Source organism: Sander vitreus, chromosome 18, assembly GCF_031162955.1.
Source record: "Sander vitreus isolate 19-12246 chromosome 18, sanVit1, whole genome shotgun sequence".
NCBI lineage: Eukaryota > Metazoa > Chordata > Actinopteri > Perciformes > Percidae > Sander > Sander vitreus.
In genome coordinates, this window is record NC_135872.1 from 22,944,712 (window position 1) to 23,088,890 (window position 144,179).

The following is a 144,179-nucleotide window of genomic DNA, read 5'->3' on the forward strand; positions in this document are numbered from 1 at the left end:
TTGGTCTGATGATCATATTAGGTCCCAACTTTTAAAAACAGCATTGCTTACCAAACAGCTCAGGGAAATGGGGGGGTTCACAGATATGTCGAACAGTGCCGGGTTAAGGCAAAGAAACGTATTCAAAGACACATCTGGCCGAAGATGTGAAATTGAATATTGTCACGTGACTTGTGTTGCTGCAACTCATCAACTGATTCGGACCACAGCAAACAGTGTGGTGTTAAAAGGAACCGAAACGGCCAAAAAAAATGATATAATGTATGATTTTTTCCCCTTGGTCCGAACCAAATGAACTGAACAACGGAAGCACCCTTAAAGCATAATGGTCCAAATTAGAGAGTATATATCATGGGGTGACTGTTTTAATGGGCTTTGATATTAAATCATGGCAAAGAGCAAAAATATACTCAGATGGGGTTATATTAGCTCAAATAGCCTATACACTCTAATATAAAAGGGCAATGTGTATGTGTTTTTGGTATGCTTGATGAGCAAAGAAATGGCAACCACAGAAGAAACAAAAATGGTCAGCATCATTCACTACTGTTCAGATCCAACTCACATTGTGGAGTAACAGTTAATAACAGAAATGATCTATTCTTCACATTTAGTAAATGAAATAACTAACAATACCAAACAGTCTACAGCCACGCCAGCAGCTCTGTGAGGCTGTACTCAGGCACTTAATGGTAACGTCAGTATGCTAACATGCTCACAATGACAATGCTAACACGCTGCTGATGTTATCCAGATATAAAGTTAAGCATGTTGCCCATCTTTGCCCAAGTTTACAGTACTGTGTTAGCATGCATTAACATTTGCTAATTAGCACAAAACAAAAACTACATGATGCTGATGGGAGTGTGATTAGTTGTACAGCTATTTGTTCATAAACCAAACCAGATAATGACCTGATGATGGAGTGGGAACATGGATTTGTGAACCAATTTCATGGCAATCCATCCAATATTTAAGATATTTGACCCACAACCACAAACTCCCCAAAAGCATTTGGATTCATCATATGGGGGACTATGATTGTTCATACTATACTTCATGGTAATCCAGCCGTCCATTTTAGTCTAGACCAGAGTTGTGGACAGACTGACATTGAAAAAAGCTAAAGGGTCCGATCGGGCCCACTGGATGACTTTGCAAACGTGTGAAAATTGTCGAGAAGTAATTAATTCCAATTCCAAATTTAAGAACATCCGAGTTCTTTTTCCGAGTTTTTTCTCGGAATATTACCCCTCACTCCAAGTCCCGTAACATTATTTTTTTTCCTACATTGGGCCTTAAACCCAGTTCAGACTAAAGATTTGCGACGAGATGATTTGAAACTTGCAGCTAAATCCTGCCAGTTCACTCTAATGCGACGAGACGAGACGGTGTATCATCTCCATGACAACGCCTCTTTGTACTTCCGTTCTAACTTCCGACTTTTGGGCTTTTCTGTAGCTGGATATATCATATTGTTTCGTCTAAATATAAATGTGAATAACGTTAGTGATATTGAGATGCTTGCTACAGTTGCATTTCTAGTGATGAATCAGCGAAAGTATTTTATTTCTCTGATTCACGGCTTTGTTCTAACGCTGCTTGGTGCTCCCTCTCTTCAGTCACTCTCTAGCTCGCTTGACCATATAACATTACCGTGCTTTCGGGCGGTCGTTGAGGCTCCGTCTAAAACTCTGCCATTTCGACCAGCTGTTTGTAACTAAAATGGATTATGGATCATTTTTATTTCTATAGTTTATAGCTGACTCTAACAGCTGACGTCCCTTACGTTCTAAAACCTGCCTCTGCGACTTGAACAGCTGAGTCACAGCAAAAGCATCAGCTGGCTGGCTTGAGTCGAGCTGAGACGGGCCAGTTCAGACCGCTGCAACTTTTCCCTGCGACGTTCTAAAATGGTTTCATCTCGTCGGAAATCTTTGGTCTGAACTGGGCTTTCGCTGTCGTAGCAGAAGCAACTTGCATTTGCCAACATCAAGTTGACAAGAAACTCTGTTGCATATGAAGTTTCTGATCTTTCTGGAGTGGTTTACTGGTCTGGTAGCCTGGATGCCAGCCAAACTTAGCCCCGCACACAACATTTGAGGTCGGGAAGTTCAGTCTGGACTTGTGGAGCAACTATGCTCGAACCAGAGCTGTTCGGACCAATCAAATTGTCAGGGCGGACTTCATACGATGATGGACATTTGATCAACAGTAACGTAATCAACCACGTCACCAAAGAGCGCTTGGGTTGAATTTGTTTACAACAAAGGTGGCTGCTGCTGGACAATTGAGATGTGTAGATTCCGCCATCGCGTCTGTTATAGAAGATATCAACAGCGCATTCATTTTAAAAGAGGAACAGAGAACCGCCATCAAGGCATTTGTCAATCTGAAATATGTTTTTGCCGTCCTTCCTACGGGATTCGGCAAAAGTTTAATTTATCAGCTGGCCCCGATGGTCGCTAAGAAGCTCTGATTGGTTGGAGGTCTATCCAATTGAGTGCAGAGGCATTTTCTTTCCTGGTGAGTATGACGACGTCAGTCTACTGGTCTGGCCCACTTGAGACCAAATTAGGGATATGTGGCCCATGAACTAAAATGTGTTTGACACCTCTGCTGTAAAGCAACCAGATCCCATCAATTACTGTTTTGTTCAACTGTGGCTTTTGAAATGTTTTATTCAGTATGCATTCCTCTATTTTCATTCCACAAAATTGCAAGAAGTCAGTGATTCCTATACAGTATATACTTTTTTTTTATTATTAGGGTGAAAATGCCTTCATAATAATAATAATAATCCAATAGATTATTAAGGGATTAAAAAAAAAATCTGTTTCATTTTGATCTTCATCATTACTCTTTTTTTAAAATAACATAATACAATGGTATGTCTACACACTGTGTCAGTTATAGCGTGGTAATTTGTGGTAACACAACTTTATTTGTTCTATGTGCGGACAGTATACACTGAAACATTGGAGGTATTAAATCTAGATTTCGACACAGGGCCCTTCTGTTTCTTCTTATTCATTAGTCATGCACACATTCATTCTTTTCATTTTTAATGTTACCATTACAAATATTCTATAAATTCATGCCATATGTCATGCCATCCAGGTTGTTTTACAGATCTATTTTTCTAACAATGAATATGTCTTTGAATGACTCAGCATATTCATCCTCCCAAAAATCGACATTTCTTTCTTCCAGAGTACCACATTCATGAGAGAATATTACTTAGACTTGATTCAGGTTAATCCCATTATAAATGTTATTGTATTAATTCTGTGATCATTTTAAATCAGATAACAGGGTTATCAGCAGTCTGAATTAGCACAAATAAACTGAACACTGTCATTAAAAGTATGAGGCTCATCCAATTCTTCACTTTTCTTATCATCCATTAGAGCTTGCTGTAGTTTCGATTTTTGTCGGAGATGAAAGAGAATGCCTAACTTTTCAAGAGGCTTTTGAAGTCAGAGTGGTGTTTGCAGGGTGTGTGTGTGTGTGTGTGTGTGTGTGTGTGTGTGTGTATGTGTATATGTGTGTGTGTGTGTTTGTGTGAAGTGTCTGGGGAACTCAGGGGGATGGAGAGCTCGGCGTTAGCTGTGCTTGGTCTCACGGTCAAAGAGCAGCAGCACAGCGAGTGAAAGGAGAAGATTAGCCGCAGCGGTATCAACCCTGTAGCAGACAAGCTCGCGCACTCTGATCTCCCTCGTTCTCTCTGACTCATTTCAACCCTAATTAAACTTCACAGGAAAGGTGAAAGGCTGGAGGAACGGAGGGAGGAAAAGAGGACAAGAGGGAGTAAGCTGCGAAAGAGTGACGAGGCGGAAAACACAATAGGCACACGCTAAAAAACACAATTAGAGGTCTGAAAGATGGAACACACTTCATGGGCTGTACAAAGTGGGTATTGTGTGTGATTGTGTGAGTGTGTGTGTGTGTGTGTGTGTGTGTGTGTGTGTGTGTGTGCTGCAGCAGCAAGCAGCCTTGCAGTGACTCAGCACTAAAATCTGCCTCCCTCTCTCTCCTCTCCCTCAAATATCAGTGCTTAGTCATCGTACCAAACCAAACACACTATTTGAGCGCTTTCTCGCCAGTCTTTAGAGAGGTTGTCACGACGACAGTCCATCTCATATGATTTGGCTGTGGTTTAGAAATGCTCTGATTAAGCTTGCAGTACATGTATGTTCTCAGGGCATGTATACAATATCACTGAGTGAATTTAAGTCTTTTTTTTTCCTTTCACAACTTTATTGAAAAAATACATTCAAATATACAACATTTCAGACCTCAAACTAATTATCCAGAGACACAATAATATGATTTTAAATAAATGAATATAGTGTACATAGATCTGTCTTGGTTTCTTTTTTTGTTGTGAGTCAGGTACTGCACTAGAGTACTTGTAATTTACTTGATTACTTGTAATTTATGTTTCTTTATACATTCAACTTCATTACATTTCAGTAGGAAATATTGTACCTTTTGCTTCACCACATTAATTGAACAGCTAGTTACTTTACTGATAAATACTTATAAAAAACATATAATCAGCCTATAAAATATGATTTGTTGTTATAGAATAAACTATCCAGCAGAATATAAAGTAGCTAGCACTGGCTCCACTGTGACCAGTTACTATGTTAAAAGCTGCTTTCACATGATTGCATCAGTATAATCTAATAATCTAGAATAATAAAATGTACTCACAGGACCATTTCTTCTGCTTTATAACGACAGTACTTTATGATACTTGAAGTACATTTTGCCAATAACACTTTTACTTAAGCAACATTTTGTAAGCAGAGGGTATTTTTTTACCGTGGTATTACTTGCTTTACCTAAGTAAAAGATGTGAATATTTCTCCCATCATTGTTAAAATCTCATTTACAAAAGCTGTGTATGTTCTGCTTACACTAAATGCACTAACACATATGTTTTTTGACATGCATAACAGCAGTGTTTTGGCAGTAGTGTAAGAAGTGCAATAAAACAGCAATACAACAATGTAGGATTACTAAATTAAAAGTGTGCCGTCTTCCATCCTATGTTTATATATAACATGACTGGATTTGTATTACTGATACATTAGGCTCGCTTTGCCAGACCTTCCACACGCTGTGGAGCAGAGGAGGCTCTGGTTAGTCCACACAGCATTCCTGAGTGGGAGAAAAACGTGCTCTGGTTTATTTATTATTTCTTTAAACCAATCACAATCGTCAGCTAATCTCCGCACAGAGCCACTGTAAAATAGCCGTGCGAGAGAAAACTCATTTCCCCTGCAGAGATCTGAGGAGCAGTCAACCATAGTCCTCATAAATCCACCAGAGTTTAGAATTCCAACACAAAGAAAGCAGAAGGTAACAGACATCGGCGAAAATACACGCATCCGGCGGAATTTCCTGCGGCACCGGAGCAATCCTGGAAGTGGAACGTGAAGGATATAGACTACTGATACATTAATATGTGAGCAGAATTTAAAGGGACACAGTTGAGTTCTAAAGCACTAATAGTGCTATAGGACCTTATGAAGTCCCAGCTGGGCCCATTGAACCCATTATCTAAGTCTTGGAGGACTGATACAGCCATCTCCATTGCTAACAAGTCCCAGAAGTCCTTTAGTCAAAATATGCTGTTTGCAAATATGCATTTTATTTTATAATACCTATTGTTTATTTTACTGTGTGACTCATTTTATAGTCTTATTATAGTTATTTTGTTTATCTTAATCTGCTGTTAAATAAATGCAGTAGAGAAACAAAATTTAATATTTCCTTCCGAAATGTATATACGCTCTGCAGTGCCCTGCTACGTCCAGCTACGCCCTGCTATGCTCTGCAGTGCCCTGCTACGCCCTGCTATGCCGTGCTACGTCCTGCTACGCCCTGCAGTGCCCTGCTACACCCTGTAACGCCCTGCAGTGCCCTGCTACACCCTGTAACGCCTTGCAGTGCCCTGCTATGCCATGAACTACTACAACTACTATTTCTAGTCATAGTTCCATTATCTTTATTGTGACTATTATTGCCACTGTTCATCACACCCCCAACCGGCATCGTCAGACACCGCCTACCAAGAGCCTGGGTTTGTCCGAGGTTTCTCCCTAAAAGGGAGTTTTTCCTCGCCACTGTCGCACTAAATGCTTGCTCTGGGGGGAATTATTGGATCTGTTGGGTCTTTGTAAATATAGAGTGTGATCTGTACCTACTCTATCTGTAAAGTGTCTTGAGATAACTCTTGTTATGATTTGATACTATAAATAAAATTGAATTGAAATTGAATTGAAGTACGTAAGTTTAAGTAGTAAAGTAGTAAAGTAAAAAAGTACAAGTCAGTGTTTTCCCTAAGATTGTGTAAGACTTAGGGGTCCTCCCTCAAGAAAATTCTTTCAATAAAAAAAGAAAGAAAGTAATTCCACACCATTTTGGACCATATCTGTGTCTAAATGTTGACAAAAAGCTAGAGCAGATAAATTACATTATAAACATACAGACATTATAAAGCTTAAAGACAAAACTAGCTAAAGAGCTCCACTGGGGACCAGCTACAATCTGATCAGATTTGATGCTCACATTGACATACTACTTAGACACTATATTGCACAAACTGACTCTATATTAGAACTGTATTTTTGGTAGATTCTTTATTGTATTTTGTAGGTTTATATTTCACATATTTAATCTGTAACTCTATGTTGTCTTGCATGTGTACGCTTTGTCTTGGCCAGGTCGTCGTTGCACATGAGAATTTGTTTTCAATTGGCCTACCTGGTTAAATAAAGGTTAAATAAACAAAAAAACAAAAATAAATGTAACATTCATTCGACTAAGGTGGTGCCCAAATCGGCTTGGGTGTTGCACCTAAGACCTTGGAAGTTATTATATTATATATATTATTGGCCATCTTGGCCATTTAGTGGTTGTAATGTAATGTATTGATGAACGTATGCATGTGTTGTTGGTGTAATTTTTATTTTTTTGTTGTTGTTGCTTGTTGTATGCACGTTGTCGTATTGCTAATTTTAATTTTATTTTCTTTCATTCCTCTGTAGTTATGTCATGATTGTGTTATGTTGGGACCCCCTCGAAAACGAGATGATACATCTCAAGGGGTTTATCCTGATAAAGGGGTGGCAGTAGCTCAGTCCATAGGGGGTTGGAACGGGAACCAGAGGGTTGCTGGTTCAAGTCCCCGTACGGAGTGTAGACTGATACCTGGAGAGATGCCAGTTCAACTCCTGGACACTGCCAAGGTGCTCTTGAGCAAGTCACCATACCCCCCAAACCAGTTGGGTGCTGACATCTCTCCATGAATAGGTCCTGAACATGTGTGTATTTATTTCAGGCCTGTGTGTAGTGATTTAGATAGATTTAGAACAGAGTGTAAATTGTGATTTCCCCACTGGGGCTCAATAAAAAAATTTAATTCATTAAATTAAACAAGTAAATGTACTGATTATTGGTGTGTATCTATGATTTTAACACTAAAATGTTTTATAGTATAACTGGTAACAGACTATCTCTGCATTCCCTGCTCTCAGGATTCTATGTTTGATTTCTGATTGGTTACCTGCAGCCTGTTGTTTTGTGTTGTTCTGTCCTTACAGAGGTGTTGAACTGTGAGTGAACACACATCAACAGTGACGTGCATGAAGAATAGCTCTCAGTCTCATCCAGCCCATTGGGGAGAGAGATATTGAATCTGGTAACTGAGGTATTGATAGATCAGAGTGAGTGGCGAGTGTGAGTCTGAACGTCTTGTATCCAATGCTGAGGGATGGTTGTCGGAGGGGAAATCGATCCAAATCGCTGAGGTGCAGCTCTACACCTCACTGGCCTCTTGTCGTTTCTATCCCTGTCTTTTCTTTTTTGCCTTTATCCTGACTTTCCTGGCCTCAATGTGTCTTCATCCCCTTTTCCATTCATCCCTGCTCCTCTCCTCTTTTCTCTTCCTTTTGTCTTTTCTTGCTAGTGTAGCACACAAAACTTTGGGTGGTATGTACAGTGGTGGAATGTAACTAAGTGAGTTTACTCAAATGCTGTACATAAGTACAAATATGAGATACTTGCATTTTACTCAAGTCTTTTCTTTTCATGCCACTTTCTACTTCCACTCCACTACCAAGGGAAATATTGTAGCTTTTACTCCACTACATTTATCTAGTCTCGCTCTGCCAGATCTTCCTCCACAGCGCTGCAAAAGAGGGTCTGGCTAGTTCACACAGCATTCCGGGATGGGGGAAAAATGTGCTCTGGTTTATTGGCATTTCTTTAAACCAATCACAATCTGCATGGGCGGCGCTAGGCTCCGCACGGAGCCGCTGCAAAATAACCTCGGGAAGGAACTTGTTTTGATAAAACGTGTACGTTTAAAGGTTGTTTTAGTCGTGCAACAGAAAAATCAGATTGGACAGATAGTCTAGCTAGCTGTATGGATTTACCCTGCAGAGATCTGAGGAGCAGTTAACCATAGTCCTCAGAAAGAGTTTAGAATGCCAACAAAAAGAAAGCGGAAGGAAACAGACTTCGTTGAAAAGAAGGACATCCGACAGAATTTCTTGCGGCACCGGAGCAATCCTGGAAGTGGAACGTCGTGGATATAGTTACTACTGTAGTTACTTTACAAATTAATAGTTTTGCACACAAAAGACATGTAGTTTATTCAATACGATGTTGTCTTGTAAATTAAACTGCCCAACATTATAACGGGCCACAAGTCCAGCTGAAATGATTAGCCGATTAAACACTTAGTTGATTGACAGAACGGTTTTGATTGTTTCCAGTTTCTAAAATGTGAGGATTTTTCTGCATTGAGTGCTTGTACATTTTCCTGATAATACTTACATACTTTTACTTAAAGGCATAGGCGCCGATTTATGTTTTCCTCCGTGGGTGCTCACGGGCGCACGTAGTCAAAAAATGTTTGCATTTTGGAACCTTAGGAAATGGACAGCGGCCGACACGAACACACACGCCTATTGACTCGATAATAAAGCCGTAAAGTAGGATATCTTTCACCTCAGGACAGCACCACTTCTCACAAATACCCCCTGAATACACTGTGAAAAAGCCCGGTCTCGGGATACAACACAGGGGTCGTAAACTTCAAACAAACACTAGAGGCCCAGGATAGGCACCAAAATATAACAAACCACTCCAGCCAATCACAACATGGTTGGGGGAGGGGGTGGGGTTAGTGACAGTTAGTCAGTTAGTCATGACAGTTACGGAAACATGGGGCAAGGGGAGAGCTTGCTCTGTTTTGTTTTTAATTTACTTGGAACATCAACAGAAGTGACCATGCAGAACTCATAGTGCACCTTTAAGTAGCATTTTCAATGCACTCGTAACAGAGTATTTTGACAGTGCGGTAATAGCACTTTTACTTAAGTAAAGGATCCGAATACTTCTTCCACTTGCTGGTAGTATTTGTGAATCAACAAAAAAAAAAGAACAAAGGCCATAGTTAGTGTGCCTTGTGTGTGTGTGTGTGTGTGTGTGTGTGTGTGAACAGCTGAGTGCAACAGAGAAGAGGAGACGAGAGCAGAAACACAGAGATCACATGATGCAACACACGATTATGTAAATGATCAAGTATCCTAATCTAATGCAACAAAACATACACATACCCTTGGTAGGGTCACACAATATAAGGCAATGTAACGTACTGTAACACAAGGACATGTAACTAAGAATATAAAAGAGAACAGGGGAGTAAAAGGAAACAAAGAACAGAAGTTGCGAGGGTGCACTGGCCCAGAATCTAACGTCCCTCCTGGCTGTCTCGCAGGAAGCGGCACATTACTGCCGACTGAACTCTAAATGTGCGTACTCTCAATCTCCCACATGTGCATATATAAAATTGCACATAAATGTGCGCGTGTGAACAGCTGAGATTGTCCTGCTGCATGAGTAGGGATGTTGAGTGAGCACGGAAATGCAATGAGCTCTGAATCAAGACATTTCTGTGTTTGTTATGTCAACTAGAGAATATTGCACTTGATAAAAATAAATGGCTTCATATTTTCTTAGGGCTGGGCAATATATCAATATTATATCGATATTGATGTATGAGGCTAGATATCGTCGTACATTTTGGATATCATCATATGACACAAGTGTTGTCTTTTTCCTGGTTTTAAAGGCTGCATTACAGTAAAAGTGATGTCATTTTCTGAACTTGCCAGACTGATGTAGCTGTTCTATTATTTTCCTTGTCATTATATCCACATTACTGAAGATTATTTATGAAAAATATCATTTGTAAATATTTTGTAAAAGCACCAATAGTCAAACCTACAATATCGACATTGATGTATTTGTTGAAAAATATCGTCATATTTGTGTTTCTCCATATCGCCCAGCTCTGTATTTTCTAGCAAAAAATACCATCTCTATTAAAAAACAAATTGGGGGTGTATGAGAAAATCAGGAAATCATATATATATGACAATACACCCAATAGCTGATATAATAATACAATGTTGAGATATTTCTGTGTGGGGAAGTGCAGCTGGGGGAATATATATATATATATATATATATATACACACACACTTGTTAAACAAAAGTTGTAATGTACTACCTGTGAGTGCAAAAAATCAATGAAGAAATTTCCTTCCTCCTCTGTAACAACTTTCATCAGGGTTGTAAGCAACGCTGGCGGAGCAGGAATGGAATGGTTGGCCCCCTGCTATGGTCCACACAGAAAATACCTTAACATTGAATTATTATATCAGCTATTGGGTGTATTGTCATAACATGTTGGGCAGACATTCATGGTCCCCAGAGAATAAATCCTTACTGACTTTGGTGATCCCCTGACTTTAACTGTAACGCCAGATATACGCCAGTAAATCTCCATTTCTACTCAATGGATTGGCACTAAATATTGTGCAGAAATTGGAGGAGGACTGTGGTTTTAAGGTGAAATGTCTCAACAACTACTGGACATGAAACTTGGCACACACATTCATGTATCCCTAAGGATTAAGTGTAAATGATCCCTTCACTTTTCATGCAGCACCATCATCAGGTCAAAATTTTAAAAAAATCTTCCAAATCACTATTTGATGACCATCTACCTGCAGAACAACATTCCCATCAGCCTCAGCAGTACTTTGTGTTTTGTTGTAAATTCTAATCGATTAAATGTTAGCATGCTTAACTAAGATGGTGAACATGGTAAACATGATACATGGTAAACATCAGCGTGCTAGCATTGTCATTGTGAGCATTACAGTATTAGCAGCTAACATAAGTGTTTGCCGAAAAGCGCTGTGGTTCGACACTAAAAAATGTTTAGGGGTAATTTGATAGATGGTCACAGACAAATTCTGCACATAAGTGGGTTTGAATCCAAATGAGATGGGAGAGGCGTTACATGGTAACAAAATAGGAGCTGGTATAGAGAGGCGAAGACCCTCCTCTTCCGGTGGACCACCATGGGACCTTATTTCAAGAAAAAAAATGTACGGTAGAGAGATAAAGTTTTGTGTCCAACCGCCCAGGGAACTACATCTCTCGTCTCGCACAACCTTATACAGTCTATGCGCACAAAATACGCCACCCGGTTTGCTCGCTAGCTAGCTAGCTAACTAGCTTAACTATGCTCCACAACACATGTAATGTTATCTTAACTGATTTTATCCAGCGTCTTTTTAATAAGCAGAGAAGCGAAAGAACGAGCTAGATCCGTTGTTCTTGTTAGTAACGTTACTTCCCGGCACAACATCACTAATGCGACTTTAGGGGTCTTTCTATTTTCGTGTTTTCACCATGTTATACTTCAACAGTGTTACGACAAACTGAGACTTTTTTACACGGCTAACTTTTAATTTTTTTTTTTAAACAAAACATACAACTCACGATACAACTGAGACTTTCATGAATTGGAAAATTATCTTTTAAAATTGAGGAACATCATAGGCTATGTGTAATTCATGGCTCAATACAAACAGGATCAAATAATTACTTGTCTCTGCCCATTTACTACCGTACATATTTTTTTTCGAAATAAGGTCCCATGGTGGTCGACCGGAAAGGTGCAGATTGTTTTACTGGTTCAGCCAACTGCTCTTTGTTTTGGGTGCTAATATGTCATTTTCTTTAAAAAACAAAAAACTGACATTTCTGAACCTACAACCGTATACAGCTGCCTTCACCTCAACTTTTCTTCCTTTCTACATACCCTCATCGCCTGTCCCTCCCTCTCAACCTCTTTCTGCTCTTTCACTCACTCCACACCATGCAGTAACCCCCCCCCCCCCTTCCCTCCCCTCTCTCCTCCTCTATGTCTTTCCTCTCCTCTTCATCGTGTATCTCACCCCCAGGGTACAGATCAGCACTCCTTTCCCCAGCTCCATTTCCCCTTTAATCTCACTTTCCTCCTGTCTCACCCTTCTCCTCCTCTCCCCTTCTTCTCACCTCCCTTTCATCCTCCCCCCATCCCCCTGTGTCTTCCATGTGTCTGGCATTTCCCAGTATGTGTGTGTGTGTGTGTGTGTGTGTGTGTGTGTGTGTGTGTGTGTGTGTAGGGTCAATGGTTGGCCAATCACGTTTGACTGCGACTATGTTCTGTAATCATGACACATGCTCTGCTCTTGTCAGGGTTTTGTACGTCAGTGTGGTTTTTCACGTTACTCCAAGAACACACATAAACATAGCTCTGTGTGTGTGTGTGTGTGTGTGTGTGTGTGTGTGTGTGTGTTGGGCTGCGTTGTGCATGCAAATGTTTCACCTCAACAGATCGAAAGCTAGATCAGCTCCCAGTGTCTTGCACCTGCTGGTTGCTATGGAAACTGGGTATCCTCTCTGCGTCACCTGTGCCCATGTTTGGTCTGGTTTCCTGCTCCTTCCTATCAGCTTTACCCCTCTCTCTCTCTCTCTCTCATCCTAATTTCCTGCCTGTGTCTCTCTCCCTCTCTCTGTAGTGCAAACCACACATGCCGAAATAAAAACACACAGATTAAGTACTGGACACAAACTGCGGCCCTTAAGTCGTTTGTTAACCAAATGCATTAATAAGGATATTTGCATAAACTGTACACTAAGCACAATCCGTGCCGAACACACACAGAAACACATCATACATACCACATTAAGACAAATTATGAAAAAACGCATGCATCATAAGAAACATAATGTTACCCAGTAATGTTTTTAAACAGAATTAGCTAAGCTCTGATTCACCATTTGAACAGATGCGTCGTTCTTTATGAATCAGCAATGAAACAGTGTGGCTCACCAGGCCAAAAGCAGTGATAATTCATCCTCAAAGGGACTTGTGAATAGCGACCCACATGGGCAGTAGACCTGCTGCAATCCTGGACTGGGATTGTACAGCTCTGATGCTCCGATCTAACTTTTCCTTCTCTAATATTGTGATACCCAAACTCAGCCTCCCTTTTTCCCATATTTAAAATCTGTTAAACCTTTCTCTGAAGAAATGGCTTGATGATTATTCTGTGTGTTAAGATGTGAGACTGTAACTGTTACTGTTACATAAAGGACTGTTTTAAGAGCTGGATATATTACGATATCCAGAATCTAAGACGATATCTAGTCTCATATACCGATATCGATATAATATTGATATTGCCCAGCCCTAGACCGTTTCTTGGCCGGGACGGTGACTTCAGGGTCTCAGCTCTCTCAGCAGGGCTCAACCTCACACTGACGACAAGACTTTGGGAAGACCTGATCCCAAGAACATATGAGTTAGGTAAGAGATAATTTATAGCGAGCCGGTCATTATTGCGAATTAGAACCCACGACAGGGTGATGCAGGAATCAGGTCTTTAGTCAGCCTGAAGGGGTTCAATTCGCAATAGTCTATATCGACAACGGTTCATTTACGGGATAGTTCTGGCACCGCTGGAAGTTCCGCCTGATTGTCCCTCACTTTTTCGCTTTCTTTGTGTTAACTTTGAACGGATCGAGCAACATCAACCGGAACGTCTGAGCAACGCTACATGCTGAAAATGGCAAGTTTTGAGGAAAATGTGGATCGTGCAACAAGGCAGGCCTGCTTTGTTCATTCAGTGAATGATTATCATGATATGTTTACAGCATTTATTCTCTAACTGGGACGTTTTGGGACCTATCGGTGGGGATTTGAGTAAGCTAACCATGGAGCTAACTAATGTTCTGTTTGCACTGTTGCCATTAGCTCTCATTAGCCGTTAGCAATCCCTGTTTTCTACACACTCTCTCTCCCTTTGTGATCCGCTGGTCGGCTTCCAGCTCCATATGAGCACAAATATTGATTGAAAAAACGATTATAATGATTTGAAAATCATCATTTTGAATTATCAAAAGTCTATTACTAGAACGCTGTCCATGGCAGCGGTCTGTTATACAGAAATAGCAGACAGCAGAATTGACCAATCAGAATCAAGTATTCAACCAAGCTGTGTAATAATTAAATGTAACGTCAATGTCAAATGACAGTCTTTCTATGTAATGTGTTAACAACTTTTTTAAAGTGCGGAAAATGTCAAAATCTTGCTTAGCAAAAACCACTTTGTAGTAAAGTGACTTTTAGCTAACGTTAGCTACGTAACTGTGAATGTCACTTGCAAAACTTCTAGATAGAAGTCTTTTCTGATTTGAAGCCCGTATAAACAGGACACCATTTGTCTGTGCCTTCTTAAATTGTTACAAATCGCGGCTGGAAAATAAATCAATTTTACGCTATTGTTAAGGTTTGGTAAGGTTTAGGCCCAAAAAACGACAACTAGGTTTAGGGAAATCATGGTAAGAAAAGTACTTTGTCGGGGCGGCCTCTAGCTCACTTGGTAGAGCATACGCTCTACCAGGTAAGCTAGAGGCTCACCCTAAAATCCCTAAAATACTTTTTTTTTTTTTTTTAAATAAGTACCTTGGTAAGGTTAGGGGATCATGTTGCTCATGCTTTCAATAAAAACAATGTTGACTCGCGATTGGAAACAGGAAACAAACTGGTCTCCTGGTTAAATTCCAATGTATTGTTAACCATATATCCACCCTTAGTCGCTCTGTAATAACGTTACCTGACTTCCTCCGTTGCTCCTGTCATAATTATTGCAGATACTAGAGATATTTGTCATTTAAACATAAACAAATGTCGCTTTGGGGAACTTTCTGTCGTTCTTCTTGTGAGGACATACCAACTGTAACTTTTCTCTGAATTTTTTCTACTGTATGTCACGTCTGCCCCGATACCCAATATGCCTAATTAGGTCAGTATCTGTGCTGATACTGATCCAACAGATTGGATCAGTACATCCCCACTAAAAGACTATTACGTGCACAACACAACATACCCCTTTTAAATTGCCTCGCAGACAAACTCGAGATGAAGTTTTGTGCAATTGTGCTAAGTTACTACTTGGCAGACGCTGACGCAGCTAATAAGGAAAAGTGTAAGTCTTGGCTATAGCTTGCGATATCTGCACACAGCGAGACTTTGACACAACTTCACCAGAGGTTGCCAGATTAGTTTTGGACAGCGGGGCGCCAGGTATCAGAAAGCAGAGAGAGACCGAAAGAGACAGAGAGGCAAGCAAAGGCAGATAGATGAGACGCCAGTGAGAATAACAGCAGAGAAGAGAGAGAGAGGGAGATGGAGTGTATAAATGTGAAGCAAGAGGGGGGAGGACAAAGAGCCTCTACTGCAGTGAAACATCCCCGACCAGGCTGACCCTCCTCCCCTTTCTCCTTTTCCTCTACCCTCCTCCTCATTGATTTGGTGGTGCAGTAGCGGCAGCAGCTTACCAAATCTTCTCCCCAACTTCAAGCTCTGCAGTGGCTGCCCTGCTTTGGGAAAACACCTTTTTTTTTCTTCCTTTCACTGCTGCATACACTCCTCGTGCCCCCATCCCACTGCCATGCCTCCACTCCAACATTTTAATAATCGCTACACCCTCCTTGACACCCCTTCTCCTCTGCTTGATACTCCCCGACGCAGCGATGACAGGCCAATTTTTTGGAATACACACACACACGCACACGCACACGCACACACCGAAGTTAAGAATGTGTAGCTATTGTATTACACTTGTGATCCTCATTGAAAGTATCAAACACAATTAGCCATGGACAGCTTCTCTTTACAGATTGGGATTGCCTGCTAACGTTAGCTACAGGTTCAGAACATTAACGTTAGCTAGCAGGCTAACAGTGTTTGCCTAAACTAGATCTGGCTCTATCAAGGCTGCACTAATGAATTATGAATCACTGCAACACACACTGCAACACACACTGCAACACACACTGCAACACACACACACACACGTACACGCACATACACAGACAAACACACAGGTTTGTGGCACTATCTTTGTGGGGACCCGTCATTGACATAATGTATTCCCTAGCCCCTTACCCTAACCTTAACCATTACAACTAAATGCCTAACCTTAACCCTTATCCTCACCCTAACCATAACCTAATTCTAGCCCTAATCCTAAAACCAAGTCTTAACCCTCAAACAGCCCTTTAAACTTGTAGGGTCCAGCATTTTGGCCCCACAAAGCTGTCGGGACACCACAAGTATATTGGACTCCTGGTTTGTGGACCCCACGAATATAGTTAAACAAGCCCACACACACACACACACACACACACACACACACACACACACACACACACACACACACACACACACACACACACACGACTTCAGCTAAATCTCACCTCACCTTCTATTGTGTCTGACTTGAAAAACAAGCATTTCCACTCTTGACCGACCATAACCCCCATGCAGCTCCGGTTTTTTAGTCACCTCACTCTCCTCCTCCTCTTCTGTTGCTCACATTATTCCCTGTTATCCTCCACAGGCTCTCAGGGAACAGACGTTCAGCCACTGCGACTCTCCTCCAACCTGCAGCACATTTTTTTTTAAATCTTTACAGGCATACAGGATAAATGCAGGAAGATATGAATATTCAGGGATGATTGGTGTTCGGGTTAATTGTAGAATACAGCGAGAACAATGTGTGATGTGATGTGCACAGCTTGAAGGGAAATAATGCTAATGAGAAACATAATCACAAGTTACAAAAACTCTTCAGACTCCTCATTAGGCCCCTTGATGTTTTACAAGATAAATGAATCCCAATGTCTTGTCTTGTCTCTGCGATACAAAATCTGAAAATTGTACTTCCTATCAAAATAAAATGTATGCTGTTATGAAAGTAAAAGTATCCAGGGATCTGAAAATGATTTTGACACTCATGTGTTGATGTGTGAGTGGCAGGAAGATGTCTCAAAGTTGCCCTCTCTCCATGTCACCCTCTTTTACATAACATTCATCTGTATTATTTATAGGCTTATCAGAAAGCCCTGCTGACAATTCCGTATATGACATTTATATTTTATGACTGTGTTTCCTGGTTGAAGTTTGATTAAAATGTCTTCTTGCTCAGGAATCCAACTACTGCTGAGCGATTGGCCACTGAGGAGGCCTTAATCAACAGGGAGTGCATGTGAATAAGTGTGTGTGTTTGAATGAGAGAGAGAGAGACTGAGCCCATCTCTCCTTTTCCTTTTTTTTTTTTCTCTAAAAGGACTGAGGGAGTCAGTTTAGGGAGGGTGCAGATGATACTGCAGTATAAAACTGAGCCAAATGCAAAAACATAACAACAGCTGTTAAACTTTTCCACAACAGTGGTCATGTTGCAGCCAGCTTGTATGAGCACTTTAACACATTGCCAATCATAATTTAAAAAGTGAGTGTTGGCTATTTTTGTTAATTCCATGTAATAAAATACAGTTTATTTGTGTATTCAGTTTAGGACATTAATGACCCCCAATAGGAAATGTGTTAATAACAAGAGGCAGTTAATGAATAGGGAAGAATACATTTGACCTGCATTAATTGTGTGTGTGTGTGTGTGTGTGTGTGTGTGTGGGCTTGTTTAACTATATTCGTGGGGTCCAGTATACTTGTGGGGTCCTGACAGCTTTGTGGGGCCAAAATGCTGGACCCCACAAGTTTAAAGGGCTGTTTGAGGGTTAAGACTTGGTTTTAGGATTAGGGTTAGAATTAGGTTATGGTTAGGGTGAGGATAAGGGTTAAGGTTAGGCATTTAGTTGTGATGGTTAAGGTTAGGGTAAGGGGCTAGGGAATGCATTATGTCAATGACGGGTCCCCACAAAGATAGTGCCACAAACCTGTGTGTGTGTGTGTGTGTGTGTGTGTGTGTGTGTGAAATCGCTAAGGCCTATACTCTTTCCTTAGGTGTGATATAATGTTGTGATCTGTGAAGCAAGTCTATACAGTCATGTGAAAAAATAAAGGACACCCCTGCTAAAGTTGACTAAAAAGAGGAATAAAAAAAATCATCTTTTGGAAATTGATCTTAATGCCTTAATTAAAAAAATTAGGAAAAATCCAACCTAGAGATTGGCATGGGGTACTTTCCATAAAATCATCTCTCAATGCAAATCAAACCAGCTATTAGGCTAACTGAAATCAAACCATGCCAATCTCTAGGTATGGTGAAGGGTATGTGATGATGTGGGGGGGCTATTTGAATTCCAAAGGCCAAGGGAACTTTATCAGGATGCATAGTATCCTGGATCCATGGAATAACTGGCCTTTAAAAATAAAAGTCTGCCTGCCTCTATGGGAATTTAACATAGGGGTGTACTTACTTATGCCCCCTGTATTTTAAGGAAGAACATTTATTTATTCACGATACATTATTCATTCACAAAGAAAATTGGTGTCCTTAAAGGTTGGATTGTTCCTCAATTTTTTAATTAAGGCGTTAAGATCAATTTCCTAAAGATGATTTTTTTATTCCTCTTTTTAGTCAACTTTAGCATGGGTGTCCTAATTTTTTACTGTATATATTGAAATGATACTTTTGGTGTTTACTTCCATAAAACCCTTTCCATGTTAGCTGGACTTCAAGCCAAGTTTTGTTTTCAAAGTATGATGATTATTTGAAACCACTGAAGTTTCATTTTACATTTAAATTGAACTTAATATGTCCTCGGTACTGCAAAAAAACCCAGAAAAAACAACGAAAAACGTGTGTGCTTGAAGTAGCTTGAAGCAAATTATTCAGCCTTGTAAGTACTATCTGCCATAACCCATTGTGGCTGTATGTTCATTACTCTAAATACTAGAATATCAAACATTTTGTTTTCATCTTGAAATTAGCGAATGGCTAAAATGAGACACACTTATCCTTTTACAGACAGTGAAACATTCTTCACTGAGTATCTGTTGGTGTGATTCTTTGACATTTTTGTGTTAATTATGTTTTTAAGGTATTGATGTTCATGCTGATGAAAGATACCGCAGACTAAAACAACTTCATAATTCTACACTGGGGGGGAATTACTGACATTGTTGGGTCTTTGTAAATTATAGAGTGTGGTCTGGACCTACTCTATCTGTAAAGTGTCTTGAGAGAACTCTTGATCATGATTTGATACTATAAATAAAATTGAATTGAATTGAAAGCCAAAATAAAATGAGGCTGAAACTACTGTGGTTTTAGGCCAATGGCACCCCTCTGGTTTTTATGATCACTGCCAGCAACACTAATGAGCTGTTTTTAGGGCAGAGGAAAACGTGTATTCCTAAAATTGAAAGAAAACAGGCAAAGTAAAGCCAATGTATCCCTTACAGAAACAGCATAATGAATTACAACATCAAAGGGTTCAGTATCTTAAGTGCTCCCATTATGCTGACCGTGGAACGTGTTTTAAAATCACTCTGAGTTCAACAACATTGTGGGTTTGATTCCTATTATACAACATTTCTTCGGTAACTCTATAGAAGGAAAAAGATAGATAGATAGATAGATAGATACAATGAAATGTATGTAAATCCCAGTTTTACAAAGGAAGATATGTATTGTATCTGTTTTTGGGGATTTTTCCCAGGAATTTGGTCTATTTATCTGAGCCGAGAGCTACTCCTCTGTTTACCACCCAGCGTTATTGGTCTCACTATGAAATTCAAATCAATATCCTCATAATAAAAGTCCCAGGCCTGCAGCAAATTGGAATCTATAGCTTGGAAAGCTAAAGAGATCTATGGCACTGCCAAGGCTGCACTAATGAATGATGAATCACTGCAACACACACACACACACACACACACACACACACACACACACACACACACACACACACACACACACACACACACACATATTTTCTCACTCAGTAAACCTGCACAGGTACTTAACATCCACAGAAAAACCACAAACATAAAAATGCTTACACACATACACACATAGTACTGTGTATACAGTACACACATACACATACATGAAGTCTGGTTGTGTTACATACAGTATAGTCACTCAGGCTTGCTGTGAAACATGACTCTGCCATTAATAATGGATGCTGAACCAGGATCTGTGCAACGCCGCCACTGTTTCAGTAGACACAGCGTTTCCATACGCCTGCTACTGTGTTTACAGTTATTGGCTCTGTGAGGAAACAGAGACGCCATGGGCACTGATTCCTTCTCAGCATGAAATTACAGGAAATGGATTTTCTTTAAACTTGAAACTGTGAATATATATGTTGTCAAGTTATGGACATGTGCTGTATTCAGTATCATTGATAAGATTCATTGAATTCAAAATAGAAAGGCTGACTACATAACAAATTATAATTTTCCTATTGCAGTACTGACAAGTAAGTTGCTAGGGAAACTGTACCTAAACTGTAATTTAGGAATTTACAATATTGATGTACAGTGTAATGTATCTAAAGTATGTGTGTGGTATGTATTATAAAACAACAACAACCTTCTAGCTAGCAAGATACACAATACACGTGTTTGTGTGTGTGTGTGCTCGCATACTGTATGCAATTATTGGATTATACAGTACACACATGTTTGAGCACATCTGTGTGCATGCATACTTAACGTAAGTGCCACTATAATAGAACGTAATAATAACTTACTATAATGTGGTATGTGGTTATGTGGTATGTGGTGTGTGTGTGTGTGTGTGTGTGTGTGTGTGTGTGTGTGTGTGTGTGTGTTTGTCTCCCAGTGGGTTGTTTTGGGAAGTGAAGGGTTGGAGTGCTAAGTGCTGAGTAAGCGGTGCAGGACCAGAGCTGGGAAACTGCAGTGCTGCTGGCAACAACACACACTGATCTGAGCTCAGACTGAGGGGGGGGGATGAGAGAAGAAGAGGAAAAGGCTTGAAACTGTAAAAAAAAATCCCCTTGAACCTACATCATTAGCATGTACTGTATCTACACTCGTATTTAAGCACATGCACTCCCAATCACACAGACAAATATAACTAGGGCTGCAACTAACGATTATTTTGATTGTCGGTTAAACTGTCTACCATTTTGTTGATATTTTCTCGATTAGTTGTTTGGTCTATAAAATGTCAGAAAATGGTGCGAAATGTGGATCAGTGTTTCCCAAAGCCCCATATGACGTCTTCAAATGTATTGTCTTGTCCAAAACTCAAAGAGATTCACTTTATTGTCACAGAGGAGTGAAGAAACTAGAACACAATCACATTTAAGAAGCTGGAATCAGAGAATTTGTAATTATCAGACCGATTATCATAGTAGTTGCCGATTAATTTAATAGTTGACAACTAATCAATTAATCAAGTCATCTTTGAAGCTCTATATAACACATACTGCTTGGTTTTCCTCATATGAGACACAGCAGAGCCTGAATGATGTAACCATACATACAAATGGACAATGACACTGGCCTACATACATACAGTACACATACAAATGCATAGGGGAACAACACAAACACACACATACAGCACTACCACACACATGCATACACAACATAAACGTAGTGTATTCACATTGGAAAACTAATATCAAGTCATAGAGCCTTAAATGATGATAAAACAAACATTCCGATATGTAAACAGCCATCTATATTAAGAGTATTTATTACAAGGATAAGCCCCTTTAGATAAATCATCTCATTTTCGAGGGGTTCCTTAGGAACAGAAAATACAAAACACAAAATATTCACACACACAGACAGCACTGCCAAGCCTAACTACTCCATCACCAACTTACTCCCCCCCCATAAAAAAAACTACTAAAAAAATAAAAATAAATACAAATATACAAGCAAATACACAATAAGTTTGCATACATCTCAATTGCGCTGCTTTTTACAGTGTATGCATGAACGGGCGCCAGAAAGGAGGAGAACAGTAAGAAAGAAAGAAAGAAAGAAAGAAAGAAAATCAACATGAATCACGTGTCATATCTCTATTTATTCTTTCAAATAGAGCAGAGATCTTCGACAGGGGGTCCGGGACCCCTGGGGGGGTCCTCAGAGTTACTGTTATTGTTACGTTTTTCAAAGATTAAAATGTCTTAACTTGGATCCAACATATTATTAGCCATTATTAACCCCATTGATGATAGTCTAACTGGCCTATAGGTAAGGTAGTCACTAAGATAGCCATCCACAGATACAGTTAACCCTAAAGATTCACTGAGCCACATGTATATTTAACATTAAAACATGATTTAAAAAATCATGCCAACGATTATTATTCAAATTGCTTTGTATTCTTTGCACACAAAAAATGTATGTATAAAGGCTTTAGGACGCCCTACACGTTATTGTAGGTTCACTTTAATATGCAGCTTAATTTTATACAATATATGTAGTAGGGGGTCCCTGATCCATCTCTTCTTTGGATTCAAACACTTGGAAGATCCCTGAAATAGAGTCACCTTTCGTATGGTCTCGCTTTGGGAGGGTCTGGCTATTCAACACAGCATTCCGGGATGGGAGAAAAACGTGCTCTGGTTTATTGGCATTTCTTTAAACCAATCGCAATCGTCTTAGGCGGCGTTAAGCACCGGGCAGAGCCACAGTGCCTCTGCAAAATAGCCTCGGGAAGGAACTTGTTTTGGTGGAACGTGTACGTTCAAAAATTGTTTTAGTCGTACAACAGAAAACTCAGATTGGACAGATAGTCACAAATCCACCGGAGTTTAGAATTACAACACAAAGAAAGAGGAAGGAAACGGACATCTGGCCGAAAAGAGTGAAATCCGGCGGAATTTCCGTCGGCAACAGAGCAATCCCGGAAGTGGAACGTCGTGGATATAGACTATGCTGTCCTACACGTTATTGTAGGTCCAGTTTAATTCTATACCATATATGTAGTAGTGGGTCCCTGATCCATCTCTGTTTCAGTTAAGGGGTGCTTGGACTCAAACACTTTGAAGACCCCTGAAATAGAGTCATGTTTTGTACAACAGTACACGCAAGCACACATACTGCCAGACCATAAAGGCCCTGACAGACACACTGCGTCACGGCCCACAATCAGAGCTGCCAGCCTTGTTTACTCCCTCTAACCTGTCTGCCACTTATTGTGCTAGAAAAGCCCTTGTCTTCTCCTCCGCCGTGCTCCCTCCCCATCTTCTGAGTCACCCACCGCTGCTCGCTCTCCACCCCCATCCCCCTCTCCTCTCCTCTCCTCTCCTCTCCCCTTCTCTCCTTGTGTCCTTTCGCCTCCCCCTTCCCTCGCTGTCAGTCCACTCCTTCTCTCATCTCTCTCGCCTCACTATGAACGGCTCTGCTGGGGTTTTCGGGGATGTTTCCCACTCTCTATCCACTTTCACTGTTCTCTTTCTGTATATCGTTACATACGTGTGCGTGGCTCTTTCTCTTTCCTCTATCTCTCAGCTTTCATTCCTCTCTCTCCTCTCTCTCTCTCTCTCTCTCTCTCTCTCTCTCTCTCTCTCTCATCTATTGCCTCTGTCTTCCCATCCTCGTCATCAATGCTTTTGTAACTATGTATATTTAAACAACCCAGGCCCTGTATTACCTCAAAGCTGTTTCCTCCTCCCCCCCACCCGTATATGTGATTATATAACTGCGTCCCCATGGACCTTGAGGACACTGCAATCTAATCTAATTTTATCTGTTGGTGATGATGGAGGGGTGTGCATTAATGCGACATATATAACACAGAAAAGCATGTCTATTTTCTTTTTTCTCACATGATTCTTGATATATGGACATCAACAACTAAAATATGAGCTGAACACTGTTCAGCGCCAGTCAGCCACCCTGAAGCAATTCATGCAGTCGCTTCATCAAGGCAAAGACAACACATGGAGGATTGGGGAACAATTCTTAACCGTTTTTATAATGATATGGATATCCTTTTATTGGTGAACTGCAGATTCCTGTTTGAAAGCAGTCTGAGTGGCTAACATCAAAGCAGTAAACACACATGGCTGCCATTTTGATGTCTTTCTGTGCTAAGAACATGAAAGCTCCCTCCAAGTTTTTCTGTCCTCCCAGCTTAATAGACAACCAAACCCCTGCAATGCTAAATTTGCCAAACAGCGCCGTGCGCTGGTTTCAACATGGAACTGCATCTGGCTGCAGAACTACTTTCTTGCAGGCAGCTTGATGTTTCGCAGTAGTGAAATCAAATACAACAGGATTCTCCAAGTTCAATTTAAGACTTTTTAAGACCTTTTTATAATCCCACCTAGGATGAAATGTATTGCCAACTTTATGGCCATATCGTGGAAAATCTGTATGGATTTTAAGCCAGAGAAAGGAAGTATTTACTAAGTGACGTTACCTGAATTTGTCTCATTTACAGCTTTTATGCTATGAAACTAAAAAGTACAAAATACAGTAAATTTAAATGTTACCCACACAAACTTGTCTTTTGGAATGATTACAGTATGAAATGCCTGTTTCAAATGGACAACTGAGTGTTGTTTTACAATTAACTTGAACAACTGTCAACCTTTCCTTTAACATGTTAGGGTTATGAGATTATAGACGGCAAAATGGCTCTCAGTTTGAACAAGCTGAAAGCAGAGTAAGTACATTAGCCACAAATTCTTTATTTATGTACAAAAAAAAGTTGTATTCAGTGCATGTTTCAGTGTATTGACAAAACATAACATGTTAGATTTTTGTTTTGTTTGACAGTTGCCAAGATATACAAACAGTTCCTGCTGAGCATTATGAATATACAGTACTGGATGGTGTTCACCTAACAAAACTTTATTTTTAAGTGAGAAGTTAGTTAATTTGCTTGGCATGACATTTGATTATTAATAAAAGCAGTTTGCTTACCTTTGGTAAGTTAACGTGATGAAATGATACATGTACTGTCCTAACGATCTCTGACTATGTATTGACATTGTTCTGATATTAAATGACAAGATTAAAAATGAGAGGTTTAACAACAGGATGTCCAACTTTGTTGATTACAGTAGTTGTAATGAAAAAAGGTGAATCCAAAGTAACTGTGATGTCTGTAACTGTTGCATGTGCCCAGCCGGCTCAGCTAACAGAATGGGGCGACGTCTGCGAGCTAGTTCAGGCAGCCAACTCGAGCTGCACGGCTGTACACACACGTGACATGCCTCACTATGCGTATCAGGGGGAAGATACTTTATCTTCACTCCCCAATATCTCATGTAAAGCCAAACTGCAGGGAATGATGAGGTCGGACTCTGGCCGCCAAACACAATGTTCTGCTGTTATAATAAACATTTCAAAAGTGAGTTGTCTGACTGAACTATGGTTGCGTCCGAAATCGCATACTCTGCACTACATACTCAATATGTATACTATAGTTCAACATACTTTTGAGTAAGTACCTTTTCGGACACACTAAAGCTGAAATTTCACTTCCTGAGAGCCTCATTGCTGTAACCGTGGTAACCCCTGCTGGCCGCTCTAGCGGCATCGCCAGATAATGCTTAAATTACTGAAAAAGGTAAACAACTAGACCAACAGTCGTTTAAATAAGTAGAAATGTAAATTAGAGCGTTATTGGCATTTTAGAGCTCCTTGGTTGCTGTCCGTTTGTCTGTTTAAGTCATTACTACTGCACTGCATTGTGGGATACTTTTGCAGGCGTAGTGTCCAGTATTGCATACTGTAATATTTTACCGGATATACAGTAGTATGCAATTCGCGTACTATTGGTTTTATACTAAGGTTTCGGTTTCGGTTTCTGTTTCAGCCTACTAAATAGCATGTTTGTATGGAATTTGGGATGAAGCCTATCGGTGCGTTCCATTTACCTCGGTACTCAACTGTTGACTAAAATTAGATTTTTCATTGTGGGGTTAGCTCTAGCCAGATTAGCCATTGTTAGCAATACCAGTTGATACCAACACATTACGCTGTTTTTTGTGTGCATACAAACAGCGTAACAACATCCGTCCACAGATAGAAGTTGGACAGGACTGTGTGTACGACTGATTTAGTGAGACACAAATAAGACAGATAAGTGCTAATGACTGTATGTTATTACAGCTCTCACTACTGTTGATGCAGGGGACAGCCATGTTGGATTTTGAGCTTAGGGTACTGCGAGTTTGCCCGACTTACCAACTCGGAAATCCGAGTTCAAGGGGGCGTGTTTCCGACTTTGACGTCGGAAATTCCGTCCTCCGAGTACAAATGGAACGCAATATATGATTCCAAAATGTCTGAGTGTCTCTTAGTGCCTACTGTAACTGTGTCCTTTCGGTCTAGTTTGTGGTTTTCGCCAGCTCCTGTGTTTTCCTCTGGATGTTCTGGCTGAAAGGCATCATGAAGTCGTCAAAGTCCACCTCGAGGGATAGGAGCTCTTTGCGTCTCTCTATCTTTGACATCAGCTGGCTGGTGGTGGGCTGCTTCCCCCAAACCTGAGACACACAGACCACTCATGAAAACATACAGATAGAAACTTCAAAAATGAGAACAATTGAGTGCAATTACTCAGTAAGTTGGATACAGTACAGAACTGATGTGCACTGGTGTGAACACTGGAGAAGTGTGCTAGAGGGACCATACGGTAACTCCACTGCTTTTCTTATGTAGAGGCAGGTAGAGTGCTCAAACCGAGTGTAATATGTACATGAATTTGCCCTGTCAAATGTTAATCATGATAACAGCTGTTGGATGCCTAATTGCAAAACTTTTGTGTTTTCGTGGAATGGTGTTGCATGGTGTTGGCGAGGCAGGGCAATTTGCATATTTCGACATAACACAGGAAACGGTCGTAACTTTACTTTACACAGTCCAATCTGCCCCAGATGTCACATGCTTGATAAGAGCTGAGGCCTGAAGACATCTACACGCGGCCATATTGAGTCATAGTCATAGCGCCACCTGCTGCTGAGAACAGGAAGTCAGCCAATGTAAATGTGACAAAGATGAACCAAAACCCATAAATGTCCAGTAGTATGCATACAAAAACAAAATAAAGGCCGGAAAAAAACTAAATCAGTGCATAAATAGATGCATAAATACAAGTAGAATCAAATTGGGTCCAGATATTGCAATTGTCATTATTTTTAGACACAGCATCAATGAATGTTTCCACATTGAGTACAACTTGGCGATGAACTTATTTTTAAAACTGAAAAACAAACAACAACAGTTAAAAACAATGTATTTCACAGGCGGTTTATGGGCTATTTTTCAATGGCATGTTCAGACAGGAAGTACTACTTTATGTTCAGCGAGCAGATGCTACATTATATTGAGGCAACCTTCAGTGAATGGGGATGAGCCTCACCGTTTTTGGCACAACGGAGATATCCACCACGTTGGTTTCCCCCGTAGTGATCCTGGTGTTTTGCAGGATGACACTCTTTGAATCCTTCTGAGGAGGAGTCTTCCCTGCTGTTATAGTCGATGTCTCTGTGAGCGCTGCACCTTCTGCAGCAACACTCTGTAAGGGAGAAGACGAGTTTCAGATTAGTACTCAGTGGCGTTGGTACAAATCAAAGGTCTTCCAGTGTCAGATCTAGATCAGACAGAGAGAGAGAGAGAGAGAGAGAGAGGTTACAGAACAGGGCTCGGAAAGTTTTAGCTGCATCAAGAAAGACAGCCAAACAGTAGGGCTGGGCAATAAATCAATATTATAAGATATATAGTGTCTTAAATTTTGGATATCGTAATATCGTGATGTAAGAATGTTTGTGTCTTCTTCCTGGTTTTAAAGGCTGCATTGCAGTAAAGTGATGTAACTTCTTCTGAACTTCCCAGACTTACCAGCTGTTTTATTATTTGCCTTTACCTAGTTAGTTATCCACATTATTGGTGATTATTTTCCCAAACGCTCATTGTGTTAAAAGTCCTATGACATGCTGCTTTTCGGATGCTTTTATATAGGCCTTAGTGGTCCCATAATACTTTATCTGAAGTCTCTTTTATATAGGCCTTAGTGGTCCCATAATACTGTATCTGAAGTCTCTTTTATATAGGCCTTAGTGGTCCCCTAATACTGTATCTGAAGTCTCTTTTATATAGGCCTTAGTGGTCCCATAATACTGTATCTGAAGTCTCTTTTATATAGGCCTTAGTGGTCTCATAATACTGTATCTGAAGTCTCTTTTATATAGGCCTTAGTGGTCCCCTAATACTGTATCTGAAGTCTCTTTTATATAGGCCTTAGTGGTCCCCTAATACTGTATCTGAAGTCTCTTTTATATAGGCCTTAGTGGTCCCCTAATACTGTATCTGAAGTCTCTTTTATATAGGCCTTAGTGGTCCCCTAATACTGTATCTGAAGTCTCTTTTATATAGGCCTTAGTGGTCCCCTAATACTGTATCTGAAGTCTCTTTTATATAGACCTTAGTGGTCCCCTAATACTGTATCTGAAGTCTCTTTTATATAGGCCTTAGTGGTCCCCTAATACTGTATCTGAAGTCTCTTTTATATAGGCCTTAGTGGTCCCCTAATACTGTATCTGAAGTCTCTTTCCCAAAATTCAGCCTTGGTTCAGAATTACAGCCACTAGAGCCAGTCCCACAATGAGCTTTCCTTAGGACGTGCCATTTCTGTGTCTGTAGCTTTAAATGCTACTGAGGAGGAGAGAGGGGGGGCAAGGTGGAGGGTGGGGGTGTGGCCTTGACCAACTGTCATGCTTCGCTCGTTTGCAAGCCATGATGTCTCTCTCTTTCTCATGGGGGCCAAATTCTCTGGGTGGGCAAAGCAGAGAAAGGGGAGATAACCTTTCCCCTTATGACGTCATAAAGGGAAGATTCCAGATCGGTCCATCTGAGCTTTCATTTTCTCAAAGGCAGAGCAGGATACCCAGGGCTCGGTTTACACCTATCGCCATTTCTAGCCACTGGGGGACCATAGGTAGGCTGGGGGAACTCACATTAATGTTAAAAAACCTCATGAAGTGAAATTTTCATGCCATGGGAGCTTTAATGTTTTGTGAAAGCACCAACAGCCAACCCTACAATATCGCCGCAATATCGACATTGATGCATTTGGTCAAACATATTGTGATATTTGATGTTCTCCCTAGTGCCCAGCTCTACAAAAGAAAGACATTTTACACACATGTATCACAAAATGTAAGTTTGCAGACAGTTTGAGAAAGAATCAGAACAATAAGTTTCCTGATTTTTCAATAAATCGTGGTAGAGGTAAAGGATAGGGAGGGGGATGGGAGGTCTCAACAGAAATAGCACTTGTAACACAGAGAACATGAAATCTCTTTACAGCAATGTTAATTATTTAAGACCATGCAAAACACCAACCAAATAGTACTTGTGATTACAAAATACAATTGAGAGACAACAGTTGAATGAAAAAAAGCTTAGGGGATAGTGATAAAGATAAATATTGAACAGCTGGGCAAAACAACAAGCTATTTCAGACACCTGTGTGCATAAGTGCTAATTGTCTGTAGAAATAGTAAAAAACATTAATGTGGTTAGGAACCTGCTCCTTCCCTCTTTAAAAATAAGTAACTCCAACACACACACACACACACACACACACACACACACACACACACACACACACACACACACACACACACACACACAAATCTTCAGTTGTGGCAATAGTTATGACTTTTCTTGCCTGTAGATCCAGATGTTTATCTGCATTTTTATCCTGCTGCTGTGACTCTCCTGCCTGTAGGTGCAGGAATTTCCTGCGGCACCGGAGCAATCCCGGAAGCGGAACGTTGGAAAGGATATAGACTAGAGTGGAGGAAACCTCTGCGGATAATTCGGCGGCCTGTAAAAACCTCTTGATCGCTGAACACTAAAGAAATCCCAACCGGTAGAAGCTGACTGCAATGGCAGCATTGCTCCGTCTATTGTTATTGTTTCGATCGAAAGACCCCTAGCTACAGAAAATTACATATTGTACGTTAATCAAATATGATGGAGGTCAGTCCAAGAAATGCAGGTTTAATTCTAGAGTTAATACAACAATCTCTATCACCACCTCTGGTCCATCTCTTATTATAGTGCTCATATTATGCTCATTTTCATAATTATATTTAGAGGTTGTACCAGAATAGGTTTACATGGTTTAATTTTCAAAAAACACCATATTTTTGTTGTACTGCACATTGCTGCAGCTCCTTTTTTTACCCTGTGTGTTGAGCTCTCTGTTTTAGCTACAGAGTAAGACATCTCACTTCTGTTCCATCTTTGTTGGGAGTCGCACATGCTCAGTAGCTAGGTAAGGACTACTAGCCAGTCAGAAGCAGAGTATGAGGGCGTGCCACGCTAGCAGCTAGGCGAGCATTATAACGTGTTCCAAAGTGACCACGTTTGTCTCTGAAGTAAAGGCTGGACTACAACAGAGCTGTTTGGAGCAGTTTGTGAACAGTGTTTTCTGTTGGAGATGGTAAGTCCCTTTGGGGGGGACTTTGGACTTTTTCACTTTGTAAACCTATAACACAAAAGGATATATAACACAATAAAGGAAAGGGGAAAAGCCAAAAAGCATAATATGAGCACTTTTAACAGTCCGACTCACATTTTGGGACATAAGCTTCCCTTCTGTCCCAAACATGGTATTGGTTTACATTCTTTGGGTCAAGATGTATTATATGAATATGGGTGTAGTCAATATCAGCTGATTCACAAAGCCACTACTTTTGGACTTTTATACAGTGAACTTTAAAAGCCCTTTGGGTGCCCTTATTATGACTCCAAATCAATTACGCAGCAAAGTAGAAATAAACACATACAAAAAGTTAAAACATGGTTAAAAGATACTGGTTCAGTCAAACCACTTGGTTTAACGATACTAAGACAGTGTCTAACTTTTTCAGTGACCCACTGTGAAACGTTTATATGACAGCTAGTTAAAAACACAAGAATTACGGCCAAATTTCACATTTGTGTCCGCCTCATTTACAGGATCCTATTTTTACCAACTCAGAACATTTCAAACTTGCATATGATCGTAGGTGTGATAAGTATTAGGGCTACACGGTATGAGGAAAATATCTAATTGTGATTATTTTACTGATATTGCAATTGCGATATGATATGGGCGGGAATGATCATTTTTGTATCATTATTCTCATTTTCATTAAAAAACTGTTTCAAATTAAAATGATTATAGTGTGATTTTTGCGAGGATTTGTCCGAAACAAAGATTTTTGTCTTTAGTCTGTAGGATACGATCTGTATCTGAAGTCTCTTTTATATAGGCCTTAGTGGTCCCCTAATACTGTATCTGAAGTCTCTTTTATATAGACCTTAGTGGTCCCCTAATACTGTATCTGAAGTCTCTTTTATATAGGCCTTAGTGGTCCCCTAATACTGTATCTGAAGTCTCTTTCCCAAAATTCAGCCTTGGTTCAGAATTACAGCCACTAGAGCCAGTCCCACAATGAGCTTTCCTTAGGACGTGCCATTTCTGTGTCTGTAGCTTTAAATGCTACTGAGGAGGAGAGAGGGGGGCAAGGTGGAGGGTGGGGGTGTGGCCGGGACGTCTATGTTTCGATTTGAATCCCATTTCCTGCATTTCTCCATACATTTAGGGACCAAGATGAAACAAAATCCAGATAATAATTAAGTGATCATAATGATAAATTCTTCCAGAAAGAATAGTACTAAACTATGTTTAAGAAAAGGGTGCCTTACTTCTTTTTATTTTGGTTTAAAATAGGGGCCGAATACCGAGACTTATAAATAAAATATCAAACAAATTTGAAAGTAGAGGGGACACAAACGAGATTTTGAAAAGTGTCCCCCCCTGTCCCCAGTGAAAATTACACCCTAGGGTTTGACACATATTTTGCCTTGAACAAATATTGCTCACTCCCCCCCACGATTTGAATATTGCACTTAATTTACTAAATTGCGATTAATTGTGCAGCCCTAATAAGTATCTTAGGTTCAAAGCCATAAGTGAGTATTACATTGCACTGGGAAGCATGTACTTTGACTTGAGGGTGCATGCATCATTTACAGTGATTGGCTTGCTCATAAGTCACAGTGAATGGAAGTGGTCAGCAAATGTACATATGCTCAGTGGATAGACCGCTCCATATTGGACCTGTGTGTAATTTATTCTGTGACTTACTTTCTTGACCCCCTTGAATTGCTGCTTTCACCTATATTGAACTTGCAGATGAATTTGTGCTGCAGCACCACCTGCTACTTCCTAGTCCTTATGACAAAATCAATACATTTAGTCAGATTATAGGAAATGCAAAATGAAGCGCCATTATGTTCTAGTTGTAACATAACACATCTGGTCTAATTTGCTTACAAGTTGCTGCCTGACAGTGATCAGATCTCTCCACAGGATTACGTTTCTCATGCCTCATGCTGAAGCCAGACGCTGGAGGACACACAAGAAAACCAGGGTGGGAGATTACCGCCAGTCAAATGTTGGTTTGTGCTCCTTAGTATCGAGTATCGAAAAATGCATCGTCATTCAATACCAAGCTACGAGGAGAGGGATGGAGACTGCCGCTCTGGCGAACACACACAGCTATTTAGAGCTGCATTCAGAGTTCAAGACTGCTCCCCTACTACCCAACATCTCAGACCTGAACGATGGAGCCATCATACGGCTTGACCTCACCATTGTCAACAACACCAATCCCCCTCTATATCCACACCATCTGGCCACAAAAAGGACTGAGGTGTAGAAGGCAGAAGTTTTGTGGCTTCTGCCATAGCACTGCTGAACAAACTATCTCGCTGACTTTGACAGAGAGGGAAGCAAAACAGCAGCTGATTTTTCTGGAAGCCAATCTGAGTTCAACGAATGATCCCCCCTGAGTTTCCGTTGACCCGGAAAAAAATGGTGAGGGCCGAAAATTCTAATTGTCTCTGGTCAGAATTACCGCTGGAAATAATTCCCTCTGCACAATATGAATTGGGTTAAAATAGGCTACAGTGATTTTCATATCTTTTATTTTTTTCATTTAGAAATGACTGTAGACTGTAGCGTATGCGATAAAGGAAAAACTACATGTTGTGTTCTCGCTCTGATTGAATGTAGAAGACTAGCGTAGATTTACAACAAACGGCAACAAGCAAGCGGGAAAGTCAAAGCCCAAGCCCTGGCGAAACAGGGAGATATTGTGAATTATACTTATACTTCATAACACCAAGCAGCGGCCGGTCTAACGTATATGAAGCCAAGAAATTGCCAGCGAGGACGAGTCGGCACCAGCTACAGCCCCTCTCATTAACGTTAATGTCACAGACGCACATCGAGATGCCATATATGATGACAGCTCTCCCAGAGTGGGTCAAACTGGCCAATGTAGCATGGGTAAAACCCGTCTCCAGTGTGCCAGCAGAGAGAGGCTTCTCCCTGCAGATCCATATCAAAACAGCTCAGCAGAGTCGCCTTGGGGAAGGCGGAGGCTTAGGCGCATCGCGAGTTGCAGAAAGACACTTGTTTACAATTATTTTGGTTCAAGTCGGCACTTGATCATTTTATGAGTCAGTTTGTTTGTACTGTAGTTTATGTTGTGTTATTTCTTCAGCCTAGCAAATGGAAAATAAGCCTATTTTAAAGGTGCACTATGAGTTCCTGCATGGTTTCAGCACAATTTCATTTTTGTCTCAAATTTTGTAGTCAAATCTCTCCTTGATCCGCTAGCTGCCTGCCCCGTGAATACACCGTGAAAAAGCCCGGTCTCAGGAGACAACACAGGGGCCGTAAACGTCAAACAAACACTAGGGGCACAGGCTGTGCACCAAAATACAACAAACCGCCTTCCAGCCAATCACCGACAAGATGGTTGTTGTTGTTGTTTTGTTTTTAATTTACTTGGAACGTCAACAGAAGTGACGTCATGTAGGAACTCATAGTGCACCTTTAATTCAGATCGGCACAGTTATGTGCATTTATTTAATTCTTTTGCCCTCTCTGCCTGTAGCAGCCTAGACTGTAAACCCAGCCCGTCTGCCGGCCATTTGATTTCTCCCTGAGATTGAGCTTAGTCTGGTGATAGCCAGACTAGTAGCAGCATACATTTCAATACAAATAGTATGAATCTACATCCCTTGATGATATTATTGTTTATAACCTGCCTATCAATTGTTTTTAAGTGCAATAAACACGGAAAAAAATTTGACCAGAACTTTTTCCATTTGACCGGTAAAATGAAACCTAACAGGTCACATGACCGGCACCAATTTTTTCTAGCGGAAACTGTGGATCCCCCTCTTCACCAATAGAGAGCAGATAGATCAGATTGCTGTCTAAAAGTACCTAGTGGTCATACTCTGTTGTAAAATCTATGTTGGGCTTGTATCAGACCAAACCTGATGTGCAGGAAATGACATTTTCTAGTGTATGACTTCTGAGAAAACCTTATTTCCATAGAGATTGTCATGATTCTATTTTTTATTTTTATTTGTTTATAAATGAGCCTGAATGGGTTTTGTGCACAGTGAACAGTGAATAAAGAACAGAGTAAAATTTTCATTTCACATAAACACAAAACAGGAAAAAGTTTCAAGTTTGTAGCAGGCTGGTAAAAAGATTTTAATGGAGTTACTTAGATACCTTAGCCGGTTTAGGCTTTGGAGCTTTGCCCCCCTTTCCCTTCGCTGCGTCCTTTGGTTTAGGCAGAGAATCCATCTTGTCTTTGACCAAGTCAATTATCCTGGAGTCTGCAAAAGCTCTGGCGATGTCGAGGCAGTTTTGTTCTGAAGGAAAAAATATAAAATATGGTCAATCAAATAACAGCGACAACTCACAGTGTTACCATCAAAGAGGGGTCGAAAACTAATTTCACAGTGTGCACTTTAAACCAAATCTAATGGCACTACTGGTTAACACTGATATATTTCAGATATGCAGTCAAACCTTTTTTGTTTTCGGCGTTGACACTGGCACCCGCCTTGATGAGGAAGTCCACACAGGAGGGTCGAGAGCTCTCGATGGCCCTCATGAGGGGCGTGCCTCCACTGAGGGCCCGGGCATCTATTTTGGCCCCGGCCTCCACCAGAAGTTCAATGATCTCCACTTGGCCAGCGTGAGCCGCGTGGTGGAGGGGCGTCCAGAAGAACTGGTCACACACATTTACATCCGCCCTGTCAGAAACAGTAATATCACGGTGCGTTTAAAGACTAACCAGGGCATTGGCCTTGTAGCACACAAGGCCAATCAGATCTGTGTTCTTCTTCCAGTCAAGTTAAAATTCTCAAAGTATGATTAAAAACAAAGTTTATTTGCATTTACAGTATGTCTATTGTTTGTCGTTAGGTTTGATTTTTTTTATCATCATTTACATTACATTACATTAATAATATTAAATATCCAGGTATCCCTTAAAGCCCAGTTCAGACCAAAGATTTGCGACTGTGTGTGAGTGTAAACTTGCAGCTCCCTGCACCGTTTACTGTCTTCTGTGTACTTCTGTGTACTTTCAGGCTTTTTTGAAGCTGGATATAGCATTTGTTGCGTTTAAATATGAATGTGGATAACGTTAGTGATAGTGAGATGCTTGCTACAGTTGCATTTCTAGTGATGAATCAGCGAAAACGTTTTATTTCTCTGATTCACGGCACGGCAGGCCGCTCCCTCTCCTCAGTCACTCTCTAGCTCGCTCCACCACATGCCGTGCTTGCGGGCAATCATTGAGCCTCTGTCTAAAACTAGTTCACACTTTGTGACATAGAATAAAATTGATTCTGGATCATTTTGCTTTTTGAGTAGGAGTGTTGTCAAACATCATTGGACTCGCCAGTGCGTCTTTCCTGAGAGGGTTAAAAGGTCTATAAACCAAAAAAAAAAAAAAAATGTTCTCACCCTCGAGTGAGGAGATACTGAGCCACCTCGTAGTTGCCGCTGGAGCAGGCCACCATCAGCGGCGTCTTGTAGAACTCGTCCTGAACATCCACAGGAACCCCGTGGGTGAGAGCGAGCTCCAGAGACTCCAGGTCTCCACTTTTCACACAGTAGTTGATGCTGACGTAGACCTTATCTGGCTTTTCTATGTACCACCCTGAGTCATTCATTATGGGATGCTCTCGCGGGTGACTGGGGTCGAATCTACGGACGTCGGAGCAGTTGTAGTACGTCTCGATCATGTATTTGGGTGGGCCTCCGTCTGGCCGCCGGGCCATACGCTCCGGCGGCAGGGTACAAATGGGCAAGGTGAGGACAAATTTACCCTTCTTTTTACCTCCTTTTCCACCCTTTTCTCCCTTTTTCTTTTTAGGCATATACGCGGAGAGGAGAAATGGTTTCTTGATGTACTTGACACCTTTGAGGAAATCATTAACGTTGATGCATCCCTTTTTGTCCTTGTCATGGGCTGCGATGACTGCATGGAGCTGGTCTAGTTCAACCGGAGCTTTCAATTCTTCCAGCGCTGAAATAAACATCTGGGTGGTGACCGTTTCTGATTGGTTCCCCAAGGCTTGCCGTAGGGTAGCCTCGTGCTCGTACGACCAGTCGTGGAGGGTCAGGGCCCAGAGATCTGACGTGGGGCAGTCGCCGCCGTCGGGCTTGTTGCCCTTTCCCTGCTGCCGCTCGGCCTTCTTAAGCTCCTTGACAGCCGCTTTGTGACCGGCGTCCTTGGCAATCTGACGTGGCAGCAAGCCTTCCTGGTTCTTCAGTTTGGGGTTACAACCTGAACACAGAGCAAAGTCTTAGCAACAACAACAAAAATAAACACATGGTATCTTATTTCATTTGGGACTGTGTTTGCAGCTGCATCTTCTACGACTTTCTTTCTTTTTTTTGGTCAAATACTTAACCAAGGAAAAAAACGTTTTTCCTGGCTCCACATGTATCACAACAAAGATATACGCTTACGACATACACATGCAAATACAGAGAGACAGTCTTAACCCTGTGACGGCATTAGGAGTAGTTACTAGAGATGGTCCGATACCATTTTTTGCTTCCCGACACCGATTCCGATACCTGAACTTGCTTATTACCGAGTACCAATCCGATACCAGTGTGTCATATATTTTATTATGTTTTAATAGCTGTACACTACTATCCCTGTATGGATGTGATATGATTTCAATCCTTGTTTTCAGCCTGGCTCAAGTTAAACTCTTTGTGAAACATGAACAAGCACAAACAATGAACGCCGCAGAACTTTCTTTAATTATCCAGTGGGAGAGTCAGTCGTAACGGAAAAAGAACATAACTAAACTACTTTAAAGTAGATTTTCTTCGGGTACTTTCCGATACCATTTTATGGCGTTTTTTTCATTACACGGTACCTGCTCGACTCGCCTCGACTCTACTCGCCTTTTTTGGCTTTCCGTTATGAAAAAGAGTCCCTGGTACCTGCCAACAGGTACTTTATTTAGTATCACTTCCGTCGAGGTGTCGAGAGAACCAGTGTTTGGTTGATTTCTCAGTGTGATGCTTCTTTGCGTTGTCCAGACTGCTCGACCAGCAGCTACACGTCCCACACAACAGGGACAGGAAAGGACACATTTACATACAGGACACAGCTGGTACACTGTGATCATCCATGGACAGGTTGAGGAGCTCCAGGTTTAAACTCTCTTCTTTGGTACCTAACGGTGTTTTTCCATGACATGGTACCTGCTCGACTCCCACCGACTCTACTCGCCTTTTTTGGTTTTTCATTCTGATAAAAAGTCCCTGGTACCTGCTAACAGGTACTTTATTTAGTATCACTTCTGTCGAGGTTCCCAGCGAGCTGAGGCGATACCAAAAGGTGACGTGAAAACCTGCAGACTCCTGATTGGTCGGAGAGAATCGTCACTAATCACTGCGTCATCGTTGCTAGACTTCATCATCCTGAACAAACCCGCCATTTTTAAATAGTTTAGTCAGCGGTGGGTTTTTTTGCTGCCTCCAGCTTCTTTTGAAACAAAATGTGTCTTCTGGCTGTGGCAACAGCCACATGCACAGAATCAAAAACAACACACCTTCGACGTCCTGTGTGTGTGCCGCGTTAGGTCACGGCAGTTTCCTGTGGCGTCGCTATGACGACCAGCCACGCTCACCTCACGCATGAGGCGGTATCAAATCTGCAATGGAAAAAGCAGGACGGGGCACCGCGGCCAAGTCGAGTCGAGTCGAGTCGAGTAGAGCAGAGCTGGTACTAGCAGTGGGTAAGCGCCATTAGACATACTTTTCCGATACTGGTATCGGTATCGGAACATCTCTAGTAGTTACGACAGAGCTATCTTTGCTTTATATTTGAAAGAGAAAAAAAGCTCAAATTCAATGCGCTGACATCGGGATGCCTATTATTGTAATAATCTCTCACAGCACCTCTCTGTGCCAGGAACTTGCAGCAGTTAGCATTCCCCAGGGCAGCAGCGTAGTGGAGGGCTGTGCAGTCCTCTAGGTTAGCCACGCCCATGTCTGCTGCGTATGCAGACAGCACCTGAATCAACTGGAAGGCACAAAACACCACAGAGCAACACATCAGAATCCTAAATCTAAAACCCCATTCTTACTGACAGTAAGTACTGTAATTTCAGTTAGGGCCTGAGGAAAACTTAGGAAAAAAACTGGTAATGTAGGCAGAAAACAACAGCTCATTCACTTTTATATTACATATTACTTATTTAAAAAATAGTAAAAAAGTGAATGAGTGAGTAGATACCACACCTCAAAAAAGCCCCCCATGGCTGCATAGTGTACAGCTGTGAGGCGCTTTCGGTCTAGGGCGTTGGGGTTTCCCCCTCTCTTTAGAATGGCTCTGACAAGCTGCAGGGAGCCTGCCTTGGCTGCCTCCATTAACGCTGTGACGCCTGTTTTCTGATGAGAGAGAGGAAGGGGAGTCAGTGTTAGACGACGTTCAGACCAGGAAACAGCGATCCGGCGATTTTCTGCAGGGTTGTGCAGCGGTGGGAGTGTCACTGGAACCCATTTGAGTGACGCCCTGTTGGGTTCTTTAACCCCCCCCTCCACCCCCAATATAGCAGACTTTCACAATTACTGTTTTGCGTCAGATCGTTTATAGATCTCGACATTTCCAACCGTACTTGAAGGCAGCTTCATTTCACGCGAAAGAGAAAAAGAGACGGAGCGACTGTGCTTTGTTGTTGCAGGAAACTCGGCTGTTACACAAACTTCCGGGCAGTTCGGTGCTTATGTTTTATTTTTCCCCCCTCATAGTGTTTTCAAACTTTCTTGTGGCAGCGATAGAGGCAGTGATGTTTCCTGTTTACTGTACGGGAGTCTCACACCGCCAGAAAACGGACTGACAAGTCTGATTGCTGGTTACATTACTAGCCATCGGAGCGTGACGTGGGGTAGCGTTTCTCCAAAAGTTGAATCGGTCTTAACTTTTCGCCACCGCGGGTTTGAAAGATGAATGGAAAGACCTGCGTCACACGCAGCCAGCGTGAATGCAAACTTAGGGTTAAACAAACAGCGTGAAGAATATCTCAGCTGCAAATACGATAGAGTACTCAAAAGATAAGCTCAGTTCCCAAATACTCCATATGCCACTGACTCAGTTCCCATAATGCGTCAGTTCCCGATCCAGTTTCTCACCTGATTTGTTGCATTGGGGTCTGCCCCTTCCCCCAGCATGATGAGACACATGGGGGTGCACTCCTGGGCTTTTTCACACATCAACTGGAAGACATGTGTCCCCTGCGCTGACACGTTGTTGACGTCTACTTGGCACTTGAGTGCAACCTGCAGGCAGCGGGTGTGGCGCTTGGTGGGGTAGATACAGTAGAATAGCACACCTAAAGTGAGAGGAGGAAAGGCATACAAAAGGTAATAAAAATAAAAAGTGAAGGATTTAAGGGATTAAGGGAAAGGGATTAAAGCTATAGTGTGTAACTTTTTGATGAAGTACTCATATTATGCTCATTTTCAGGTTCATAATTGTATTTAGAGGTTGTACCAGAATAGTTAAATAATTTTCAGAAAACACCATATTTTTGTTGTACTGCACATTGCTGCAGCTCCTCTTTTCACCCTGTGTGTTGAGCTCTCTGTTTTAGCTACAGAGTGAGGCATCTCACTACTGTACCATCTTTGTTGGGAGTTGCACATGCGCAGTAAGGACTACTAGCCAGTCAGAAGCAGAGTATGAGGGCGTGCCACGCTAGCAGCTAGGCGAGCATTATAACGTGTGTTACAAAGTGACCACGTTTGTCTCTGAAGTAAAGGCTGGACTACAACAGAGCTGTTTGGAGCAGTTTGTGAACAGTGTTTTCTGTTGGAGATGGTAAGTCCCTTTGGGGGGGACTTTGGGCTTTTTCACTTTGTAAACCTATAACATGCACAAAAAGATATATAACAATGATATGAGCACTTTAATGAACGTCCGTTACATTCAAGCTGTTGTCAAATGAGCTGTTATAAGCTAATTAAGACTATCAGCTCCACACAACTCTCTCTGCATTTCTCAGTATGACTATGTTCAGAAGATTGTGTCGTCCGGTGACTTTCCGCGCGCAGAAAGTCGAGTGAAGATAATGACCTCTTCTGAAGAGTCCATCATGTTTTATTAATCCTCAGTGTCCTCCTTGGCTACTAGCAGGGGGGGGGGATCACGGAAGGCTTGTATCATGTGGACGCTCCGACAGTTTTGTTGTCATTACTTTGAATTCCTCATGGGGACGGCAGAAACTACGCACTACAGCTTTGAAGTTGCATCTCAAGGAAAATATCAAAATATCAACATTGTCAAAATTGTTTTGGATCTGCGTGTCGTAGCTGAATAATCATATACAGTAACTGTCCAATAAAAGGAAAAAAAGCCACAAAAATACCCACCCGGGTAGAGCTGGGCGATATGGAAAAAAATATATAAAATGTCACAATATTTTTGACCAACTACATCAATGCCGATATTGCGGCGATATTGTAGTTTTACTATTGGTGCTTTCACAAAACATTAACACAATGAGAGTTTTGATAAATAATCACCAGTAATGTGGATACAATGACTAAGTGGGTAAAGGCAAATAATAAAACAGCTGGGAAGTCTGGGAAGTTCAGAAAATGACATCACACTTGTGTCATATTACGATATCCAGAATTTAAGGCAATATCTAGCCTCATAAATTGATGTCGATATGGTATCGATATTAGGGCTGCACGATATGAGGAAAATATGCGATATGTGATAACGTTGAATATCACGATAATGATATAACGATAAATAAACATTGCACTCAGTTCTGCTGCGTTCAGTATTCTGCTAAAATACAACAAGCTGCTTGTCAAATTTAAAACAAATGAAATCATTTCCAACATTCTTTTAAGGAACAAATGGAACATTGAATTGAATATAGAAGGCACCACTAAAATAGAAGGTAAGTTACATTTTAAAGTGCAGTTTCCTACTGATATTTTCTTTCAACCAACAAAGAAAATCTCGGAGTGTCTTTCCTAATATGTCGCAGCCTTTTCGCGATGGGTTTATTGCGCCAGTTGATATCGCGATGACTGTAGAAAAACGATATATATTGTGCAGCCCTAATCGATATACCGCCCAGCCCTACACCCAAGCCCTTTATAACTGAGGATAACACAGGCAAATGTGTGACTTTTGACACTCAGCCTCCTAACTAGGAGAAAAGACCGGGCTGTGGCTTGAGACTGGGCCGAAGCAGTCCTTGGGGAGTGCAGGATGATATCAGGTTACTCGGCATGTTTCACAGGAGAGGATCACCATTAGAGGTTGATCTGTAATTAGATGTACCCACACGGTCTGGCTCACACATGCACATAGTATACGCACACACTACGCACAATCGTGCACGCACACACACACACACACACACACACACACACACACACACACACACACACACACACACACACACACACAAGCACGTACGCAAATACCTTTCTTTCTAACTCAAGCACACTCTCTCTCTCTCTCTCTCTCTCTCTCTCTCTCTCTCTCTCTCTCTCTCTCTCTCTCTCCCACTCTTGTTCATTCACTCACAAAAGAGTGCCATTTGCGGTAATTGATGGCCAGGACACACTGTAATTGGGATCATTATCTCGAATGGTTTTCAAAAGGTCCTGAAGAAGAGCGTTGGGCTCCGTGACTGGAGTCGTCTGGGATACCGCCTCCTCATCAATATCTAAACACCATGCATTTTCATGAGTTGTAAGACAAGGCAAGGCATTCACACAGCGAACCTGCAGGTCTAAACTTGACATGGAAAACAAAAAAAACACCTCTTACGTATTTGAGAAATCGACACTTCAAGATCAGTGGAAGAGAAGTTGTTCCGTCGCCTCCCATGATTAAAGCCATATACTGTACCTTGTTGACATAATGGGTACATTTGGCGCGTCATATAAGAGCTTTATTTATAGATTAACAATGTTTTTTTTCTTGCTTGAGAATCAAAAATATAAATTAGCATAAAGGCCAGTTGTCTAGTGATATTTGGAACATGAATTATACCTTTCAGGTAAATCATAGGGACCAAGGGGGGTAAGCCAGCCTCCACAAAGCATACCTCCTATGGCGCCATTTTGATGCTATCAAGCGATCACCCGCCGTTAGCATTCCATTGACTCCCATTCATTTTGGCGTCACTTTGACAGCGAATAACCTTACATCTGAAGCGTTTAAAGACTTTATTTGTCCATTGTTTATTTCTAAAGAAACACGACAATGTATAAAAGGCTCCATTACCTTGTATCTCACATTATGGCTCCGTAGTAGGCGTTTTTGTAAAAATAGGTTTGTGTCATAACCACGCAGGCAGTTTTGACTTACAATAGCTGTTTACGTTTAATTACTAATGTTAACTAGCATTTTAGTTAGCAATAATTAGCCTGTGTCCATGTTATCTCCTTACATATACCTACGCTCTCCGTCTCTGCAAGATTGGGAATGATTGAGATTTCTCTTGGCACAGCTACCAGAAGACTTACAACTTTCAGACAGGCTGCTCACGTCACATCTACGTCTTCAAGCTCAGTTTGAGGCTGTGCAGTAACGTTCAGTGCTCACCGGAAAAGTGCTTCTAATATCCTTCACTGGTCTCCGTGGAAAACAACGGCGTCACATTGTCCATTTATTTCACTGTCCAAATATGGTAGGGAAATGGCTTGGGAACCGGAGCGTTGCCGGTTCAAGTCCCTGTGCGGACCACGTACAGAGTGTGGACTGGTAGCTGGAGTGGTACCTCCTGGGCACCGCTGAGGTGCCCTTGAGCAACTGCTCGGGGTGCCATTAATGGGCAGCCCACTCACTCTGACATCTCTCCTTAAGTGCATGTATAGGTCGTGTTTGTGCATGTGTGTGTATTTCGGGCCTGTGAGTAATGTGTCAAGTAACTAAAAAGTTGAGGATGAAAAAATGTAATTTCCCCTCGCGGGATCAATAAAGTATCACTTAATCTTAATTTATTGATATGGTATTTCAATATCAATCCAGCTAACGACAATGTTCTACGTTGACTACGTTCTAGTGGCTCATGCTAAAGGGGGTCCTCCACCAGAAAAATGTTTTCGATTTGAATCCCATTTCCTGCATTTCTACATATATTTAGGGACTATGATGATACAAAATCCAGGAAATAATGAAGTTGATCATCATGATGAATTCTGCCAGAAAGAATAGTACTAAACTATGTAGAAGACTGTTCTTTACTGTTTAATATAGGTTAACCCTAACCCTAACTCTAACTTGAGGGAATCATTTTATAGAGTCTAACATTTGATTTGAAAGTGGGGGGGGACACAAACAGGATTGTGAAAAGTGGGGGGGGGACATGTCCCCCCTGTCCCCAGTGGAATATACACCCTAGTGTCTTTGTATTAGTGTATTGTTGTCCTTTGTCTATTTGTATGTTGTTAATATGTGTTTTTTTTTTTTTATCTTGCACTCCCGACTGCAGATCAAGTTCACCATTTGGGGTAATAAAGTGACTGAACTGAACTGAACCTGCTGCTGCTCACCTTTGCCCTCGCTGTCTTTAAGCCTGAGGTTAGCATTGCTCTGGACCAGCAGTGCCACTATGGCATCATTGCCCAGCTCGGCGGCTAACATGAGCGGGGTGCGGCCGTTCTTGTCCTGGACGTTGGGATGTGCTCCCTGGGAGAGAAGAAAGCTGACCAAGTCTGTAAGGAGTCAGGAGGAGCAGAGAAACAGTCAGGACAAAGAAGTGACCATAGAAATAAAACGCAATTTTTTTTTATGGAAGTGACTTTGAAACCATACTTTGTTTTGGTTTGCAGTACATTCTATGAACTGCTTGATTTCTCTTACAAATAATTTCAACTGTAGCCTTGTGTATCTTGCATGAAGATTACAAATGAATCTGTGAATTGACGGCAATCCAAGAAATAATACATTTAAAATAGGGATTTTGGAAGCAAATTGCATTATAGTAAACTTGATATTCACAGTATTGAAGTTATGTATACATACTGTCTAAAGCCATAGCTTTTTAAATGTGTCTAAAACCATTGATGTCAAATGTGTCTAAAGTCTATGCTTTCAAAAGTTGGTAGTGTTCAAATGCCACTACCAAATAGGACTTTTTTATGACAATATGATATATTGATATGATATAATATGCAGGGTTTCCCCCAGCAATAGTTTCTGTGATAACAGGATCATGGACGGAATCGCGATATTAAGAATTTCAAAAAGACAGACTCCATAGGGGCCAACACTGATGAGGTGCTAAAAGCTAACTGGGGATTTGAAAATCGACTAGGGGTGGGGGGAAAAAATCGATACAGCATAGCATCGCAATATTTTCCGTGGCAATACCGTATCGATTCACAGACGCCAAGTATCGATCTATTATTATATATGTGTTGGCCAGCTTGTCTGCTTGACAATCCCATTTTGCAGCAATACAATTGAAGTGAGATGAACACACAGAGAATTTTCTTCCTTTTAGATAAAACAGACGTTGACAAACTTTCCTTTTGGGGACATCATTTGAAATTGGGAAAAATGTAAAGTTGGAAAAAAGGTAATAAACTGCAATATATCGCAGAATGTTGCAATGTGTTTAAAAACCGTGATGATATCGTATCGTGAGGCCTCTCCTGATTCCCACCCCTAAGTATGACTACGTCTAAGTTTCCAACTGAGCCGCCCCACTGTAACTGTAGTTTAAAAAAAAAATCTTTCAAATACATTCCCAGTGGCTTAGGCCTCGTGGGGGGCAACTTAGGCAAAACACTGGGGCATGGGCAATTTTAGACCATTTTTAGGGGAGCTCAAGCCCTACATTTCATCTCAGCCCCCCTAAAACTTAAAAAACAAATTAAATCAATGTTGGTGCTTCAATTGAGAGTTTGTGAACTTATCTGTTAGTGACAGAGGACAAACAAGTACAGGTTCAAAGGGCTTGAAACAGGTTTAATATCCTGTGTATCTGTCGTCAATGCTATGCACCTGTAACCCAGTCAAGGAAAGGGTTAACAGAAACATAGTGTTGGCCAATCGGAGGTGGTTGTGCCAGACTCCCGCCTTTGGCTGAGTCTCTATCTAATCTGTCAGAGGGGGAGCAGGAGCGCGGTTGTGAAGTGTAACGTTGGTAGTCCCCAGAGAAGAAGTTGGTCATTTCATGGCGCAGATTAGAAACCAAATTGAAACTTAAGCAACAAAAATTGCTGAATGTTAGAACATTGTGTCAAATCGGTTGTTATTGTGACTTATAAAGTATCAGGTTTAGTTCCATCATAGTGTTAATAGTGTCAAAAAACGTTAGCTGACGTTGTTGTTCAGTAGCTAGCTCAGAAATTATTGGTTAATGAAATTACTGATTTAGCAGGGGGCGGGGGGCCTTTTGCAAGGCCGTGTATCTTCTCATTAGGGGCTGAGCCCCCCTAAAGGTTTGATCCTAGAAACGCCCCTGCACTGGGGGAACACTGATATGACCATTGAAAAGGATTCAACTGCAACAGCAGGCCAGTGGAGCACCATTTTCTCCTAAATAAAATATAGGCTACATAATCTATCTGACTGAGCAAAGAAGAGGACCATCACCCTGATTGTTGGCTGACACTGCCACGTGAAGCACCCCTGTGCCATCTTGTGGCTCAGTGAGATTGATGAGGTTTTCCAGCCCCAGTTTGACCATCTTCTCTATCTGCACTTTATCCTCTTCGTGGACGTACTGCAGCAGGCGGTAGATCTGGAGCACCTGCAGGCGGCCCCTTGCCACTCTGCCACTCATTATGGGCTTAGATGAGCTGCTTCAAAAGAAAGAAAAAAAGAGCTATGACTTCCTGACAAATATGCAGGCGTACATGCTAATGACCAGGGTGGAAGCAATTGTGTGGCTTTTTTTTGTGTCATTTTAATGAGGTAGGTTTTTAACATGTGTTGTTAGTTATGTCACTTAACAACAGTCAGTGCAGCAAACCTGCCTGCTTTGTTTGAACACTGTATTTTTAAACTCCAATTGATTGCATTCTGTAACGTTACGTGACAGTCTACTTACGTATTGCCCATTAGCCTAGCTAACGTTACTTTTTCACTGCTAACGTTACTCGCCCTTTGACCCGTTTTGACCCTTACCTCATTGTTACACCTTTATTAAAAAACAAGAAAAAACCCCCCACCCGAATACGCCTCACAAATGCTGTAAATAAAACACGTGGCGGCTTAAACAATACATTAACGTTAAAAGTAATTAAAGACTTTGTGTAAATTATAGTTATCGTTAGCTTGGCACCCTGCGTTTCCTTGTTTGGCTCACGCGTTTCTTACCGTGGCTGGAAAAAACTTTAAAAGTCCTTGCACTTTGTTGTTCTCATACGCAGCACGTCTGGACAGCGACGACACTCACACTTTTGCCAAGTTTGTCCAACAAGTCCTTACTTTGTTTTAAAGCACAACCTTTCACTTTGTGTGAGCCGGAGAAAAGAAACAAACTCAGCTCCATGGCAACGGCACGCGTGAAAATGCCGGGAGGGAAGGACATTTGTGTTTTGGTGGTGTCTGATGCTGCTTTCAAGTGCTGGTGATGAGCTCGGTTATACGATGTTTGTGGCTCCAAATTCGACTGCAGCAAGGGAATATGTGCATTACTGTAAAAGCATATCATTTGTAAAGAAATAAAATTAAAACATTTTTTTTTCTTCTTTTTTCTGACAGCACTTGAATCATTATTCTTCATCCTATATTTAGACCTGATTTAGGCCCCTTTTCCACAAAGTGATTGTAGTCTTCCTGTCCCTGGGGTCCACACAGAACTACCAGCATAGACACCATGTGCATCTACGTTCCATCTTATCATGCATCCTCCTTAAGTAGCCTAGGCGCTGTCTCTTACAGTCTATGAGCCTAGGTAGAATTACTGGTTCTTTGGCCTTGACCGCCGGTGCATGTATCAATTTACATAGTCTTGGGGATGACTTTGTTTGTGTGAGTGACAGTGGGATGGCAGCTATTGAGTGCAGAGACAATAATAAAGAGACCTGTAATTCCCAGTGATAAGTAATGAATGTGCAAAGAATGGAAGACAAGCGATACTATTTCCTTTAAGGGACTTCTTAAAAGTCTCCAAGGTTCTTTAGCAACATCACAGCTATGATGGGAACAATACCGAACACAAGGTGTCACTGCAGTGCAGCTTAACAACAAGTGGCTTTTTCAATTATCTCCTTGAAGTCTTCAGCTAAAATCAACCTAATAAAGTTGAGAGAGAACGAGACGTGAGATGTTTAAGTAGGAGCCAGAAATAGAAAGTCAACCCAGCTGTGTGTATTTGTGAAAGCCAACAACGTGCCAGATTAAATAAGTCTAAAGCAGGCTAAACAGTGTGTAAAAAAAAACAAAAACCTGGGCACATCACTCATTTAAATAAGGGAACACAATCCAGATAAACGGGAGACTCAGCTGTGTAAAACTGGGTATCTGTATTTGAGGCACACGTGTGGCAGAAACATACAAAACATATACAATACCTGTCAAGGTGGAGTGGTAACTCGTAAAAATCTTATATGGGCAAAACTGTTGAAAAATATTTACATTCCTTAAAGGTTATACAATATAGGCTACATAGAAACATATAAAATTACATTCCCACACTGAGCATTGAGGAAATAATGTGACAACATTTGCATTGTGAGCAAACCCTGATTATGCTGATATAAATCCACATATTACTTCCAACATAATGTAAATATAAATCCAATATGTGGCCCAATCTGCTGTATATCGTCTCTGCAGAAAATGTGCAATGTTCCTTTTAGAATCCATTCACGAATATCTACAATCTTGATATCATACACATATTTGCTGGAGGCGTTTGAATTCTTCTTCTTAAGGCAGTGGGGTGGGCGGGGTGGGGGGGGTTACAACCCCCTTAAATAATCAAAACTGGGCTTGCGGTTTTCCGACAGATTTTCCAATGTTTTTGTTGCATTTTTCAAGGTTTTTTTGGACAATTGTTTCAAAGTTTTTGTCGCCTTTGGACGTTTTTGCTTTTTTTGAGTGTTTTTTCCGAGGTTTTTGACCCTTCTTTTCAACGTTTTTATGTCTCTTTTTTTTCCCGACATTTTCTTCGATGTTTTTGTCGCTTAATCAAAAACATCGATGTTGAACCCAAGGTTACGCCCTTGGGTGTGCGTGTTCATGAATTAGACGGAATTTGTAGCATTGCGACAATGCTTCAGCTTCCTTATTTGTTAATGTTAGCTTTAAAGAAAAATCCCACTGTGAGATAGAATGATAGTAACTGAGATATAACATTAACTACTTGATCCTCCACCAAGATTAGATGGCCCTTATTAGGACAGAGAGAGAGAAAAAAAAAATCCCCATTCTTCCCCCTGGCCATCCCCCCCCCCACCCTCATGTTCCAGGACATAGCTAATGTCCTAAAATGGTCGTATTGTTTTGCTGTTGTATGATTTATAAAATCCTGTGGGTTTTTTTTTTTTTGAATGAACTGTCAGTGACTTCATTTGTGCATAGCCTTCTAAAGAATAGTGGTTTGGACTGTGTCCCCTCCGCCTACATCACTGGGGCATTTTTTTTTTCCAAGACAATTGGCATTCAGCGTTATGTTTCTGGGAATTTGCTTGCGGTCAAAATGAAACCGTGAGCATGAAGAGAAAAAAAGAAAAGAAAAAAAAAACTACACTAGAAACAGAAAACATAGTGTGCAATAATCTTTTGAACAGTTGATATGCTCTGGGTGGATTACACATTAAAACAAAAGACCCTCACATCCTTAATCTTTCATCATCTTACCAAATGTCCTTTCATTAACACAAGAAAGATCTGAAGGCTATCTTGGTGTAAGCGGTAAATAATTCAAGTTTATAGAACAGCATACAGTATGGAATTATAAGATAACCCTGCAGTGGCTTTTTTTTTTCTGAAGACAACGCGTCATAGAATAAAAAAAACAAACACAATGGCTCTTTGCACAAATATTTTCCTTAAAGCTGTGAAACACAACAAAAAATTATTGGTGTGGTTTTTTTTGTCCTTTCTTCTTAGAATGTAAAAATATAAAGTTTATTTCTCCTTGCTGGATGTGAATCCAGTCCAGTTATTTCAGTCTCTTCCGACTGTCCAGCCAGTGGCTCTGTCTCTCACAGTCCGGCGGACAAATGAGATGCTCTCGTGAGGGGGAAACATTTCACCCAGAGAGACGGATTACGATCCAATCAGATGGTCTCGTACAGCAGCATCCCACTGAAGATGGTCAGCGGTTCCGAGGAGTACGCCAGTTTGCCGGTGACGAGGTCGATGCAGACCGTGTCCCCCGCCTTCATGGGCAGGATGATGTTGAAGACAGCCAGAGCGCCGGGGATTTGTTTGGCCTCCGCCATGGGCTTCTCCAAGCCTTCGGGCTGGTAGCCAGCAGAGTCCACTCGGGCCACGCCAGTGTTGGACTTGGACAACACCGCCTCGATCTTCATGTTCTTATGGCCCGTAAGAATGGCGCTGAAGAAGTACTTCCCACTCACTGGAGCTGTGAAATAACCTGGAGGGTGGAAGCAGGTAACAAAGGAGAATTAATGTTGTGTATTTGCTGTGAGAAGTTCAGACTACAGATGTTCCGATACCATTTTTTGCTTCCCCGATGTCGATTCCGATACCTGAACTTGCATATTGGCCGATACCAAGTAACGATTCGATACCAGTATGTTAAAAAATACATTCTATTATGTTTTAACAGCGGTATACTACTATCCCTGTATGGATGTGATATGATTTCTATCATTGTTGTTAAAACTCTTTGTGAAACATGAACAAACACAAACCATAACCGCCATAGAGCTTTCTTTTACTATCCAGTTTGACAGTCAGTCATAATGAAAAAAGAACAGAAATAAACTATCTTAAAGTAGATTTTCTTCTGGGCTAAACTACATATCGGATCGCTGCATAAACTCCAGTTTTCGCTCATTTTAGAGGTTGTACCAGAATAGGTTTACATGGTTTCATTTTCAAAAATCACCATATTTTTGTTGTACTGTACATTTCTGCAGCTCCTCTTTTCACCCTGTGTGTTTAGCTCTCTGTTTTAGCTACAGAGTGAGACATCTCACTTCTGTTCCATCTCTGTTGGGAGTCGCACATGCTCAGTAGCTAGGTAAGGACTACTAGCCAGTCAGAAGCAGAGTATGAGGGCGTGCCACGCTAGCAGCTAGGCGAGCATTATAACGTGTGTTACAAAGTGACCACGTTTGTCTCTGAAGTAAAGGCTGGACTACAATAGAGCTGTTTGGAGCAGTTGGTGAACAGTGTTTTCTGTTGGAGATGGTAAGTCCCTTTGGGGTGGACTTTGGTCTTTTTCACTTTGTAAACCTATAACATGCACAAAAAAAAGATATATAACACAATAAAGGAAAGGGAAAAAGCCAAAAAGCATAATATGAGCACTTTAAGCAAAGGGCCGCGGGTCGCACTCGGACCCAGGCCGCTGCGGTAAGGACTGAGCCTCAGTAGAGAGACAGAGCACATCGCGTCATACTTTGAAAGCCACGCCCACTGGAGGGGAAAACAACTCTCCATTGACTTGTATTGCGTGAAGGTTTACTCCTTGTCAATGCCCTCTACTAGCAAACAACAGAAAAATGCCTAAAAGCTGCTGTGTGGTGATATTCACTACCAACAGGGTAAATAACCCATGACTTAAGTTTTTATATGCAGCCACTGGGAGAAATGGGCTTTTATGAAGACAAAAGTGGATACAGACATGAGGAGTTAGCAGGGAGAATAGGACGAATGTGGGATCCTGACACTAAGCTAACAATATGTTAAGCATTTTGTTACCAAGTCAAATATCCCAATGTTATTTTTAGGCTAACTATATCAGAGACGGTTTAGAACCGAGACGCCCCAACTCAGAGTAGTTTCCTGTATCTGTTTCACGTGGGCTCTGCCACGGCCATGCCTCCTCAGGAGACTAGCGGCAGGTCCTGAGCGTATTGATTCTACAGGGAGAAGTGAACATGAACACAGATTATGACCGATTCATTTTTCAAAAGCCACATATCTCCAGAACATTCTGACACTAAAATGGCATTTTTTGGAGAGAAAATTGACTTTGTTTGAGACCTGTTTCTGTCTCAGGACCAAACTCTCGCGAGATCTGGCAACACAGAGAAGCTAAAGTCAGCTAATCTAAACTAATCTCCGTGATGCTGAATATGTCTTTTAGCTGTGTAAATATCTAACGTTAGCAAAAGAACATATTAATAAATGATAAAAAAAATTACTTTTCATCCATCCACACGACGTTCACTACACTTTCAAACGAGGCCACGCCCTTTTAGAAGACCGGAATTGTGTACCGTTTCAGACTATTGGCGCTGCCTGAAATGCGCTATCTGCAGTATAGAGGATCTTTGACTATTTGTCTGTAAGTTAAGCTAACACAAGTAACGTCAGACATATTGTTAGCTTAGTGTCAGGATCCCACAGTCTCCCTGCTGATTCCTCATGTCTCTATCCACTTTGGTCTTCATAAAAGCTCAGTTTTTCGGGTCAGCAGCTTTTAAAAACTTAAGTTATGGGTTCTTTACATTGCTGGTAGCTCACATCACCACACAGCAGCATTTAGGCATTTTTTCTGTTGTTTGCTAGCGCTCTGTCTCTATATGGGGCGCACGCTTAACCAGGTGAGCTACCAGGGCGCCCCTAATCAGTTCATCCTTGAGTCCAAGTGGACGGAGCTCTGATCTTTTTACCAACCTAATTGAATCAGTTCACGCTTGAGTTCAAGTGGATGTTTGTGCCAAGAAATTCCCTCCAGGGGGTCACGCGATAACGCGTTCACGACGGACGGACGGACGTTCGACAGACGTACGGACAGGAAGAAGAAGTATTCATATCCTTACTTAAGTAAAAGCACTAACACCACACTGTAAAAATACTCTGTTACAAGTAAAAGTCATGCATTGAAAACGTGACTTAAGTAAAAGTATGTAAGTATCATCAGGAAATTGTACTTATAGTATTAAAAGTAAAAGTACCCAATGCAGAAAAATCCTCACATCTTAGAAATTGGAAACCGATCCAAACAGTTCTGTTAATCTGTTAATAAAGTTCGGCTAATCATTTCAGCTGGATTTTTAGGCCTGTATATTGTTGGGTTGTTTAATTTATAATAACACATTGTATTTTATAAACTACATGTGTTTTGTGTGCAAAAACCAAATTTGTTAAGTGTAACTAAAGTTGTCCGATTAATGTACTAGTGGAGTAAAGAGTACTATATTTCTCTCTGAAATGTAGCGGAGTAGAAGTAGAAAGTGGCATGAAAAAGAAAAGACTCAAGTAACGTACAAGTGCTTCAAATGTGTACTTACAGTAAGTACAGTACTTGAGTAAATGTACTTGGTTATATTCCGCCACTGCAGGCAGACAACCCGGAAACATAGCGCAGCCGTCGCCATCATAAACAAGAGAGTACTGCTCCTTGGCATGCACCTGTTCAAATTCCAGCCGGTCTAAAACTCACCTGTTTTGGCATCGTAGACGTTGTTTTCATTGACAAAGACGTCGTTGAACACTATGGTCCCCGTGCTTCTCATCGGGCGAGTCAGCGCGGCGGAGAAGGAAAGGCGTGGCACGTGGGCATCGGACCCTGCAGGACCTGATCCCGGCGGAGAGACGGAGAGCACGAGTTAGTATGAAACAAAGATCACACAGTAAGGAGTGCTTTCATCTGCTGTTTAGTAAGAACAACACGTACCCTGTTCACCTCTGAGACCTGAGAAGTAAGATGAAAGACAAAAAAAACAGTGAATTAATCATCCAACAATATCATTCTCGCTGTGTATTTTCTATTCTCATTTAAATGTATCCACAGTAGATGTGAAGAAATAAACATCCAAGATACGGCTTGCAGGTCTAAATCAATAAATGTTATTATTAGGGCTGTCAAAATGAACGTGATAACGATTATATTTAATATAATAAGATGATTTGCGATTAACTTACGATTGAACTATGAACAATCATGCGATTAATTGCGATTGAATATTTGAACTGATTGACAGCCATGGTTTTTATATTAAACGTGAAATCACATAACTCAAAGACAAAGTTTGTTGTCTTTACCTGGGGGTCCAGTTAGTCCCTTCTTGCCCTCTGTGCCTGGAGGTCCCACCCGCCCTTGGGGTCCTACGGGCCCCTGGGCTCCCCGCTCGCCTCTCTCTCCACGGGGGCCCGGTAGACCAGGTGGACCTGTGGGCAGGAGAAAATTTAATGAGACATCACAGTTGGGAAACACACTCCTAAAAAAAACACTTTTTTAACAGTTATAGTTTCTCTTAGAATTGTAAATAAACATGCACAGTAAGCCATGAAAGCTAAGACATTGAACCTGGTGGACCTCAGGATGGGCCTTTCACCCTCATGTTTACTAAAACTCCTCTTTCTGACAGATTGCAGACTTTTCATAGGCTTTTAAGTAAATGCTTGTCAGGATGACAGCCTGGATTCTTTCTTTGGTCTATTTTTCCACCACGGCCTCGCCTCCCTTTCCACTGAGTGCTATCTCTTATCCAAATGTCAAATCCCATGCCCCTTGGTCCTCTGCAGTGGTGGAATGTGGAGTACATTTACTCAAGTACCGTACTTAAGTACAAATGTTGAGGTACTTGTACTTTACTTGAGTCTTTTCTTTTCATGCAACATTTTCACTTCCCCTCCGCCACATTTCAGAGAGAAATATTGTACTTTCACTTGTACTCTGTGCTTTTTTTTTTTTGTGTTAGCGAACAGCTTTAGTTACTAGTTACTTTACATACTAGTTACTTTACAAATTAAGATTTCTACACACAAAACAGATGTAGTTTAATAAATACGATGCCTTTCACTCCAACGTATGAAAACATTTCTTGCAAGTAACGAGTAACGAAGACGCTTAGGTGAAATGTATCGGAGTAAAAGTAAAAGATTCCAGGAATATAAATAACAAAGTAAAGTACAGATACGTGAACATTCTACTTTTTCTAAGTACGGTAACAAAGTATTTGTACTTTGTTACATTACAACACTGCTTTTTTTACTCCACTACAATAATCTGACATTTAGTTACTAGTTACTTTACAAATGAGGATTTTTACACACAAAACACATGTAGTTTATAAAATACAATGGGTTAGGGTTAGGGTTAGGGATCAAAACAGTTAGAACTGTTTTGATCGCTTCCAGTTTCTAAAATGTGAGGATTTTTTGTTGTTGCATTGAGTACTTTTACTTTTAATACTTAAATTACTTTGTACATTTTCCTGATCATACTCACATACTTTTACTTATGTAGCATTTTCAATGTAGGGCTTTTACTTTTATTTTTACTAGGGGTGGGGTAAAAAAAAGATTTTTTTGTGACGATTTTTAAAATCGGTTCTTTTACCTAGAATCAATATTTTTTTATTATTTTTTTTGTATTTTTACCAAGGATTGACCTAAATATTTTCTGTTTATACGGTTCCGCCGTCGGCGACTACATCATATCCGTTTCCAGCCAAACAGAGCGAAGGCAGAAAATCCATGTTATGTACTTAATTACATATGAAATAAATGTCAGACTGACTGACTGACATGTGATGTGCATTCTTCTTAGAAAACAATTAGTTTTTAGAAACATCTCACGATATATTGTCTTTAGAAATGTACTATTCAACTTTTGCTTTTACTCTATCAAAGAATGAAAAGAAATCACAATACTCAATACTATTGAATCACAATACTTTTAGAATCGCAATAAATAAAAAATCGCAGTACAAATCAAATCAGCACCCATGTATCGTGAAAGAATCGAACAAAAGCGTATCGTCCCAGCCCTAATTTGTAAAGATTAGTATTAGTACTTTTACTTAAAGTGGCTATATGTAACTTTCCGTTTGGGGTGATTCTAGCGGCCACTTTGGACAAAAGTGGCACTGTTTTTACCACAGCTGCTGCCGTAAAGGTCTTTTCTTTACGGTGCTGTATTGCCCACTGTCAGGGCTTTGAATTAAAACCTGCCAACCCGCCAAATGCGGGTAAAAATTAACTTTGGCAGGTAACATTGCAAAGTTATTAGCCAATTTGTCCGTTGATGAATGAAGCGAACAGCACTGCATCTGTTTGGGTGCAGGAGGTTTGGGCAGTTTTGTGTGTGTTTTACTTTGGAACCATGAGCGCTATGTTGTGACATTGCATGTAACCGTTGGCTACGTTCCTAGCGTGTGTGGCATCGAGCGTGGCATGTAGCCTGGATGCCAGCCAAACTTACCACCCCCCCCCCCCCCACACAACATTTGAGGTCGGGAAGTTCGGTCTGGACTTGATCCGTTGTGGAGCAGCTATGCTCGAAGAGCTGTTCGGACCAATCAAATTGTCAGGGCGGGCTTTATATACGATGATGGACAGATGATCAACAGTAACGTAATCAACCACGTCACCAAAGAGCGCTTGGGTTGAATTTGTTTACAACAAAGATGGCTGCCGCTGGAGAACTGCGATGTGTAAATTCCGCCATCGCGTCTGTTATAGAAGATATCATATTTAAAAGAGGAACAGAGAACCGCCATCAAGGCATTTGTCGATCGGAAATATGTTTTTGCCGTCCTTCCTACGGGATTCGGCAAACGTTTAACATACGCTCAACATAAGTCACATACTCCGTTGCTCTGATTGGTTGGAGGTCTATCCAATTGAGTGCAGAGGCATTTTCTTTTCCTGGTTCGCCCCATAATCACAGCCCAGTGGAGCGGTACCAGACTCATATTCTGACTAGAATCTGAGTATGACGACATCAGGCTAACTTAAATGTATTTAGTGGCACTCATAATCAGTTTTTTTTTTTTCCTGAGAAAACATTTGGCTAGTTTAAAATCTGATTGGCTGGTAATTTAAAGCCCTGAATTACTGAATTAGCGTTACCTGGGTTGTCTTATAGTTGTGATATATGTTTTGCTCAGACAGAAAATCATTCATTTAAATAAGAGAATATGTTACAGATGCATCATTGCTTTTCAAGTGTTGCACACGGTAACTTAGCCTACTTTGGACGTATCGTGAGCTAAACTGGGTATCACTGTCACTGTGTCACGAGCCAAAGCATTATTGTAGCGCCGTCTACCTGCCGTAAATGATTTTGTGACTTCACGGGAAAATTAGACCTTTCCCGATTCATGTACGAGTTTTTTAATTTTTGTTTAAAGTTACATATAGTAACTTCAAGTAAAGGATATGAATACTTGTTCCACCACTGGTCCTCTGCCACTCACCCATGAAGTCCTGTTCTATGAAACTGTGGAACTCCTTGACCAAGTCCAGCACTGAAGAGTTGAGTCTGTGTATGTCGGAGTGGACGTTCTCCAGCTGGACGGTCTGGATATTGTGGATAAGATCTCGGTGAGATGTTACCGTGACGTTGAGTCCATTGACGCAGCTCCACAGCCCAGACACATGTCGGTTCAGGCCCTCCCTGATCCTCTCCAGGCTGTCTGAGAACGAGTCCAAGTGTCCGCACACTCCCTCCAGCTTGGAGAGTCTTCTCTCCAGGCCGTCGCTGGACCGCCGGCACTCCCCCACTTCCGTCACATAGTTGCTCCGGATGATCTGGATCTCTTTTTCCAGACCGTCGAATCGAATCTTCGAGTCATCAACATGCTCTGTCAGCTCCTTCTGCAAATTGTCCACCTTGGAGAGACAATGTAGATAATGTAGACACTTAGTTAATGTGTGTATTTTGGATGAGTTTCTTTCGACATACGTTCTACCATAAATATACTTTTTTCCCATCTTTGCTCGGATTTATTTTCCTATGGTATCTTATACACACAGAAATATGTAAGCATATTATCTGAGCCATGTCTGTCAAGAAGACTAAAATGTTTGTAATGTGCTCAAATATTTTCCTAACTAAAATAACATTATGTGAAAACCCTGTTTGCCAAGATAACCACGGGGCATGTTTGATTGACATAGTGTTGTTTTTAAAGTCCTTTATGAAAAGCTATGTTTCAATATGTACAATTTAATATAACAACACACATCATGAGCACAATTACCATCATTATTATCATCAATGGTAACTTGATCTTTCATGTTTAATTCTACGTATTGGTACAGTGCCTCCCAACATGGGGCTCGGGACCCCCGAAGGGGCAGTCATGAGATATTCAACAAGGAACGTGGCGGGAAATCCTAATATGAAACACATTGTATGTGGGGTTTTCTTTTGCGGTGTGCAAATGTTCCACCAAAACAAGTTCCTTCTCGAGCCACCGTCAGCCACTGCATTGAGTACTTTTGCTTTAATACTTTAAGTACATTTTCTGGATAATACTTACATACTTTTACTTAAGTCACATTTTCAATGCAGGACTTTTACTTGTAAAACAGTGTGGTATTAGTACTTTCACTTAAGTAAATAATCTGAATTCTTCTTCCACCTCTGATGTAGCCAGACCTTACTATATGGTACTAAATTTAACGAATTAAAGGGAGATAATGTTCTGACAGCTTTTAGAGCTTAGTTAGTTGTGTACTACTCTCGCATTGCCAGACCTTCCTACACAGCGCTGCGGAGGAGGGTCTGGCTAGTCCACACAGCATTCCGGGATGCGATATTTTTTCCCCCGCTATGGCCACGCCGAAACCCGCCCTTCAATAGCTAATATTGGCCAGGCGTCCATGCTTACGCAAGGTAACGTAACCTGATTTGTTCAGGTCCCATCCCCTTAACCACTCAAGGTCAAATGCCTAACCCCAACCAATCGACCACTATGGCCACGCCAAGTGGGTCTTGCCGTGGCCATATTTACCCTGCAGAGATCTGAGGAGCAGTTAACCATAGTCCACATAAATCCACCGGAGTTTAGAATTCCAACACAAAGAAAGCGGAAGGTAACGGTCATCCGGCTGAAAAAGAGGCGGAATTTCTGGCGGCAACGGAGCAATCCCGGAAGTGAAACGCCGTGGATATAGACTTGTTGTGTACCTTACCTCAGAGATGAGGTCGTCCTTGTTGTTGGTCAGATCAGTCAGCGTGTTGCCATGCGTCTGTACAGTCCTTCCCAGGCCCTTCAGGGTCTCATTGATAGAGTTAAATGTGACCATGACTCCAGCCAGCTCTCCCTGGATGGACTTCAGATCCCCTCCTAACTTCCCACTATGGACGCCATGGCCATCCAGGCGTTTCTTCAGATCGTTGATGTTGGTTTTACACTGTCCGGTACACTCCTCCACTTCCTCTCGTAGTCGTCCCACCTCCTCCTGAAGGTTGGAGCACACCTGAGAGCATACCGATTCTCCCGAGTCCACCTTTCTCCGCAGATCGGTGAGTTCCGCCTGGCAACTGCTGAGGCCGCTGTTGGTGGAGTTGGCGAGCGAACGCAAGTCGTCCTCTACGCTCCGGCAAATATAACAGTCCTTGACATCACGGCCCAACGTTTCCACCTCGGTGACGATCCGGTTGAAATGCTCGCCACTCTCCCCCGTCACAGCTATTATCTTTTTGACGTCGTCTGTTAAGTTGATCACTCGGTCGGTCAGCGAGTCCCCGGACACGGACAAATCATTCAACCGGGTGTTAAACTTCTGGATGTCCTCTTCGTTGGCCACGACTCTCCACTCTAACGTTTTCATGGTGTCGTTGGTCTTACTGCCCTTTCCGTTAGGCCCGCAGGTCTCATTGCACATGTTTGTGGTCGATGTTAGCCTTCTGTCCAGGAAGGTTGTGATGTTCTCCAGCTGGCTCAGACGCCGACTGTGGTCGGTGACCGTATCTCCTAACACGGACACGTCCAGCTCTATCTTGCCGATCTTGAAGCCGTGTTCGTCCAGCCGACTGAGAACCATGTTGCGCAGCTGCGTGACGTCTCTCTGGACGTTGTCCTTCACGTTGTTGCCTGTGTTGGTGCACCTCTGCTCTGTCTTTCTCACTGTGTTGTTCACCCTTTTCTCCAGCTCTCTCAGTCTGCCGTTCAGCCTGTCCTCCGTCACTCTTCCCTTTCCTCCACCCGTCCCAGCCAGCTCCTTATCCAGCCGCCCTTTAATGGTGTCACACTTGTTAGCCGTAGAGGCGACCCGGACGTCCACTTCCGTCAGCCTCTTCTCCAGCTCGGTGACTGTGTTGCAGCAGGCCTGGGAGCGTTGGCTCTCGCTGCGGGAGATGTCCAGGCTCTGCCTCAGGTGCTTGTCCATGGAGCCAATCAGCTTCTCCAGGGCTTGGATCCGCTCCCGGTCCTCTTGCTGCTGGCGCCTCAGGTCCTCCACACCAGCCTGCAGGGAAACAGGGATTACCAGGATTGGAATTCATTTGCTACTTATATAGTTTGTATCAATTATGTATTAATGTTTTTGTGTCTGTATCAATGTATCTGTAAAAGGAATATGTATCTTCTCTCTATGCTTTTTCCAAAGTCAATTTAGACAAATAAAGATTGTTTTATTTTAAATCCTAACCCTCTATCTTTTCAAACCGCTGCAAAATTGTGTTTGGCTTTGTTGCCATTTTCCTTTTTCTTTTTTACGTCTTTCTTTAATGGCTCAATCATTCTTTCTTTTTTTGCAGAATTGTTTTTTTGTTTGTTAGTGCAGTGGTTTTGAATGTAATTTTCTTGTTTTACTGCCTGGATGTGAATAATATTGTTTTACTGCTTTAGGCAGCAAAAATCACATACAGAAGCCTACAGGGAACAAAGTAAAGATATGAATACGCACTACAACTAGCAATCACACAGGGTGACCTTCAAAATGGCTATAACAAAGTAGAATATTGACTTTAAACATATTGATTACCTGGCAGGCGGAGCAGGACAGAGTCACCCTTCTCTCCAGCTCGGTCAGAATCTCCTCCTTCAGCGTGTTCAGCTGGTTTCCGTCTGCTCCGTCCGGCTCGTTGCCCCCTCCATTCACCAGGTGGTTGTTGATGTTGAGGAGGGTCTGGTCATGGACCTGAGCAAGCAAATGTCCACATAGTACTGTCAAATGGTCTATCCTTCCGTTACATATAAATATAAAAACTGTAAAAAACAGAGAAATCAATGAATCAAACAAAATACTTTGGAAATTCGGTTTGTTACATAAGCCCATGCTCCATTCCCTAGCAGAAATTATAAGAACAAACAGAAATAAGAAATAAAGTAGAAGGAGAAATACATAAACAGAATAATAAATATGTATGTAAAAATGCAATAAAAATATGTGCATTACAGTAAAATGTGTAGCTTAAGCACATATGTAAAAATAGCGATATGAGTCGGCTACTTCTGATTTAGCGCGCCGCTAACTTGAATGGGTATGAAATGATTTAATTGTGCAGCTCCTCTAGACTTTCTGAATGGATCAAATTCTGATAGAGAAACAACTAGTTTCCTGGGGGTTGTGACGCTCCAAAAGATGATTTACAGACGTTTCTTTTACCATGCATATTTTTGGGGGGCAGATCACACGACGTTGCAATTCTACCGTTTGGCCGCTATGTTCAATTTGCTTTAAGGCCTGGCTCGGCGTCAGTGGCAAATCATCAGCGTTGTCACAACTTGTAGTTTAAACACGAGCTCAACTGAGAGAGCCACCGCTAGAGTTACTAGCATTAGCATTAGCTAAGGCTGGTCATTGGACTCTGTGTCTTTAGGCTTCTTAAAGGGTAACTACTGTTTTTTTGTTTTTCAACCTGGGCCCTATTTTCCTATGTTTAAGTGTCTAACCGACTGATATGAACAACAATGTTTGAAATCGGTCCAGTATTAAGCGTGAACACTGTAACTGGCAGCCACAGACCGGGCTGCAATGTAACCCTATGGGGCAAATGTGCATCGTCAATTTGGTCCACTAAAACTGCTTTATTTGCCACTGACAGGCTCAGATTAATATTCTAAGTGTCTTACAACATGATGGAAAGGATCCCTATAGAGACAGACCTTTTAAAGACCTTTCTGTTTAACCAGAAACAGCTCTGAGGTTCTTCTCCGGGAACCATCACTTCTCCGGGAACCATCACTTCTCCGGGAACCATCACCTTATCGTGGTGGAGAGGTTTGTGTGTCCCTATGAACCTGAGGGCTGTGTTGTCTGGAGCTTTGTGCTCCTGGTAGGGTCTCCCAAGGCAAAGTGGTCTCAGGTGAGGGGCCAGACAAAGAATGGTTCAAAAATCCTATGAAAAATCGAGGAAGGGATGAAGTGACCCTGCCCGGAGGAAGCCCGGGGCCCCCGTCTGGAGCCAGGCCCAGATGGAGGGCTCGTCAGCGAGCGTCTGGTGGCCGGGTTTGCCACGGAGCCCGGTCGGGCACAGCCCGAAAAAAGCTACGTGGCGGACATCCCTCCATCCCATGGGCCCACCACCTGTGGGAGGAACCGCTGGGAGTCGGGTGCGCTGCCACATGGGTGGCAGTGAAGGTCAGGGGCCTCGACGGACCAGACCCGGGCAGCAGAGGCTGGCTCTGGGGGACGTGGAATGTCACCTCTCTGTGGGGGAAAGGAGCCGGAACTTGTGCGGGAGGTGGAGCGCTACCGGTTAGATCTGGTGGGGCTTACCTCTACGCACAGTCTTGGTTCTGGAACCATACTCCTGGATAGGGGGTTGGACTCTTTTCTTCTCCGGAGTTGCCCAGGGTGTGAGGCGCCGGGCGGGTGTGGGGATACTCACAAGCCCCCGGCTGAGCGCCCGCTACGTTGGAGTTTAACCCGGTGGGACGAGAGGGTCGCCTCCCTACGCCTGCGGGTTGTGGGGGAAAACTCTGACTGTTGTTTGTGCATATGCACCAAACAAGAGTTCAGAGTATTCGACCTTCTTGGAGACCTTGAGTGGAGTCCTGCATGGGGCTCCAGTCGGGGAGACTCCATAGTTCTGCTGGGGGGACTTCAACGCGCACGTGGGTAATGATGGAGACACATGGAGGCGTGATTGGGAGGAACGGCCTCCTGATCTAAACCAGAGTGGTTGTTTGTTGTTGGACTTCTGTGCTAGTCATGGATTGTCTATAACTGAACACCATGTTCGAACTATAGGGATGCTCATAAGTGTACTTGGTACCAGAGCACCCTAGGCCAAAGGTCAATGATCGATTTTATAATCGTTTCATCTGATCTGAGGCCATATGTTTTGGACACTCGGGTGAAGAGAGGGGCGGAGCTGTCAACCGATCACCATCTGGTGGTGAGTTGGGTCAGGGGGTGGGGGAAGACTCTGGACAGACCTGGTAAGCCCAAACGGGTAGTGCGGGTAAATTGGGAACGTCTGAAGGAGGCCCCTGTCCGACTTCAACTCACACCTCCGGCGGAGCTTTTCGTGCATCCCTGTGGAGGCTGGGGGCATTGAACCTGAGTGGACGATGTTCAAAGTTTCCATTGCTGAAGCTGCGGTGAGGAGCTGTGGTCTTAGGGTCTTAGGTGCCTCAAGGGGCGGTAACCCACGAACACCGTGGTGGACACCGGTGGTCAGGGAAGCCGTCCGACTGAAGAAGGAGTCTTTCCGGGATATGTTATCCCAGACGACTCCGGAGGCAGTTGCAAGGTACCGAAGGGCCCGAAGGGCTGCAGCCTCTGCCGTGAAAGAGGCAAAGCAGCGTGTGTGGGAGAAGTTCGGAGAAGACATGGAGAAGGACTTTCGGTCGGCATCTGGAAAACCGTTCGCCACCTCAGGATTGGGAAGCGGGGAACCATCCAAGCTGTGTACAGTAAGGATGGGGACGCTGTTGACCTCAACTGAGGAGGTAATAGAGGCGGTGGAAGGAGCACTTTGAGGAACTCCTAAATCCGACTAATCGCCCTCTATGGTAGAGGCAGAGCTGGAGGATGAGGGGGGGATTGGCATCAATTTCCCTGGTGGAGGTTGCTGAGGTAGTTAAACAACTCCACAGTGGCAAAGCCCCAGGAATTGATGAGATCCGTCCAGAAATGCTTAAAGCTCTGGGTGTGGAGGGGTTGTCTTGGTTGACACGCCTCTTCAACATTGCGTGGAAGTCTGGGACGGTGCCTAAGGAGTGGCAGACCGGGGTGGTGGTTCCCCTTTTTAAAAAGGGGGACCAGAGGGTGTGTGCCAATTACAGGGGTATCACACTTCTCAGCCTCCCGGTAAAGTCTACTCCAAGGTGCTGGAAAGGAGGGGTTCGGTCGATGAGTCGAATCTCAGGTTGAAGAGGAACAATGCAGATTCCGTCCTGGTCGTGGAACAACGGACCAGATCTTTACTCTCGCAAGGATCCTGGAGGGAGCCTGGGAGTATGCCCAACCAGTCTACATGTGTTTTGTGGATCTGGAGAAGGCGTATGACCGGGTGCCCGGGAGATACTGTGGGAGGTGCTGCGGGAGTACAGGGTGAGGGGTCCCTTCTCAGGGCCATCAATCTCTGTACGACCAAAGCGAGAGCTGTGTCCGGGTTCTCGGCAGTAAGTCGGACTCGTTTCAGGTGAGAGTTGGCCTCCGCCAGGAGCTGCGCTTTGTCACCAATCCTGTTTGTAGTATTTATGGACAGGATATCGAGCGTAGTCGGGGTGGAGAGGGGTTGCAGTTCGGTGGGCTGGGGATCTCATCGCTGCTTTTTGCAGATGATGTGGTCCTGATGGCATCATCGGCCTGTGACCTTCAGCACTCACTGGATCGGTTCGCAGCCGAGTGTGAAGCGGCTGGGATGAGGATCAGCACCTCTAAATCGGAGGCCATGGTTCTCAGCAGGAAACCGATGGAGTGCCTTCTCCAGGTAGGGAATGAGTCCTTACCCCCAAGTGAAGGAGTTCAAGTACCTTGGGGTCTTGTTCGCGAGTGAGGGGACAATGGAGCGGGAGATTGGTCGGAGAATCGGCACAGCAGGTGCGGTATTACATTCAATTTATCGCACCGTTGTGACGAAAAGAGAGCTGAGCCAGAAGGCAAAGCTCTCAATCTACCCGGTCAGTTTTTGTTCCTACCCTCACCTATGGTCATGAAGGCTGGGTCATGACCGAAAGAACAAGATCCAGGGTACAAGCGGCCGAAATGGGTTTCCTCAGGAGGGTAGCTGGCGTCTCCCTTAGAGATAGGGTGAGAAGCTCAGTTATCCGTGAGGAGCTCGGAGTAGAGCAGCTGCTCCTTTGCGTCGAAAGGAGCCAGTTGAGGTGGTTCGGGCATCTGGTAAGGATGCCCCCTGGGCGCCTCCCTAGGGAGGTGTTCCAGGCACGTCCAGCTGGGAGGAGGCCTCGGGGGAGACCCAGGACTAGGTGGAGGGATTATATCTCTAACCTGGCCTGGGAACGCCTCGGGATCCCCCAGTCGGAGCTGGTTAATGTGGCCCGGGAAAGGGAAGTTTGGGGTCCCCTGCTGGAGCTGCTACCCCCGCGACCCGACCCCGGATAAGCGGATGAAGATGGATGGATGGATGGATGGATAGCTCTGAGGTTGCTAGCACTAAACCCACCAGACTCCATTTGAAAAAACAATACTTTAGCGTGAATAGAGCCAACATATTTTCACATGTAATTCAATAAACTATGTGTTTGTTTCCACCAAAACTAGATTTGTGATTGTTGGAAAAATGGAAAGACGACCCTAAATGTCTTTTCATAGTTTTATTTTGTTTTTGTCAACTCTGAATGAAGTATATGTCTCGATGCTAAAATGAAAAAACGAGCACGTACATACAAGCTGGACAATTGCCCTATAAACTTACATTGTAGCTTGTTTCGCCGCTGCCGACCTCAGCGATCTCGCTTAATACTGAACCAATGTCAAAGACTGTTGTTCCCATCAGTCACTTAGACACAAAAACATGGGAAAATAGGGCCCAGGTTGAAAAAAACATTAGTAACCCTTTAATATTAGGCATGTCGTCGTGAAAAGTCAAGTACCCAGAGCCCACTGTGTCAGGGAAGTTCCCGAGGCAGGTGAAATGAGATGTGAGACTATACAAATGTTAATATAAAGATTGACACGGAGGAGCCTCTGGAAGAACGTCTACTCCAGGCACTGCTCACTAGCGCCCCCGGAATGACTTCCAACCCTAACAGATTTGGTTTACCTGTGTTCTGTTGTAGAGATGGTCCAGCTTGGTTTGGATGCTGTTGATGGTTTCCTTCATGTGTGGCTGAGCTGAATCAGCAGGGACAACAGCCCCATTCAGACCAGGCCTATACAGGAGAATAGTTGAGATTTCCTAAGGTTTTGGCTCACATTTATCATAAAAAGATGTATATGTTAAATAGTATATGACATCAAAGTGGAGCAAGAAATAGATTACCAAATAGAAAATGTATCATGTACACAGGAAAGTGGTGTGTGGAGAGGCAACGCATTGTCATGAACGGGTTTGTATGATGTCGTACAAAATTAGGCGGCCGAGCTGGTCACGTAACGAACGGTCACATGACAGTTAAGTTTAGCATTTTTAAGATTATTTTATTAGACAGGACAAATTGAGACGTGAAACGGGAGAGAGAGAGGGAACGGCATGGAGCAAAGGGCCAAACCCGCGGCCGCTGCGGTAAGGACTGAGCCTTCGTACATGGGGCACACGCTCAACCAGGTGGGCTATCCAGGCGCCACACGTTTAGCCGTTTTTACAGTTACATTTAGCTTTTTAGGGGCCGTAGCAGTTGAGATGACAGATGAGCGGTACCAAAACAAGTTAAGAATAAAAAAGAGATTGTTGCTTGGATTAAAAAAACACCCAGGACATGAACAAATGTGTTTTCTGGCTGAGAGTCTTGTGTTTTCCCCGGGGTGCAAACTCCGCTGCCCCAGCTTGAAAGCGCTGTGTTTTATGACCCATCCATCCACCCCGACCTCCTCCCTATGTGGACCAGAGTGGTCTTATACAGCAGCAGTTATCGTGGTGCATACGTAAATACATGGAATACATACATACATTCCACTGTTTTACTTTTCGTAGCTATATGTACAAATGGTTCATGAGAACAGCTTGGGAGAGGATGGGTTTAGTCTAAATTTACTTGATTCTGCCTGTGCACAGTTTAAGTCAAAGGACACATTCTGTGTATTTATGCAGCATCCCATTACGTTCTGAATGAGGATTAACTATTTATATCTTACTACCCTACCCACATCACTGCATATATGCTAATAAACAAATATATCCTCTATTTAAACCAAGCTGCTGAAATAAACTGCAATAAACATGAACTGATACACAGTGTGCTACTCATTCCACAGTGTACTGGGTGATATCAGTACAGCAAAACTAGCAAATCTGAGTTTCTTGATTGTAAACAGGATTTTGGATGAAATAAAACATGATGTTCTGAAAACAAGATTCACGTACAGCCTCTGGTTCATGCTGTGGATGGTGGTCTGCATGTTATGCAGGTCTTTGCTAAGACCACGGATGGTTTCCTCCAGCTGTCTGATCTTCTCAGAGTCACCTGGAGACAAAGAACAACAGCCAATATGAGAGAGGAAATGTGGAGTTTAACTCTTAAGATTTTAAATTTACTGCTTGCAAAATACAAACTCAACAAAGAATGGAACCTTTAATATTTACAGTATTGAAAGAGCTGTTAAAATTGCTGAAAAGCCTTTCTCTCAATCAGCTTTCTATAAGAAGCGATTATGTCCTGCATGAACATGACATTTTCCGACAAACTTTAAAGCTATAGTGCGTAGTTTCTGTCGCCCCATGAGGAATTCTAAGTAATGACAACAACACTGTCATTGCCTCCACATGACACAAGAATTCCGTGAATGCGCACCATCCCCACCCCTAATCAACGCAGTTGCTTGTAACCAAGGAGGACACGGAGGATTAAAAAAACATGATGGACTCTTCAGAAGAGGTAATTATATTCACTTGAGTTTCTGCGCGCGAAAGTCACCGGACGACATCATTTTGTAAGCATAGCCGTACTGTAAAGCTTAGATCGGGCCCAAAAAAATCAAGCCCGACCCTACCCGAGCCCATACACGTTGTGTCCGAGCCCAGCCCGGCCCAACACATTAACTGTTATTATGAGCACGAGCCCAATTTAAACCCGACAATTTTTTAATAGCCTACGTGGGCCGTTATAACTGACGTTCTCGATTACAATTCCGAGTTGTTTGAACTACAAAAATCTGTTTAAAATTATCTTAATGAATAATGCAACAAAGACAAAGCATGTAAACTGCGCTGTTTGTTTATTCAGACTGGAATGGATCGCAAATGGATCCGAATGAAGAAACGTAAAAACAAAACTCGACCCTAGCTCCCTCAGCCAAATAGTGTGGGTAACAGATCAAGGCAGCAACATAATCAAAGCCCTGGAAGCATATAGGAGACTTTCTTGTCTCGATCACCTAATTAATACTGTCCTACGCACTGGCCGACAACGCGCCGGATATAGGAGAGACCACATCTGCTGCTAAAGGACTCGTAAGATATCTGAAACAATCTGGCCTGGTTGCGCAATTATTGAAGACAGTGCTACAGATGGAGGAGACACGATTTAGCACAGTTTACCTCACACTCAAGTCAGTGCAGGACACTTCTCCCCACCCAATTAGGCTAATAAAGTAGTGATTAAAAAAACACGAATGCTTGATCAAGGCCCGGCCCGATGATAGTGGCATTTTTCTAATAAGTTAGATTTTTATTAGTATTTTTGATGCTATAAAAACGGTGTTAAACGTCATGATTGACAGCTGTGATCGACTCGCATTTGGTAAGGTGGGTGTATGGGCGGAGCTTTGAGTCCGCGGCTCCACAGCCAGATCATATGTGTATCATGTGTGACTATACAATCATGTGTAGACTCTGGCTCCGAAATTACAAGATGGCAGTGGTCATCCATTCTTTATATACAGTCTATGCACCACCCACATACAGTCATAGTGAAACCAAAATGAGTAATGACTAATGCCCCCCCAAAGTTTAACTTTGATTGTTGCTTATATAGTCATGAATATTTAAATATAGTCATGAATATTTAATCTTGTAGAGGAATACTTTAGATTAAAACAAAGTTTTTAGGGGCTTTAAGTGAAAGTCAGATTGGATTCAAGAGTTTTCCAGCTGTAGTTGTTCCCAGATCTATTTAAAGTTGTCAGTTTGCTTTAAATATTGATTGATTGATTAATTGATTGGTTGATTGACTGTTTGATACTTGAGACTGACAACATACATACATGTTACGTTTTGATACTATTTCACAAAATGAATGCATGCATCCTGATAACATGAAACCATATTTGAAGTAGCTGCCATTTGGATTTCATGGAGCCTTCTCTACGGTCTCTACCTTCTCCTCCCTGTCTGCCGCCTGGGTTGTGGCCCGTCTGCGTGACGCTGGGTTGTCCTCCATTGACCTGGGTGTTGGTGGTTCCCTTTGGCCCATCCTGGCAGTCTTCCCCAGAGTAACCATGGCAACATTTCCACTCCATTTCTGTCACCATCTTGTAAGCTACCTTATACCGTGGCCTCCTGAATGTCCGGTAGCTGAGGATGAAATGGAAATTTCAGATATAAAATCTCATCTGGACTTTTATTTGTTCCGATCTGACAAAGACTTAACACTTATAACATGGACTTATGACTTCATTTTTTAGCCATGGCTCTTCCAATGGCGATGTTGGTCTGATGGTTACCAGTCCACTCCAGATTGAAATATCTCTAGCTATTAAATGGATTGTGATGAAATTTTGTACAGACATGTATATGGTCCTAACAGGATGAATCCTACTGAATGTAGTGATCCACTAACTTTTCGTCAAGTCAAAAATGGAATACAAGTTTATGGTTTATGACCACATTCCTGCACAACATACCTGACATAGCTAACGTTAACATGCTAGCATGCTTAGCTAAGATCGTGAACATGGTAGACATTAAACCACCTTAACATCAGCATGTTAGCATTATCATTGTTAGCATCAGGGGTAGATGCATAGACAGTATATAAGAATGGACCAACAGATCCCGTTGCTCTGGACGGAGACCAGTGAAGGCTATTAGAAGCACTTTGAGCATGGTTGAGCGTTACTGCGCAGCCTCCAACTGAGAGAGACGACGTAAATGTGCTGTGAGGAACGTGTCTGAAAGTTGTAAGTCTTCTGGTAGCTGTGCCAAGAGAAATCTCAATCATTCCGAATATTGCAGAGACGGAGAGGTATATGTAAGGAGATAATATAGGCACAGGCTAATTATTGCTAACTAAAATGCTAGTTAACATTAGTAATTACACTTAAACAACTAATGTGAGACAAAACTGTCTGCAAGCTACTCCTGTACTATACGGTACTTCCTCTACTATGCGACAGTAAGTCGCGTGGTTATGGCACAATCTTTAGCCTATTTTTACAAAAACATCTACTAAGGAGCCATAACGTGAGATACAAGGTAATGGGGCCTTTTATACATTGTCGTGTTTCTTTAGAAATAAACAATGGACAAATAGAGTCTTTAAATGTAAAGTTATTCGCCGTCAAAGTGGCGCCAAAATGAAAGGCAGTCAATGGAATGCTAACGGGAGGTGATGGCTTATTAGCATCAAAATGGCGCCATAGGAGGTTCGCGGTCCGAGGAGAGGCTTACCCCCTTGGGTAGATGCATAGACTGTGTAAGTGAAGCCAAAACATCTGGGTCACCCCCCTGGTGGCTGGCTGCAGTATAAGTCATAAACCCCGCCCCCTCTGTTAGCAATTTGGACATGCACCAAGCCTTAAAAAATCAATGTACACGTCAAATACATTTTTCCCAAAGATAGTGTCTGTCATTTTAGGTAGTTCTGATCAGGCTGATGTTTGTAAAAGTGTTAACTTTTCTGATAAGGTTGGTTTTTATTAGTTATTTGATGCTATAAAAACGGGTTAAAACGTCATGACTCTGGCTCCGAAAGTACAAGATGGCGGCGCCTGTATCCGGGATATTTTGGCTTCACTTTTATACAGTGGGAGAAAGTGGAAGTGTGTCGTCTATCTTCTTTTTTTTTTTACAGTCTATGGTTAGCATGTTTAGTGACTAGTTTAGGACTTAAACTAAGCAGACTTGTGCCAGACCATGACATTGAGACTTAAAATGTGTAGTGAGATCCTGATGACTAAGTCAAGGACCCATAGCGGCCCCTAAACCCGTATTGAATACCAACGCTGTACACTGTTGATATTAATGTGCACTGAGTAATTGGATGTCTGGGAAATAGCTCCAAGTCATTGATTGATGATGGATGGGATTAAGAGTGCTTTGTAAACTTTAGAATGTTATTTCTGTACCATTTTCCAAAAGAAATCAACCCCATCCAGCACTAAATCTTTTTTATCCTCAAAGATGATTCATCTGAAAAAATATATATGGATGTTTTATTTGGATAGCTCCTTTGTAGTTTTATCATTATTTGTGTCATTTAGCTCTGTGACTGAAGAGACTCCCTGTTACAGTAACAGTGCAATAAATAGACCAGAATTGGCCGGATGTCTCACTACAGAGTTATGGCAGCGTCACAGGAAAATTAACAAGCCCTGACTGGGAACGTTTAGCAGGTTGCTCTCTTCTTTATGCCAACCCACAAACATCACTGTAGGTACAGCAGAGGCTTTTCTGTGCCATATTAAAGACTTCATCTTCCAGCTCTCCGCTCTGAGAGCGTGAGAAAAAGGGATCCACATACTCTCTGATGAAAAAACAAAAACTAGGGCCTGGAGAAGTGGCAAGAGGAGGAGTTGGTTGAGCTGGAGAAAGAGTACGAAAGTAGGAGAGCCATAAAAAAAAAGAAAGAAAGACAGAGTAAGAAGAAGAGATTGTTTTTACAGGGTAGGAGACTAGACTGTGGTGCCTGGAACCCCTGCTGACTTCATTCTTAGCATAGCCCAGGTTTAGGCCAAGGCCCCTGGCAGGCATGGGGATCAGGCAGCCTGGCCAGGGTCAGACAACATGGCGAAAACTTCAAAAGAGGGAAAAACATCAGGAGCTCATAATTAATTTTGCCTCGCATACACAACAACCACATTCGGGAAATTATTCAATCGATCATATCTATAGTAAATCTGCTCCAATACTTGTAACATTGGATATTCCCAGGTCTGCACCAGGCATAGAGACAGAGCGCATATGAAAACCATGCCCAACAAAGGTGAAAACAAACAGCGCCACAATATGCAACAGCTAACGACTAACAACGTGCCTGTAGCTAGCTAAAAACATCAGATTTAACCCGTTTTCTAAGTTTTTTTATTTTAGAAATATGGGTTTCTTTTAAGCAAATTGCCCCAAAATAACATGGATGCATGGATGTACGTTGTATGGAACCCATTCAACGATCTTAGCAGGTAAAATAATAAAATAAATGATTACTTTCACTGAATTTTGAATTCTGGGTGTTTTCTTCAATTTTATAGCATTTCAAAAAATAATTGGTTTCAAAACATCATCCTGACTAAACTTTGACATATAGCAGTCTGGGATCCACTCAACATCCTCTGAGCTTAACTATTAGTCAAAGTAATTCATAATTTCTGCTTTTTTTTAAAACTCAAAAATAAAATATAATGTCATATACATTAGGTTTATTGACCATGAATGTATAAAATGTTTTTTTTTTTAAAAGAGTCCAAAACTTTTTAAAGGAACACGCCAACTTATTGGGACTTTAGCTTATTCACCGTATCCCCCAGAGTTAGATAAGTCCATACCCTTCTCATCTCCGTGCGTGTTGTAACTCTGTCTGACGCCCCCAGCGCTAGCTTAGCCTACCACAGATCCTGGAGGTAACCGGTTCCAACTAGTCTACTGCTCCCAATAAGTGACAAAATTACGCCAACATGTTCCTGTTTACATGTTATGATTTGTATAGTCACAGGGTGTACAAATAACAAGGTCACTATGCTTTTACTATCTAGTAATTGTTGACTCTATTACCCCAACTCTGAGTGAACTCCAGGCGAACTCTGCTCCTCACCACCATGGATGTATTAAGCTCACCACAGGGCTTCAGGTGCTGCTAGCAAATCACTCTGCCCAAGTAGCAGAAGTAGCAGTGCTTCGCCTTTCTGAGAATATAGTTCCCGGTTTGTATACGGTTAGAAGACGGCTGTGTCTCATATACCATACCTTGTTATTTGTACACGCTGTGACTATACAAATTACAACATGTAAATAGGAATATGTTGGCGTTATTTTGTCACTTATTGGTGCAGCCTAGCAGTAGGCTAGTTGGAACCAGTTACCTTCAGGATCTGTGCTAACCAGGCTAGCAGTGGGGGCGAGTTACAACACGCATGGAGATGAGAAGGGTATGTATCGACTTGTCTAACTCTGGGGGTTACGGTGAATAAGCTAAAGTCCAAATAAGTCGGCGTGTTCCTTTAAAAAAGCGATAATAACGTTGGTCGGAGGGGTGGACAAACAAAAAAGTTCATTTTCATTTTTGACGAAAGGACAAAAATTTCAGCGTTTTACAGTATGTCCTCACATCTAAACCAGAGAACGTCTCTCGTGGTTTTAAACATAAAAGCCGCAGTTTTAAACGTGTCTATAAGATTGTAAAACAGTGACAGTTTGGTTAGCCTTAAGCAACAAAATGACTTAGTTAAGTTTAGCAAAAGAATGTTGTTTGGGTTAAAATCAGGTGTTACTTACGTGACTCAATCCCCGCTCTCCTTGGTTACAGTCATGTGTTTGTTTGACCCATCCACCACCCAACCTGCCTAGTTCTGAAGAACTTGGCGCTCCTCTACTTTGTCACATTACTTTCTGCTTTGCTCCTGTCATAATTACTACCGCTACTAGAGGGCGCCGCCACTAAAAAACACAAAGATGAGTCGTAATTGCTTTTTGAACAAAGGACCTATGGGAGCATGTTTGGGGAGAGGACAGTCTCCAGAGAGGACAGGTTAGCTGTTGCCGATGCAAGGCATTTGCAAACATAAAACTGCCTAGCTTTCGGATTTATCCACATTCCTCTATGATACAAGCTGCATACTGTGTACAAAACTTAACTTACAGATATAAAGTCAATCTAACACTGACCTTTGGATATTTGACTTGGTAACAAAATGCTTGCTGCACAACGTTGGGCATAACGTTAGCTTGGTGTCAGAATTCCACAGTCTTCCCATTCTCCCTGCTGATTCCTCACTCGGTTCGGCAGCTTATAAAAATATAGTAATGGGTTCTTTACCGTGTTTTGTTTGTTTATTGTTTATTATAGGTAGTACATCCCACCACACAGCAGCTTTTAGGCATTTTTCTGTTGTTTGCTAGCAGGTTTGGATGGGACTTAAATGTGCTCTGTCTCTATACTGAAGGTCCACCATAGTAATGTGTGTGAGATTGAAACCACTACCCCTTTATTGAGAATAACCAGACCAATACTGAGCTGTAGCTATGTCCGTAGTAGTGTTTGTTCTGGCTACACACAAGTCCAGTCACAACCAGACACCTTTTTCTGATCAGACTCTCATGAGAAAATGAAAAAAGCGGAGTGAATTTGTTATCCATAGACAGGAAACAGGGGGAAGAAGATGGCTGGACAGAGGATACAAACTTCTGTGGAACAGAGGGCAGAAAGTTGGAGGAGCAAGATTGAATACAAATTAGGCCGTATTTGCATGGGATTAGTATCATCTGGGGACCTCGTGGGATTTAGAAATAACTCCCCCACATCTGAGTTTGGTGAAGAACATTCGCACGAGATAAGCGAAGCCTGCCAGTAGAGGTTATAAAAGGGCGCATACCCTATCCCCGCCGCGGCGACAGCCCTCAGATAAAGCCATGGAGGGTCTTTGGTCGGGCAGTGGTCCAGACTAGGTTGGCCATGAAGCCCCCCGCGATCCCATCCTCGCGAGAGGGATAAAAAGGTGCACAGGAAACAAAAACCTTGCAAAAATTATATACGAACCTGCCAAATCACAGACATGTGGGTTCGCACAGGACTAATATCACAGAACCTCGGTGTTCGGTAGGTATGGTAGGTCATTTGCGGGGGAATTTCTACTTGATAAATTACAGACTTGGCCGATTCGCACGAGATTAAGATCACAGACAACTTCCGTAAATATAACAAATGACTAGAGGCCACCAGGTAAGACTAATCCCGTGTGAATAGGGCTTAAGATTCCAGCAACAGGGAAGAAGAATCAGAGAAGATATGAAATAGAAGAGAGGGCATAGATACTTACGCAACTCGAGGACATTGGCCCCAGGTACAGCGTTGGTAGTCTGGTTTGATGTACGTCTCCACCCCATCCTCCATCACACAGCTAACAGTGCGTGTCACCACGTAAGCACACCAGTTCCTATGAAAGCACACACACAAGCAGCCAAAGCGAATGACAAATGAATGACTGTGTGATGACTGGCGGTTTACTGTAAGTTTAGAGTCAGGCGTTGACACAAACATAGCAGAACTCTTACACACTCTCAGTATACACTCTGCTGCCCTTTGTTTCCAGGCAAAAAGATGACAGATTTGATTAAAAAAAAAATTATAATCAAAAAGCAGGTCACTTGTTTGCCTCTAAGGCTCCACTGTGAGTTTCCAGATCAGTATCTCAAACCCCGGACTTCGATTATTATTCTGTACAACATCCGAGAGAAATTGTCCGCTGGTGCAAATGTCAGATCAGTTTGGGATAACTGCGTGATTTTAACAATGGCTACCATTGTATGGCTTCCCATCTCTACACCAACCAACCCACACAAAGACACACACACACACACACACACACACACACACACACACACACACACACACACACACACACACACTGCATAGACATGTGAAATAACTATCATTGGTTATATTCATTCCACACAGCTGGAAAACCAACATGGAGCTAAAAGTGGCTGCGTAGAGCTACTTAAAACAATACATTGATTCCTTTGTATTAAAGGTAATATACTGTATATAACTTATGATTGGACACTGCTTTCATGCAGAAGGTTTAACTCTTACTCCAATTCAGATTTGAATTGATTTTGTGGCCATATACGTTAATATAGTGAACGTGTTAGCAAAAAACGTTTTCACACATCCAGCAGACACGGAGCAACATTAGCATTTATATGGAGTCTTGTTTCCGACCTCTTGGCGAATGTAAGTGGAATATTCACTCCCCATTTGAGTACTTTTTCACTCTCCTCCAACTCCCGAGAGAAATTATCTAGTTCACAGCTGCCAAAGGTTCCACTATGTCCACCAGCTAATCACTAACTTGTCTGCAAATGTCGGTCCCCAAGCGTACAATGTTTTCTTTTTATGGAATACCAGCTGCCTGCTGCGCCTGAAATAGCGCTGGATTCGTCACTACGAGCAACTTTTCACATTACATTTGATCCATTGTTAATAAAAACATATTGATCATAGATCTTAATTCATATTTAAACGTAATCCTATTCTTAATCCTTCCTCAAATACTAACTTTAAATAGTCCCTGTGAAGTGAAGGCTGTCCAAAATGATTCCACATTACCAAAAATGTCCTCATAAACAATGTCTTTAAACATACCTAGACCCACAGTTCGCTTTCTATCATCATTTTCATATTACCCACAATCCCCATCCACTGCTCTTTCCCAGGTGGTTATTATGGCCTATTAGTGTCACTCTCAGATTGATCAGAGCAGGGCTATGAAGGCTTTACAGATAAAAGTTGGAGCGTACAAGGAGTTCCTTCATGCTGGAAAGTCAATCAACAGCTTTGCTCACTCTGTCTGTCTTCCTCTCTGTCAGTCTGTCTTTCTATGTCTCCTCCTGTCTGTCTTTCTTTCTTTCTTTCTGTCTTCATTTCTGTCAGTCTGTTTTTCTATATCTCTTTCTGTCTTTCTTTCTGTCTCTATTGCACTACATGTCTCCCTCTGTGTAACTCATTTTTCTTTCCTTTTTAGGCTCCCTGTCTACGTGGATCTCTTTCTTCCACTCACTGTTTTATTTTTCAAGAGGAACTATAGTCAGGCGTTCGATTAGCCACATTGTTGATCGTATAACTATTTATTTTGATGTTCCTTGCCTTTGTGATTTCCTGTGATAGTTATTGGGTATCCATTAGTTTTAATGTATTATTTGTCCTGTGAAGCACTTTGTTACTTTGTCTCTTGTTGAGTTTGTGTCTGTGATAAGTGCTATATCAATAAACTTTACTTATTTACTTACTTTTTATGGCCTATATATGTGTGTCAAAGCCTCTCTCTCCTGTTCGTCTCAGTTCTCACAACCCTCTCTCCCCTCTTATCTCAGTGGTTATCAACATCGCCCTACAACAAGAAGATCCTGGACTTAAACCCCCGGGGGACGATGAAGCCAGAAGCTCATGGAGGCGTACCCCCACGCCGAGTCTCAAACCCAAATGGTTCACAGACGTTACAGCCACACCATGACTCAGTTCCACCCCGTTCAATCCCTCTGTCCATGGACGTCCCCTTTCTCACCCCTCTCCTCCACCCTTTTTACCCCTCTCCTTGACTCAAATCCTTCCACCGAACACAACCCTGCCAAATCACAATCCTTTAATACAGCGCGGGAAGAAGTATTCAGATCCTTTACTTAAGTTCAAGTACTAATACCACACTGTAAAAAAAATACTCTGTTACAAGTAAAAGTCCTGCATTGAAAGGGTTAGTATGTAAGTGTGTCAGTATCTTCAGGAAAATGAACTTAAAGCTTTAGTGCGTAACGTTTTGATATTAATGGATGTCCGTTACATTCAAGCCGTTGTCAAATGAGTTACTACAAAGCTAATTTAGACTATCAGCTCCACAAAACTTCCCGCGCAGATGCTAAAGTGAAGATAATTACCTCTTCTGAAGGGTCCATAATGTTTTTTTAATCCTCCGTGTCCTCCTTGGCTACTAGCTACTGCGTGGAGAAGGGGTGGGGGTGGTGCGCGATCACGGAAGGCTTGTGTCACGTGGACGCAACGTCCAACGTAATGTTGTCATTACTTAGAATTCCTCATGGGGGCAACAGAAACTATGCACTATAGCTTTAAAGTAATAACAGTAAGAGTAATGCAGAAAAATCCTCAAATTTTAGAAAGTGGAAGCGATCAAAACAGTTCTGTTTAATCATCTAATCATTTCAGCTGGACTTGTAGGCCGTTATATTGTTGGGTAGTTTAATTTTTTAATAAAACATCGTATTTTATAAAATACATGTTTTTTGTGTGTAAAAATCCTTATTTGTAAAGTAACTAGTAACTAAAGCTGTCAGATTAATGTAGTGGAGTAAAAAGCAGTGTTGTAATGTAACAAAGTACAAATTCTTTGTTACTGTACTTAGAAAAAGTTCAATGTTCACGTATCTGTACTTTACTTTGTTATTTATATTCCTGGAATCTTTTACTTTTACTCCGATACATTTCCCCTAAGCGCCTCCGTTACTCGTTACTTGCAAGAAATGTTTTCGTACATTGATGAAAAAATTGTGTATGTTTTTCTCTTTGTCGATGTCAGACTTTGAATTTGAGGTTTAAGAAGGTGTGGAAATGTTATGCTTCACTATAAGAAAGCCACAATGAAGTTCACAATCAAAGTTTTACTCTTACTTTATTCTTCTAATAGTTAAGTACTATCATACAATTACTTTTGATACTGAAGTACAGTAAATACCAGATACTTTGAGACTTTTACTCAAGTAATATTCTGAAAGGTGACTTTCAGAATAGTCTACCAAGTCATTTTCTGGTAAGATACTTGCTTTCAAGTACTTTATACAAGACTGTAAAAGAAAAAAAAGTACAATATTTCCCTCTGTGATGTAGTGGAGTAGAAGTAGAAAGTGGCATGAAAAGAAAAGACTTAAGTAAAGTACAAGTACATCACATTTGTACTTAAGTACAGTGCTTTAGCAAATGTACATTCATCACTGCTTTTATACCGTACAACTGTGTGGTTTATTAGTGCTCTCACTCTTTCCGTCTCTTTTAATTCACCCCTCTCTACCTGCGTCCGTCTCTGTTTCTTATCTCCTCCTTTCTCACCATTTCTACTTGTTTCGCTATCTCGCCCTCTGTGTGACTACACCTCTCCCCCGTTCTCCTGAGACCGTGATCCTCCCCTTCATTCCACAACTCATCCGAATGACAGAAAGAGTTAAATCATGTTTAGCCCCCCCCCCTCTCCCGTACCTAATGACCTCCTGTTCCTCTCACTACTGTACGTGGAAACGTGAACAGGACTGATAAACTGTCAGACTGTACTGTTAAGGGTTTTCTCAATGATCACAGGGAACATTCAAAGGGTTGGTTGTGCTACATTATATATGTATAGATTTAAAAACACATTTTCTCCCTTTCCTCTGGTGGTCTGACTCGAGACGCCAATTTGAGGACTTGAGACTTGCTTGACTTACATTGATAAATGACTCGACTTGACTTTGACTTGTTATTCAAGATTTGAGACTTGACTTTGACTTGTTATTCAAGACTTGAGACTTGACTTTGACTTGTTATCCAAAATCTGCTTTGAGTGTAGCGTACTACCAGTTTGAAAATCAGTTTTTACGTTTTTGGTTCGGTGCACAACTAGGCAGGCCAAAGTCCACCTAAATTGATATGCGGGCCGGATCAAAATATGGGAGGGGCCGGATTTGGAACCACGGGGCCTTGAGTTTGAAACGTGCACTAAAGGTAAGTATGAAAATAAGTTTTATTTTTGATTATTTGGGTGAACTGAGCCTTTGACATAAAAAAAAGCCAGAGTCAAAGTGTAAGAAGGAATTGTAGCTGCAGCTTGATCTTTAACAAACTTGAAAAGTCAGTATGCGTCATTTTTCTTTTAATTTGATATAAGACATTTTTTTTATTAGAGATTATATGTGTGATGGTTGCTTTTTTTTTGCAAAGGAAGACAGAATGTATTCTTGGAGAGTCACAGCTTTATGAGAAAAACACACACACACAAGAGTACAAGAGTATGGATTGCAAATAAATAGCTTGTCCAGAAACTTTTCACTTTGTCAGTTTTGCTGAATATGTTTATTCACAGTATATCGTGTTGCTTTGAGCTGATTTGAAATCAAATCTAATTTGGGGGGGGGGGGGAGGAATAAGTGAAAGATGTTTGGCTGAAATCAAGCAGCGTTCATGCATCCAAACAGCTCTGTAATTCCCCTTCCAAAGAGCTGCGGTTCTTCACAGTGATCCACACGGCCTCCTCTCGCAATGCGTTGAATTGTATCACGTTTTGCTTCGCTCATTCTGTGGTTTGTTACGTTGCATTTAATGTTTCTGTCGGAGCTTGGAGCGCCTGGGGACTCAGAGCAAAAACTCCACCACCATACATCTGAAATCAGCCGACGTCAGTGCTTCCAGACACAGCTGTCTCTCCCCTCACGTATTTCCAGAGCCCTGGGCAGTTCATCTTATTGCATTATGCCGTGTGGCATGCCGAGGGTTTGCTGGTTGGGTTATCCACGGTTTGTTATACTGTACTGCAAGGGCGTAGGTTTTGTTTAAACATTGGGGGGGGGGACACACTATAACCGGGGGGGTCTGAGGGTCCTCCCCCAGACAATTTTGAGCATCAAACACTTCATTTCCTGCATCCCAGATGCATTTCACAGAGAAAGAGAGAAAGAAAAGAGACGTGGGCAGCAAAGTTAACCCTTGTGTTGTCGACCATGCAACATTTTGTTGTTCTGAGTCAAAATTTCGACGCTTTTGTCACTTTCCCCGATTGTTTTGTGACTTTTCCCGACGTGTTTGAAGCTTTTTCTGACATTTTTGGCACTTTTTTCAACGTTCTTTTGTTAATTTTGTCCTTCAAATGCTATGAAATGGAATAAAACACCCAAATTCAATGAAAGTAGTGAACTGATCATTTATTTTACTTGTGAAGAGTGTTCCACGGAACCATCCACGTTATTTCTTTTTGACAATTTGGTTGAAAGAAACCCACATTTCTGATATAGAAACTTTTTTTTAAATTGGGTCAAATTTGACCCGAGGACAACACAGGAGGGTTAAGATGGTATGGTCCACTACAGGGGGGTCGGAAATAGTTGGGAAACACACACATATATATGTATATATATATATATATATACATGTTTTGAGCCACCTGCACAGTTAGTTTTTACCTCTTTTGGGGTTGTCTTTAACTAAGGACAAATCAACCTCATCGAAATATTAGGGGGGGGGGGGGATATCTACGCCTATGCTGTACTCTGTATCTTGGACTGGAAGTTTCTGAGAACTGGGAATCTAACATCTCCATCAGGAGTTGGAGCGATACAGAAGGGATAGACAACATGTAAAATAAGACAGCGGGGATCCATCAAAACAGCTCAGCCTCCCCCCCCCCCACACAGTGGGAGCCCCCTGCAGATCCACTGTGTTGTTTTTGTCACTGTGATTCAGTGGGCCAGTTCTGCCAATCTATTATGCTGATTTACTGACTCCCAGGGTCACAGACAGCAGATAAAGCATAAAGTTGGCAGCGTTCACACCCTGTCTTCACTGATGGAGAACAGGCACTGCGTTTTATATAAATAAACCTAACCATGTCTTTTTTTTCACAACTGAGCAGACACAGATGTGGACAGACACACGCACACACACATACATACATACATACTGTACATACATACAACCCAGTGGTGGAATGTAACTACATTTACTCAAGTACGGTACTTAAGTACAAATGTTGAGGTACCTGTACTTTACTTGAGTCTTCTTTCTTTCTTTCTCCGCTACATTTCCGAGAGAAATATTGTACTTTTAGCTCCACTACATTCATCTGACAGCTTTGGTTACTTAACATATTAAGAGTTTTGATTGATCAAATACGATGTTTTGTTATAAATTAAACTACCCAACAATTTATGGGCCCACAAGTCCATTGACACATTGACACAACTGTTAAAAAGTATCTAAAATGTGAAGGTTTTTCTGCACCGAGTACTTTTACTATCTGATGATACTTACATACTAACCCTTGAGTAACATTTCAAAGCAGAACTTTTACTTCTAACAGAGTATTTTTATAGTGTGGTATTAGTACTTTTACTTAAGTAAAGAATATGAATACTTCTTCCATCACTGACACACACCCACACGACTCCGTGTCCGTGTCTGCAGCTTCCAAACACCCACACGCACCTTCCCTGATGGTTCATTTTCCATTTCTCCATCACGGCCTTCTCACTCCAGTCAAACACATAAGAGGAGCCTTTATGTTTGTAGCAGGATGACGAAGTGTTAGTGTTGCACTAAAGGAGTGTGTGTGTGTGTGTGTGTGTGTGTGTGTGTGTGCTTGTGCTTGTGCTTAGGCGTATGCCCTTCACAAGAAACGAGTACAGTGAATTTGTTCATGTGTGCCTGCATGCATGGACGTTTTCTGTTGCGAGTGACAGCTTCAAGACAACATTTCAGCTCCAGACCCATTGGCCTTTCCCTCTCTCTCTCTCTCTCTCTCTCTCTCTCTCTCTCTCTCTCTCTAACCAGCGTGAAGTTAAGCATTCCAAGCATTAATCCTACAAAGTCCCATTAATCCAAATGGCTGCAGAGAAATCACACACAGATGAAAGTCCACTAACTAGACTTGGCATCTTTTCCATGAGTGTAAAATACAATTACATATAAATAACCACACATGCACGCTCACACGCACTCACACACACACACACACACACACACACACACACACACACACACACACACACACACACGCTTCCTTTAACAGACAAACACATATGATGCGCTCACAAAAGAGTCACACAGACACTAAGACATCAGACACACACATAGACAAACATGGAAAAGAATGAGGCTAACCTGCTTGTTTTCCTACTTTACCACACCATATACTTTATAAACAACTGTAAACTGTAAACAACTTCACATGGCATTTTTGGTGTGTGTGTGTGTGTGTGTGTGTGTGTGTGTGTGTGTGTGTTTGGTCTCCCTTCAATGGCACTTTTTTTTCAATTCAGCAGCTAATCTCCTTGTGTCCTTCACTATATCAGCACCACAGGAAAACAGTACACATAAACAGTCCAGTTCCTGCACATATAACTACAATATATATTTGTAGGATGTTTACCGGACGGCAGATAAAGATAGAAATGCAAAACTAGAGTACAATGCTTTCTTTAGATTTAAACTTTTAAGTTGTTCAAACCTCAATGACTCAGGCTGTGTAACCAAAACATTGTTAAAAGCTACAGAATCTTATTTCAAATTTTAGTAGAGATTCCGAAGTTTCCGAAGATACCAAATGTGTCAGGCTTTTGAGTTTTAGGGGTAATGTTTAGGCCCCTAACCATCTCATGCTTCCCTTAGAAAAATGTATGATGTAAATGAACTGGTTGTGTGGTACTCTTTATCAGAGGAGGGAAAGTTAATGCGACATGGATTGGCAAACCCACCAACCAGTAATGCCTTCTCTCTCCAAAGAAGTTTTATTTCAAGTTTTGTCTGACACAATGTTTCAAGCGGAAAGACTTCAAAATTGAGGTCTAACTGGTTGGTTTGGAAAATCCACATCTGGTTAAAGGTCCCATGGCATGAAGGCACTTTATGAGTTTTTTTTAACATTAATATGAGTTCCCCCAGCCTGCCTATGGTCCCCCAGTTGCTAGAAATGGCGATAGGTGTAAACCGAGCCCTGGGTATCCTGCTCTGCCTTTGAGAAAATGAAAGCTCAGATGGGCCGATCTGGAATCTTCCCTTTATGACGTCATAAGGGGAAAGGTTAGTGGCTGTAATTCTGCACCAAGGCTGAATTTCGGGAAAGAGACATCAGATACAGTATTAGGTGACCACTAAGGCCTATATAAAAGAGACATCAGATACAGTATTAGGGGATCACTAAGGCCTATATAAAAGAGACTTCAGATACAGTATTAGGGGACCACTAAGGCCTATATAAAAGAGACATCAGATACAGTATTAGGGGACCACTAAGGCCTATATAAAAGAGACATCAGATACAGTATTAGGGGACCACTAAGGCCTATATAAAAGAGACTTCAGATACAGTATTAGGGGACCACTAAGGTCTATATAAAAGAGACTTCAGATACAGTATTAGGGGACCACTAAGGCCTATATAAAAGAGACTTCAGATACAGTATTAGGGGACCACTAAGGCCTATATAAAAGAGACTTCAGATACAGTATTAGGGGACCACTGAGGCCTATATAAAAGAGACTTCAGATACAGTATTATGGGGACCACTAAGGCCTATATAAAAGAGACTTCAGATACAGTATTAGGGGACCACTAAGGCCTATATAAAAGAGACTTCAGATACAGTATTAGGGGGACCACTAAGGTCTATATAAAAGAGACTTCAGATACAGTATTAGGGGACCACTAAGGCCTATATAAAAGAGACTTCAGATACAGTATTAGGGGACCACTAAGGCCTATATAAAAGAGACTTCAGATACAGTATTAGGGGACCACTAAGGCCTATATAAAAGAGACTTCAGATACAGTATTAGGGGACCACTAAGGCCTATATAAAAGAGACTTCAGATACAGTATTAGGGGACCACTAAGGCCTATATAAAAGAGACTTCAGATACAGTATTAGGGGGACCACTAAGGCCTATATAAAAGAGACTTCAGATACAGTATTAGGGGACCACTAAGGCCTATATAAAAGAGACTTCAGATACAGTATTAGGGGACCACTAAGGTCTATATAAAAGAGACTTCAGATACAGTATTAGGGGACCACTAAGGCCTATATAAAAGAGACTTCAGATACAGTATTAGGGGACCACTAAGGCCTATATAAAAGAGACTTCAGATACAGTATTAGGGGGACCACTAAGGCCTATATAAAAGAGACTTCAGATACAGTATTAGGGGACCACTAAGGCCTATATAAAAGAGACTTCAGATACAGTATTAGGGGACCACTAAGGCCTATATAAAAGAGACTTCAGATACAGTATTAGGGGACCACTAAGGCCTATATAAAAGAGACTTCAGATACAGTATTAGGGGACCACTAAGGCCTATATAAAAGAGACTTCAGATACAGTATTAGGGGATCACTAAGGCCTATATAAAAGAGACTTCAGATACAGTATTAGGGGACCACTAAGGCCTATATAAAAGAGACATCAGATACAGTATTAGGGGACCACTAAGGCCTATATAAAAGAGACATCAGATACAGTATTAGGGGACCACTAAGGCCTATATAAAAGAGACTTCAGATACAGTATTAGGGGACCACTAAGGCCTATATAAAAGAGACTTCAGATACAGTATTAGGGGACCACTGAGGCCTATATAAAAGAGACTTCAGATACAGTATTAGGGGACCACTGAGGCCTATATAAAAGAGACTTCAGATACAGTATTAGGGGACCACTAAGGCCTATATAAAAGAGACTTCAGATACAGTATTAGGGGACCACTAAGGCCTATATAAAAGAGACTTCAGATACAGTATTAGGGGACCACTAAGGCCTATATAAAAGAGACTTCAGATACAGTATTAGGGGACCACTAAGGTCTATATAAAAGAGACTTCAGATACAGTATTAGGGGACCACTAAGGCCTATATAAAAGAGACTTCAGATACAGTATTAGGGGACCACTAAGGCCTATATAAAAGCATCCAAAAAGCACCATGTCATAGGACCTTTAATTAAAGTGCAGTCAGTGAGTCATCAGTGAAATAGCATTAAACTATTAGCAAAGATACTCTATACTACAGTATGAAACGGTACACACTTCCTGTCTCCTAAAGGGGCGTGGCCTCCTTTGAAAATGTAATGAACATCGTGTGGATATATGAAAAGTTATATTTGCATAATTTATTAATATGTTCTTTGGCTAACGTTGGATATTTACACAGCCAAAAGACATATTTAGCATCAAGGAGATTAGTTTTGTTAGGGTGTTCACCAACGTTAGCTGACGTTAGCTGCTCTGTTTTGCCAGATCTCGTGAGAGTTTGGTCCTGAGACAGAAACAGGTCTGAAACAAAGTACATTTTCTCCTGATGTGTCCATCTGAAATTTTAGATGGACATTTTAGTGTCAGAATGTTCTGGAGATATGTGGTTTGTAAGAAATGGGTCCAATATTTACTTTGGTGACTATGGGGCTAAAGAATCACTCATAATCTGTGTTCACGTTGGGTCAATACACTCAGACCTGTCGCTAGTCTCCTGAAGAGGCGTGGCAGTGGAGAAACCCGTGTGACCCAGATACAGGAAGTTACTCCGAGTTGGGGCGTCTCGGTTCTAAACCGTCTCTGATATTAGTAGTATTGTGAACGTTGTTTCCGTGCGCTCATGCGTGCTCATACGTGTGATACAAATAAAACTGGGAGCCTCATAAAAAAACATTCCTACTTGCTGTTTATTAAAAATTCCACAGTGTACCTTTAAACCTGGTATAACTGTATATATTTCTTGGCCACCAAGGGGCAGTGGAAATAAACTGTAAACATAACATATAATATGGAAACATGCTATTTTACACAACTGGCAGATACGGAGCAACATCATCATTCATTTGGCGTTATGTTTGTGTGCTCCACTAACTCCTAAAGGGAAATTATTGGTCTCTTTATCTGCTAAATGCTCCACTGTGTTCACCAGCTGGTCACTAACTTCCTCTGTCTCATATTTGGTGCTCGGCAGGTAGTGTACAGGGGCTTTTAGAGCTTTCCTGCTAATGCAATCTGAAACAACACAGATGAGAGTGTTGGGAGCTAACCACAACAGTACATTTGCGGCCCGTAAAACAGAAACAATGTGCTGCAGGACGCTACAATGCTCAGGGGAGCAGAGACATGATAGTTCTCTAAATGTCCGACCACTTTCTCCTACACATATGATCCATTGTTGATATTAAAGAATAACTTTGATACTTTACAACCTGGACCCTATTCTCCCATGGTTTTGTGTCTAAGGTAGAGATCTTCTACAGGGGGTCCTCAGAGTTAGTGCAGGGGGGCCGCAGAATTATGTAAGAACTCTATTTCTTTTGAAAGTTTTTTTTTTTGTTATTAAAATAAATCTGAAAATATACATTGACATGAATGCAAATTACTTATAGCAAAGATAAATTGGCCTATATGTGAAAAAAAAGATTTAAATATTAAAAATAAGCTTACTGTGCCTTCCGATGTACACTACCGGTCAAAAGTTTGGGGTCACTTAGAAATTACCATTCCACTCCATTATAGACAGAATACCAGCTGATCTGAGTGGGTGGCTGATCTTTAATGCAATATCTACATGGCCTATTATCAGCAATCATTCATCTAATGTTCCAAAGGCACATTCTGTTTACTAATCTGATATCATTTTAAAAGGCTAACTGAGAAAACATTGGAACACCCTATTGCAATTATTTAAGCACATAATGTAATCTGAAAACTGCTGCCCTGGTTAAAAAAACAATGCAACTGGTTTCAGCTGGTATTCTGTCTATAATGGAGTGGAATGGAAATTTCTAAGTGACTCCAAACTTTTGACCGGTAGTGTATGTTTAACATTAAAACATGATGCATAAATAATATCCAGTTATTTTCATCCGTTCTGCCCAATTTAATATGCAACTCAATTGTATACAATATATGCGGTAAGGGGTCCCTACTCTTTCAGCTAAGGGGTCAATGGCCTAAAAGACGTTAAAGACCCCTGTTCTAAGTGACTGATGGGAACAACACTTTTTGAAATTGGTCCAGTATTAAGCAAGCACCTTCAATTTACTTCCAGTAAAAGTGATTGTTTTTGCCACTGACAGGCTCAGATTATTATTCTAAGTGTCTGGCAACATTATAGAAGGGATCCCCCCCAGAGGTTGACCTTTTAAGAGTAAGGTCTTTTTTGTTTAACATGACACAGCCCCGGAATCGCTATCGCCAAACTCACCAGACTCTATTTAAATAAACAGTCATTTTATCACCGTAAAACTCACTTCATTCAAAGTCGATGTTAACATGGACACATATGAGGAAATGTGAACTCAAGGAAACCTGCAACACTAAGAAGAGTGAGTTGAAACTCCATAAGAGTGCTTTAAGATGAAGTGACACAAAGTAGCATATAAGGAGCTTTGATTTGATAAAGCATACCGGGACAGATACCAACACATTCTCACTCCCATCGCATAAAACAGTCCCTCCAGGATTTCGAGGCCTTTTTTTGAGATTGTTGCGGCCCAAAATGCCCGATTTCGCGGGAGCTTTTCTAAAGAATTGCGATAAAAGTTGCGATGTCTTTTGTATAGTTCTTTCAAAATAAAAAGGAAACTTGTTTTGGGGAGAATAAAATTACTCTGGGATGAGTTTCCCTAGTAACCTTACCAAAAAGGCTCATGATGCTGTAAATGTTGATGAATGAAAATGGCTGGTGGATTTAAGACAAAAAATAATAATTTAGGACTATTGTCGTCACTTTTGACGCAGTTAGGTCTAGGACAAGTAGGCTTACAAAAGGTACGTTTACGTGACCTGCGGGACAAGAACGGAACAGTTGGGTTTAGGAAAAGAAGAACGCGCCAGTTGGGTTTAGGCATAGATGTAATTAACAGGGGGGTGGGGGGATTACAGCCCCCCCCCCAATAATTAAAACTGGCCAGTGCAACCCCCAACCCCCGCCCCCCCCCAAAAAAATAATCTAATAATAATTTCCTTTACATAAATAAAGAATTTGCACCATAACTTGTTGCAAAAAGGCACAAATTGTTGCAGAAAAATTCACCATAATGCAGGAAATGAAGTGTTTGATATGCTCAACATGTCAGTTTTTCCCCAAAATGGAGATCTTAACCCCCCCCCCAATGTTACGCCCTTGGGTTTAGGAAAAGAAGAATGCGACAGTTGGTTTAGGAAAAAAATAATGTGACAGTTGGGTTTAGGAATAGATCGTGGGTGGGGTTATAATAATGAAATTAACGTTTCGGTGACACACGGGTCAAGACCCCCAGTCCCCGGGATGACAGTCCTGTGTTGTTTGACCCATCCACCACCCCAGCCTACCTACCTTCGCGGAATTTTGGGCTTTCATACTACTCGCTACCGTTGCGAGTAGTAAACCCATACGCAGAGGGGTGCTTATTGCGTCGTATATGACGCTGAGAGCCACTAACTAAGCGTCGGAGTTGGGAGTGAGATTGGGTTGTGCAGATACACAACAAGCACAGGAAACAAGCCTAAACACGCTTACATGCCTGTTAATTTACTCTGTCCTTCTCCTTCAGACACATACAATAGTTTCCTTACTTCTCTGCCAGGCACCGAACAGTAAAACCTCCATTGTGTACGTCTTATTTTTATTTATTGAGCCATAACTCAGCGTGAGTGGAACTCTTGCACCTGTCTGAGCATCTCTTTTATTTCCCAATAAATTTCACCTCCTTATAATAAACAGACACTTCACAGCCGAGCAGGAAGCTAACATCTCAACCCACACATACTAGGTTTATTTTATCCGATATCTCTGCATGAGTCCAGCAGAGAAGAATTGTGGGGAAAACTGGAATAGCCATTGAAAAAAAGATACATGGAGAGTTAGTGGGAGGAAGAAGGAATGAAAGAAAGAAACAGGGGTTTACTACTTAAACAAAGCAATCACTTGGCGGTGCCTATTGTACCACGGATCTTTCATTTAGCTTCAAAGGGAAGGCTTGGACAGCGACCCGAATGAGTGGATGGAAAGGGGGTGTGTCTCTGTGTTTGAACTGTGGCCCAAAGGTTAAGCACCCCCTTCACCGTCCTTGTAAAGGTATACCCCTGTACACACACTGAAACGCACACAGACTGTCACAGACGCCAACACACACACTCCAGTGCACTCACTCATGCTCGAGTGATGGCACGCCGACAGACAAACACAAAGGCAGACGCACACATTCTTCCAGTCTCTCTGCGCTGTCTTAAAAAAAAAAACAAGTTTTGACTCGCACACACACCATTGTCCCTTTTGGATCTGTTGCAACATCAAGGGTGACAGCGTGACTGTGTAAACTTCTCTCTGAGTGTTTAGCCTGGCGGCCACGAAGATAGACAGGGAATGTCCACGATACTGCCATTTGCTTTAGGACTATTGCTCTGATACGTCAGCGTTCGCAGGGGCTGCAGGGGATTTGAGTGGCTCACTCAAGTTGTAACCATTTATGGAGGCATGTGTATTTCAGCCATTACGTTTTCTCAAAGCCTTAAAATCGCACTTGCCCAGAATAGTGCAGACTATTTATGCAGGTAGAACTTTATTAGCTGCTCTGAAGTACAAAACGCTAAAGTTCAGTAATTAAATGTCTTGTCCACTTTGTTGCCTGTATTGTTTAAGTTGAGAGGAGGTTTATAGTTTTAGGGATGGGGTGAATGCTGGGAAGGGATCCAAATCTCTGCAGCATTCTGTAAGCTTATCTAAACAGGGTGAAGAAAGCTTTCTCAAATGAAATGCATGCTGGGAACTACTATGGTAATTAAGTGACAATGGCTGTGACTGGAAAGGATCCCTTTTCCCACATTCGTGTTGCCATATGTAATGAGATTTGTTTACCACCATAATTAGCAGAAAGCAGAAAATCACACAGATGAAGTGAATTTGGATCCTATCCGAGGGTTTGCTCAATAAGGGGACAATCCTGTTACAGTTAATTCCCTGGGGCTTTTTTGTATGCTACCACAGCCGTAGTAAAAAGGCTTTATCTCCATCTTACAGTGCATTGTGGGGAATATATAATGCTCTCAGAGCATGTCCACATCACCCTTAAGATTCAGACTCTAAGAAACAAGACAAAGAGCCTGAAGCCATGCTAGCGGCTCGAGAGGCTACTTGAGTTAAATGCAAGCAGCGGCATGCTAACATGCTCACAATGACAACGGGGATGTTTAGCAGGTATAATGTCTACCATGTTCATCATCTTAGTCAGTGGTGGAATGTAACTAAGTACATTTACTCAAGTACTGTACTTAAGTACCAATTTGAGGTACTTGTACTTTACTTGAGTCTTTTTCTTTTCATGCCACTTTCTACATCTACTCCGCTACATTTCAGAGAGAAATATTGTACTTTTTACTCCACTACATTAATCTGACAGCTTTAGTTACTTCACAAATTAAGATTTCTGCACACAAAACACATATAAAATCCGATGTGTTATTATAAATTAAACTACCCAACAATATAAGGGCCTACAAGTCCAGCTGAAGTAATTAGACGATAAAACACAGGACTGTTTTGATCGTTTCCAGTTTCTAAAATGTGAGGAGTTTTCTGTATCAAGTATTTCTAATACATTTTTAATACTTTAAGATCATTTTCCTGATGATTAAGTCACATTTTTAATGTGGGCCTTCTTGTAACACTTGTGTATGTTTACAGTGGTAGTAGTACTTTCACTTAAGTAAAGGATCTGAATACTTCTTCCACCACTGATCTAAGTTAGCATGCTAACATGTGCTAATTAGCGCTAAACCCAAGTGAAAGAACTAAGCAGGTACTTCATCATAAACCAAAGAATTGGACAACATTTTGTCCTGATGATGCAGATACATGAAAACTCATCAAAGTTATTTCATTTCACCCATCAGGGGGACAGATGAGATGTCACCGCTGTGGATGGGTTCTATCTGTACGTCTACTGTGAGATCAATGGTCTTCTTCATGTGTGTCATGCCCAGTGGTTTCTGGAGTGAGTGTTTCCAGGCGTGGCACTGTCGAGCTCATTGGGACAGGAATACTGGTGGCAGTCCTAAGGCATGTTGGGACAATCGCCTGGGAAAGTCAAGTGTCAAAAGGATGTCTGTCATAACCTCTGAGAGCTGGTGTGCACTGGATATAGACACATCCGATGTCAGGCTTTACCTCTCACCTTCCGCTCTCTGTGTTGTGTTCTACTGTATTGTGTGAACAGTTAACTTCATTTAATATTGTACATGAAGTTTTCTTTTTCGGGGTGCAAATGTTCCACAAAAACAAAAAGTTCCTTCCTGAGACTATTCTGCAGAGACACCGTCTCTGCTTCCGAAACTCAGCGCCGCCCAAGACGATTGGGATTGTTTTCTTTGTCTCCTATCCTAGAATGTATGTGTGATGTAGCCAGACCTTCCTCCACAGCACTGTAGAGATAGGTCTGGCAATGCGGGACTAACGGCCCCAGAACATAGTGTTTGTCTCTTTGGCTTTACAATCCCCAAAGCAGAAGGCCATAAAACAGCCTATTTTAAAGAACTGAACTCCAGTATTGTGTGCGCATTTGTCTTATCTTTATGGCCTCGGTATGGACCACCCTGATGCTAATAAGAAGAAAAAGCAAAAGGGTGTAGTAAGTATGATTACTGAGAGAGAAAGATGATGATGAAGCATGCTTTGTATCTACTCTTTGCTAGCCTCCAGTAGTGATCTAATGGCTTACAAACTATAAATGAGCCTACACAGATCAGCAGTCCACCGCATCTTTCCCCTCTTCCTCTGCGGCTGTCGGGAGCTGGCCGGATGACGTTTAGCTCTGACATTTTGGCAGGAGATGTGTCGGACAGCTCAGGATCCTCCTGAGTCCCCCCGTAGGACCCCTGCTGGATGTCTTCAGTCCATTCAACAGCCTTTATCACTTATGGAATACTTCACACATCTGTCAAAACAGATCAATTGAGTTCAAATGGATGTCAGAAGGGGCAAACCGCATTGTCACAGGCCAGCGCATTCTTTCCCCCCGACGCGTCACTTTGTGTGTGTGTGTGTGTGTGTGTGTGTGTGGTTTAAATGTGTGTGTGTGTGTGTGTGTGTGTGTGTGTGTGTGTGTGTGTGTGTGTGTGTGTGTACGTCACAGGCCAGCCATGCTGACTTCTTCATAGCCTACTGGTTTCAGCAGGGGGGAGGCATTTAAGGACCCAGGCCCGACCTTCTCTTCTGCTGTCAGTCTGTCTTTTTTCTCCTGTCGTGTCGCTCCTCCCCGCCTCCTCTCACTCTTTCATCCTCTCTTGTCACGCCTGTTAGGTTCTCTCTCTTCTCTACAGGCCCTCTGTTTCTTTTCCACTCTTTTCCTCTTGTGTTTTTTTTTCTCTTACCCTCTCTCAATCAGATACTTTGTCTTTTTCCGTTCCTTTTCTTTCACTCGCCCATCCTTCTCTTGACTTTTTATCACTCGTGTCAGGCTGTTCTTATGAACCACTCGCACATATAGCTACGAAAAATAATGCACTGTAATTCATATGCATTCAACGTATTTATTGCTGTATGTACCACATTGGCTGCTGCTGTGGAGGAAAAAAACAACACAGAAAAAATACACAGCGTTTTTCCAGCTAGTGAGCGGAGTTCGCTTCCGGGGGAAAAACCAAATACTTTCACCCAGGAAACCCCGGGAGTGTTAATCCAAACCACAATCTTTTTTCTAGTCTTAACTAGTCGTTTTGGTGCCTAAACGCTCACTTTTTGTCGGCTAAACTCAACTGCTACGGCCCGCGAAAGGACCATCATCTGGCAGAGCCCTGTACCCGGCTCACAGTCTCCTTTTGTCGGCTAAACTCAACTACAAATGTCCGCTGATGCGACCGACAGCTCACTGTGCTTTGTAGCTGGCATCACGTGACCAGCCGGGGGTTGCCTAAATTCATAGGATATCATAGGAATTGGTGTGCATACATTTTCGTGTACGATATCATACGAATACTGCTGGCTAGATTTTAGATTTTTGAAGATTTTTGATTTCGATTGCCACCGATACCAATATCATAGTCTCGCATTGGCAGTCCTTCCTCCACAGAGCTGCGGAGGAGGGTCTGGCTAGTCCACACAGCATTCCAGGATGGGAGACAAACATGCTCTGGTTTATTGGCATTTCTTTAAACCAATCACAATCGCCTTGGGCGGCGTCAAGCACCGGGCAGAGCCAGGGTGCCTCTGCAAAATAGCCTCCGGAAGGAACTTGTTTTGGTGGAACATGTGTACGTTCAAAAGTTGTTTTAGTCGTACAACAGAAAACTCAGATTGGACAGATAGTCTAGCCAGCTGTCTGGATTTACCCTGCAGAGATCTGAGGAGCAGTTAACCATAGTCCTCACAAATCCACCAGAGTTTAAAATTACAACACTAAGAAAGAGGGAGGTAACAGACATCCGGCCGAAAATAAGGGACATCCGGCGGAATTTCCGGCGGCAACGGAGCAATCCCAGAAGTGGATTGCGTGGATATAGACTACCAATACCGTGACTTCAATACTGGTTCCTGATACCAATTTTATAAAAATCTATTTTAACAAAAAATAAATGACAACATTAGACATTACGGCACTTTTCATTTATTTTTTCAACTTCTACTACGTGAGCCCCGCCTCTGTGGGTAACGTAGAGTTTTTCCTGCCTGCCTCTACGACGTGTAACGTTAGACAGTATCAAATCGGTACCCAGCCCTACATACACATGAGAATGCGTTGCTCGTTTCCACCTGATCAGTCAATTGTTTCTTCTCTTTCTCCAGCTTTTGCCATGTGTCTGAGTCTTTCTTTGCCTTTCTCTCATTCACAGTTCAGCTTCATCATACACCAAAGAGGCCAGCCATCCATGTCTCATCACTCAGGCAGCAGCAGCAGAAGCACACTGTGCTCTGATGTGGACAGAAACCTGATAGAGGCTCATATTGCAGCTCAACTCCCAGAAGCCTGGCCTGCCTTGCATACACACATACACACATATATATACACACACACACACACACACACACACACACACACACACACACACACACACACACACACATACACACACACTAAGTACAAACACATGCAGGCATGTAGGCAGACACGTACCACATGTGAGAGACGGACTCTGTCAGTCATTCACTCCTTCACTTTTTTAATTATGCATATGAACACACACACACACACACACACACACACACACACACACACACACACACGCACACAAAGTGGTGGAAGAAGTATTCAGATCCTTTGCTTAAGTAAAAGTACTAATACCACACAGTAAAAAAATACTCTGTTACAAAAAGTAACAATACTCAATGCAGAAAAATCCTCACATTTTAGAAACTGGAAACGAAAAAAGCTTCAAAAGCGTCAAATTGAGTGTGGAAATCGTTCTGTGCTTTAATGGTCTCATCATTTTAGCTGTAATGTAGGCCGTTATATTGTTGGTAATTTAAACATTGGATTTTATAAACTACATTTGTTTTGTGTTCAAAAATCTTAATTAGTAAAGTATCTAGTAACTAAAACTGTCAGATTAATGTAGTGGAGTAAAAAGTACAATATTTCTTTCTCAAATGTAGCGGAGTAGAAGTAGAAAGTGGCTTGAAAAGAAAAGACTCGTACCTCAACATTTGGATTTAAGTACAGTACTTTAGTAAATGTACTTAGTTACATTCCACCACTACACGCACACACACACACACACGCACACACACACACACACACACACACACACACACACACACACACACACACATCCTCAGTCATTCAGTTTGCCAAAACTTTCTCATTCATTCATTTACAAGCACACAAACAAGCCGCACATCTGTCCACAGAGGTGAGGGGGTCGTCCACACACGGGGCCCTCAGGCAGAAGCTCAATTACATGCTAATAACACACTGTGGGGCAGCAACAAGTACGATAAAAACATACATGTGTTGGCTCACTGACAGTTTTGAACAGCTTTATGAGCAGGGACTCCGGCAGCCATCACTGATTTACAAGCGAATGTTGATCAACTGTCTCTAAGATCCAAATGCTTTCCTTACTGTCCCATAAAAAAGGGCAAGATGGAAGTTTGGGAATCCTAAATTTGAATCAGTCAATTTTAACTTCCAACATTATACACTATGTTCTGGACTAATGCCGTCCAAAGTTCAGTATTCCTGCAGCTTGTCACTCCCCGCAGAGTTCATTTACCTTTACTCGACTGGAACTAGCTGTTTGCCAAAATGATGTATTCCCCTCCAGCCAGGCTGCAGCGGGGTGTGTGTGTGTGTGTGTTGGGGGGGGCGAGGCAAGAACCTTTGGACCCCCTGAAAACGTTTCACTTGGGGCGATGAAACAGTAAATACCTATAATCCCGCTAAGCCCTGTCCAGCTCTGGGCCCCCCTGCATCATCACACCCCCTCACACGCCCATCGCCTCTCACTCAGGGAGGGGGAGACCTAATCACCATCAAGCTATTTCCTCTGAAAACAAGAATTTACACAAAGTGTACTTATGCGAAGAATGATTTTCACATCATGGTCTCAGAAACAGACTTTCATTAAGCAAATGATCCCCAATATTGAGAGGATTTTGTCCCATTCTGCCTGATACAGGAGGGTTTTTGATTCATTATTTTGGTATTTATTAGGCTATTTAATGTGTATTTATTATCTATCATTTGAGTGAGATGATTTAAAATGTGTTGTAGTAGTGTAAGTTATAGTAAACCAAATATTCATTTGATTATCAATCCATCTGTCGATTATATTTTTAGACAATCGATTAAATGTTGCAACCATCACCAAAGATAATTGCTCCAAATACATCTATCTGCTGAGATTGCAGACATCTATTTCTAACAGTCCAAAACAAGATATTTGTGTAGCCTACTAGAATGAAAAAAAAAAAAAACTGAGAAAAGCCACAAATATTTACATTTGTCAATCAGTAGCCTAATCTATTAATCGCACAATTGTTTCAGCCCTAGTCTATCCTATTTCATATTTTGTTAGGGACGACCCCCTGGAAGCCCCTAAAGGACCACACAGGGTCCGCGGGCCTCACTTTAGGAACCACAGGACAGGAGCAGTTAAGGAGACCCTCGCCGTCATATCAAATCTTAAATAAACATGTTTTCCAATGAAGGTTTTGAACTGCTGCTCTCCTATTTTTTTCTGGTAGCCCACAGGCAAGCACATTGCATCACTAAAAGTGACCGAGCCACAGGTGAGAACACCCCCCCCCCCCCCCTCCCGTGTGATTAATGTCCATGTTGATCCTACCTGTGTCTGCTCGCCGCTCTCTGGCCCGTCTGAACACTGGACTCCGCGTACCCGAGACCCCAACTAACCCGTGCCAACATGAAGGCGAGCAGGTAAAACACCGCCTCCATCCTCGTGTCCAGTGTGGCTTCAAAGCAAAAAGAAATGTATATAGTTCCAAAGTTGATCCTATAAAAGACTCGCGGTTACTGTTTTATCTTCAGTGGCGTGCTGTCGGTAAATGAAGATGGAGAGCCATGACTTGACAGGATGATAAACTCCCGCAAAACCCAGCGCAGTCCAGTCAAGTGCATTTCAGAAGGAAACGTGCGGCTGAAGCGGTGGAGTCTGACTGCCACTGCTGCTGCTGGAGAGCGGAGCAACAACAAGAAAGTTTCCTGTCAGAGCTCCAAGAGCAGTCATGCCCGCTCAAGGTCTCTCTCTCTCTCTCTCTCTCTCTCTCTCTCTCTCTCTCTCTCTCTCTCTCTCTCTCTCTCTCTCTCCGTATGCTTGCATGGATCCCTCTCAGTAGTGTAGTCTAATGTATTGTAGTGGGTATACTGTACTGTATATTGGCCAGAATCTGCCTTTGGGGGAGGGGAGGGCCATATCATAGTGGGGGGTCTGGGTGTCCTCCCCCAGGGAAGTTTGGAGCATCAACGACTTCATTTCCTGTTTTCTGAGACACTTTTATGCACCAATTTACAGTGGGAATACCTTTATTTGGCGTATGTGAAGAAGAAAAACACAGATGACAATACAAAATATATTCAAAAGATAATGCAAAGTATGTCTTTGTGGGTCATTGGGCATTTTTAAGTGGGTATATGGAAATCCTGGAGCTTTCTTAGTGGGTATACTGCGTATACCTGCGTATCACGTAGACTACACCACTGATCCCTCTCCCTCCCTCTGTACCATCATCATGTAGCCTACATTTTCTCTCTGTTTCTCTTTATGGCTCAATTCAGCTCAACTCATTTCAGTTCCATTCCACTGGTAATTTCGAACGTGCCATTTAAATCAATTTTTACAACAGAATAAACGAAGAAGGAAGTCCAAAAGAAACAAGGAGACTCCAGAAAACTTTAAAGCCCACAACTTTTAAGTTCAAAAACAGGTGGAGCTTTTATAATGAACAGTGTCCAACATGGGAACTTCTACACATAATGTATGTACGGTTATGGTAGGAGGATAGGCCTACTAAACTAGTTTACCCAGTTTACTCAGTTGTCATGGAATTATAGATCCATTTTTCGGAGCACATTGGGGATTTCTAGCTTGAAGCGAGACAATGTAAGTTTTGCTAAATATGGACAAAATTTGCACTTACAGATTAACGCCAAATTGAATATTCTTAATTTTCTAACATTCACGATTTAGAGGGTTTAAAGACATCATACTTAGGCAACTTTACTGAGTAGAACTAGAAACAAACCATAAAGTCTGTGAACTAGCTAGAGTCATATCTGTCCAAAACAATATTTATTGCAAGGCAACTCCATTAATAGGTTTTTATATAGCACATTTCAGCAACAAGGCAGTTTAAAGTGCTTACATAAAACATTAAACGGCAATTAACATTAAACAACTAAAACATTCATTAAAAAGAACAGAAAATAAAAACAAGCTAAAATAGAATGACAGGTATAACATACAAGAATAACAGTTACAGTACAGTGTAAGAAATGAAAAATTACTTGCTTTAATAAAATGTGGCGTCAAACAGAAAAATCATGATTCATGATTTCTGGGAGTTTGTTCCAGATATGGTGCATAAAAACTGAACGCTTTTTCTCCATGCTTAGTGCTGACCCAAAGAAAACAGCCCAGTCCCAGACGACCTGAGAGGTCTAGATGGTTTGTAATGTAGCAGCAGATCAGAAATGTATTTTGGCCCTAAACCATTCAGTGCTTTATAAACCAACTGTAATATTTTGCAGTAATATTCACATGCAGCTGTCTAATGGATTTTTTTTTTAGAGTGACCTGTAAAGACACCCTTACATTTGGGTCCATTGAAGATAAAAGCATGGACAAGTTTTTCCATAACCGGCTGAGTGCTGCTAAGTCCTTTAGCCCTTGATATATTCTTAAGGTGATAGTAGGCAGACTTTGTAATTGTCTGAATGTGGCTGATGAAATTCAGATCTGAGTCCATGACTATACCAAGATTTCTGGCTTTGTCCCTTGTTTTTAACATTGCCGATTGAAGCTGAGCGCTAACTTTTAATCTTTCCTCTTTGGCTAAAATACATCTACCTCGGTTTTATATTTTTTTAATTGAAGAAAGTTCTGGCACATCATATTGTTTCAATCGTTCATCCAAGTGTTTCTATTGGACAATAGTCCCCCTGGTGATGTGTGTCATCCGTAGAATTATGGTAACTTATTTTGTTGTTTTCCATAATCTGAGCAAGTGGAAGCATATAGATGTTAAACAGAAGAGGCCCCAGAATGGAGCCTTGGTGAACACCACATATCACATTGGTCTGCTTAGATCTGTAATTAGTTACCTATAGAGACAGAGTAGTCTCTGTTCTTCAAGTAGGATTCAAAACAGTTTATCACTGTGCCCGAAAGTCCATCCCAGTTGTCAATACATCTAACTAAGAAGCTACACACGATGTTCAGCAGACCAAGTAAAGCTGTAGCAGCAAAACCCCTGAAAGTATTGAATTGAGAATCGAATTTTATTGCTTATAAATATTCATTTTCTTTTTTAAAGTTACTGTCTCAATGTAAAAGTAAAGAAGTTAGAAATGTGATTGTTCGTCAATTGTTGTTTTTAAGATCATTCCTTCCTTGATTATTATTTTAATTTTGTATTAGTTCAAGTAGACCTTCATTACTTTTTAAATGCAACTGCACTGTCAGCTCTACATAGTCACAAACAGCTCTTTTGCTTGTAATTTTTTTTACCTATGCCCCAAATCAAATTGCTTTTGTGGATTAATAAAGTTGTATTTAAAAAAAGAAAGAATCAAACTGTCAATCCTAACCCAATCTAAATCATCATGAATTATAATTCATTTCTAAATCAACATGAATAAGAATTCAGTGCTCCAATGTAAATGTGAATATCTATTTTACAGTACAATTAAACGACAGCTGGCTCAATCTGCTGTTGAAGATCATACATCATACAAATCGAAATCTCCAGAAAGCTCCAAAATGGTCCTTGTGATGAGATCCTTTTATTAGCTACTGTTCTCGATGTCAATAATTAATTTTCAATCTCAGTATTTCATGATTATTTCTCTCTATAACAACTTCCTTTATTTATTTTTACTGTTAGGGTTGGACTATAGTGTCCTTGCCTCCATCATAATCACAGTCAATCATAACACAGTCAGCCTGTCTGCCCTGTTTCCCTTTTAATCAGTATTGCAGATTCAAATCTGAGAAGTGGATGACATCTAATAGCCCCGCTCATGGGACAGACACACAAACAGCACGTAGTAGCAATTCCTTATCTGCTGGATAAGGAGGCTGTTCTCAAGGTGTGATTGATGCTGTTTTACTCCCGCAGAGAAGACAGCGTTTGACTCCGTGCCATGATTTACAATGCACCTCGTTTCCCCCTCTACCTCTTTCCTGTCAGTATCTTTATCCAAATTTAGCATACATGCCAAAAAGTTAAAAATAGGTCTGCAATCTCAGCAGTTCACTGTTCAGAGATACAAAGTCAAATTCCTTATGATCCAATTGGGTTACTCTTTTTTTATTTGGTTGAAGGCTTTCTTTTTCCTCATGATGAACTTATTTTCTTTTTCCTACGTTGTTTCCCAATTTATTCTTACATTTTTACTGAATGAAAGCTGCGCATCTCCTCCACTGCTGCCACAGAGGAATGCCCAGCTCAGCAGTCTTCCCATCAGCCCAATAGTGAGATCAGCTCTTCCAGCTGCTCTGTCACAGACTCTTCGACTCCCTACTGAGCACGTAGCCAGGCATACTGAGGAGGATGACACCATTACAGAAACATACAGCTACTAACGGTTCATTCATGCTGTAAACATGGTGTATCAATTTCCAGTAATCATCAGCCAACCCAAGACATTAAAGGGTAATCTCAGGGGTTTTCAGCCTGATTTTCCTATGTTTATGTGAGTGACTGATAGGAACAACTATCTTTGTAATTGGTCCAGTATTAAGCCTGAACACTGTAACAGGCAGCCGCAGACCAGGCTGCAATGTAACCCTGTAACCCATGTGCATTGTCAATTTTGTCCAGTTATATTTTCACATATAAATTGGTAAACTGTGTGTTTATTTCAACCAAAACTTGTTGTGATTGTTGGAAAAGTGGAAAGACAACCGAAAACGGCTTTTCATAGTTATATTTTGTTTCTGTCGACTTTGAATGAAGTGTATTTGACAATGCTAAAATTACTGTTTATTTACATGGAGTCTGGTGGCTTTAGCAAACGCAATTTAAAATTTTGTTTATGTGCTTAAAAAAAGATCTTACTCTTTAACAGAAACGTCGACCTCCTTAAAAATAACTTTTTACATTTACTCAAGTAATGTACTTAAGCACAATGTTGAGGTACTTGTACTTTACTTGAGTATTTTCATTTTCTGCTACTTTATACTCCGCTACAATTCAGAGGCAAATATTGAACTTTTTACTGCACTATTTATCCGATAACTCTTGTTACTTTGCAAATTCAGATTCATAATACAAAATATAATCAACATCTACATTATGATGTATTATTGTAGGTTGATAATAGCAAAATTTAGACTTTATTGATCCAACGGGGGAAATTCGTAAGCTATTTACATTGCAGTAAAGTAATTAAAACAACAAGAGATGAAACAATAATGAGAGTTCAATAATATAAAACACAATATTTTCAAACGGAAATAATATACAATATATTATTCTGCAGAATAAGTACTTGTACTTGTGGTACTTTAAATAGATTTTGATGCTGATACTTTTGTACTTTTACTTAATTAACATTTTGAATGCATAACGTTTACTGTAACAGAGTATTTCTACAATGTGGTATTTTGTTTTTTACTTAAGTGAAATATCTCAGTACTTCTTCCAAAACTGTCAAATTAGGAATCTTTTCCATGACTGCTATGTTTGTCTTGGTTTTTATGCACTCTAGATGGTAACTCACCATCATTATAAATCTAGTTGACAGTTAAAAGAGTCAAAGTATCTGGCCGGACACATAAAGTTTACCACGGCGAGATAGAACTCCTGTAAAGTGGATTCCAAGCACGCAGACCTCTGACCTTTTTTGGACCGATGCAAAACAATGCATTAAAATGCTTGCCAAACAAAAGCTGGAGCATATTAAGATTGGGAAGTGGTGACCTCTGTGTGGTGATGGAAGGCCCACTGTACTTTGTCCAAAAGGCTTATGGCTCATTAACTGTAGTTGCTATTTGGCTACTGTACCTTTGAAATGAACTGTGGCTGGTGTGAGATGCTGGCCAGGCAGTGGTATGAGTGATAAGGATAAATGTGAGGCCTCAACAACCACGTGAGGCATGACACAAACCAGATATAAGAAGAACTCTAAAGGGGGGTGAGTTTAAAAAGAAGGGGGTGAAGGCTGTGAAGAACGGTAGCGTTCATTCAAGTTTAAGTTGTAACAACATTCAAGTTATAACTAACATTCCAGCTTTGTTAACTATAAATCTTTGAAAAAAGCGATTCATCAGGGCAGATACACATAGACACAGTCACACCCTGCTACATTCCTTCCCTAAATTACTTCCTCCTCTGAAGCCAAAGCTTGCCAAGATTCAATTGTAGCATTTCCACTGTTAGAATTAGTTCCAGTTGGATTTCGAGAGCGTTATGAGCGTGCGTGTGTGTGTGTGTGTGTGTGTGTGTGTGTGTGTGTGTGTGTGTGTGTGTGTGTGTGTGTGTGTGTGTGTGTGTGTGTGTCGTTTAGAGACAGGTGTCGCCACCTTATCTACTGCACGTTTCAAACAAACTGAAGTTCATTCAACTTGTGTGTACAGGGCATAACATATTTCATCATTCTGGAGGCTGCTGATAGAGAGTGTGCAGAGGACTTTTTGAAGCTATTTTCCCGCTTACTCATTTTCAGTTCCCATTGCTATGAAATAGGAAGGTGACAGTTCCAATAAAAAAGGCTGGCCTGCATGGTAGTTATGTTAATCATCCATCATAAAGGAACAAAAAAGTTGAACTGAATAAATGTACAGTGAAAAAACTAATTCTCTGAAGAAAAACCATGTTTACTGAAAGTAATGATGACTAAAAGTTGACTGAAATGTAATGACTTTTCATCGACTTAAACTGGACTTAAAGTTTTGAAATGTCAGCGTTGAGTTTGGAAGAAGAAGAAGAAGTAAAACTACTAACTATTAATAGAAGGCTAAAACTATTGTCCTGCATTCATATGTTTACTTCAAGTAAAGAGGGAAGGAGAGGCATTATCAGCACAACTTAAATTGACTCAATGTCGGTTCAAGGTGGAGCTTTCAACTCTAATATAATGCCGGATAGTTTAATGAATAATGATGCATCATATTTTAATTGTAGTATTTTGTGAGTAAAATCTGTCTACAACGTAACCAGTAACATTTCTCTGTCAGGTTAATGTAGTAGTAAAATGTTTTCCTCTGAAGTAGAAGTACACAGTAAGTCAGTAGTATACGGTTGCGTTGCATTGGGGTCCGTCTGTAAGTTATTTCAGGGTACAATGGTTCTGGAGAAAGCGGCAAGCATTAATAAACAACTAGTGTTGTTTATTAATGAACTAGTTGTTTAAATGCCACATTTTTTTCATGTGCAAGCAATCCAACATATTCACACTCCCATCGCGTAAAATACGGACGCTTGGTCAGGTGCCTTTGGCATTGTTATTGACGCTAAAAGTCTCCTTTAGCATTATATCTAAACGCGCTTTATCTAAATGTGCTTGGTTGGGACTATTGGCGTCACCTTTGACGCAGTTAGGTTAAGGAAAAGGTCGTGGGAGGGCTTACGTTTCTATGACACGCGGGAAGAACGGGATGGTTGGGTTTAGGAAAAGAAGAATGGGACGGTTGGGTTGAGGAAAAGAAGAACGGGATGGTTGGGTTCAGGAAAACAATAACGAGACGGTTGGGTTTAGTAAAAGAAGACACGTAGGACACAATCCCCGGTCTCCTGGGTGAAAGTCCTGTGTTGTTTGAGCCATCCAGCACCCCAACCAACCCCCCTATGCGGATTTTCGGGCTTTCATACTACTCGCTACCACAGTCGCTCTTAGTGCTACGTCATCTTCAAACCCTGTGTAGCTGCTGCTCTCCCCGGTGCGTTCTACAAATACGCTGAAGGGCGCTTTTTGCATCGCTTCAGACGCTGACAGCCACTGTCCAAACGTCCGTACGTCCGTTGAGCAATCCCAATAGTACCTTGCTGATATTTAGCAAGTATAATTTGTGCTAAAGGTAAAGTGCAGCCGAGGCTGATGGGAATGACATTAGTTTTGTCACTAAGTCACATTGCTTACAAAGCGAAAGTGAAGCTGACTCGGAGACTATCAGAGAGTCAGTAAGAAGAGGACGCGTTCTAATTTGTCGTGACAGTTCCCCATCAAGTTGCATTAATGTTTTGTCAGCGTCGTAAATGTCTACAAGTGAACTATCAATGGCGTGTCGAAGCTGATTGACACTGCACCGAGGCCTGAGGTGGTTCCAAAGAGAAAAGCTAAACTGCGTTGGCGATGACAAAGGTAGGCCTATACCTAGCTCCTAGATAAAACGATAGTAGTAAGTTTCCCCAAAGTTGTGGTAATGTCGTGTCAGGTATTTGGACATAAACCCATTGGCCAAATTACAACTTTAACCTCTTTATAGCACTAGATGATAAAAGGTAAGTGATCACTTTAGTTATGACAATTCATCCTGGGGAACATTAATGTGTGAACCAAATTTCACGACAATCTATCCAACATTTGTGCAGACTTTTCACTCTAAAAACACAAGGCAACCTCATGTTTGCACTAAAGGAAAAGTCAGGGGATCATCAACGTAATTAGGATTCATCCTCCAGGCATCAAGAATGTTTGTGTCACATTTTAATGGCAATCCTTCCAATTGAATTTTGAGATACGTTAGTCTAGAGCCATGCCTCTAGCTCTATAAGAGCTTAAAAATAAGCTTTTTCTAAAAGAACGCTCATGTTTGTATTACTCTTTTACTCGATGTCTCTCAGGGTCCACACAGCTCGATCCTTCTCCAGTCACCAAGCCGTGATAACAATCATGTTAAAGACACCCGAGAGCCCATGCCCAATGGGAGCTCTATACCATTTGACAGTGTGACAGGCTATTTCTTTTAGTTTATGTGCTGTTGCCTTGTTTTTTCTCTTGCAGATGCTGCAGGGTGAAACTTGCTGATGAGTTTCTTCTGCTTCAATTCCTCCCAGTTAACTTCATTTCACTGGAATCTCTGGCTTTTTGTCAGTTTTATGTGGTTTGCACCATGAGGCTGCCTTTAAAAAATGCAACTGGACAGCATTTCTTTCCTTTCCTGTGGCTTTCGATTAATTGCATCCTCCTTGAAGAGCCAACTTGCATTGGGATGGACTTGGTTCGACACTGTCAGCTGGGCGGCGTTCATTGGTGAGCCACTGGACTCTTGACCAAAGCCCTTGGGAAGATTAGCATTCCTCCGGAGGAGGGGGCACATATTCTCTGCCATTATAAAACTATAAATAGTCAGGATTAGAACACACACAACAAAACAAACAACAAGGCTTTCTGTTGTAGCAACATACAGTATGTGTTGATGAAGGCACCATTCCTCTAAACAAGTCTGAATTGTGTGTACTTTTTGATAAACTTGAATTTTGTGCCTTTCTATTGTTCCCATTGTACCCCATTCCTTTTCTATCTACTCCCACTGCTTCCTCTACGGCCTTTATCTTACTTTGTATGTGTGTGATGTTTGACCGGCGCATGTTTCTGATGCTTTGCGGTTGCCGTGTTGACATTCTTGGAGGCTTGGCCTGCATTTCACATTTGCACAGGTCAGCGTGTTTTGTTTGCTATAACTATTATGGGAGACCCCCAGTTGTTATTTCGCACTTTCAAGGAACCTCTAAAATGCCTCTGCTGGCGTGGTAAGCTCTGCTGCGCAGAAAAGACTTGAGCCTCGGGGGAGGTGTCTTTAGAGTGTGGTTCTGTCAGGCTCCAGTCAAGCTCTGCAGTCACTGGCTGATTTTATTCTTCTGAGGCTTTGGATGCCCAGGCCACATGTACTTACAAGACAGCCTGCTTTCATGAGTCACACTGCAGTGTGTGTGCAGCAAACATACAGTAGTCCTAAGCAAACCCAGGCTACTTTACACACAAATGTTCTTCCAGACTTTACACACACACACACACACACACACACACACACACACACACACACACACACACACACACACACACACACACACACACACACACACACACACAGCAGGAGCCACAGTTTCTGAAACATATCTTCACTCTTTTATATTCTTCCAACAAAATATTGCTTCACTTTAAAGTGTGGGAGTATCATGAGTCAAAAGCTGCAGTGTGACAGGAAATAATTAGGACTGGCGCGTTCACATTCCAAAAAAAATGGAATGTAAATACATTTAATCTTGCAGTGACCCTCCCTCACAGAAGTTCATTAACCTACGTTATTGGAAACTTAAACTCTGGGGCTCCGCATGGTTCACCTTTGTGTTGTGACAGGAATTCTTTATGATGCAGAGACATGGAGGAAAATGATAGCGGGACTTATTTTCCCTAGTAATAATGCATAACCAGAGCTGTGTTCCTGGACCCTGATCAAGGTGTTACCGCAGTATTGATGATGAATGCTATGTTTCATTTCTTTAATTCTGCTGAAGTCAGCTGCGGTGGCCAGACATTTGGTAACAATAAAACTGATGACTTGTCCTGCTAAACTACATTACCACCATTTACTAAAACAACAACTATTCTTACAACGTGTTTAACTTGGCTGATCTGAATTTTGGGACCTATCAAAGCATAGCAAGGCCTTGACATAGATGTTAAAATCATCCTGTTCCACCACTTGGGGGCATTGCAGCAAGCTGTAAACACAACATTGAGGGTATTATCACCTTATAAAGTTCATGTGACGAACCTTTTAGCAAACAGTTGACTATTTACACATACAGCAGACATAGAGCAAACATTAGCATTTGGAATTGTGTTTCAGGTGGCTGGGTGATTGTTAGTCCAATATTCAATCTTGTTTTTGCTCTGTTTTGGTTTCCACCAACTCCTGAGGGCAACATGTTGCACTTGAGCTAGTTGGTTCGTTATTCCAAAGCCAACTGCTAGCCCCACAGTCACATCATTTTGATAGCCTAAGGGGCCAATCACACCAAGAAGTGAAAAAAGATTATATAATTTGGGTTAAGCAGTGGTGTAGTCTAATGTATTGTAGTGGGTATACTGTACTGTATATTGGCCAGAATCCGCATTTGGGGAAGGGGGGGCCATATCATAGTGGGGGGTCAGGGTGTCCTCCCCCAGGGAAGTTTTGAGCATCAACGACTTCATTTCCTGTATTCGGATACACTTTTATGCACCAATTTACAGTGAAAATACCTTTATTTAGCCTATGTAAAGAAGAAAAAACACAGATGACAATTCAAAATATATCATAAATATAATGGAAAGTATGTTGTTGCATGTCATTGGTCATTTTTAAGTGGGTATATCCTGGCGCTTTCTTAGTGGGTATACTGCGTATACCTGCATATCATGTAGACTACACCACTGGGGTTAAGGCAATACCCCGGTTTTTCAAACGTCATGTAAACACCTTACCCCGGCTAAAATCTTCTTATAACCCAGTTAAAAGACATTTAGTAACCGGCGTATTCGTGCATGTATACACATTAACAAGGGTATGATCGGGTTACACGTTTGTGCATGTTCTGTAGGTAATGACTGCCCTTTCCCACTCCGCTGGAGTGGTTTTTGACCTGGAAATAATCCGTCAGCACTGTGATTGGACATACACCAGTTACCCGTTGCTATGATACAACAAAACAGTGTTGTCTGAATCAGCGGGCCAGCGGCAGCAAAGACCCTACAGTCCATCTGTTTCACTCCACGCCAAGACAGCACCTGACACCGGGAGATGGCTAAAGAGATTATCCATCTCCGGGGCTGTAAACGCTGTGTTTCGGCAAACAAGTGGAGGGACTGAGTAGCTCATTGCGGTCACTGGCTAATGTTAACGTTAGCTTGCTAATTCCTTACAACGTGTCTTCATGCAATACTGGTTAACGTTACAGATAATGAGCCAAACAAAGTTGTCACTCATCTGGCAAGAGCAGCCGTGCTTTCCTATGCTGTGGCAAGAGCATGAAACATTAAGTTGTTAAATTTTACTAATTTAGTCCGGCCGGTGGTTAGTTAGCTTGCTCGCTCACTAGAGGGCTGGCAGCTCGCTAGAGGTCTGGTGGCCCACAATGCCTATAGAGTTATAGGGGAAAGACTGAATACGAGAAGTAAGGCATAGAGAATTAACTAAATGTACAGCGCTCAATCAGTTCTTACTAGTTGTACGTTGGCAGAGCGCCACCTACTGTACTGGAGGTAGAGTTACTCCCGACATTCTACCCATTCTTCCCCGCTCATGTAAACAGGGAGAACTGGCATAATTTAGTTATTCACTTAACCAGGGTAAGGGTTACTGCAGTTTTTTTGTGTGTGTTTTTTAGACGCACATAAACGTAAATATTCTCAGCTTTTCAGGGGATGAGCCTCAATGGGCTAAAAGACACAACATAGCTCAGAGTCAGGTGATAATTATCTGCAGGGTTGTCTCTACAAGCTGCACCTTCCACATTACACAAAGTTATCTGACCGAATGTTGTTATAAACGTTTTGATTGGAGAAACTTTAAAATAGATTGTGTTTTTTACATTCAAGTAAAGAGTCATTATTGTACTTTCACTGTAAAAGCTTGTAAAATCTGATACCCTGGCTGCAACACTAACACAGGCACGCTTCCGTTTATTTTCCCAAGATAATTTCTCATCATTATCACATCAAATAAATACTCAGACCCGGGAATGTGCCCTTTCTTCTGAACCATTGAAACTGGTGTCCCAGTAATGACGGGTGGGGCGTCATTACCCCTAGGCCCCGGCCCTTATCATCACCGATGTTTGTCTAAGAAACCCTGCATTAGCACAGTCCTTGTGAGAATGAGGATGGTATAATCCCTTATGAGAATGAAGATGTCCTGAACTGCTGAACTATTCATCCATTGTATAGCTGCAAAGATTAATAGATTAGCTGTCAACTATCACATTAATCGCCAACTATTTTCATAATCAACTCATCGGTTTGAGTCATTTTTTATGACAGAAAAGTAAAACTCACTCCTCTGTGACAGTAAACTGAATATCTTTAAGTTGAGGACATTTGAGGACGTCATCTTGGGCGTTGGAAAACACTCATCAACATTTTCTGACATTTTATAGACCAAACAACTGATCGATTAATCAAGAAAATAATCCACGGATTAATTGACATTGGAAATAATCATTAGTTGCAGCCCTAACTCAGTTTTTCTTCAGTAGAAGGCAGCCCCTCCATGTGCAACACGGCGCTCCACAAATCATACAAATTGTCTTTTATTGCCCCTGCATAAGAAAAGGCGGGGGATTATTAGGGAAATCATGTGGTGCAAATGGCAGGGTTTCAGCTACCAATTTACTCTAAGTGCCACATGCCTCTATTAAAGCAAAAATCGGGCATATTCTACGAAGAAAAACACTCGTATTTTGTTTGTTTTTTTGTAATATAGGTAATGGCTGATGTGTTTTTTTTATTCCTTTTATTTTACGGCTTTTTGCGAGCTACTTAATAGCTTCCAGCGATGGCGCAGTGTGCCGTGAATCCCCTGTCGCCATACAAGATGACTACGACCTCCTGTGTGGGCTTTGTTTGAAGAGGCTGAGCTCATAAACAAACCACGACGGAGTTGCAGCAGGATGTTTATGGGGATGTGAGGTAGAATGAATTAGGAACCGCAGGGGTTTAAGCACCGGGGCCCTCGCCACACACACACACACACACACACACACACACACACACACACACACACACACATATATATATATATGCACGCTCATTCACAAATATATACACTACACAAAATGCAACACTAGACAATCTGGAGTTCTGTATACCCTGCAGAGACAGTAATTCCAGTAAACGTAGAAACTACTGCTTAATTTCAGCAACACCACTTTTATGTCCAGTAAAATAAGCTTAACAAGATTTGTTTAATTTCGGTGTGCTGTTACTGAGCTATTAAAAGTCCTTTTCACACACTATCTGTGAGGGGGTGGAGGCCAGATGGGGAGGTTTTTTTGCACGAGAGGAACAGACAGATAGAGAGCTCCCTCTCTATCTGTCTGTTCCTTAAAGAAAGACAGAGTCCATCGCTCCAGTACCCATCTGCAAAGTTTTAAATGTGAACCTAAACCCAAAGTCCAAAACCGTGACACACATGGTCAAAATACATACACAGATTTGCACAATTTCTCCATTTATGAGCGTTCCACTTGCTGCATAATGTTTACCATGTGTCCGCAGCACGCATTTGTGCACGCATCTTGCGGCGGCTGCGTTGTTGTTATGTTGCTCTCCCATGGGAAAAAAAAAAACCCTAAGCATTACCGCTGTTTGAAACTAAGTGGTCTTTATTATCTGTGCTCAGCTTATTTTGGCCATTTAGGTGCATTTTCAGTGCAACAGCCCCTCGTTTGAACTTTCACTCTGAGGGCCGTTACTCCTGGGAAAACATTGGTCTGAATTCAGAACAACAGCTCAATTTTGGCATTAGTAACAGCCTGTTCTGACATTTACACTGTGCTCTACTTCCCAAACAGCGATGGAGCTTATTTGTGCTTTGTGTGTTGTGCTGAGATGGAGGGACAAATGTAAAGGCCAAGTGTTAAACCAAAAAAAAAAATAAGACTTGCTGTCTCCCAGTTTTGCATTTACTCTTTCAGGCTGTTCTCATGAACGTACATACATTCGTACATATAGCTACGGAAAGTAAAGCACTGTAATTTGTATGCATTCCACATATTTATTTCTGTACGCACCTCATTGACTGCTGCTGTATAACACCGCTCTGGTCCACGTAGGGAGTTGGGGGGTGGATGGCTGGGTCATAAAAACCCCTGGGCTTTCAACCCTGGGAGCGGAGTTAAACGTGGGGTATACTCGCCGCAGCCGACCTGTCGAGGGCCAGTGTGAAGTCATGGGAGCGCCGTAACTGTTTATACTTGCACGTGGTGGTCGCGACACTAGTTGCAGTCTTCTCCTGAACAGAGGTGGCGCTAATGAGGAAAGGCTGCCGACTTTGCTATTTCTACAGACTAGAAGAAGAAGAAAAAGGTAAACAACGGCAGAACTGGCAGCAGCATTGTCGTCAATGCTTCGATTTGATTGGATGACCTACTTCGTCGGATCAAGCCTTTCGTTCACCATAAAAGAATTCATCTTAACCCAGTAAGTTTACAAGAGAGAAAAACAAGAGTGGTGCGCGCACTCTGGTCGCACACTCAAAATCCTGGCATGCCACCGAGACCTACGTCATTTTGACGTCACATTGGCGCGCGCCAGCTTGGCTACTGCGACTGTAAAACGGCCATTAGGGTCCCCGGGAAAATTCAAAACATGTTCGTGTCCCAGGAGTGTCTAATCTTAACCCTCTTGTTGTCCTCGGGTCAAATTTGACCCATTTTCACAAAGTCTCTATATCAAAAACTTTGGGTTTCTTTGACAAATTGTCAAAAAAATAATATGTATAATAAAATAACGTGGATGGTTCCATACAACGTTCTTCAGTGTAAAATAAATGATCAGTTCAATACTTTCAATTCATTTGGGTATTTAAAAAAAAAAATGTTTAGAAGGTTGACAAAAGTGACAAAAAGGCTTCAAAAACGTGGGAAAAAAAACAAGAAAAAAATCAACAGAGACATCAGAAAAGGTGACAAACATGGAAAAAAGTGACAAAAAACTCAGAAAAAGCGATCCCGGAAAGGCTTGTATCATGTGGATGCGCCGACAGTTTTGTCGACAGAATGTAGAATTCCTCATAGGGGCGGCAGAAACTACGCACTATAGCTTTAAAGACTTTCGGTCTTTAACCCTACCCACGATCTTTCCCTAGCATCAAAAAGTGACGCCAAGAGTCCTGGACAAGTGTGTCGAAAGATAACACCAAACTGTAACGCGTCTGACTGAAAGGAGACTTTTTAGCGTCAGTATCTAACGCCAAAGTCATTTTAACCGTCGTCGCTGCATGACGCTCACTTTTTGTCGACTAAACTCCACTGCCAAGGCCCCTGAAGGGGCACCTGAAGTTGATTTGCTGCAGTCGCGCATACAAAATAGCTGACGTTGTGAGTGCAAAGTTAGCTGAACTCATAGTCCAAATTGTCAGAATAAGACTCAGGTTTCAAAATGCCGGGATATCCCTTTAAAGCTGCTGGACTTGAGATTCAAAGCACTCAATTCAGAAGCTGAAGCGGTCATTGTTTGAAAGTGGGCTGTGCATGAGAGACTCGAGTCCCGCTCACATTTGATGTATGGAGCATACATCCCTCAAGTGGCTGAATACTCCTGTGTGCTCTGGCACTGGGTGCGGGGAAAAAAAAACCCAAGTATAAATAACTGTTTCAAACCAAAGTCTTTTTCACACTATTCTCTACAGTATAACCAACTTTTTCTTCCAAGGGATACACTGTACTGTAGTAGCAGTTACACCTTTGCTTCCCTTGATAATTCAAAGTGGTTGAGCTCGAAACACTGGTGTGTTGTCCTCAAACACTACCCCTACAGAGTTCTATGCTTAAAATTGTCTAGGTGTGTTGAGGCTACTATTCATTCAGTGCTATTCATGTTTTCCCTTTCCATGAAATATCAGCTCTACGTTTCTCTCCATCCTGTTGGCTGCCGCTTTCTGTATGCTGTCAGAGCGGTGGGCGTCGAGGACGCCGGAACAACGTATGAATGCCGGGCTTTGTATGCTGGCATGTGTGGGCTGCGCTCGCCTCTAGTCTTACCGTTTAGGTGGAGGCGCGAGAGGGGAAAAAAACGCCTTTACTACTGCTGTATAAAAACCTTTACTTTTAATAAGGAATTCCTTAACATTTCCAGACTGGTGCTTATGATTCTCAGGACAGAAATGGGTTTTGTTGAGCTCATTCACACCAAAGAGCAGAGAGGAGCTGGAAAAGTCCAATCTTAAATACAAAATATTGCAATTGGAGGTATCCGAATCAGAAATACCCTCAGGGAAATTGTTCAGTTGCAGTTGCTCACAGTCAGTTTCAAGGTTAAAGTAAGTAGTGAGAAAAGAGCGAGTCAATAAGTGTATAAAGTAACATAATGTAACATAGCTACAGTCCAAGAAATAGAAAAAGGGTAACACTTTACTTGAAGGTATCTACATAAGAGTGACATGACACTATCATGACACATGAACCCTAACTCTTACCATAACTCTAACCCTAACTTGTCATGACAAAAACCGAATGACACTTACTAAAAGAAGCGTTATGTCGTAAAGGTTTATGACTTGTGTATAATGTTTATGACACGTTCATGACAGTGTCATGTCACTCTTATGTAGATACCTTCAAGTAAAGTGTAATCAAAAAAAGTTAAGTAGTAAAGCAAGATTAGGATAAAAAGTAACATTGGGTTAAAAGATAATGTTGCTAATACAATGGATTGTACAAATGCTTTTGTAGTGTAGTGTCAACATAAATAAAGGGGGTCAGCCCAATGATCCCACAGCCCAATGGTCCCACAGCCCTATGTTCCCACAGCCCAATGGTCCCACAGCCCAATGGTCCCACAGCCCTATGTTCCCACAGCCCAATGGTCCCACAGCCCTATGTTCCCACAGCCCAATGGTCTCACAGCCCTATGTTCCCACAGCCCTATGGTCCCACAGCCCTATGTTCCCACAGCCCAATGGTCCCACAGCCCTATGTTCCCACAGCCCTATGTTCCCACAGCCCCACATTTCTAAAATATTTCTTAAAATTAGGCCCTATGTTAGGGTTAGGGTTACATTCCATCAGCAGTCCATTGCTACTGGATAATAGGCTGGGTGTAATTGGCTTCCAAATTGGGAGAAAGGGGGATAAAATCGTATACAAATTTATGGGAACATAGGGCCTGATTTTTGAAAAGAAATCTTAGAAATGTGGGAACTGTGGGAACATAGGGCTGTGGGAACATAGGCACGCTCCCAAATAAAGTGCAGTGTGAATATAAGTAGCAGCAGTGACTGAATAACAGATTGCAGACGTAACTCATAAAAGATTGCACTGAGTAATTATTGGTAAAAGGCACAAGCAAGAAGCAGCGATTTACATTTCTCTGGTCAAAAGCTTTGGGTCTCTTGCTTCAGGGGGAAATTCACAGGAAGGAAGGTAGAGGAGGAGGGGTGGGGAGCAGAGAAAGGTCTTACTGCCAGGTCTGCGAAGGGCCAATATTTAATGTTGCTACTAATCGTCAGCGTGCATACTCAGCTGGCTGTATCTGCTTCGGCTAAACAGCCCTCCTGGGCCAGTTTTAAGGGAGGGTGAACTCCTGCGTGCCTCGCCAGATCAATACACGTCAGTAGGGACAAAGAGCGCCTTTTAGAAAACAAAATAAAATTCCAAGTAGTGGGGAATCCAAAGTGAAACAGAGGTACTGCGCTGTTTGCTTTGGATGGGGTTTCACTGTTGCAACACTGCCCTTGCAACTGAAATGACGCTGAAGGCGACGGGTGGCGTCCGTGCCACTTTATAAGATGGTCCACTCCTACAAACACAAACATGCACACACTGAAACAACCGACACAGTTAAACAGATTTTCTCCCCCTTTTCTCTCTTTCTTTCCCTTAAACACACACACACATACGTGCATACACACTCACACAAAGAAAGGCTTTCTTCACTTGGGCCTTTTGCTTTTTTAACTCTTACTCTCATTAAAGCCCCTGCTCCGGCTGCAGCCAAGGCTTGCGGGTACATGAGGGAATCAGCTGAGCGGTTAGGTTGATCCGTATGCAGTAAAGCGTGACTTTGGCCTCAGAAGACCCTAAATTCTCCAGACTGGACGTTCCCTTCTAGGGAGTTGGAAAGCAAGGCCAGGAGTTTTTTTATGGTCACTTCACTATTACATTTTGGCATTTTAAAATGAGATTATGCAGGATTCATTCACTTTGCTGATGTCTTTGTAAAACGATCATCTCTGTGGTGTATTGACACAGGGAATATTGCATATTGTATGTCATTATCTTAGATATCTTTTTCCTCTTTTATTTTATTTTTCTCTTCTTCAGCTACCGTAGCCATAATAGCTGTCTGGTTATCCTGTACAGGCCACTGTTATTGCTGCTGGAAACGTCAAACGTGATTTCCTGTGGGGAGTTTTTTCTGAGAAAGACCTACCTGACACCAAATTTTGGAACCACAGTGTAAATGTTTTCATGAAGTGGTTATAGGTGGAATCACAGCTGGGTTAAATTAGTAAGCAATAGAGAGCAGAATACAGCATAATGGACATTTCAGTGACTTTTCGGGGACTTTGCACAATAGTTCCAGAACTGTAAATCAATAAAATAAATAAATGAATAAATGAAAATGTATTGTTTACTGTCAGCCACCGCCATCTTGGCTTCTGACTGTCTGACTGCTGACTATGTCGACCAATCACATGAAGTCATGTCAGGAGACAGGCAGCTTTCTCAGCCAATAGATAACCCTAAACTCATACAAGCAGGAGGGCCTTGTACAAAGGCGAAATTTAATCAAAACCTTTTTCCGAAGTTCTTTTTCAATGTCTTTACCGCTTTTTTCAACGTTTTTGTTTCCTTTCCCATGTGTTTTTTTGGACACATTTTTGGATGTTTTTGTCGCCTTTTGAAGTTTTTGTCTCTTTTTATGAGTTTTTTTTAGACATGGCTTTTTTTTTAAAGACATGCATACATGTCCCGGGACCTCCCTAGATAGTTGGAGATCTCAACACCTCCCCAAATACGCTCTTGGCCTGTTGCAGGCAGAGCTGCAGGTCATTCAGGCAGCCCTGGATGTGTACGTGAGTGTGATTTGGCATACTGATGTTACAGTGTTTATTTTTGTTTCCTCTGATTGCCAAGACTTGGTATAACAATTTACAAAAGCCATACATTTTTGTTGTCTGTGTGATTTCAATGCTGTCTAGAACTTGGTTGTGCAAAACAGGATTAAGGTTATACTTACAATATTATTTGCCTAGGAGACCAGGCAAACTAACGATTGGAAAAAATGGCTTAGACCCAATTTAGAAAGCTATAGGCTCACGCTGTAATGTAATGTGCAATGTAGGCTACATTGTTATCACATCCTGAATCTCTAAAATAGAAGTGACAAGTGCAAAGTTAGCAAAACAGTCAAAATGTCAAGAATTGTAAGATTAAAGGTCGGGTCACACCAGAAATTGGCACAGCTAAATAAATCTGCACATCTTTACAAAATACTTGGTTCTGTAAGCTTGGTGACATAGCACACTTAGTTGGTGAATTACTGCAGCTGGTGAGCTAACTGCTAACACTGGCCAGCCGAGCAAGCCATAGTCAGTCACAATAGCACTCCAAGCTCCTTATGTTTCAGACAGTTTCTTTCTTGGCATTTTGTTTTTATACATAATTTAATTTAAGAAAGAGTTATTCAAAAGTGAAAAATAAGCTCTCTAAGGCTAACAAGCTTGCTAACTGAGTGTTAGCTTGTTAGTTTGTAGTTTACACTCCTACAGAGGAGGTTAAATAAAAGTGGATAGCAGCACAGCTAAAAATGCTACAATAGCTTTAAAAGTGAGTTTTATTGAAGTGCTGGAGTGGCTAGAGACTTCAAAGTAGTAAGGAAATTTAAAGCTTCAGTGCGTAACTTTTTGATATTAATGAACGTTCGTTACATTCAAGCCATTGCCAAATGATTTGCTACAAAGCTAAATAAGACTATCAGCTCCACATAACTCTCTCTGTATTTCTCAGTATGACTTTCGCGCTCAGACAATCGAGTAATGATAATTACCTCTTCTGAAGAGTCCATTGTGTTTATTTAATCCTCCGTGTCCTCCGTGGTTACTAGCAACTGTGTGAAGGAGGGGTGGGGGTGTTGCGCGATCACATAGGGCTTGTATAATGTGGAGGCGCTGACAGTTTTGTTGTTGTTGTTGTCATTAATTAGAATTCCTCACGGGGGAGACAGAAACTATGCACTATAGCTTTACAGGTCAGCACTAACAAGACGACTCGTTTCACAGCACACATCAATGGGTCAAAGTTCAACAAAGTTGAACTCAATGTGGAAAAAAACACATTTTATTTTACACTTTATTCTGCCCTTGCCAGCATATCCATTAATTGCGATGACTCCATGAACAGATTTTGCCACTAACTTTTAAATGTTGAGTGGAGTGACCAGACCAAGATTTAAAAATACCAGAATTTTCCTTTTATGAGTATCCAGAGTGCTATGTGTGCCAGCTGTGTGGGAAGGCCAGCCACCTTGACCTCAGCAACAAGCTGGAGATAGGCAGGGCTCACTGATCTGAGAACAAGATTTTCTTTTATCTCTGAGAACTGGCAGGAAGAGCAGTTTGACTTATCAAGGACTGTTATCATGCCATGCCATGCCATGACATCACCACCTCTGAACTGGGTATGTTTCAAATAAATGTGTCTGACGGAGTTCAAGTGAAAGAATAAAAATGGTTCAGTGGTTCAAAACATAAATCTGACTTCAGACGATTTATTAACCCGGTGTAGGTGTAACTATTGTTTCAGTTTGAACTTCTATACCTTAATCTGTCCATCGTTGCCAAGCTGTTCCATTATCTTTATGCTTCACTGGATTTTGGGTATATACACACTGACTCAGCACCTCCTTTTGCAGGCCTAATGTTATGGTAAAACATTCCATTGACATTACCTTAGTTCTTCGTTCTAATTTCTCGCTGCACTTTGGGAATCTCCATTTTCACAGACAGCAGGGCAGGGTCCAGCTGATGAATGTCTGCCAAGGTTGAAGCGCTGGATCGTTGTGTGTGTGTCTGTGCGTACGTGTGTACAAGTGTGGGAGTGGTACTTTCCGGTGTATGCCTTAGTTTCCCAACATTTTGGCAATATTTTTGTGTAAAGCTAATTATTACCAAAGATGTGTAAGGCAACAGATATTGAGGGTAGCTGTGAGTGGGAGGTAGAGTGGTCACCCCTCAACCACAAGATTGGCGGTTTGATCCCGGGCCTCCTCCGGCCACATGTCAAAGCAAGATACTGAACCCCAACTTGCTCCCCGGATGCTGTATGTATAGCTGTCCACTGCTCCTTATAGAGCTCAACAGTGACCGCCCACTTTTTTTAAAGTCTCGGGTTACGGAAGTGTTTTTCCCCATTCAATTGTTTCACTGACGTTTCAAAAATTGCTTATATAAGAGGTTTTAAGTCTGGAACCAAGCCAAGCAGCAACGAGATGAATGGTGAATAAAAAACATTTGATTCGGCTCAGAAAAACATTTTGAAAATGGCAAAAAAGGTACAAGACTGTGTAGAGAAATATCATAGACTTGAATGGTAGAAGCTCGTTCTAGCCGTTCGCAGTTTTGCGGCTATGGCAAACGTTTCCATGGTAACAGCGAGTTGGGTCAATCAGAGACATCGCTGTTGCACTTAGGATTATGGGTAGTGTTGTTTTTCTCCATAAGATCGCAAATTAAACATGTTGTTCTTAATACAAGTTTGATTTCATATCGACCTCTGGCTTTTACAGGAACAGAAACTTTCGTTGCACACTCTTGTAGTTCGTGGTCAGTCTGCCTCGGATGGTTTAGACATTATGGCTGATAATCAAAATCCTTATGGAGAAAATCAATAGGATTTTTACTTCCGGAACCACGTTGTTGAGCTCTATACTTAAATAAGAAGACATTTAATTCCACTACATTATACTGTAAATTGTATGTGACTAATGAGAATAAAGTTTATTTTATTTTTTCCATTTCCTTTTTAAGAGGTTTAACAAATTATGGGTGCTGTGTGTGCATGAAGCGCAACACACTTTTCTGTAAGTAGTCCAGGTATTTGTGAATTAAACGTGTTCCTGCATACAGAGTATCAGTGCCATAATCTATTATGGTTCCAGAGGCCCAGTAGCCATGCAGATTAGCAGCAGGTGGCCATCGACGGACTGCTTGGAGAGCTGAAGGAATCCATCTACCTTGTTTACTTGACCTTAGCCTGCCATCAATTGCTCACGGCCTACAGTTGTTGTAAGAGGAATTTAAGCTGCTCAAGAGCATTATTCACTTCTCACACCACCGTTGTTTTTAAAACTCATTTCACATGCATATTGTAAAAAGTGGTGCGGTCCATGGTATTTAACTCAATCTGGCTTTTCCGAGCGTATAAAATGCTGGAATAAGTTGGAGAGTGGAATCACAGTGTGCCTTGAGTGAGTACTCAACAAACTAAATTTGCTAAGGAAGACTGAATGGTAAAATCAATTTTATCCATTAAGTAGGCTACATTGCTGTACATAACAGCTGGTGTACAAATGTATAACATTAGTTTTTTTAATCCAGTGTTGTTGGACATATAAGAGGATAGCTCACAATCTTTGGCATGAAGTAATTTGATTGATTTCTTTTGCCATTTGGAGGCAGTGCAACAAGCTCTAAACACAAGATTGGCATCATCTTAAAGAGATATGGCGTATTTACACATCGAGCAAACATGGAGTAACATTAGCATTCATTAAGAGTTGTGTTTGCATCCACCTGATGAATGATGTAAGCCCAATATTTACTCTTTTAGCTCCGTTTTGTTCTCCACCAACTCTCCAACAACGAGAGAGAAAAGTATCCCTTTTAGCTTTTTTAAATGCTTCACCATGTTCACCAGCTAGTTTCTAACCTTGTCTGCAGTGTGGTGCTGGGCTGGGAGTGTACAGCGCGATTAGCACAGCTTTCTTAGCTGTTAGCTGTATGATACGATACAATACGATGCAGTACAATACAGTGCAATACAATACGATGCAGTATGATGCAGTACGATACATTACGATGCAGTACGATACAGTATGATGCAGTATGATGTATTACGATACGATTTGATATGGTACAATACGATTCAACTTCAAACACATCAAACAGTCATGACAATCATATTATATCCTCAGGATTCAAATCTCAGTTAGCAGCACACTGATTTTGGTTTAGCAACATGATAGACTGATATATTCAGCCTGGGCAGAAGTCAGTATTCTCCGTTCATAACATGCAAGGACTCAAAATAGATACTCAAATTCAGACACTTTAATAATCCCAATGGGCAATTCATTTGTAGTGTCCCAGCCCATACAGTCAGTCAGTTCCAACAAACACTCACCAAACAATAGTTAAAAATGTTACAGATGCCAAGGAAACATGTTAAAAAGACATGGGGATAGGTTACAATAACTAAAAGCATTAAATGAAACCAATACATAAAAGATAGTAAATAAAGGCAATAATAAAGCAATATAAAAAAAAGCAATACTTTTAGCATGTCTGAGCATATCTCCATCCACAGGAAGTCAATGTATGAATGACACCAGCAGTGAGTAACAGCCTCATGTCAAACAATCTGAAGTATCTCTTGATCTATTTTAAGTGCACAGCAAGCCAGATGTCACAGAGGACATCTCATGCTGTTTTTGTCTTTGCAGGTCACTGTTATGTCTGTGTTTTGTCTCTGATGCTACAGCTGTGGTCAATTTGTAGTCTTGTAGTAGTCTTCAGAGCCAGACTTTAAAACAGGACTACTGTTTGACACTTGTTTGCGCTGCTATTTGGTTTTCATCCAAATCTGCAGTAAAGAGGTCCCCCGAGTTGTTGTGGAGGGGGAGTGCTGTAGACGGTTGGTGTCTCAGGTGATGGCTGAGCTAGACAGACAGGATTAAAGTAAAAGACATAAAAAGAAAAACTGTCACTTAAAGAAACCTCATACGTTGTTTTTTTTTAGAAACACGAGTGCAATGCTTAGGCCGAAAAGTAAGAGCAGGGATTTATTTGCTTGGAGCGACGACGAGGTGGAACTGTTACTGAAAGGTATGGAAGCCTACCTAACAGACAAGATATGACTGATTTAGTAGTGTGGATGAAGCCTTACTGCGTACTCACACTTGACACAGTTAAACCGTGCCCAAGCACATTTGACCCCAAAGTCCGATTTATTTGACTTGACTTGATCGTGTGATCGCTCGTGCCTGGGACCGCTTGAAAGAGTTTGGCCAAGGCACGGTTCGGTTGGACCGTTGGAAATGAACAGGAATGAATGACTTAAGCGTGCTCTGGTCCTGAATGTTTTATTGCAGTGTGAGTGCAGGACAACGGGGGAGTGGGGGGTGGAACAATCGTGCTCGTACACAGTTCAAGGCAACTGGGCTAAGTGTGAGTACGCCCATAGGCTACTTAGGATTTAGGCTGCATCCACACTAATAAGTTTTTGTTACACATGTTTTTGCTATACATCCTTTCCAGTTCCACTGATCTGTGAGGAAAATCCAGGATATTTGCATTACTTTTCATAGTAAAGGTTTTCTTCTATGATGGCTAGGCCTGTAACATTACTTAATTGTCTAATTGCAGTATTTTTCTTTTTACATAATTGCCATTGCTTTGGTTAACCGCAATTAATTGCTAACATAAGCTAAGGCCCTAAGGGTAATGACTCTTGATTGTAATTTTAACTTCTATGTTCATTCACGACAAAAATACACTGTTTTATGATAATAAAGAGGCGTGGTTTACTTCGTAGGCTGTGTACATTACATTACATTATCTGGGTTACATAACAGTGATATAACCACAAGATATATCCTGGGATTCATTCAAAACTTAATTTGTCTGAAAAAGTAATAAATAAATAAATATTTTTTTAATTTGACTGTGAGAGACAATTATATTGTAATTTGCAATTATTTCTGTAAAATCTGGAATTGTTACAGCTCTAATGATGGCTACTGTTTAATCCGGGATATGCGAGAGACATGGATCTCATTGTGCGACAATACAAGTTAAAGTGTAATTTTAAAAACTTGGAGTGATCTTTTATGTCTGGCCATTGAAGTGTGTGACTGCAGTCTCAGTAGCAGCTTCTCCCCGCTGCGCTGAGCAGAGGAGTCGTGCTGCTCTGGGATCAGACGCTGGAAGCTGTTGGCTGTTGGCTGTGGAGGTCAGCTGCAACAGTGAGGGGCTGTCATGTAAGTTTAGCCCCGAGACTAAATGGAAGGAGACAGAAGTTAATGTGCCACACACACACAACAGTAACAGCGCTAACAAAGCATAGCTGCCGCAACCAACCTGAAGAAACAGACCTGACAGCCACTGTAACACACACATTAAAAACCCACGTCAAACACACACGTCGACACATTTCACACTCAGCCCTCCCAGGCCTCTCCCCAATAAAACCCCCATGCTTAAAGTACAATCCCTGTAGTGCAGTATAATCATCCCACACTTCCTCTGAGCCGCCATGGGGGCGGTTTAAAAACAGCCATATTCCTGTTTTTTTGGGCAATGGTCACGTGATAGTTATGGTTGTTGTTGTAGCTTTTGTCTTTAGCTACCATGTGCCACATGTAGTTCAAGCAAATGGAATAAAAAAAAATCATGTTTTTCATCACCAATAAACTACTATAGATATCATGAAAAGGTTTATATCTGGGGAGCCCAGGTAGCCTAATGTTCAAGGCTGATTGATAATTTACCATGAGCTGACATCCTGCTTTAAAGCTGTTTTGATTGAGCATTTGGGGGGGAGCTAATCTTTAAAGCATGGTGAGATCACAGAGGTGACTGTAAAACAGTAACTCTAACGTAACTGAATGTATAGCTGAATGACGAGCACAGCATTGCTTTGAACTGATTGCTAACATTAGCATGCTAACATGCTCACTGTGACAATGTGAGCATGTTGATGTTTGCACGTAGCATTTACCACGTTCACATTTTTTACGCGTATATGTGCGATTTATAGCTCTGCATTAAGTTCTGCATTAATATGACGGCTATGGAGATATTATGGAACTGTGATAGGTCAGGCTGCTTGAGTCGTCTCCTCCAAGTTTCCAATGTCAGTGGAGATTGTTGATAATAAAGACACACTAATGCCTACCTTACACTAGAAGACGTTGTACTGACTTTGAAAAGACTAAAGTCTGACATCATCTCACATCTAAAGACTATCATCTCACATCTAACGTTAAAGACTGTCATAATATGTGAAGATGGGGAATCTTGCAGGGTCACAAATGGCAAGACTACAACTAGATTCTTTTTGAAAACTTTAACCACGCTAGCTAGCTACTGCTAGCGTTAGCTGGTAACTTAAGGGAAAGTTTGCCGATTTTCTGTTCTGCCGTACGTGCAGATAATTGGCGGCAGTACCCAGAGGTCTGCATTTATCTGCCGGTAAAACTCCCGTTGGATGACGCGATTCAGAAGGGTTGAAAATTGGCAACTTTCCCTCTTTAGTGTTTAGCAACAATAAACAACACAGGCTCTAGCCGTTTGCTGCATCCTGTTTGGTGCTGGAGGAAGCGCACCCGTTGGTTATTGACAATGTTCACGTGATTTAACGTCAGCATAAAGGTCCCATATCATGCTCATTTTTAGGTTCATACTTGTATTTTCGGTTTCTACTAGAATGTGTTCATGTGCTTTATTGTTCAAAATACACATTATTTTTCCAGTGCTGTTTGTCTGAATATAACTGTATTCACCCCTGTCTGAAACGCTCCGTTTTAGCGCCTGTCTCTAAGCCCCCCTCCTGAAAAAGCCCAGTCTGCTCCGATTGGTCAGCGTTTCCACGTCCTCCTTTTCTGCACTCTTGGTGTCTCTGCACCGTCATTGCAGCCGAGGAATTACTGTAACGGCACTGTAGCGGCACTTCCTACCTATATATAGTATAGTTGTGACATCACAACTGTACACTGTACACAGTTTCTGAGTAGAGGTTGTGTGTATTTCCTTATTACCACAGTAGGGTAACAGCACCTCGTCCTGCTTTATAATACAAATCGCACTTTTTACAATATGGGACCTTTAAGGAAGTTGAAGGACGACTCACCACACCCTGGTAGTGCTCTCCTATTCAGTAATGAATGGCTGTACCTCCAGTTCTGTAAATATGTCATAGCCCACAGTAGCTCTATATTAGTATATTGTATTAGTGAATGAAGCAATCAAAAAACAGTGGGGAATATGACTTAGGCATGGTATGGCCCGGATAAATCAAAACCTAGACTGTAAATTTCAACAGCACACTTCCCGTTAATTATGAATCCAGTTCAGTGTGTTAGCCGATGAGAATGGCAGTATTCATTTTATTTATTTATTTATTTAACCAGGAAGTCTCTTGCAATAACTTTTGCAGGTTTCAAACATATTATAATTTTGACCTTTTGTTGGCGCTAGCTAGAAGTCAGGGGACCACCAAAATCAGCTAAACTGTCTGGAAATCACATGTCTACCCAATTTTTCGCTACTGCATCAAGGTGTCATATTTTGGTGGATAATTGAAAACTTTGACCTGGTTGTGGCGCTAGATGAAAAGCCAGGAGATGACCCATGACAGTGCAATACATCACCTGGAGACCTTTTAATGTCTGTAGCAAGTTTCACGGCAATCCATCAAATATTTAAGATATTTTACATAAAAAAACAAAAACGTCAACCCTAAACGTGACGTGAGACAGATCACCAACGTCTTTAGGATTCATTCTCAGGGGACCATGCGGGCAATCCATCCATTCAACAGTTGTTAAGACATTTCAGGCTGAACTGAAAGTAACTAATCCCTTCAAAAAGACATGATAGAGTCTATGAAAGACAAACTAATCCAGTATATCAAATTATGTTTTAATCTTGTATTTTATTATCTTTAGTGTCATTTAGGTGAGAACTCATTTAGTTCATGGGCCACATACTCCCAATTTGATCTCAAGTGGGCCAGACCAGTAAACCACTCCAGAAAGATCCAAAACTTTATCTGCCACAGAGTTTCTTGTCAGCTTGATGTTGGCAAACGCAAGTTGCTTCTGCTATGACTGCGTTCTAAGGCCCAATGTAAGAAAAAATAATAATGTTATGGACCCGGGAGAGAGGGGTAATATTCAGAGAAAAACCTCAGAACTTCTAAGATTAAAGTCGTAAATTTACAGAAAAAGAACTCGGATATTCTCTGAGATTAAAGTGTTAAATTTGGAATTGGAATTAATTACTTCTCTGCGATATTCACACGTTGCAAAGTCATCCTGTGGGCCTGATAGGACGGGCCGTATATTTGACACCCCTGGGTTAGTTACTCTTGCACTCTCTAGTCACACCCTTTGTGCTGTAGTTGCTTTTAAGTTGGACCAATCCATATGAAACTGTCAGGGGGATTTCATGACTGTATGCTTATCTCTCACATTAAAACAGGTGCAATGCCTCATTCTACACACACACGCGCGCACGCACACACACACGCACGCACGCACGCACGCACGCACGCACACACACACACACACACACACACACACACACACAGAAGTGCTGCCCCTCTCCAAATTGATTGCCCTATCTGTCACATGACACATTTAACTGCCTGGTGAAAGGAGGAAGCGGGGGGGAATTTCAAAACAATAATATACAGCCTTTAAAAATGCCACACAGTTCAACTGAAACTCAAGAAAAGTAGTTGAGGCACTATTTGAGGGGGGGGTTCAGTCAACAGGCTTCCAGCGGTGAGACAAGTATTCAGATCCTTTACTTAAGTACTAATACCACCCTGTAAAAATACTGTTACGTAAATGTCCTGCATTGAAAATGTTACTTCAGTAAAAGTATTAAAGTATCATCAAGAAAAGGTACTTAAAGTATTAAAAGTAAAAGTATTCAATGCAGAAAAGAACTCACATTTTAGAAACTGGAAACAATCCAAACAGTTCTGTCAATCAACTAAGTGTTTAATCATGTAATAATTTCAGCTGTATAGGCCTATATATTTTTGGGCAGTTTAATTGTTTAATAAAACATCATATTTCATAAACTGCATGTGTTTTGTGTTAAAAAATCCTAATTTGTAAAGTAACCAGTATCTGAAATTGTCAGATTAAAGCTATAGTGCGTAGTTTATATCGCCCCCATCAGGAATTCTAGGTAATGACAACCTTCCGTGATCGTGCACGGGCATGGCTTGAATGTAAAGCTTTAATGTAGCAGAGTAAAAGAAAAAAGTACTATATTTCTCTCTGAAATGTAGCTCAGTTCAAGTAGAAAGTGGCATTAAAAGAAAAGATTGAGTAAAAGATTGAGTAAAGTACAAGTGCCTCAAATTTGTACTTAAGTACAGCACTTGAGTAAATGTACTCAGTTACATTCACACTTCCTCATGTTTCCCCCCTGCACGTGTCTGAGTAACTGGGGTGGACATAAGTTACTTTATACTTTATACTCTTTATTGATCTCCAATGGGGAAATTACAATTTACACTCTGTTATTATTACACACTGCACACAGGCCTGAAATACACACACACACACACACACACACACACACACACACACACACACACACACACACACACACACACACACACACACACACACACACACACATGCTCAGGTCCTTTTACATGCACTAATGGAGAGATGTCAGAGTGAGTGGTCTGCGACTGCTGAAGAGGCGCCCTGAGCGGTTCGGTGCCTTGCTCAAGGGCACCTTGGCAGGGCCCAGGAGGTCAACCGGCACCTCGCCAGTTACCAGTCCACCTCCGTATTTCTGTCCGTACGGGGACTTGAACTCCTTACGGACTGAGCTACTGCCACCCCTAAGTTCAGGGTATCCATCCATTCATCCCTCCCTGATCCAATTTATTCCTCTGTCCCTGTCCTGCCTCAGCTCCCAGCAGCCTTTTCTGCACCGAGCAGCCCTGTCACAGTCTCTCATGCACGTCAGAGCTACGGTATTTTATGTTCCCCTCTGCCCCCTGCAGGTCCTGCTGCTGTGATTTAGAGCAAGAGGAGATGGAGGCAAAAATTTCAGGAGGCACCCCTCCATCCTTCCTGCTTTTTAACTGCACCGCTGGGGAAACACCAGCCGGGGACCTGGAAAGGTAAAATCTAAAGATGTTTAAGAGACACACACCAGGGGTTAAACTGAAAAAGCCAAAGCGGGGTCATACTTTTTAGAGGCACTCTGTTCATGTTGAATGTTATTCCCTTTATGGTGGTTTGTAAACCTTCAAATAAATATATAGTGGCGCGAAATTTTTCATTTATTATAGGCATAAAATTTAAATACATACACATAAAAACCACAACCAAAGTACGTACACTGATGTAGATGTACAAAATCGAAAATACATTTTAAGTGTCAGTGTGCGAAACATTCATAAAAATTTAATACAGATAAATACATGTAGAGAAACAGAAATAATTGCCATGTTTACAGTAAAAACAACAGTTTTCTAAGAGTTATCTTTGTTCTCACTCCAAAGTCAAATAGTTTGGACAGCAGGGCATTCCCAAGGTCTGTTCCAAAGAATCCATTATGTAAATTTTCATTCCACAAAATAACCCCACGAAATTTGATAGAGAACAGACCACGGGATGTTTTGTTACAAAGGAAGGATGAAGATTCTCAGCCTGTCTCGTTGGCTAATTATGGAAATGTGAATAATATCTAAAACTATAAGGTAAATCAGTTTTTTTTTATATTTCGTTTCAAACACAAATATCCAGGTTTGAAGAATGTTAAAGCGTTAGTGCGTAACTTTTTTATATTAAAGCTATAGTGCGTAGTTTCTGTCTCCCCCATGAGTAATTCTAAGTAATGACAACAACACTGTCGGTGCATCCACATGATACAAGCCTTCTGTGATTGCGCACGCACCCCTCCTCCACGCAGTTGCTAGTAGCCAAGGAGGACACGGAGGATTAAAAACAACATGATGGACTCTTCAGAAGAGGTAATTATCTTCACTCGAGCTTCTGCACGGGAAAGTCTTCAGACGACACCATCTTCTGAACATAGCCATACTGAGAAATCCAGAGAGAGTTGTGTGATAGTCTTAATTAGCTTTGTAGCAACTCATTTGGCAACGGCTTGAATGTAACGGACGTTTATTAATATCAAAAAGTTACGCACTAAAGCTTTAATGAACGTCTGTAACATTCAAGCCATTGCCAAATGAGTTGCTACAAAGCTAATTAAGACTATCAGCTCCACACAACTCTCTCTGGGCCCTATTTTAACGATCTAAGCGCATGGCGTGAAGCGCCTGGCGCAGGTGCGTTTAGGGTGAGTACAAATCGACTTTTGCTAGTTTAACAGCGGAAAAAAGGGTCCGTGCAGCCGGCGCATGGTTCAAAAGGGTTGTACTTAGTGTACTTCATTAATTAAAGGTGTGTTTTGGGCTCAACATGCAATAATCGTTCAGAAAATTGTGTCGCCAGGCACTTTTGCGTGCAGAAACTCAAGTGGACATAATTACTTCTTCTGAAGAGTCCATCATGTTTTTTTAATCCTCCGTGTCCTCCTTGGCTACTAGAAACTGTGTGGAGGAGGGGTGGGGGTGGTGCACGATTACGGAAGGCTTGTATCACGTGGACGCAAAAACAGTCGTGTTGTCATTACTTAGAATTCCTTATGGGGGTGACAGAAACTACGCACTATAGCTATAATGTCGAAAATAGTCAATAACCGCAACTTAAAGTGATGGTTCGGAGTAATTTCACCCTAGGCTGCTTTGCACCTTAACCTCGAGCCAAACAACCCACCACAAGCTTTAGTCCCTTGTTATAACATTGGTCGAGTTAGCGTTATCAGCTGGTTAGCTTAGTGCAGGCGCTAATGGATCCACGTTTGTATCTCGTAAATTACCCCACTAATAATGCCCGGAATGATACCAAACTTCTACAGTAGTACAAATGGTTTCTGTACTTATAAAACGAGGCATTAGAAAGTTTGTAACTACACCAGAAGTATATTTAAATACCACTGCCACACAGTTGTATATATCCCGGCTGTGGTTTAAAAGCAATAGATGTTGTGCTCTGTGCGTGATCTCGCGGGATCTCGCACGATAGCGCGGTAGCAGCCGAGAGGAGTATCCATCAGGCGTGGTATTTAAATATACTTCTGGTGTAGTTACAAACTTTCTAATGCCTCGTTTTATAAGTACAGAAACCATTTGTACTACTGTAGAAGTTTGGTATCATTCCGGGCATTATTAGTGGGGTAATTTACGAGATACAAACGTGGATCCATTAGCCCATGCACTAAGCTAACCAGCTGATAACGCTAACTCGACCAACGTTATAACAAGGGAAAAAAGCTTATGGGGGGGTTGTTTGGCTCGAGGTTAAGGTGCAAAGCAGCCTAGGGTGAAATTACTCCGAACCATCACTTTAAAGAAGAGTGGTGCACTTGGTGTAACAGCCAACAGGTCAGAGTATGCTTTGCTTTTTCTGTCCCCTTGAAAATTCTCTTCAGATGTCTCTTACAAAGACGGGGCCTACTGCTAAGCACTGATTTAATGTCTTTATATTTGAGGCCAATCTGAAATTAAAAGGTATATTGTATATTTCCCACGGGTGTGTGCGCTGCATTGTTGTTGGTTGTTTCCATTGTACCAAACAGACCCGGAAGTGCATTGATTTTTTTCTTTTTCTTTCCCAACCTGAAAAAATATTTGTGTGTAAATGCAAAAAAAATATTTATCTTTTTTTTTTTCACCCAACTATTTCTATTCCTCCCCATGCTCCCTTAGGGGCTCCCTCCCAACTGCTGTGGAAAATATCTGGCTCTTTAGCAGATAAATGCTCCACTATGCACACCAGCTAGCTGCTAACTTTATCTGTCAGGTGCTGGGATGATGAAACACACCAAAACACTCAGAGTCGGGTGATAATCTCTGTGGCTTTGCTACTATGAGCACAGTGCACATTGTCATTTAAATAGTTGTTAAAGCTTTAGTGCGTAACTTTTTGATATAAGCCATTCCAAAATGAGTTGCAGCTCCACACAACTCTCTCTGTATTCCTCAGTTCCGCAGTTTCCCGTCATCGAGGGCGCGTGCCAGCTGCTTAGTGACACGCAAACGCTCTCCAAGTCACTTTCAACTAATCTTCTACACCCCTGCACCACCTAGCCTATGCATACGAAGCTACTCTTTTATGTCTGTGTCTTATTCGGTTGCATGTTTTCATACAAAAAGGATCTTAACACACATTATCAGAGCTGAATATTGATGTCTGCATTGTTATATTTTATGAAGTCTTGATTTAGGTGTTTACAGTACTCATTTACATTTAAAAGGGTTGTCAGTCTGGTTCTTCAAGTTAATTGTAGCACACCATGGTCAACATTTATCAAATAATAATCGAATAAAACGTAATCTTCCACAAAATAGTTAGCTAGTCAAAAAATGATGAGTGGCTAGTAGCTTTTGGAAAACCACTAGCCACAGTGGCTGGTGGGCAAAAAAGTTCATGTCAAACCCTACATGTAGCACTTGTCCTGTGCCAGCATGGAGAAAAAAAACTGGTTTTCATTTTCTGTGAAAGGCTTTTAATGACTAGCAGGTAACCTTTTCCAAAGCTGATACTTGTTTGTAATACAGGGCTTTTGTCTCGAAGGAACCCCAGTAAATGTTATCTTCTTCTAAGGGAACCCTGTGATGACGCGTGAGGAATGCGTCGGTTCATCAGATCTCTGAGCGCCCCCCTTTAAATCGATGATGAATGGGAAGCAGTTCTTCAGGGTGCGAGGTGATCAAAGGCGTGGCAGAGATCTGGCCTTGGTTTATGAGAGTGTGGCGGTCAGCAGACGGGCCCCAGGATCACAGGGGGGAATTCACTTTTCCACAAGCACACATCTGTGTTTGGCTCTCATAAATATGCTGAACTAATGCAGAATGCTCTGTTCAGACTTCTTGACTAAATTCCTGTGAATTAGAGAGACATAAGGCTTTTTGTTATGGCTGACATAGTTAATTGCTTTTCGTGTCTTAATATAAAACCATTTCTGTCCCAAAGTAACCTTCTTTTCAAAAGATGCCGAATGTGTTTGGCTTTGTTTATTGAGCGATTTTAGCCCTTTTTTTAAAGCTTGATCCTGGCACCCCTAAAAAACTAAATTGCTTAAAAAAAAGTCTGTGTTAATCTATTGTAAGCTAAGGAATTCTGCTCTAGGAATATCACAGCATCGTGAAATTAAACCAAGAATCTAGATGCCTAGATCATTCAGAAAAAACAATTCTTAGCCATTTTCAGAAAATAGTGCTTGTTAGCCAATAGTCAAAATTGCATAAATCTCTAATTTTCAGAAGTTATTGATGGTGCATTTTGGAAATGTCTGTTTTTCCATAGATGGATATCCAATTTTATTGGTAATACCACCTCACTTTTGTAATAATGGCCCTGTGGCTCAGCATTAAAGGAAGTTTTCTCAGAGTTGTTGGAGTCTTTCTAGTTACATAATTCAGTGTTTCACCGGTCCAAAGAGATGTTAAATTGCACAAATAGCACAGTAGAATAACGTTTAAAAACGTTACGTTAAAAGGGTGCCAGGCACCCCTAAAGCTCTGATCCTAGAATTGCCTCAGCATTGCAGCAACAGCATCTTAAGGCAGTGACACACCAACTCGATAATCGGCTGTCGGACAGTCTGGCGAGGTCAGTGACTCGAGTCTGTTCGGTGTGTTCCGTGCCCTCGTCTATCCGAGGGGCTGTCGGCCTTCATTTTGGCCGACCTGACTTGTTGCGTCGGAGGGCGGGCAGTCGTCCTCCATGACCAATCTGATTGGTGGAGTGCTAACCTGGAAATGACGAGCGGGATGAGAGTGACTAAGCCTCTCAAAATCTGATGAAAATCTTTTAAACTGACCTTTGTCGATCTGAAATGAAGACAGATTCAGCAACTGCACGGCCTATTTCTCGCTTAAAATGTTTTCAGAAACACGTTTCGGTGAACTGTCTTCGTAAAATATGAGATCGTATTCTGAACGAGCCGTCATTATGCCCGGTTGAAAAATCCGGGAGCAGCCAGACCCACGTGACGCGTTCATCCAATCAGCTGCCGGTTTTCATTTTTTGGCCGACAATACAGATTAGCGCCGCCTGCCGCATATTTCACGCTCAAGTCGGCGTCTCTTCGGTGTGTTCTGAGGCACTTTTTGGACCTCGGGGAGCCGACTGATCAGTCCAACTGCCTTTTCTGCCAACGGTCGGCCATCGGGTTAGTGTGTCAGGGGCTTTATGTAAAACATAGTGGCATGATATAAAATGCCCGAATAACAATAATATATACTAATATAAATATAAATAATAAATTTGCCACAAACTTCAACAAAGAAAACCTTGGTGTACGCAGTTTTCACATAGTACGAAACAGAACAGAAATAAAGTGCAATACACTATTTCTTACAGGAACAAGTGCTCTACAGTGAGTCCAATATGTTGGCACATGTAACATTTCAACAAAGTACACAGTGTGTACAATGTGTGTTTAAAGTAAACATCCATATACCAAATGGAAAGGCAGCGATTGACAGAACAGGCAGCAAAGTCGGAGTACTCTGATCCAATTGAAATCACATTTGTCAGACTGACAGCACTCTAGCCCTAGTGGGGCATCATGGGGGCCAATCATATTACAGGGGGGGACCTGTCAGGAAGGTCAGTCACATGTGACTAAATTAATCCATTGAATTCATAAAGCACCAGTCTGAACACTATTTAGCTTTATTTTTTTTCCAATACTTTTCAGCTTCTGTGCTGTTTGTGCATTTTCTCACAGGATCCAGATTTGGCAGATTTAAAGCGAAGTGGCTGAAAACCAGGTCAAACTTGGACAGATTTCAACATCATGAAACAAAAGTTTTGTAGTCTGACATTATATGTTGACATGTTCCATTTAGCCACTTGCTAAAGAAACATGATTAATTCAGACCACATGGCGAAGCTGAAATGAAATACTTCAGTCCATGCATGAACAGCAGTGTTGTGGATTTTGGCAGACAAAATGAGCTATCGTATTATTGATAGAATTTGGTTAATTGATTGAAATATGATTATATCTAAAAAGGAATAATGCAGACCCCTGGCTGACAGAGTGGAGTGAAGGGGTTTCTAAAGTTCACTGAAGTAAACTTGTTGGGCAGATCATTCAAAAGGAGCCCAGACACTGGAACTGCTTACACTGTACCGTAGATCCAAATTCCCAGCATTCCCTGCTGGACTACTGGAGAACACAATATTTTTAGCACAGACTGAAGAATAAGGAGAGGAGAAAAACAGACACAGAGGGGAATTGTTTTGTTTCTTTTGTTCTTTTCTCTTTTCATGCAGTTTGTTTTTATTTTTTTTATTGCTAATACATTCTGCCGCTCTCCTAAATCTCTGCAATATTTTTTAACTTTAACCCAAATCAACTGGCCGTTTAAGGTCAGAATTAAAATGTCTTCTTCTCTGTCCACTGAGCTCATAGAGTGCATCTGATTTACTGCTACAAGTGTGTGTGGTATCTCATCACACAGCAGCACACAGTGCGATTAACTTTCTACTGCTGTCTTTTTTAGTTTTTGTTTAATCCGACATTAATAACTTTTTGCCACAGTTTTTGCTGCAACAATGTAGTAATATTATTAAGTTGATTGTGTATGTGTAGCAGTTGTGTACTCTCTCACACATTGTGATGAATGAGGCACAAACCAACACTTCACCAACACAAAAAGATCTTAGTCCTTTGAGCTCTGTTTTGGTCTTAACCAACTTCTGGAGGAATATCTGGCTCCAGGGGCAATTCTTGGACCAGAGCTTTAGGGGTGCCTGGCACCCTTTTAACGTCATTTTTTTCAATGTTATTCTAGTGTGCTAACTGCGCAATTTAACATCATTTTGGACCTTCATGATAGGGGTTAAGCTTTCTCTCCACAGGTGCCGTTAGCGTCCCATTGACTGCCATTCATTTTGACGTCACTTTGACAGCGAATAACTTTACATCTGAAGCGTTTAAAGGCTCTATTTGTCCATTGTTTATTTCTAAAGAAACACGACAATGTATTAAAGGCTCCATTACCTTGTATCTCATGTTATGGCTCCGTAGCAGACGTTTTTGTAAAAATAGGCTAACGATTGTGCCATAACCACGCGACTTTCTGTCGCACAGTAGAGGAATTACCGTATAGTACAGGAGAAGCTCGCAGGCAGTTACGACTTACATTAGCTGTTTAAGTTTAATTACTAATGTTAACTAGCATTTTAGTTAGCAATAATTAGCCTGTGTCTATGTTATCTCCTTACATATACCTACGCTCTCCGTCTCTGCAAGATTGGGAATGATTGAGATTTCTCTTGGCACAGCTACCAGAAGACTTACAACTTTCAGACAGGTTGCTCACGTCACATCTACGTCTTCAAGCTCAGTTTGCAGCTGCGCAGTAACGCCCAGCCATCACCGGAAAAGTGCTTCTAATATACTTCACTGGTCTCCGTCCAGAGCAACGGGATCTGTTGCTCCATTTCTTTAACTGTCTATGGGAAACACTGAAATATGTTATAATACATTGTAAACGTTTCCATGGTAACAGCGAGTTGGACCAATCAGAGACGTCCTCGCTATTACGCTTAGGAATGTGGGTAGGGTAGTTTTTCCTCCATAAGATTGCAAATAAAACATGTTTTTGTCAATACAAGTTTGATTTAATACAGACTTCTAGCTTTTACAGGAGCACAAACTTTCGTTGCACAACCTCGTAACTCCTGGTCAGGCTGTCTCGGATGGTTTAGATATTATAGCTAATAATAAAAATCCTTATGAAGAAAATCTATGGGATTTTTACTTCCGGAACCACACTGTTGAGCTTTATAGCAGATCATGGCAGAAGAATGCCATGATTTAACCAATCAAAACCAAGTATTCAATCAAGCTGTGTGATAATGATATATAATATAACAGTGAGTCCTGTAGTAATAAAAGATATACTCACTAGTTTTGTTACAGTCCCCCTTAATCCCCAAATGTCCTCTCAGTTCCCTGTTCATGTTTGCAAACTCAACCCAGTTCACAGCTGAGGTTCAACACCATTACTCCCCTCACAGCCGCTAGGCAGGAGGCTAACAGGAGCCGTAAATGGAGGGTACATTTTGTTAAATGAGCTTTGACAGCAGCCCCCCCCCCCCCCCCAAAAAAAACACATGCTCAGTCTGAAGGAGAAAAGACCTTGTTTATACCACAGAGAAAATGTTAAAAACCTATTTGCCAGAGGGGTCAAAGGTCAGCCCAGTGTGACCCTGACTCTTTGTTTGTTCAGTGGGTCACCACCTGGATCTGTTTCTAAATGTGGATGCTGGCTTAAAATGTGCCTTTGTTACAGTAGGGGGAAGTTGGGAGTCATTTATTAAACAGGTGGGGGGGAAACTGTCAGGCCAGTTTGGGTGTGTTTGATAGTTGTAGCCAGGGTGGAGGAGAGTGTGTGTGTGTGTGTGTGTGTGTGTGTGCGTGTGTGTGTGTGCGTGTGCGTGCGTGCGTGCGTGTGTGTGTGTGCGTGTGTGTGTGCGTGCGTGTGTGTGTGTGTGTGTGTGCGCGTGTGTGTGTGTGTGTGCGTGTGTGTGTGTGTGCGTTTGTACATCAGCGGTGGAAGAAGTATTGTATTCAGATCCAGAACCAAACTGTAAAAATACTCCGTTACAAGTAAAAGTCCTGCATTGAAAATGTTACTCAAGTAAAAGTATGTAAGTATCATCAGGAAAATGCACTTAAAGTATTAAAAGTAAAAGCAGAAAAATCCTCACATTTTAGAAACCGGACACGATCAGAACAGTTCTGTCAATCAACTAAGTGTTTAATCGGCTAATCACTTCAGCTGGACTTGTAGAACGATAAATGGTTGGGTAGTTTAATTAAAAATAAAACATCGTACAGTACCAGTCAAAGGTTTGGACACACTTCCCTAGAATGAGAAAGTGTGTCCAAACCTTTGACTGGTACTGTATTTTATAAACTACATGTGTTTTGTGTGCAAAACTCTTAATTTGTAAAGTAACTAAAAATGTCAGATTAGAAAAAAAGAGTACAATATCCCCCTCTGAAATGAAGCGGAGAAGAAGTAGAAAGTGGCATAATAGAAAAGACTCAAATAAAACACAAGTCAAATTTGTACTTGACACTACAGTACTTGAGTAAAGTTACATTCCGCCACTGGTGTGCATACGGTAACTCACTTCTGCTTCTTTTTCTCTGTCTTTTAACCACTCTGTCTTTCTCTCTCTCTCTGTCTTTTTGTCTCTCTGTCTTTCCCCTGCTGTGCCGAGGTCACTCGTCCGGCTCAGTGGGGTTTTTTCGGTAGAGGAGCGGAGAACAAAGATCAGCGCTGCGGCCTCAGCAGGGGGGGGGGCTCCTCTTTTAGCCTTTCAGCCATTCTGCTCGCTGTGCATCTTCTAAAACACATTGTGGACCTCTTTAGTCGTCCGTCAGACACTCACACACACTGACAAGACAAACCCAAGCGTTGTTCTCTTTCTAACTGATTAGCCTCATTGATTAGCTGCCAATACACATATTGTGAAAACAAACACACAGACCCCTCCCAGTGTTGAAGGCACTTAAATACAACAGGTCAGCTAGTGAGGCTAACTAGTGCAGGGTATTTAAGGGAGATTAGTTCATTGTTTTATCTTATTAAAGCTTTTCTATTCAGGAGTTTTAAGGGTAACTGCAGTTTTTTTCAACCTGTTTGTGTCTAAGTGACTGTTGGGGACAGCAATCTTTGACATTGGTCCAGTATTAAGCGAGATCGCTGCAGTTGGCAGCGGCGAAACAAGCTAATGTAAGTTAATAGGGCAATCGTCCAGCTTGTATTTACCTTCATAAAAGTGCTCGTTTTGCCACTGACAGGCTCAGATTAATATTCTAAGTGTCTGACAACATTATGGAAAGGATTTCTTCTTCTTTTTTTTCCTTTTTTTTTAAGATTACTTTTTGGGAATTTTAGGCCTTTATTTATATGGGACAGCTGAAGACATGAAAGGGGAGAGAGGGGGGGAATGACATACAGCATAGAGCCGCAGGGTGGAGACGAATGCGGCTGCTGCTTCGTTGAGGAGTAAACCTCTATATATGGGCGCCTGCTCTACCAGGTGAGCTACCCAGGCGCCCATGGAAAGGATTTCTAAGGAGGTGGACCTTTCTGTATAAGCGTACGATCCTTTTTTTAAACATAAACATCCGCGATATTGCTTTCGCTAAACCCACCAGACTCCATGTAAATAAACAGTAATTTTAGAATCGTAAAACACACTTCATTCAAAGTCGACAGAAACAAAATGAAACTATGTTTTTTCAAATGGAGTCTGGTGGGTTTAGCGCTAGCGACCTCAGAGCTGTTTCTGGTTAAACAGAATGGTCTCAAAGACATTTTAAAAAGGTCTGTCTCTGAAGGGATCCTTTCCATAATGTTGTCAGACACTTAGAATATTAATCTGAGCCTGTCAGTGGCAAAAACAGCCCTTTTAATGGACCAAATTGATGATGCACATTTGCCCCATACGGTTACATTGCAGCCAGTGTGTTGCTGCTGGTTGTTCCTATCAGTCACTTACACACAAAACCTGGAAAATAGGGTCCAGGTTAAAAAAAAACGTAGTTACCCTTTAACAATGGATGGAATTGCTATGTACAATGTCAGATAGTAACAACACCAGAGAGAATCTGTAGTTCCTCTACAGAAGGTTTTAGTGTCTTTCGGCTCATTGTTTTGGTTTAACGGCCGCAACATCACTGTTTTGGTTCTTGCGTTTTGGTTCTTGCGTTTTTCCCAGCATGCAGCTGTTTTCAGTTTTAAAGCGGTGATAAACCCAATGTACCCCAACATCCCAGAACTAAACAGCAAGAGGTGTATGTTGTGGGGCCTCTAGCTTGGTTAGATGCTCCTGGAGATGCAGATGGGAAGCCAGTGAGGGGTCATTACCTTGTTGCTGCACTGCTGACTCCTGTTGCTATGGGAACCTGTGCAAAGGGGACGGGGAAGCTCCTTACTGATTACGTTTACAATACATGCACATAATATTTAATTTTTTTCCTATACTATACTATATATATATATATATATATATATATATACTATAAAATAAATAGGATTTCTTCAAAGTTTTCCACCGGTGGCAGACTTTGACCTGTGCAAACACAGCCTCCCTCTTTCATTCTTTCAACCACCTTCTTGAAAAGGTCGGTGTTACGATGTTTACACATATCCCAAAACCTGTTGATATCCAAGTCTTTCGTAATGTTTAAAAGTAGGTGTGTGTTTCTCCTTCAGACCAGAGATGTGGGCTTTTCTTTTGGGCGTGCATCTTTTGTACTTTACCGCAGCCTTGCAAACTGCTGGCTGGTTGGTTTGTGTCCAGCAACCATAGCAACACACAGAGCTGACCGCACGCCGTTAACAGGCAGGTGGCCGTAAACTGTCACAAACTGCGGTAAAAACCCTGATTGAGACGCCTAGTGCCAAATGCACTGTATACATGTCCAAAGAATGCCTCTAAAACCAGAATTATACCGGTATATCACACATGCTAAAATGCTAAATTCGGAAAGAGGCTTTATTAGGAAAATCCAAACGGAATATGCTGTTTACATGACCCGTATCAAATTCACAACATTGTCATATTCGGAATAATACCAAAGCAATGGTGTGAACCACCCCACTGCAGTTACAGCATCCAGTAGGAAAATAGACTCTGATGTAATAGTGATAGCCCACAATGACAGTAACATAACATTGTTTTAAACAGGAATCTGCCATAAATGTATCATCTGTGTGGAACATTAGTGTGCATGTAAACATACTCATTGACAGGTGAAAAGAAGTAGCTGGAGACTAGTTTATTTTAACATAGTTGTGTGGCTTTGAATCACACATATATATTTTGCATGTTTGGACTAAAAGCAGCTCATTACATTTGTTATGCCTAATAAAATTCCAAAAAGGAAAAAAAAGTGTTTATTTTTTACATATTTTCACACGGGGCTTTTGGGAAAAGGAGGAGAATACATCTTGCGAGGGACATATATTTTAGATTTGACCGTCTCTGCTTCTAAAGAGCGATATATTTGATGAGAGAGCATGAATCCATATGGTGTCCATATGGATGTGATGGTTAACTGATGATGCAGTGCAAGGGAACTGGGTCAGTTCTCTCATATACTCTACGCTATCCACAACCATTTCAAATGGAAATTTGAAACAGCTGTGCAAAGCAGCGCCTCTGAACTATTTGATGCGGATACAAGTTGTCGGCACATCCAAGTGGAGAGCACTTTGGTTTAACCCTCCTGTTTTCAAACTTTCTACATCAGAAATTTGGATTTCTTTCAACCAAATTGCCCAAACATAACATGGATGGTTCCATAACACGTTCTTCAAAAGGTCAAAGGTCAAATTAATGATTACTTTCATGGAATTGTGGGTGTTTTATTCAATTTTATACATTGGAAGATAATTTCCTAATTTCAGCTTTTTTTAAACTCAAAATTTAGATATCATTTAATATAAATGTGGTTTATTGACCATGGATTTCAAAAAGAAGTTTAAAACTAGCGGTAATAAGTTGGTGTTAGTGTTGTATTGGGAAAAAAAACGTGACAAAAATGTTGGAAAAAGTGACTAAATCGTTGAAAAAAGCAACACAAAGATGGAAAAAAGCGTAAAAAATTTCACAAAAGTGTTCATTTTCGACTTTGACAGGTAAAGACAACACAAGGGTTAATTCACACCATTTTTTATTTTAGCTTACCGCATTTGACGGAGTTTTTTAGCTAAAAGTGGCAATCATGTGCCTCTGGCTGGAATCATTCTTACCATTTTCACAGTTTTGAGTGAATTCAGTTGATGTAAGGCCATGCGTCAGCACATTTAAGCAACAAATTATGATATGATTCAATTACCACAATCATAATCACCCTTCATTTGTCTCTGTCGCTAAACATTCTCCACACGACACCCCATTCCTGCATCACTGTAGTATTATATTCTCACATTGTTTTATGTAGAAAATACAATGATGTGCTTACAGAGCAGCTTGCTACTGTTTAGGCCACTGATGATACATTTATGGCAGATTCCTGTTTAAAACAATGTTATGTTACTGTCATTGTGAGCCATCACTATTACATCACAATCTATTTTCCTACTGGATGCTGTAACTGCAGTGGGGTGGTTCACCCCACTGCCTTGGTAATGAAGTAATCTGGCTGGTGGAAAATGGAGTCATCCATTTTACAGGCACCAGAGGGTGACAGAGCTCTGCAGCCATAACACTTCAGTTTAGAAACACATGCGGAGACAGTACAAGCTGATGTGGCAGCAGTGTGACTTTGCTAACATTTTAAGACAGGAAGAAAAATAAACTGGTGTGAAAAACGTACTTTCTGTTCATTTAAAATGTACTGTTATGATATTAGTTGGGGTCAAACCGGAAAGACTTTCTTGTTTCCCCCACTACAAACTTTTGTATATACACCTTTTAAAATCTAAAGTGCTACAAGAAAGGAGGAGCGGGGCATGGCCCGGCAAGGACACCGACGGAAAGGAGCCAATGAAGCACCGTAGCAGTGCCCAGGGGGAGATGGTCCGGTGAATGAATGAACAACACAGAGCACAGCAACATGATCACACTAGCCCAACGCAAGTAGCGCATTGGAACTGACTGCCAAGCTAACTTATGCCACAACTGGCAAAATTGAGAAAAGGAAAGCCACTGACCTTACAGGTTCCAGACAAGGCGAGTGGAGAGTCTGAGTTTTAAACTGATTAGTAAACCTGGCTGGTAGCTGGTGCTAATTCCCATATGTGCCTAGCTTAGCAAAGTTAGTTTATTTCACCTGTAGTATCATTACTCGTTGATGCCCGGAACATGTGTGTTATTTTGGAGCATTTCGCTTCCTCCTCCTCCATATTTTTTTTTCCTTTTGAGTCTGACCTTCTCAGCGACACCTTTCCCTTTTCTTTTTTGGCTTTCCATCCTTAGACTCACACACTGTCTGTTAACGTTACCGATAGATTTGCAAACGTGACGAGGAAAAAAAAGAGGTGTTCGATGGCTTTACGTCATAGGCCGACCAGGGCTATGCCATTTGGGGAGGGGCCGCTCACTGATCCCCCTATATTTCTGAAAATCCTAGACATGCACTTCATTAGTGCTTTCTGATTAGCCTGTGTTTGTATTGAACTAAGAGGCTGCTGCGCCCCCCCCCCGTACTGTTTGAGCAGAGGCTGCACAGTTTGACCAGCAGGCAGCGGCCGCACACCAGGCCGCGGATGGCGTTGCTAAGAACTTCCAATGTATAACTATTATCAGACCGGCCCTCGCGGCCTGGAAACACTACCAGCCAGTCCCGACTCTCCCGATTGCCACTCCGCTACTGGCGGTACCAGAGGCAGCCGTCGTCGCCCGAACTCTAAACTATGCAGAGTCTGAGGTGAGTCAGTAACACCACGCAAACCCCTTCAGAAGTAGGAAAAGCGTTGCACTCACCGGCTAGGCTAACCTGTAGTAGTGGTGGTCTTTGTGGTTTTAACGAGCCAGGTTAGTTTATCGCTAGTCTCGCTTTGCCAGACCCTCCTCCAAAGCGCGCTGAAGGAGGGTCTGGCTACGCCACATAGCATTCAGGGACGGGAGGAAAACGTGATCAGGTTTATTGGCATTTCTTTAAACCAGTCACAATCGTCATGGGCGGCGCTAAGCTCTGCACAGAGCCGCTGCAAAATATATGTATGTATTTGTATATTTTTGATGGACCCCTAAGAAAATAGATTCATTTGCGTGAAATACTGAAAAAAGTACAACCACACTGCACAGTACATTTATTTAATTACTTTGATTTGTGATAATAACCCAGCACTGACCACAATGATTTGATACGATGGATGAGGCAAGAGAAAAAGTGCTGAAGTGTGATTGATGTCTTTCTAATGCACTCCCTCATTTCACTCTAATAAGACATTCGGGAAGAGCCCGAGATAATTTATTCCTTTTTTTTTTTTTTTGCATGTCTCTCTCTCTCCACTAGGAGAGTGACAGACAGTTACACCTTTATTTTCTGAGCACCATTAAATCAGCTGGCTCTTCTTCCTCTCCACGTGATGATCATGACTGCAGGTGAAGGTAAATGATTATTATGTTACATGAAAAACCACGTAGTGAACATTGTCTTACTGTCTTTCTTTAGTGGAGACACAGCAAGTACATGAGTGAGAGTGACAGACAGGCAAGTTGTTCACAGAGAACCATTAAATCAACATTGTCTTTGAAGAAATGCCTGATCCTCGCTGACCCGTACATCGCGTCCATCACACAGGAGAGTCATAACTGTCATACCGTGCCATCGCTGGAACGCTGGCGTTTTTACACCTCTGACCCCTGCTGCACAGGGACTTGTGTCTTGAAAAAAAAAAAAGATACCTGGAACAGCTCACTGTTGACCTCGGGGCCAGCTGCACCTTGGGGATTTGGGGGGGCTGTGGTGTGTAAAATGCATGTTTGCAAGTGGAGACACAGTGGAAACTAAAAAAAGCAACAAGTTCTCCAAACAATACGACTGTATTGGTCCTGTATTCCTAACCTCCAGTGCGACCCGTAGGAGCGTTTCTTAGGAATCAGCGCCCCGAGCGGTGGCAGGAAATACGATCCACAGGAGCGTTTTCCATCCTCTTATCTAATCATTAACGTTGTGAAATAGTGGCAGTTTGGCCATGTTTTTAGGCTGTAAAACTACTTAGTTAAGTTTAGAAAAGGATCTTGGTTTGGGTTAAAATCAGGTGTTACTTCAGAATCAGAATCAGAATCAGAAAAGGTTTGATTGCCACAATAAGTAACGCTTACGTGGAATTTGCCTCGGTGAAAGGTGCATACATAAACAAACAAACAATAGTAAACATTAATATGAAATAAACATTAAAGTGCTCATATTATGCTTTTTTGCTTTTTCCCTTTCCTTTATTGTGTTATATATCTTTGTTGTGCATGTTATAGGTTTACAAAGTGAAAAAGCCCAAAGTCCACCCCAAAGGGACTTACCATCTCCAACAGAAAACACTGTTCACCAACTGCTCCAAACAGCTCTATTGTAGTCCAGCCTTTACTTCAGAGACAAACGTGGTCACTTTGTAACACACGTTATAATGCTCGCCTAGCTGCTAGCGTGGCACGCCCTCATACTCTGCTTCTGACTGGCTAGTAGTCCTTACCTAGCTACTGAGCATGTGCGACTCCCAACAAAGATGGAACAGAAGTGAGATGTCTCACTCTGTAGCTAAAACAGAGAGCTCAACACACAGGGTGAAAAGAGGAGCTGCAGCAACGTGCAGTACAACAAAAATATATATTTATATTTAACAAACACTATATAGGGAATAGTGAGGGAGTGAATGAGGGAACGGTTTCGAACACAGCTTTTGTCTGCCTTCCCACCATGTGTAATTACCTGTTCCTCTCTAATGTGTTCCACCTGTGTCCAATTGTCTCCCCTGCCCAAGTGTATAAATACTCCCTACTCCCATACTTTTTCAGTTTTGTCAGTTGCCAGATCATCTTGTCCTCCGTGCCAGCGTTCCAGCCTTGTTTTCTAGTGAGTGTTTCCCAGTGTCAGTTTAGACATTTTGCTATAACTCTGACATAGAGCTCTGCCTAGTGATTTTGACACCTTCACCTGTTCTTGAACTACGTTCAAACTAACTACTGAACTGTTACTCTGCCTGCGAGTCGTGCATTTGGAGTCCGTTTCCACAGTGCGCGCAAACCTGACACCTTCCAAGTATGAAGTCTTGCTGGAATGTGCGCTTGAATCAAACAATTAAATGGTATTGCTTGCCCAGAACACAATTGCAGTTTTAGGCACTGTTGGGGAATTGAAACCAACAACAATGTAACACATAAGCCATGTCAAAACATTTTGAAATTGCTGATGCAAACGTACAAAATATTTTCAGAAAACCACTCTCAAGACTGTGCACATGCATACACACAAATGCACGCTTTCCCTGGCATGCAATGACTCCTCTCTTACTGCACTTGTCAGTTCCTTGTTCCCATGGTAACAGACTGTTCCAGACAGGCTGTCCTTTGACAAGCATGCAGTAGCTGAAGTCTGCACAGTAAAGGAGGTCAAAGACAACTTTACATTATTGTTGCAATGGCAAAAAAAAAAGTCTATCGTGGGACCAGTTATTCTTTTTTTAAATATATTTCTGGTGGACATTGGGTTACATCTTCATGAACTAAAGATGACTATGCCCTACATTTAAAGCTTGCCATTGTTTCTCATTATTCTGTTGATGTAGCATTAATGCAGACTGAATTTTGCAGTTGTTTGTAAAGAGGACCTACTGTACATGCGTTATCCCAGTTTTAGCTCAGCTAAGCACTATCGGAGCCAAACTCTTACAGATCAGGGGGAATGGGATTACTCTGGACTTTCTGAAGAAGTGGGTGTACTTGCTTTGTGTCCCCTTGATAGCAGACCCTGGCTGTCAAAATCAATGCTAGTAAAAGCCCTTCAACTTCAATAAGATCACTCTGCAGAGCATTTTACCAGTAATCTAATTGTCTTACAGCGGACACCTGCACAAGCACAGGCATGTACACACTGGTTCCTTCCACTCGCATATTCACAAAACTTATTCACAATCCGTTTTGCGCACACACACACA

The 144,179-nt window shown here is 41.6% G+C and overlaps 2 protein-coding genes across 2 annotated transcripts; both read right to left on the reverse strand.

Annotated features, from left to right (window-relative positions):
• Positions 1–24,838: 24,838 nt before the first annotated feature.
• ankef1a (ankyrin repeat and EF-hand domain containing 1a) lies at positions 24,839–47,194 on the reverse strand. Its single transcript, XM_078275322.1, is given in 12 exon segments — positions 24,839–26,562; positions 26,565–26,661; positions 27,537–27,692; positions 34,770–34,912; positions 35,073–35,299; positions 36,018–36,843; positions 38,481–38,604; positions 38,823–38,972; positions 39,714–39,913; positions 44,109–44,270; positions 46,159–46,364; positions 46,885–47,194. Coding segments are annotated over 11 exon segments (2,457 nt in total). The 5' UTR covers positions 46,349–46,364; positions 46,885–47,194; the 3' UTR covers positions 24,839–26,380.
• Positions 47,195–48,016: 822 nt separating this feature from the next.
• On the reverse strand, positions 48,017–96,791 carry emilin1a (elastin microfibril interfacer 1a). Its single transcript, XM_078275321.1, has 12 exons — positions 96,389–96,791; positions 74,662–74,778; positions 68,790–68,986; positions 66,839–66,938; positions 65,579–65,687; positions 60,385–60,540; positions 58,588–59,865; positions 56,865–57,279; positions 53,704–53,829; positions 53,336–53,353; positions 53,102–53,236; positions 48,017–50,116 (listed from the first exon to the last, which is right to left on the reverse strand). The coding sequence occupies exons 1-12, from the start codon at positions 96,496–96,498 to the stop codon at positions 49,797–49,799; spliced, it is 3,081 nt and encodes a 1,026-aa protein (XP_078131447.1). The 5' UTR covers positions 96,499–96,791; the 3' UTR covers positions 48,017–49,796.
• Positions 96,792–144,179: the final 47,388 nt, after the last annotated feature.

Coding starts and splice junctions, on each gene's coding strand:
- emilin1a (XM_078275321.1), bottom strand. CDS start 96,498: ATGGAGGCGGTGTTTTACCTGCTCGCCTTCATGTTGGCACGGGTTAGT. Junction 66,939..68,789: donor CGGCAGACAGGGAGGAGAAG/GTAGAGACCGTA, acceptor CTTTGTCTCCAG/GTGACTCTGAGAAGATCAGA. Junction 60,541..65,578: donor ATCTCTACAACAGAACACAG/GTAAACCAAATC, acceptor TTGCTTGCTCAG/GTCCATGACCAGACCCTCCT.